We start from the raw sequence: 144,179 nt of genomic DNA, 5'->3' as shown, positions 1-144,179 counted from the left end.
TGGGGGGCTTCTATCCAGCTTTGGGGTCCCCTTCTCTGGAGGCAAGAAAGGTCTTTTGTTTTCCTCTACTAGGGGTAGCTAGATTCTCCGGCTGGAGCGTGTCATCTAGAATCAACGTAGGAATGATCCCCGGCTACTTCTAGTGTTGGCGTTAGGAGTAGATATATGGTCAACCCAGCTACCACTGCCCTATGAGCTGGATTTTTGTATTCTGCAGACTTCCACGTTCCTCTGAGACCCTCGCCATTGGGGTCATAACACACCGCACCACTACCACCATCCACATCTATCACTGTACGCCCCTCAGCAGGGTCACGGACCGGGTCTAGCCACCGTGACAACCCCAGAGCAGAGACTCAGAGGCCCGGTACTGGGTACCCCTCGGCCCTGCGGCAGTGGGGGCGCTACATATATTATATTAAATCTGCTAAATGTGTAATCCATAGACAGTCCAGATGGTTCTTATTTTTTTCTAGAATCAATTTTTGCATTACGTTCAGACCGGAGTCTAAGAATGTTAGGACTGACTCTTTGTCATGCAGCCTTGATTCCGTTTCTCCTCCAGAACCTCCATCCTCCATTCTTCCCCTAGGAATTGTGATTTTTATGATATCCTCTGAATCAGAAGTTGATATTTGTGTGGTCCAGTAGTTTGCCCCATCCGCGACTCCTGAATCAAAATTATTTGTGCCTGTGTATCCAAGTGCCAGAGAGCAGCAGCTAAAGAGAAATAAATATTCATTCTTCTCCAGGCCCCCATGGGCGTGGAGAGGAGTTAATACCATTTCACTTTAATGGTGGGCAGCATTAGCCTCAGGCTGAGGCTAACACTGCCCGCCGGTGCTGTTGAATGGGGGTCCCAGAGGCAGACACGCCATCCTCCTTCCTGCCCAGCACTTTCTGTCTGACTCAGCGCAGCTGGATGACTTCATCATTCAGCGCGGTTGTTTCAGAGAGGAAGTTCCCGGGATGTGCTGCGGCCGCTGGGAACGTGCAGAGAGGTGAGTGGGTGCTGTGTGTGTGTCTCTGCCTGCGTGTGTGTGTGCTGTGTGTCTCTGCCTGTGTGTGTCTGTGTGTGCTGTGTGTGTGTGCGTCTCTGCCTGCGTGTGTGCATGCTGTGTGTCCCTGCCTGCCTGTGTGTGGCTGTGTGTGTCTGTGTGTGCTGTGTGTGTGTGCGTCTCTGCCTGCGTGTGTGTGCTGTGTGTCCCAGCCTGCATGTGTGCAGCTGTGTGTGGGAGGAGGCAATGATGATGGTGGTGGGGAGGCAATGATGATGATGGTGGTGGAGGCAATGATGATGATGGTGGTGGGGGAGGCAATGATAATGATAGTGGTGGGGGAGGCAATGATGGTGGTGGGAGAGGCAATGATAATGATGGTGGTGGGGGAGGCGATGATGTTGGTGGGAGAGGCAATAATGATGATGGAGGTGAAGGCAATGATGATGGTGGTGGGGGAGGCAATGATGATGATGGTGGTGGGGGAGACAATGATGATGATGGGGGAGGCAATGATGATGATGGTGGTGGGGAAGACAATGATGATGGTGGTGGAGGCAATGATGATGGTGGTGGAGGCAATGATGATGATGGTGGTGGGGAAGGCAATGATAATGATGGTGGTGGGGGAGGCGATGATGGTGTTGGGGGGGCAATAATGATGATGGTGGTGAAGGCAATGATGATGATGATGGTGAGGGAGGCAATGACGATGATGTGTGTGTGGAGGGTGGCAATGATGATGGTGGTGGAGGAAGCAATGATGATGATGGTGGTGGAGGCAATGATGATGGTGGTGGTGGGGGAGGCAATGATAATGATGGTGGTGCGACAGCAAAGAAATACATGCAGCCGCAAACTCCGGTCCTGAGTGCCGGCGGCAGTGCCGGGTATTGAATAGACTATGGCTAGTTTGGAGAGGTTTTCTCTTTTATTCCACCAGGAGTTTTTCAGTATCACTTTAGAAAAAAAATAAATGCTCCAAATTCTCCTCATATGAACCACAAAATGGATTTTCCGTGGTTAGAATAGTTTTCCACCAGTTATTGAAGCAGATTTTGAGAAGGATTTTAGAGAGTTTCAGCTTCAAAAGCTGCTGAAAAAACTCAGTTTGAATATAGACTTGGGGAGTCTGATGGAAAATACCAGAAGAAAGGAATCCTCTATGCTTATAGAGCACTATGTACCTCTGTAATAGTCATATTACCGATCAGTTCAGAACACAGCCATAAGAAAGCTTACAATGCAGCATACATTTTCCATAGTGACAGAGAAATGACTGCAAATATATATTTGGCATTTTTCCCTTATATAATATAAACCAACAGTTTGGCATGGACCTGAAATGGAAAAAAAACCCGTAAAGCAATGGCTCCTGCATTTCCAGCTGTTGCACCGTCTGCACTTATGCAACACATGGGGCTATTTCTGTTTCTGAATGAGGAAGTATTGCTATAGTTAGATTATATTAGACCTCTGTGTTTCTGGGATGTGATAATAATATACATTACTATCTATAAGTTGAACGGCATGAAAAATTTCTTAGCTGGAAAACATAGAAAATACCTTATATGTTCAAAAAGGATATAAGAGAAAAAGTAAAAAAAAAAATCAAAGGGGTTTGCCTAGTAAATAGAATTATTAGTTATCCCCAGGAATGCATAATTGCATAGGGTTCTACCCGGGGCCGGACTGGCCATCTGGCAATTCTGGCAAATGCAAGAAGGGCCTGTCTGGTTGTGGGCTGCCTTGTCTGCTATGTTGTTAACAGAATTGGTGATCTCAAGACATCCATACTGTTAAGAGTTGTGATGGAGCACAAAGTTGCTGACTCCGTCACTTACCCCAGCAGGCCACGGGTATCATTAGAAATATTGGTCTTGTAGTAAATCTTCCTTTCCTCCATCCAGGGTAATATTAGTAATATATTCCATCTGGTACTTGGAGATGGGGACAGCATGGGCCTGTGTGATTTGAAATGCCAGGGCTGAATTTCATTCCCAGTCCGTACCTGGTCCTACCAGTGGTGTAACTAGAGTCCGATGGGCCCCAATGCAAAATTTGGACCTGGTCCCCCATCGTACACACATCCACAAACCCCCTGGCTCCATCCCCCTTCACAACCTGGTCACATGTATGGGCCCGTGTAGCATTTTAAATCCTAAAAGGACATACTAGTTGCCCCTCCTCCCACATTATGTAGTAATGACCCCCAGCCTGGGCTCTTTCCTGACATGTTTCCCACCCTGAGATCATTCTAATATATATGTCCCCCATCCTGGTATATATCCCTCATTCTGGCACCATACTTGTGTGTTTGGTGTGTATGTGTATATATATATATATATATATATATATATATATATATATATATAAAATTATAATTATATCCTTCATCCTGATATTCATGTTCCCCATCCTGTTACATATGTTCCCCATCATGGTATACAAGTTTCCCATCCTGGGCCCATCCTTTTTCTCAGTTTTAGAGATTATAGAAATGTTCACAGACCACATAACACTGTATGACTGAGAAATGGAAGCCTACAAAATATTTTAAATCTTTTGTTATTTTTCAGAGATTACAGAAATATTCATACAAAGTACAACTCTATGTCTGAGAAACTGACAAATGGACTCCTGCAAAATTTTCAAAACCTTTTTTGTGGTTGTTTTACAGTTCACAGAAATGATGACAAAGCACGTAACACTGGATGTCTGAGGAACGGGGGCCTGCAAAATTTTTAAAAGCTTTTGTTCACTGAGATCCCAGAAATGTACTCCACATTATGTAATTGCAGCGCCCCAGAGTCCTGGTCATTGCAGTACTGATGCTCCGCCGCTAAGGGGGGCATTGGTACGTCTGATGGCACTGAAGGAGTTCACCTGACCAGGTATCACAGACACCAATACACTTCACAGTCTGGCCTCCAGGGGGAGCTAAGGGTGCTATGTATTAGGCCACTCCTCACAATCTGGTAAAACTGGGGGTTAGATAGGAAGTTAGACAGAAAGCTGACTGGGTTGGAACCAGGCAACATCCTGTGTCAGAGGGTGTTGCAGGGGAAGATTCAGGGGGGTCCCTGTCAGGGGTGGGATCCTGACAGAGGCCTAGCGAACAGAAAGAACGTTACGGGACCGCGCCTGCACTTCATTGCGGCGGTACCCCAAGAAAGGACAAGAGGTGAGGTTTATTGTGCTGAGTGAGAAACGAGATCAACGCAACAAGGAGAATCACCAGTAGGAGTCGTGCTGTAAGACGAGGCAACATCCTACTGAGGCGCGCAGCCGGTGGCCGGAAACGCCGAGGAAGTATTGAGCTCCAGGCCTTACTTCAAACCTACGGCAGGACAGTCAGTTCTAGGCGGGCTGTCTCACCCAAAATCACCTAAGCAGACACAGGGGGCAACATTTGGAGAGGGGCGACTCTAGGGTCCCGGAAGACCTCCGAGCCCACCCGTCATACGGGTGCGTCCTAGCCATATCATCTGGGGGACGAAACAGAACATCATAATCGAGTTGTGAGGGAACTTCAGAAACAGATACAACAGTTGTGAGGGCTATCCCGTAAGCTCAGCAGGGAAGAACTACAACACACAAGCGCTAGAAGGTAGGCACAGATTTCCACCTGCAAAGGGAACTCTGGAGGTGCCATCGGACCGGCCAGACTCAAGCAGCCCGGTTAACCGTATTCCGGACTGAAGATCCCGAAGCCTTCAGTAAAGAGGTAAAGAGACTGCAACTCTGTGTCCTCGTTATTCACTGCGACCTGCACCACACCATAACATCATCACTCTCCATCTTCACTGGACGCCCCTCAGCAGGGTCACGGACCGGGTCTAGCCACCATGACAACCCCAGAACCAAGACAGAGAGGCCCGGTACCCCTCGGCCCTGCGGCAGTGGGGGGCGCTCCAACTTGGCGTCACGAACAGGATCTACTTAAGCCTGAAGAATCAGGTCATGTGTGCCTTGGAACTGTGATTTATTGTACTTGGACTGTGACTTATTGCAAAGACTGTGTATTGCCACTTGCCGCCAAAAGTTCCCGCCAAAACCCGCCGCCATTGCAGCGCTACAGGGAGCGCAGAGGAAGAAGAAGGGCGCGCCATGGGAGGAGACTACCAAAGTGGCGCCAAAAGTAGAGACCGCCCCCTCCGACTCCTGCTGCGAGATGGCGACCTGCCCAGAAGCAGAGGAGAACCGCCCCCTGATTTGCAACGGCGGGGACGAGGTGAAGAGGGAGCTCGACCCCGGAGAAATGGTGGAGCCAGGTGCATGCGATGCCGCCGAATGCCGGACAGCAAAGATGATCAGCAAGTGCCCGAGCGACGGCGAAGTGATCCCGGCTTGCCCTCACCCACCAGAGGCGGACCCGCATCCACCGCAGCTGAAGGATCTGAACTCCTTGGAGCCGTCGGCGGAGGAGCCGAGCCTACCTATCCCGACCACGGAGCCATGGAGAGCGGAGCCACATCGGGAGGCCGTCTTGGAGGAGCCGCGGTCCGGGTTGCAGCCGACTCCAGTGTCCCTGTCAACGGAACAGATCAACATCGGTGGAATCACATCAGGCGCAGGTATGGAAGGCGCCCCTACTCCCCTGACCGATCCTGCTCCCCCGACCGATCCTGCTCTCCTGACCGATCCCACTCCCGCGACCGCTCCTCACCCCAACAATAACCATTTCCTCTCGGTGGAGCGGGTGATCCTCACCCCCGACACGATGGGGAAGCTGGTGCCTCCATTACCGACCAAGATGGGGGAACCTGTTATGATCTGGTGGTAGGATCTCAAGACTGACCTGACACATATAACCAGAATGATAGGACAAGTTCTGGGGATGTGGAAGCTATACTGACCGCAATCCTGATCCTATCCAACACACTAAAGGCAGCCGTGGAGCGTTACCTAAAAACCTAGACGCCTCTTCACAGCCTGAGAAACTGACTGCCCCTAGAGAGAAAGCAAAGACGTCACTTGCCTCAGAGAAATAATCCCAAAGTTATAGACAGCCCCCCACAAATAATAACGGTGAGTTAAGGGGAAAATACAAACGTAGAAATGAAACAGGTTTAGCAAATGAGGCCCGCTAACACTAGATAGACAGAAAATAGATAGGAATCTGTGCGGTCAGTACAAAAACTATCAAAAATAAACCACGCAGAGGATACAAGAACCCCCACACCGACTCACGATGTGAGGGGCGCCCTCTGCACCCCAGAACTAACCAGCAAGCAAAGAATCACATAAAAGCGAGCTGGACTGAACTCATCATATATGTTATGGTTCTCAATGGCAAGAGAACATAGCCCAGCAAACATAAGAACTAGCTCTTGGAAGGATGGAAACTAAACTGACCATGAACTAAACCTGCCGCACAACTAACAGTAGCCGGGTAGCGTAGCCTGCGTTTTATCCCTAGACGCCCAGCGCCGGCCGGAGGACTAACTAATCCTGGCAGAGGAAAATATAGTCCTGGCTCACCTCTAGAGAAATTTCCCCGAAAGGCAGACAGAGGCCCCCACAAATATTGGCGGTGATTTTAGATGAAATGACAAACGTAGTATGAAAATAGGTTTAGCAAAATTGAGGTCCGCTTACTAGATAGCAGGAAGACAGAAAGGGCACTTTCATGGTCAGCTGAAAACCCTATCAAAATACCATCCTGAAATTACTTTAAGACTCTAGCATTAACTCATAACATCAGAGTGGCAATTTCAGATCACAAGAGCTTTCCAGACACAGAAACGAAACTACAGCTGTGAACTGGAACAAAATGCAAAAACAAACAAGGACTAAGTCCAACTTAGCTGGGAGCTGTCTAGCAGCAGGAACATGCACAGAAAGGCTTCTGATTACAATGTTGACCGGCATGGAAGTGACAGAGGAGCAAGGCTAAATAGCGACTCCCACCTCCTGATGGAAACAGGTGAACAGAGAGGATGATGCACACCAGTTCAATTCCACCAGTGGCCACCGGGGGAGCCCAAAATCCAATTTCACAACAGTACCCCCCCCTCAAGGAGGGGGCACCGAACCCTCACCAGAACCACCAGGGCGATCAGGATGAGCCCTATGAAAGGCACGGACCAAATCGGAGGCATGAACATCAGAGGCAGTCACCCAAGAATTATCCTCCTGACCGTATCCCTTCCATTTGACCAGATACTGGAGTTTCCGTCTGGAAACACGGGAGTCCAAGATTTTTTCCACAACGTACTCCAACTCGCCCTCAACCAACACCGGAGCAGGAGGCTCAACGGAAGGCACAACCGGTACCTCATACCTGCGCAATAATGACCGATGAAAAACATTATGAATAGAAAAAGATGCAGGGAGGTCCAAACGGAAGGACACAGGGTTAAGAATCTCCAATATCTTGTACGGGCCGATGAACCGAGGCTTAAACTTGGGAGAAGAAACCCTCATAGGGACAAAACGAGAAGACAACCACACCAAGTCCCCAACACAAAGCCGAGGACCAACCCGACGCCGGCGGTTGGCAAAAAGCTGAGTCTTCTCCTGGGACAACTTCAAATTGTCCACTACCTGCCCCCAAATCTGATGCAACCTCTCCACCACAGCATCCACTCCAGGACAATCCGAAGATTCCACCTGACCAGAAGAAAATTGAGGATGAAACCCCGAATTACAGAAAAAGGGAGACACCAAGGTGGCAGAACTGGCCCGATTATTGAGGGCAAACTCCGCTAAAGGCAAAAAAGCAACCCAATCATCCTGATCTGCAGACACAAAACACCTCAAATATGTCTCCAAGGTCTGATTCGTCCGCTCGGTCTGGCCATTAGTCTGAGGATGGAAAGCAGACGAGAAAGACAAATCTATGCCCATCCTAGCACAGAATGCTCGCCAAAATCTAGACACGAATTGGTTACCTCTGTCAGAAACGATATTCTCCGGAATACCATGCAAACGGACCACATTTTGAAAAAACAGAGGAACCAACTCGGAAGAAGAAGGCAACTTAGGCAGGGGAACCAAATGGACCATCTTAGAGAAATGATCACACACCACCCAGATGACAGACATCTTCTGAGAAACAGGAAGATCCGAAATAAAATCCATCGAGATGTGCGTCCAGGGCCTCTTCGGGATAGGCAAGGGCAACAACAATCCACTAGCCCGAGAACAACAAGGCTTGGCCCGAGCACAAACGTCACAAGACTGCACGAAGCCTCGCACATCTCGAGACAGGGAAGGCCACCAGAAGGACCTTGCCACCAAATCCCTGGTACCAAAGATTCCAGGATGACCTGCCAACGCAGAAGAATGAACCTCAGAAATGACTTTACTGGTCCAATCATCAGGAACAAACAGTCTACCAGGAGGGCAACGATCAGGTCTATCCGCCTGAAACTCCTGCAAGGCCCGCCGCAGGTCTGGAGAAACGGCAGACAATATCACTCCATCCTTAAGGATACCTGTAGGTTCAGAATTACCAGGGGAGTAAGGCTCAAAACTCCTAGAAAGGGCATCCGCCTTAACATTCTTAGAACCCGGCAGGTAGGACACCACAAAATTAAACCGAGAGAAAAACAACGACCAGCGCGCCTGTCTAGGATTCAGGCGTCTGGCGGACTCAAGATAAATTAGATTTTTGTGGTCAGTCAATACCACCACCTGATGTCTAGCCCCCTCAAGCCAATGACGCCACTCCTCAAAAGCCCACTTCATGGTCAAAAGCTCCCGATTCCCAACATCATAATTCCGCTCGGCGGGCGAAAATTTACGCGAGAAAAAAGCACAAGGTCTCATCACGGAGCAATCGGAACTTCTCTGCGACAAAACCGCCCCAGCTCCGATTTCAGAAGCGTCGACCTCAACCTGAAAAGGAAGAGCAACATCAGGCTGACGCAACACAGGGGCGGAAGAAAAGCAGCGCTTAAGCTCCCGAAAGGCCTCCACAGCAGCAGGGGACCAATCAGCAACATCAGCACCCTTCTTAGTCAAATCAGTCAATGGTTTAACAACATCAGAAAAACCAGCAATAAATCGACGATAAAAGTTAGCAAAGCCCAAAAATTTCTGAAGACTCTTAAGAGAAGAGGGTTGCGTCCAATCACAAATAGCCTGAACCTTGACAGGATCCATCTCGATGGAAGAGGGGGAAAAAATATATCCCAAAAAGGAAATCTTTTGAACCCCAAAAACGCACTTAGAACCCTTCACACACAAGGAATTAGACCGCAAAACCTGAAAAACCCTCCTGACCTGCGGGACATGAGAGTCCCAGTCATCCGAAAAAATCAAAATATCGTCCAGATACACAATCATAAATTTATCCAAATAATCACGGAAAATGTCATGCATAAAGGACTGAAAGACTGAAGGGGCATTTGAAAGACCAAAAGGCATCACCAAATACTCAAAGTGGCCCTCGGGCGTATTAAATGCGGTTTTCCACTCATCCCCCTGCTTAATTCGCACCAAATTATACGCCCCACGAAGATCTATCTTAGAGAACCACTTGGCCCCCTTTATGCGAGCAAACAAATCAGTCAGCAGTGGCAACGGATATTGATATTTAACCGTGATTTTATTCAAAAGCCGATAATCAATGCACGGCCTCAAAGAGCCATCTTTCTTAGCCACAAAGAAAAAAACGGCTCCTAAGGGAGATGACGAAGGACGAATATGTCCCTTTTCCAAGGACTCCTTTATATATTCTCGCATAGCAGCATGTTCAGGCACAGACAGATTAAATAAACGACCCTTAGGGTATTTACTACCCGGAATCAAATCTATGGCACAATCGCACTCCCGGTGCGGAGGTAATGAACCAAGCTTAGGTTCTTCAAAAACGTCACGATATTCAGTCAAGAATTCAGGAATCTCAGAGGGAATAGATGATGAAATGGAAACCACAGGTACATCCCCATGTGTCCCCTTACATCCCCAGCTTAACACAGACATAGCTTTCCAGTCAAGGACTGGGTTATGAGATTGCAGCCATGGCAATCCAAGCACCAACACATCATGTAGGTTATACAGCACAAGAAAGCGAATAATCTCCTGGTGATCCGGATTAATCCGCATAGTTACTTGTGTCCAGTATTGTGGTTTATTGCTAGCCAATGGGGTGGAGTCAATCCCCTTCAGGGGTATAGGAGTTTCAAGAGGCTCCAAATCATACCCACAGCGTTTGGCAAAGGACCAATCCATAAGACTCAAAGCGGCGCCAGAGTCGACATAGGCATCCGCGGTAATAGATGATAAAGAACAAATCAGGGTCACAGATAGAATAAACTTAGACTGTAAAGTGCCAATTGAAACAGACTTATCAAGCTTCTTAGTACGCTTAGAGCATGCTGATATAACATGAGTTGAATCACAGCAATAGAAGCACAACCCATTTTTTCGTCTAAAATTCTGCCGTTCACTTCTGGACAGAATTCTATCACATTGCATATTCTCTGGCGTCTTCTCAGTAGACACCGCCAAATGGTGCACAGGTTTGCGCTCCCGCAGACGCCTATCGATCTGGATAGCCATTGTCATGGACTCATTCAGACCCGCAGGCACAGGGAACCCCACCATAACATCCTTAATGGCATCAGAGAGACCCTCTCTGAAATTCGCCGCCAGGGCGCACTCATTCCACTGAGTAAGCACAGCCCATTTACGGAATTTCTGGCAGTATATTTCAGCTTCGTCTTGCCCCTGAGATAGGGACATCAAGGCCTTTTCTGCCTGAAGTTCTAACTGAGGTTCCTCATAAAGCAACCCCAAGGCCAGAAAAAACGCATCCACATTGAGCAACGCAGGATCCCCTGGAGCCAATGCAAAAGCCCAATCCTGAGGGTCGTCCCGGAGCAAAGAAATCACAATCCTGACCTGCTGAGCAGGATCTCCAGCAGAGCGAGATTTCAGGGACAAAAACAACTTGCAATTATTTTTGAAATTTTGAAAGCAAGATCTATTCCCCGAGAAAAATTCAGGCAAAGGAATTCTAGGTTCAGATATAGGAACATGAACAACAAAATCTTGTAAGTTTTGCACTTTCGTGGTGAGATTATTCAAACCTGCAGCTAAACTCTGAATATCCATCTTAAACAGGTGAACACAGAGCCATTCCAGGATTAGAAGAAGAGAGAGAGAGAAAGGCTGCAATATAGGCAGACTTGCAAGAGATTCAATTACAAGCACACTCAGAACTGAGAAAAAAAAAAAAAAAATCTTCAGCAGACTTCTCTTTTCTCTCCTTTCTCTGTCAATTAATTTAACCCTTTTAGGCCGGTCAAACTGTTATGGTTCTCAATGGCAAGAGAACATAGCCCAGCAAACATAAGAACTAGCTCTTGGAAGGATGGAAACTAAACTGACCATGAACTAAACCTGCCGCACAACTAACAGTAGCCGGGTAGCGTAGCCTGCGTTTTATCCCTAGACGCCCAGCGCCGGCCGGAGGACTAACTAATCCTGGCAGAGGAAAATATAGTCCTGGCTCACCTCTAGAGAAATTTCCCCGAAAGGCAGACAGAGGCCCCCACAAATATTGGCGGTGATTTTAGATGAAATGACAAACGTAGTATGAAAATAGGTTTAGCAAAATTGAGGTCCGCTTACTAGATAGCAGGAAGACAGAAAGGGCACTTTCATGGTCAGCTGAAAACCCTATCAAAATACCATCCTGAAATTACTTTAAGACTCTAGCATTAACTCATAACATCAGAGTGGCAATTTCAGATCACAAGAGCTTTCCAGACACAGAAACGAAACTACAGCTGTGAACTGGAACAAAATGCAAAAACAAACAAGGACTAAGTCCAACTTAGCTGGGAGCTGTCTAGCAGCAGGAACATGCACAGAAAGGCTTCTGATTACAATGTTGACCGGCATGGAAGTGACAGAGGAGCAAGGCTAAATAGCGACTCCCACCTCCTGATGGAAACAGGTGAACAGAGAGGATGATGCACACCAGTTCAATTCCACCAGTGGCCACCGGGGGAGCCCAAAATCCAATTTCACAACACATATACAGAGAAACGTTTTTAAGGAAATAATGAGCAAAATGAACAAGCAAACTTAGCTTCTCCAGCAGGAGACTGGTCACAAGGAATATTCAGGAGAGCTCAGAATCAGGACTGAATACACCGACAGGAGGCAACAAATGAAGGTCCAGGTGAGTTAAATAGGCCCAGCATAGAAGGAAATGAAGCAGCTGGGCCCAGCCATATTGCTAAAGGCCACCAGAGGGAGCCCAAGAACAAACTCACACAGTACCACTCATGACCACAGGAGGGAGCCCGAGAACGGAATTCACAACAGTACCCCCCCTTGAGGAGGGGTCACCGAACCCTCACCAGAGCCCCCAGGCTGATCAGGATGAGCCGAATGAAAGGCACGAACCAAATCGGCCGCATGGACATCGGAGGCGACAACCCAGGAATTATCCTCCTGACCATAGCCCTTCCATTTAACTAAGTACTGAAGCTTCCGTCTCGAAATACGAGAATCCAAGATCTTCTCCACCACATACTCCAACTCCCCCTCGACCAAGACAGGAGCAGGAGGATCAACAGAAGGGACCACAGGCACCACATATCTCCGCAACAATGACCTATGGAACACATTATGAATGGTAAACGATATTGGGAGGTCCAAACGAAATGACACAGGATTGAGGATTTCCAAAATCTTATAAGGACCGATGAAACGAGGCTTGAACTTAGGAGAGGAAACCTTCATCGGGACATAATGAGAAGACAACCACACCAAATCCCCCACAAGAAGTCGGGGACCCACACAGCGACGGCGGTTAGCAAAGCGCTGAGCCTTCTCTTGGGACAACGTCAAATTATCCACCACATGGTTCCAAATCTGCTGCAACCTATCCACCACAGAATCCACCCCAGGACAGTCAGAGGGCTCAACCTGACCCGAGGAAAAACGAGGATGAAAACCAGAATTGCAAAAGAAAGGTGAAACCAAAGTAGCAGAACTAGCCCGATTATTGAGGGCGAACTCAGCCAATGGCAAAAAAGTCACCCAATCATCCTGATCAGCAGAAACAAAACATCTCAAATAAGTTTCCAAGGTCTGATTAGTTCGTTCGGTTTGGCCATTCGTCTGAGGATGGAAGGCCGACGAAAAAGACAATTCAATGCCCATCTTAGCACAAAAGGACCGCCAAAATCTGGACACAAACTGGGATCCTCTGTCAGACACAATGTTCTCCGGAATACCATGTAAACGAACCACATTCTGAAAAAACAGTGGCACCAAATCGGAGGAGGAAGGCAGCTTAGGCAAAGGTTCCAAATGGACCATTTTAGAAAAACGATCACAAACCACCCAGATGACAGACATCCTCTGAGAGACAGGAAGATCCGAAATAAAATCCATGGAAATATGCGTCCAAGGCCTCTTCGGGACAGGCAAAGGTAAAAGCAATCCACTGGCACGAGAACAGCAAGGCTTGGCCCGAGCACAAATCCCACAGGACTGCACAAAGGAACGCACATCCCGCGACAAGGAAGGCCACCAAAAGGACCTCGCCACCAAATCCCTGGTACCAAAAATCCCAGGATGACCTGCCAACACCGAAGAATGAACCTCGGAAATAACTCTACTGGTCCATCTGTCCGGGACAAACAGTCTCTCCGGTGGACAATGGTCAGGTCTATTGGCCTGAAACTCCTGCAACACCCGTCGCAGATCAGGAGAGATGGCAGACAAAATCACCCCCTCTTTGAGGACACCAGTCGGTTCAGAAACTTCCGGGGAGTCAGGTACAAAACTCCTAGAAAGGGCATCAGCCTTCACGTTTTTCGAACCCGGAAGATATGAAACCACGAAATTGAAACGAGAGAAAAACAGCGACCATCGAGCCTGTCTCGGATTCAACCGTTTGGCAGACTCGAGATAAGTCAAATTCTTGTGATCCGTCAAAACCACCACACGATGCTTGGCTCCCTCAAGCCAATGTCGCCACTCCTCAAATGCCCACTTCATTGCCAACAACTCACAATTACCAACATCATAATTCCGCTCGGCAGGCGAAAACTTTCTTGAAAAGAAAGCACATGGTCTCATCACAGAGCCATCAGAGCTTCTCTGCGACAAGACAGCCCCTGCTCCAATCTCAGAAGCATCAACCTCGACCTGAAAGGGAAGATGTTATGGTTCTCAATGGCAAGAGAACATAGCCCAGCAAACATAAGTACTAGCTCTTGGAAGGATGGAAACTAAACTGACCATGAACTAAACCTGCCGCACAACTAACAGTAGCCGGGTAGCGTTGCCTACGTTTTTTATCCCTAGACGCCCAGCGCCGGCCGGAGGACTAACTAATCCTGGCAGAGGAAAATATAGTCCTGGCTCACCTCTAGAGAAATTTCCCCGATAGGCAGACAGAGGCCCCCACATATATTGGCGGTGATTTTAGATGAAATGACAAACGTAGTATGAAAATAGGTTTAGCAGAATTGAGGTCCGCTTACTAGATAGCAGGAAGACAGAAAGGGCACTTTCATGGTCAGCAGAAAACCCTATCAAAATACCATCCTGAAATTACTTTAAGACTCTAGTATTAACTCATAACATCAGAGTGGCAATTTCAGATCACAAGAGCTTTCCAGACACAGAAACGAAACTACAGCTGTGAACTGGAACAAAATGCAAAAACAAACGAGGACCAAAGTCCAACTTAGCTGGGAGTTGTCTAGCAGCAGGAACATGCACAGAAAGGCTTCTGATTACAATGTTGACCGGCATGGAAGTGACAGAGGAGCAAGGTTAAATAGCGACTCCCACATCCTGATGGAAACAGGTGAACAGAGGGGATGATGCACACCAGTTCAATTCCACCAGTGGCCACCGGGGGAGCCCAAAATCCAATTTCACAACAGTACCCCCCCCTCAAGGAGGGGGCACCGAACCCTCACCAGAACCACCAGGGCGATCAGGATGAGCCCTATGAAAGGCACGGACCAGATCGGAATCGGAGGCATGAACATCAGAGGCAGTCACCCAAGAATTATCCTCCTGACCGTATCCCTTCCATTTGACCAGATACTGGAGTTTCCGTCTGGAAACACGGGAGTCCAAGATTTTTTCCACAACGTACTCCAACTCGCCCTCAACCAACACCGGAGCAGGAGGCTCAACGGAAGGCACAACCGGTACCTCATACCTGCGCAACAATGACCGATGAAAAACATTATGAATAGAAAAAGATGCAGGGAGGTCCAAACGGAAGGACACAGGGTTAAGAATCTCCAATATCTTGTACGGGCCGATGAACCGAGGCTTAAACTTAGGAGAAGAAACCCTCATAGGGACAAAACGAGAAGACAACCACACCAAGTCCCCAACACAAAGCCGAGGACCAACCCGACGCCGGCGGTTGGCAAAAAGCTGAGTCTTCTCCTGGGACAACTTCAAATTGTCCACTACCTGCCCCCAAATCTGATGCAACCTCTCCACCACAGCATCCACTCCAGGACAATCCGAAGATTCCACCTGACCAGAAGAAAATCGAGGATGAAACCCCGAATTACAGAAAAAAGGAGACACCAAGGTGGCAGAGCTGGCCCGATTATTGAGGGCAAACTCCGCTAAAGGCAAAAAAGCAACCCAATCATCCTGATCTGCAGACACAAAACACCTCAAATATGTCTCCAAGGTCTGATTCATCCGCTCGGTCTGGCCATTAGTCTGAGGATGGAAAGCAGATGAGAAAGACAAATCTATGCCCATCCTAGCACAGAATGCCATCCTGAAATTACTTTAAGACTCTAGTATTAACTCATAACATCAGAGTGGCAATTTCAGATCACAAGAGCTTTCCAGACACAGAAACGAAACTACAGCTGTGAACTGGAACAAAATGCAAAAACAAACGAGGACCAAAGTCCAACTTAGCTGGGAGTTGTCTAGCAGCAGGAACATGCACAGAAAGGCTTCTGATTACAATGTTGACCGGCATGGAAGTGACAGAGGAGCAAGGTTAAATAGCGACTCCCACATCCTGATGGAAACAGGTGAACAGAGGGGATGATGCACACCAGTTCAATTCCACCAGTGGCCACCGGGGGAGACCAAAATCCAATTTCACAACAGGAAGAGAGACATCGGGCTGGCGCAAGACAGGAGCCGAAGAAAATCGACATTTCAGCTCCTGAAAGGCCTCCACGGCCGCAGGAGACCAATTCGTCACATCAGAACCCTTCTTGGTCAAATCCGTCAAAGGCTTAACCACACTAGAAAAATTAGTGATGAAGCGACGGTAAAAATTAGCAAAACCCAAGAACTTCTGAAGACTCTTCACAGATGTAGGTTGAGTCCAGTCATAAATAGCCTGGACCTTGACTGGATCCATCTCAATAGTAGAAGGAGAAAAAATAAAGCCCAAAAAGGAAACCTTCTGGACTCCGAAGAGACATTTAGAGCCCTTCACAAACAAGGCATTGGCACGCAGGACCTGAAATACCATCCTGACCTGCTTCACATGAGACTCCCAATCATCAGAAAAGACCAAAATATCATCCAGGTACACAATCATAAATCTATCCAGATACTCTCGGAAGATGTCATGCATGAAGGACTGAAACACAGAGGGGGCATTAGAAAGCCCAAAAGGCATCACCAAGTACTCAAAATGGCCTTCGGGCGTATTAAATGCTGTTTTCCATTCATCGCCCTGCTTTATGCGCACAAGATTATACGCTCCTCGATGATCTATCTTGGTGAACCAACTGGCCCCCCTAATCCGGGCAAACAGATCGGACAACAGTGGCAAGGGGTACTGAAATTTGACCGTGATGTTATTTAGAAGGCGATAATCTATACAGGGTCTCAGAGAACCATCCTTCTTGGCCACAAAAAAGAACCCCGCACCTAAAGGGGACGAGGACGGGTGAATATGCCCCTTCTCCAAGGACTCCTTTATATAACTCCGCATAGCGGCATGCTCTAGCACAGACAAATTAAAAAGTCGTCCCTTAGGGAACTTACTACCAGGAATCAGATTTATAGCACAATCACAATCCCTATGAGGAGGTAGAGCACTAGATTTGGGCTCATCAAATACATCCTGGTAGTCCGACAAAAATTCAGGGACTTCAGAAGGAGTAGAAGAAGCAATTGACACCAAAGGAGCATCGCCATGAATTCCCTGGCAACCCCAACTTGACACAGACATTGCTTTCCAATCCAGGACTGGATTATGAGCCTGCAGCCATGGCAGACCCAACACGACAACATCATGCAAATTATGTAGCACAAGAAAGCGAATCACCTCCTGATGTGCAGGAGCCATGCACATGGTCACTTGGGTCCAGTACTGAGGTTTATTCTTGGCCAGTGGCGTAGCATCAATTCCCTTTAGTGGGATAGGGAACTGTAAAGGCTCCAAGATAAAACCACAGCGCCTGGCAAATGACAAATCCATCAAATTCAGGGCAGCACCTGAATCCACAAAAGCCACAACTGAGTAGGATGACAGAGAGCAAATCAAAGTAACAGACAAAATGAATTTAGGTTGTACAGTACCAATGGTGACAGACTTGGCGAACCTCTTTGTGCGCCTAGAACACTCCGAGATAACATGAGCAGAATCACCACAGTAAAAGCACAACCCATTCTGACGTCTGTGGTTTTGCCGTTCAACTCTGGTCAGAATCCTGTCGCATTGCATAGGCTCAGGTTTCTGCTCAGAAAATACCGCCAGATGGTGCACAGGTTTGCGCTCCCGCAGACGCCGATCTATCTGAATGGCCAAAGACATAGACTCATTCAGACTCACACAGGCGTAGGGAACCCCACCATAACATCTTTAAGGGCTTCAGAAAGACCCTTTCTGAAAATCGCCGCCAGGGCGCACTCATTCCATTGAGTGAGCACAGACCACTTCCTAAACTTCTGACAGTAAACCTCTGCTTCATCTTGACCCTGAGAGAGAGCCAGCAAAACCTTCTCTGCTTGGTCTACCAGATTAGGTTCCTCATAAAGCACTCCAAGTGCCAGAAAAAACACATCCACATTTAGCAATGCAGGATCTCCTGGCGCCAGAGAGAATGCCCAATCTTGAGGGTCACCACGCAACAAAGAAATAACAATTTTAACTTGCTGAACAGAATCACCAGAGGAGCGAGGTCTCAGAGAAAGGAATAACTTACAATTATTCTTAAAGTTCAAAAACCTAGATCTATCTCCGGAGAACAGCTCAGGAATAGGTATTTTAGGCTCTGACATAGGACTGCGGACTACATAATCCTGAATGCTCTGTACCCTTGCAGTGAGATGATCCACACTAGAAGACAGACTCTGAATGTCCATATCTGCAGCTGAGTTCAGAACCACCCAGAGATTAAGGGGAGGAGAGAGAGTAAACACAGTGCAGAGGAAAAAAAAATAAAAAATGACTTCAGGATTTCTCTTCTCCCTCTTCTGCTGCATTAACACTTTGTGGCCTGCTGTACTGTTATGATCCGGTGGTAGGATCTCAAGACTGACCTGACACATATAACCAGAATGATAGGACAAGTTCTGGGGATGTGGAAGCTATACTGACCGCAATCCTGATCCTATCCAACACACTAAAGGCAGCCGTGGAGCGTTACCTAAAAACCTAGACGCCTCTTCACAGCCTGAGAAACTGACTGCCCCTAGAGAGAAAGCAAAGACGTCACTTGCCTCAGAGAAATAATCCCAAAGTTATAGACAGCCCCCCACAAATAATAACGGTGAGTTAAGGGGAAAATACAAACGTAGAAATGAAACAGGTTCAGCAAATGAGGCCCGCTAACACTAGATAGACAGAAAATAGATAGGAATCTGTGCGGTCAGTACAAAAACTATCAAAAATAAACCACGCAGAGGATACAAGAACCCCCACACCGACTCACGATGTGAGGGGCGCCCTCTGCACCCCAGAACTAACCAGCAAGCAAAGAATCACATAAAAGCGAGCTGGACTGAACTCATCATATACAGAGAAACGTTTTCAAGGAAATAATGAGCAAAATGAACAAGCAAACTTAGCTTCTCCAGCAGGAGACTGGTCACAAGGAATATTCAGGAGAGCTCAGAATCAGGACTGAATACACCGACAGGAGGCAACAAATGAAGGTCCAGGTGAGTTAAATAGGCCCAGCATAGAAGGAAATGAAGCAGCTGGGCCCAGCCATATTGCTAAAGGCCACCAGAGGGAGCCCAAGAACAAACTCACACAGTACCACTCATGACCACAGGAGGGAGCCCGAGAACGGAATTCACAACAGTACCCCCCCCTTGAGGAGGGGTCACCGAACCCTCACCAGAGCCCCCAGGCTGATCAGGATGAGCCGAATGAAAGGCACGAACCAAATCGGCCCCATGGACATCGGAGGCGACAACCCAGGAATTATCCTCCTGACCATAGCCCTTCCATTTAACTAAGTACTGAAGCTTCCATCTCGAAATACGAGAATCCAAGATCTTCTCCACCACATACTCCAACTCCCCCTCGACCAAGACAGGAGCAGGAGGATCAACAGAAGGGACCACAGGCACCACATATCTCCGCAACAATGACCTATGGAACACATTATGAATGGTAAACGATATTGGGAGGTCCAAACGAAATGACACAGGATTGAGGATTTCCAAAATCTTATAAGGACCGATGAAACGAGGCTTGAACTTAGGAGAGGAAACCTTCATCGGGACATAACGAGAAGACAACCACACCAAATCCCCCACAAGAAGTCGGGGACCCACACAGCGACGGCGGTTAGCAAAGCGCTGAGCCTTCTCTTGGGACAACGTCAAATTATCCACCACATGGTTCCAAATCTGCTGCAACCTATCCACCACAGAATCCACCCCAGGACAGTCAGAGGGCTCAACCTGACCCGAGGAAAAACGAGGATGAAAACCAGAATTGCAAAAGAAAGGTGAAACCAAAGTAGCAGAACTAGCCCGATTATTGAGGGCGAACTCAGCCAATGGCAAAAAAGTCACCCAATCATCCTGATCAGCAGAAACAAAACATCTCAAATAAGTTTCCAAGGTCTGATTAGTTCGTTCGGTTTGGCCATTCGTCTGAGGATGGAAGGCCGACGAAAAAGACAATTCAATGCCCATCTTAGCACAAAAGGACCGCCAAAATCTGGACACAAACTGGGATCCTCTGTCAGACACAATGTTCTCCGGAATACCATGTAAACGAACCACATTCTGAAAAAACAGTGGCACCAAATCGGAGGAGGAAGGCAGCTTAGGCAAAGGTTCCAAATGGACCATTTTAGAAAAACGATCACAAACCACCCAGATGACAGACATCCTCTGAGAGACAGGAAGATCCGAAATAAAATCCATGGAAATATGCGTCCAAGGCCTCTTCGGGACAGGCAAAGGTAAAAGCAATCCACTGGCACGAGAACAGCAAGGCTTGGCCCGAGCACAAATCCCACAGGACTGCACAAAGGAACGCACATCCCGCGACAAGGAAGGCCACCAAAAGGACCTCGCCACCAAATCCCTGGTACCAAAAATCCCAGGATGACCTGCCAACACCGAAGAATGAACCTCGGAAATAACTCTACTGGTCCATCTGTCCGGGACAAACAGTCTCTCCGGTGGACAATGGTCAGGTCTATTGGCCTGAAACTCCTGCAACACCCGTCGCAGATCAGGAGAGATGGCAGACAAAATCACCCCCTCTTTGAGGACACCAGTCGGTTCAGAAACTTCCGGGGAGTCAGGTACAAAACTCCTAGAAAGGGCATCAGCCTTCACGTTTTTCGAACCCGGAAGATATGAAACCACGAAATTGAAACGAGAGAAAAACAGCGACCATCGAGCCTGTCTCGGATTCAACCGTTTGGCAGACTCGAGATAAGTCAAATTCTTGTGATCCGTCAAAACCACCACACGATGCTTGGCTCCCTCAAGCCAATGTCGCCACTCCTCAAATGCCCACTTCATTGCCAACAACTCACAATTACCAACATCATAATTCCGCTCGGCAGGCGAAAACTTTCTTGAAAAGAAAGCACATGGTCTCATCACAGAGCCATCAGAGCTTCTCTGCGACAAGACAGCCCCTGCTCCAATCTCAGAAGCATCAACCTCGACCTGAAAGGGAAGAGAGACATCGAGCTGGCGCAAGACAGGAGCCGAAGAAAATCGACATTTCAGCTCCTGAAAGGCCTCCACGGCCGCAGGAGACCAATTCGTCACATCAGAACCCTTCTTGGTCAAATCCGTCAAAGGCTTAACCACACTAGAAAAATTAGTGATGAAGCGACGGTAAAAATTAGCAAAACCCAAGAACTTCTGAAGACTCTTCACAGATGTAGGTTGAGTCCAGTCATAAATAGCCTGGACCTTGACTGGATCCATCTCAATAGTAGAAGGAGAAAAAATAAAGCCCAAAAAGGAAACCTTCTGGACTCCAAAGAGACATTTAGAGCCCTTCACAAACAAGGCATTGGCACGCAGGACCTGAAATACCATCCTGACCTGCTTCACATGAGACTCCCAATCATCAGAAAAGACCAAAATATCATCCAGGTACATAATCATAAATCTATCCAGATACTCTCGGAAGATGTCATGCATGAAGGACTGAAACACAGAGGGGGCATTAGAAAGCCCAAAAGGCATCACCAAGTACTCAAAATGGCCTTCGGGCGTATTAAATGCTGTTTTCCATTCATCGCCCTGCTTTATGCGCACAAGATTATACGCTCCTCGAAGATCTATCTTGGTGAACCAACTGGCCCCCCTAATCCGGGCAAACAGATCGGACAACAGTGGCAAGGGGTACTGAAATTTGACCGTGATGTTATTTAGAAGGCGATAATCTATACAGGGTCTCAGAGAACCATCCTTCTTGGCCACAAAAAAGAACCCCGCACCTAAAGGGGACGAGGACGGGTGAATATGCCCCTTCTCCAAGGACTCCTTTATATAACTCCGCATAGCGGCATGCTCTAGCACAGACAAATTAAAAAGTCGTCCCTTAGGGAACTTACTACCAGGAATCAGATTTATAGCACAATCACAATCCCTATGAGGAGGTAGAGCACTAGATTTGGGCTCATCAAATACATCCTGGTAGTCCGACAAAAATTCAGGGACTTCAGAAGGAGTAGAAGAAGCAGTTGACATCAAAGGAGCATCGCCATGAATTCCCTGGCAACCCCAACTTGACACATACATTGCTTTCCAATCCAGGACTGGATTATGAGCCTGCAGCCATGGCAGACCCAACACGACAACATCATGCAAATTATGTAGCACAAGAAAGCGAATCACCTCCTGATGTGCAGGAGCCATGCACATGGTCACTTGGGTCCAGTACTGAGGTTTATTCTTGGCCAGTGGCGTAGCATCAATTCCCTTTAGTGGGATAGGGAACTGTAAAGGCTCCAAGATAAAACCACAGCGCCTGGCAAATGACAAATCCATCAAATTCAGGGCAGCACCTGAATCCACAAAAGCCACAACTGAGTAGGATGACAGAGAGCAAATCAAAGTAACAGACAAAATGAATTTAGGTTGTACAGTACCAATGGTGACAGACTTGGCGAACCTCTTTGTGCGCCTAGAACACTCCGAGATAACATGAGCAGAATCACCACAGTAAAAGCACAACCCATTCTGACGTCTGTGGTTTTGCCGTTCAACTCTGGTCAGAATCCTGTCGCATTGCATAGGCTCAGGTTTCTGCTCAGAAAATACCGCCAGATGGTGCACAGGTTTGCGCTCCCGCAGACGCCGATCTATCTGAATGGCCAAAGACATAGACTCATTCAGACTCACACAGGCGTAGGGAACCCCACCATAACATCTTTAAGGGCTTCAGAAAGACCCTTTCTGAAAATCGCCGCCAGGGCGCACTCATTCCATTGAGTGAGCACAGACCACTTCCTAAACTTCTGACAGTAAACCTCTGCTTCATCTTGACCCTGAGAGAGAGCCAGCAAAACCTTCTCTGCTTGGTCTACCAGATTAGGTTCCTCATAAAGCACTCCAAGCGCCAGAAAAAACACATCCACATTTAGCAATGCAGGATCTCCTGGCGCCAGAGAGAATGCCCAATCTTGAGGGTCACCACGCAACAAAGAAATAACAATTTTAACTTGCTGAACAGAATCACCAGAGGAGCGAGGTCTCAGAGAAAGGAATAACTTACAATTATTCTTAAAGTTCAAAAACCTAGATCTATCTCCGGAGAACAGCTCAGGAATAGGTATTTTAGGCTCTGACATAGGACTGCGGACTACATAATCCTGAATGCTCTGTACCCTTGCAGTGAGATGATCCACACTAGAAGACAGACTCTGAATGTCCATATCTGCAGCTGAGTTCAGAACCACCCAGAGATTAAGGGGAGGAGAGAGAGTAAACACAGTGCAGAGGAAAAAAAAATAAAAAATGACTTCAGGATTTCTCTTCTCCCTCTTCTGCTGCATTAACACTTTGTGGCCTGCTGTACTGTTATGATCCGGTGGTAGGATCTCAAGACTGACCTGACACATATAACCAGAATGATAGGACAAGTTCTGGGGATGTGGAAGCTATACTGACCGCAATCCTGATCCTATCCAACACACTAAAGGCAGCCGTGGAGCGTTACCTAAAAACCTAGACGCCTCTTCACAGCCTGAGAAACTGACTGCCCCTAGAGAGAAAGCAAAGACCTCACTTGCCTCAGAGAAATAACCGCAAAGTTATAGACAGCCCCCCACAAATAATAACGGTGAGTTAAGGGGAAAATACAAACGTAGAAATGAAACAGGTTTAGCAAATGAGGCCCGCTAACACTAGATAGACAGAAAATAGATAGGAATCTGTGCGGTCAGTACAAAAACTATCAAAAATAAACCACGCAGAGGATACAAGAACCCCCACACCGACTCACGATGTGAGGGGCGCCCTCTGCACTCCAGAACTAACCAGCAAGCAAAGAATCACATAAAAGCGAGCTGGACTGAACTCATCATATACAGAGAAACGTTTTCAAGGAAATAATGAGCAAAATGAACAAGCAAACTTAGCTTCTCCAGCAGGAGACTGGTCACAAGGAATATTCAGGAGAGCTCAGAATCAGGACTGAATACACCGACAGCAGGCAACAAATGAAGGTCCAGGTGAGTTAAATAGGCCCAGCATAGAAGGAAATGAAGCAGCTGGGCCCAGCCATATCGCTAAAGGCCACCAGAGGGAGCCCAAGAACAAACTCACACAGTACCACTCATGACCACAGGAGGGAGCCCGAGAACGGAATTCACAACAGGAACCCATAGACGTGAGCTCAGAAGGAGTGATCCTCCAGTGGGACACCCCCCGGATTGGGCCAGATGGAGCTCGGGAGGAAGGCCTCACCCTTGCTGTGCTCACTTGGGAACAATATAAGCAATGCCTGATCCTACATTGGAAAAACTGAAAAGAGACAGAACAAACTGATGCGCCAAAAGTACAACACCCACACACTGCGCGCGGCAGGAAAGACGTGGTAAAGCGGGGAACTGTGCTGGCCTTTCACCCAAAGCGGGGTTGGGGCTTCATACAGGAACCGGGACTACCGACTGATGTCTTCGTTACCAGTTACAACGTGAAGACTCCTTTCCACAACCGATATGGTGACCCACTATTGCAAAGGGGGGATCAGGTGACCTACACCCGCCACCGGAGTGCACAAGGATGGTGCACTCGGAACATCCAATGATGTGGGCCTGAGGGGCTGTCACCTGTTGCCTCGACCATGATTGAACCAGACTTGACAGATCTTGCTACTATTGCCACCGTAAGCCTTGTTGCGGCTACTGAGCTTGCAGCTAAGGTTAGCCTTCGAATCCAGACACCGGGTGACCTGACTGCACCCAAGAGACCAACCACTGACACTGACACCACATTAGCCGGGGACCAGGGGCCAAAGCCTGTGCGGTCAGGAGACGTCCACTATCAGCTGATGTCTTGCAACATACTATGAAGCCCTAACGCTCGACAAACTGTATATAGTTAACTGTCCGTCTTTCTATGTGTCTTCTTGCTGCTACAACCCGACTAGGGGTTAGTCGGTGGGTCCTCCTAGGAGCCATACAGAGATGGCTCGGTGATCTTGAACTGAGAGAAGGTTGATAAGTTCTATACTGTGTATTGTAGCAGAAAGGCAGTAGGCCCGAATGAGAGATGGGGCGGTCCTGCAACAGAGCGAGAGGCAGTAGGCCTGGGGCAGATAGACAGGCGGTCCTGCAGATGTAAAGGTGGAAAATGAAGAAAAGTTGATTAGCCTTATAGCGTTTTATAAGAAGGTCTTTAGTGGATTCAGCGTATACGTCCTTAAAGGCAATGTTAAATTATTGTTCGGAAATTGCACTAAGTAGAATACCCGGTTGGGTAAGAGAAGTTATTTATAGTATGTTATTTAAAATATTTAACCATGTTTGTAATGTTCAAGTGTCCTCACCTCCCATAAAGGGAAGCTTTGTTCAAATTTACTTGTTATTGCATTTCAAAAATTGTATGTCTTTTTGCTGACATGTATTGTTGTTTTCTTCCCAGTCCAGGAGTACTGGATTTAACCGGGGGGGAGTGCAGCGCCCCAGAGTCCTGGTCGTTGCAGTACTGATGCCCGCCGCTAAGGGGGGCATTGGTACGTCTGATGGCACTGAAGGAGTTCACCTGACCAGGTATCACAGACACCAATACACTTCACAGTCTGGCCTCCAGGGGGAGCTAAGGGTGCTATGTATTAGGCCACTCCTCACAATCTGGAAAAACTGGGGGTTAGATAGGAAGTTAGACAGAAAGCTGACTGGGTTGGAACCAGGCAACATCCTGCGGCAGAGGGTGTTGCAGGGGAAGATTCACGGGGGTCCCTGTCAGGGGTGGGATCCTGACAGAGGCCTAGCGAACAGAAAGAACATTACGGGACCGCGCCTGCACTTCATTGCGGCGGTACCCCAAGAAAGGACAAGAAGCGAGGTTTATTGTGCTGAGTGAGAAACGAGATCAACGCAACAAGGAGAATCACCAGTAGGAGTCGTGCTGTAAGACGAGGCAACATCCTACTGAGGCGCGCAGCCGGTGGCCAGAAACGCCGAGGAAGTATTGAGCTCCAGGCCTTACTTCAAACCTACGGCAGGACAGTCAGTTCTAGGCGGGCTGTCTCACCCAAAATCACCTAAGCAGACACAGGGGGCAACATTTGGAGAGGGGCGACTCTAGGGTCCCGGAAGACCTCCGAGCCCACCCGTCATACGGGTGCGTCCTAGCCATATCATCTGGGGGATGAAACAGAACATCATAATCGAGTTGTGAGGGAACTTCAGAAACAGACACAACAGTTGTGAGGACTATCCCATAAGCTCAGCAGGGAAGGACTACAACACACAAGCGCTAAAAGGTAGGCACAGATTTCCACCTGCAAAGGCAACTCTGGAGGTGCCATCGGACCGGCCGGACTCAAACAGCCCGGTTAACCGTATTCCGGACTGAGGATCCCGAAGCCTTCAGTAAAGAGGTAAAGAGACTGCAACTCTGTGTCCTCGTTATTCACTGCGACCTGCACCACACCATAACATCATCACTCTCCATCTTCACTGGACGCCCCTCAGCAGGGTCACGAACCGGGTCTAGCCACCGTGACAACCCCAGAATCGAGACAGAGAGGCCCGGTACCGGGTACCCCTCGGCCCTGCGGCAGTGGGGGCGCTCCATAATAGTGTAGAAATCCTCTACACTACGGAATAGAGTAGAGATCTCTGAATTTTACTCCACACTACAGAATAGTGTATGGCTTATTAATGTATGAAAATGTTTCAATGATTTTTGGGTGTGTTATGTAAAGCAAGAAAAGACCTCAAAGCACGTAATACTTGATGGATCAAAATATATTCAACTATTCCAGAACCCACAAAAAAAAACTGCAGCAATATATTTGCCACAGACTGCATAGGCCTAATCTCTGTCTACAGACTGTATTCTGTCTGTGTCCCTTCTCCTGAGACTCTCTCTCCCTCCATAGACTAAATGCAGATTGTATGTGCCGCAAACCATTAACCCTTGAAAGGGCTGTTAGTATGATGGCTCTGATTTGTTATACTGTGCACACACAGGCCTTGACAAGCACGTGTTCCAGAGCTATGAAATGGCGTCAGTGTGCTAAGCCGGGTGATGACCGATATTTTATAACCTCTGATGATGATCATGTCCAGCCAATCACAGTAATGCCACAATAAAGATGGCTATGGCATTACAGTGACTCACAGGCAATCTCAACATGCTTATTGGCTGTGTAATAGGTGCCAAAGATGCCAGGCCGGGATTCGTGTTTTACATCGTACACAACCCATTACTCACCGGGTAACGAGCACATCCGAGCACCATGATAATTCAGTGATGATAACCAAGTATCAGCGAGAACGTTCTCTCATCCCTAATCATTCGTGGTCCCAGTAGTCAGTTCCCCAGCAATTAACAAGTTTTCTCCTATACTGTAGATTTGAAGGGGAAAAACCTTTAAATAAGTAGTATCATGGAAAACGCTTAAAAAATGGTGCTTGTGATCATAGCCTTAAGGTAGACTTAGCTACATATTATCCTATTTCTTATCATGCTCAATGAGCATGTTCATCATGATGCTGGAACAGCAAAGGAGGCCCTGTTCTCATCTGACTCAGAAATCAGGAGAGGTCTCCTAGGCTGGATACGTGGAAACCTTTTATCCCCGAGGTACTATATTGGACTTAAAATATTCCTCTAGGCTGCAGATATTACACCACAGCCTGTCCAATTTGTGTGCTGAGATGAGGTCTCATGTTAAATGAGACAAATCCGAGTCAGGGTTAGTATTTTCAGTGGACATGAAGACATTTGAGGATTGCGCCTGCCAAGCTGCTTCTCGGGTGTCCCAATCCATGGAAACCCACCCAGACACCAACTTACACCAGCAGAAAATGTAAAAAAAAGTATATTTAGTACATCCGAAAGACCATAATAGGCCATGTTCTTCCCCAATAAGAAAAGCCTACCCACCAGGGGGTAAGCGAGAACAATAGTGACAATGCAAAACACTGGGCGCACTACTGAATGATGTGCACACTAAAGGTCATATAACAAAATTACATTTTATTGGCACACAGGTTACAAACATTTAAAAACAAGTAAAGCCATGTGGGTCCAATCACTCAAAACTCATAGTATACATGTAAACAACGCTACTACAGTTAACACATGTTGTAGTCAACTATGATATTCAAATGTATGAGACACACTCAAGGCGTATATCCAAATTGTAGCGAGTTAAACAAATAGGCTCCCTTCACTCCTGTAATAAATGAGTAGGGCCACAGTCCTCCTAATATATTCAACCAAGCCACATATATATGACTGGATCAGGAGTCATAATGACAAACTGCTATATGCTTAAACCAGAACCGTGTAGGCGATGGTATAGGCTGAAATAGCACTGTGCATATAGCAATGGCCTCACACACAGAGGCAGATGCACAGATTGACAGTATACTGACCCCTAGTAGGTGCTGTAGGGTTGCTGATGCGATAAGATATGCATAACCACAGGAAGCTGAAAAGTCAGGCAACCATAAGGAGCACAAGATTAGATTAGGACCCAGACATAGCTGTCACGATCGTGGTTTGTGGAACCACTGTGCCACGGACTGTGGAGAGCCTGGAAGGGAGTGACTAAGTGATCACCTGACTATTCACTAGAGCCTCTGATGGTGAAGTTAGACTTGGCTCCCAATGAACACCAGGTGCCACTCCAGGACAGACGAACGGTCACGCAGCAGCTGGACGCGAAGGACAGACTGGATGAAGCAGCAGGCAGAGATTGTATCAGAATGCAGCAGAGTTTGTGTCAGAGTGCAGCAGGCAGGATTTGCTTCAGAGTGCGCAGGATTTGCTTCAGAGTGCTGCAGGCAGGATTTGCTTCAGTGTGCTGCAGGCAGGATTTGCTTCAGTGTGCTGCAGGCAGGATTTGCTTCAGAGTGCAGCAGGCAGGATTTGCTTCAGAGTGCAGCAGGCAGGATTTGCTTCAGAGTGCTGCAGGCAGGATTTGCTTCAGAGTGCTGCAGGCAGGATTTGCTTCAGAGTGCAGCAGGCAGGATTTGCTTCAGAGTGCTGCAGGCAGGATTTGCTTCAGAGTGCAGCAGGCAGGATTTGCTTCAGAGTGCAGCAGGCAGGATTTGCTTCAGAGTGCAGCAAGCAGGATTTGTACTTGGAGTACAACAGGCAGGATTTATACTTGGAGTACAACAAGCAGGATTTGTACTTGGAGTACAACAAGCAGGATTTGTACTTGGAGTACAACAGCCAGGATTTGTACTTGGAGTACAACAGGCAAGATTTGTACTTAGTGTACAGCAGGCAGGACTTGCACTGTTATGTGACCTTACACAACATAGACTGAAACAGGAAAAGGATGCTCAGGCACCTCCCCAGTGGAGAGGAAGCAATGTATACATAATGCCTCATAACCATCGGCTGGGGAGGAAATAGCAAGTGCATGCTCTGGCCCTTTAAGAGGGTGGGAGCGCGCATGTGCATGCCCTTAGAAAATGGCTAGAAACCCAGCTGGAAGTGCTGCTGGGAGCATGTGGGCATGAAGAAGAGAGGAACCAACTACAGTGTATGTAAGTGAACTGACACACCGAAGACCCTGCCTATCAGAGCAGGGACCCGGCGTGGTGCTAACAATAGCCTCACGAGTATCGCCATGTCAGGCATGGCTTCATCAGGGGAAGTACCAACCATCTGACCAAATGAGTTTAACCCCTTAACGATACGCCTTTTAACGGCGTAGTTAAGGGTACTCAAACCACAGTGCCATTAATTACCGGCACTGTGGAAAAAGTGCATAGCGCCCCCAGAGTCGGATTTTCTCTGGGGTCTTGGCTGCCGGGGGTAGCCAAGACCCCAGAGAACATGATTCAGGTTGGTTTTTACCGACCCTCGGGTTGCGATCGCCGTTATTAACCGAATAGTGGTGACCACAAAAAAAGCGTGATTTTCCATTTAATTTTTCTGTCCTCCGATGTGATCGCACATCAGAGGACAGAGAAATAGGGTCCCCGATCACCCCCGATACTTACCAATGTGTCCCGTGCCTGGGTCCTCCTGCTTCCCCCATGGCCACTGGCGTCTGCTTCCGGTAAGAAAATGGCGGGCGCATGCGCAGTGCGCCCACCGAGATCTGTCGGCGGCACCTGGCAACAATAGAAAGATTTTTCCTATTGGTTCATTTCAGTTACTGTGATAGACCCTACTACAGTGATTAAAATAAAAAAGATAGTAAATGAACCCCTCCTTTTTTACCCCCTTAGATAGGTAAAAATAATAAAATAAAGAAAATATGTTTATTTCCATTTTCCCACTAGGGTTACAGTTGGGCTAAAGTGAGTTGGGCTAAAGTTAGGGTTAGGGTTGGGGCTAAAATTAGGATTAGGGTTAGGGCTAAAGTTGGGGTTAGAGTTGGGATTAGGGTTAGGGATAGGAATAGGGTTAGGGTTGGGATTAGGGTTTGGATTAGGGTTAGGGTTGGGGTTAGGGTTGGGGTTAGGGTTGAGATTAGGGTTAGCTTTGTGGTTAGGGTTATGGTTAGGGATGGGATTAGGGTTAGGGGTATGTTGGGATTAGGGTTGGGATTAGGGTTAGGGTTGGGATTAGGGTTGGGTTTAAGATTAGGGTTAGGGGTGTGTTGTGGTTAAGGTTGTGATTAGGGTTGTGGTTATGGTTGGGATTAGGATTAGGGATGTGTTGGGGTTAGGGTTATGGTTAGGGTTGGGATTAGGGTTAGGGGTGTGTTGGGGTTAGGGTTGTGATTAGGGTTATGGTTAGGGTTGGGATTAAGGTTAGGGGTGTGCTGGGGTTAGGGTTGGAGTTAGAATTAGGGGTTTTTGTTATGATCTGGTGGCCTAGGAGCAGCATGAGACGTACTCTGGAGAAGGTGGTACCTGTACTAACCGCAGACCCTGAACTTAACACCGCAACTAGAAGTAGCCGTGGAATGTACCTAACACTCCCTAGACATCTTGACACAGCCGGAGGACTAAATACCCCTAGAGATAGAAAAGGGAAAACTATCTTGCCTCAGAGAAAATCCCCAAAGGATAGACAGCCCCCACAAATATTGACTGTGAGAGAAGAGGGAAATAACATACGCAGACTGAAATCAGGATTTAGCAAAGGAGGCCGCTCTAGCTAAATAGAAAGGATAGGACAGAGTACTATGCGGTCAGTATTAAAACACTAGAAAATATCCACCACAGAAAATACAAAATCTCCACATCTAACTAAAGATATGGAGGGTATATCTGCATCGCCAGAGATACCAGCTTGGCTGAACAAATCCTTATACAGACCAAGCTGGACAAGACAAAACATGGAAAAGAACTGAACAATAAGGCCCACAGCATGTGGACTGCAAAAAACAAGGCCAGAACTTATCTTTGTTGAAATGAACAGCAAAGCAGGAGAGACCAGGCAGGGATGTGAATCCTCCAGGAACAATGGACAGGTGGCACTGACTAAAGGGTCAAGCAAGACTAAATAGCCCAGTCAGAATTGCAATAAGTGGACACACCTGATGATTGCAGCGATCCAAAGACAGCAGCGCTACCACTTATAACCACCGGAGGGAGCCCAAGAGCAGAATTCACAACAGTAGCCCCCCCTTGAGGAGGGGTCACCGAACCCTCACCAGAGCCCCCAGGCCGATCAGGACGAGTCAAATGAAAGGCACGAACCAAATCGTCAGCATGAACATCGGAGGCAACAACCCAAGAATTATCCTCCTGGCCATAACCCTTCCATTTGACAAGATACTGAAGCTTCCGCCTCGAAAAACGAGAATCCAAAATCTTCTCAACCACATACTCCAACTCCCCATCAATCAACACCGTAGGAGGATCAACGGAGGGAACAACAGGCACCACATATTTCCGCAACAAAGATCTATGAAAAACATTATGGAAGGAAAAAGAGTCTGGAAGGGCCAAACGAAAAGACACTGGATTGATAATCTCAGAAATCCTATAAGGACCAATAAACCGAGGCTTGAACTTAGGGGAAGAAACCTTCATAGGAACATGACGGGAAGACAACCAGACCAACTCCCCAACCCGAAGCCGGGAACCAACACACCGACGACGGTTAGCAAAACGCTGAGCCTCCTCCTGAGACAACACCAAATTGTCCACAACATGAGCCCCAATTGGTTGCAACCTGTCAACCACAGAGTCCACCCCAGGACAATCAGAAGGCTCAACCTGCCCTGAAGAAAAACGAGGATGAAAACCAGAATTACAAAAGAAGGGCGAAACCAAAGTAGCAGAACTAGCCCGCTTATTAAGGGCAAACTCAGCCAATGGCAAGAAAGCCACCCAATCATCCTGATCAGCAGACACAAAGCATCTCAAATAAGTTGCCAAAGTCTGATTAGTTCGCTCGGTTTGGCCATTTGTCTGAGGATGAAATGCGGAAGAAAAAGACAAATCAATGCCCAGCCTAGCACAAAAGGCCCGCCAAAACCTAGAAATAAACTGGGAACCTCTATCAGACACAATATTCTCCGGAATGCCATGCAAACGAACCACATGTTGAAAAAACAATGGAACCAAATCAGAAGAGGAAGGCAATTTAGGCAAAGGTACCAAATGAACCATCTTAGAAAACCGGTCACAAACCACCCAGATAACTGACATCCTCTGGGAAACTGGAAGATCTGAAATAAAATCCATAGAAATATGCGTCCAAGGCCTCTCAGGGACCGGCAAAGGCAAAAGCAACCCACTAGCGCGGGAACAGCAAGGCTTGGCCCGCGCACAAGTCTCACAGGACTGCACAAAAGAACGCACATCCCGTGACAAAGAAGGCCACCAAAAGGACCTACCAACCAAATCTCTGGTACCAAAAATCCCAGGATGGCCAGCCAACACAGAACAATGAACCTCAGAAATCACTTTACTAGTCCATCTGTCAGGAACAAACAGTTTCCCCACTGGACAGCGGTCAGGTTTATCAGCCTGAAATTCCTGAAGAACCCGTCGTAAATCAGGGGAAATGGCAGAAAGAATTACCCCTTCCTTCAAAATGCCGACCGGCTCAAGGACCCCAGGAGAATCAGGCAAAAAGCTCCTAGAGAGGGCATCAGCCTTAACATTCTTAGAACCCGGGAGATACGAGACCACAAAATCAAAACGGGAGAAAAACAGGGACCATCGGGCCTGTCTAGGATTCAGCCGCTTGGCAGACTCGAGGTAAATCAGATTCTTATGATCGGTCAAGACCACAATACGGTGCTTGGCCCCCTCAAGCCAATGTCGCCACTCCTCAAATGCCCACTTCATAGCCAACAACTCACGATTGCGACATCATAATTGCGTTCCGCAGGTGAAAACTTTCGAGAAAAGAAGGCACACGGTTTCATCAAGGAACCATCAGAATGCCTCTGAGACAAAACGGCCCCTGCCCCAATCTCAGAAGCGTCAACCTCAACCTGAAATGGAAGAGAAACATCCGGCTGACGCAACACAGGGGCAGAAGTAAATCGGCGTTTAAGCTCCTGAAAGGCAGAAACAGCCGCAGAGGACCAATTCGTCACATCGGTCAGGGGTTTAACCACACTGGAGAAGTTGGCAATGAAACGGCGATAAAAATTAGCAAAGCCCAAAAATTTCTGAAGGATCTTCACGGATGTGGGCTGGATCCAATCATGAATGGCCTGAACCTTAACCGGATCCATTTCTATAGATGAGGGAGAAAAAATGAAGCCCAAAAAAGAAACCTTCTGTACTCCGAAGAGGCACTTAGACCCCTTCACAAACAAAGCATTATCACGAAGGATCTGAAATACCATCCTGACTTGCTTCACATGAGACTCCCAATCATCTGAAAAAATCAAAATATCATCCAAATATACAATCATGAATTTATCAAGATAATTCCGAAATATATCATGCATGAAGGACTGAAACACAGATGGAGCATTAGAGAGCCCGAATGGCATCACAAGGTATTCAAAATGGCCTTTGGGCGTATTAAACGCTGTTTTCCATTCGTCACCCTGCTTAAAACGAACAAGATTATATGCCCCTCGAAGGTCAATCTTAGTAAACCAACTAGCCCCCTTAATCCTAGCAAACAAATCAGAAAGCAAAGGCAAAGGGTATTGGAATTTGACCGTGATCTTATTCAAGAGGCGATAATCAATACAGGGTCTCAAAGAGCCATCCTTCTTGGCAACAAAAAAAAAACCTGCTCCCAATGGTGAAGAAGATGGCCGAATGTGCCCCTTTTCCAAAGACTCCGCATGGCGGCATGTTCTGGCACAGACAGGTTGAAAAGTCGACCCTTAGGGAACTTACAGCCTGGAATCAAGTCAATAGCACAATCACAGTCCCTATGCGGTGGAAGGGAACTGGACTTGGGCTCATCGAATACATCCTGGAAATCTGACAAAAACTCAGGAATTTCAGAAGAGGGGGAGGAGGAAATTGACATCAAAGGAACGTCACCATGAACCCCCTGACAACCCCAACTAGTCACAGACATAGATTTCCAATCTAATACCGGATTATGCACCTGTAACCATGGGAAACCCAGTACAATAGCATCATGCAAATTATGCAACACCAGAAAATGACAATCTTCCTGATGGGCTGGCGCCATGCACATGGTCAGCTGTGTCCAAAACTGAGGTTTATTTTTAGCCAACGGTGTAGCATCAATGCCCCTCACAGGAATAGGACTCTGCAAAGGCTGCAAGGGGAAACCACAACGTCTGGCAAATTCTAAGTCCATTAAGTTTAAAGCGGCGCCTGAATCCACAAATGCCATGACAGAAAATGACGATAATGAGCAGATCAGGGTCACAGATAACAGAAATTTAGGTTGTACAGTACTGATGGTAACGGAACTAGCGATTCTCTTGGTACGCTTAGGGCAATCAGAAATAACATGAGCAGAATTGCCGCAGTAAAAACACAACCTATTCTGATGTCTGAATCCTTGTCGTCCAGCTCTAGACACAATCTATCACACTGCATAGGCTCAGGACTCGGAAGACAACGCCATAGTGTGCACAACTCTGCGCTCGCGCAAGCGCCGATCAATCTGAATGGCCAGAGACATAGAATCACTCAGACCAGCAGGCGTGGGGAACCCCACCATAATATCTTTAACGGATTCAGAAAGACCCTTTCTGAAAATTGCCGCCAAGGCATCCTCATTCCATTTAGTCAGCACAGATCATTTTCTAAATTTCTGGCAATACGATTCTGCCGCTTCTTGACCTGACACAGGGCCAACAAGGTCTTCTCAGCATGATCCACTGAATTAGGTTCATCATACAATAACCCTAGCACCTGAAAGAAGGTGTCTACATTAAGCAAAGCCGGATTCCCAGATTCAAGGGAAAATGCCCAATCCTGAGGATCACCACGCAGCAGAGAGATGACAATTTTAACCTGCTGAGTGGGATCACCAGAGGAATGGGGTTTCAGAGCAAAAAACAGTTTACAGTTATTTTTAAAGCTCAAAAATTTGGACCTGTCCCCAAAAAACAAATCAGGAGTTGGAATTCTAGGCTCTAAAACCGGAGTCTGAACGATATAATTGGAAATACCCTGTACTCTAGCAGCAAGTTGATCCACACGAGAAGCCAATCCCTGAACATCCATGCCAGCGCCAAACTCCTGAGCCACCCAGAGGTAAAAAGGGAAGAAAAGACACAACAGACTACAGAAAAAAAATGGCTCAGCACTTTCCTTCCCTTCTTCTGAGATGCGATTAACTCATTGTTGGCCAGTTGTACTGTTATGATCTGGTGGCCTAGGAGCAGCATGAGACGTACTCTGGAGAAGGTGGTACCTGTACTGCCCGCAGACCCTGAACTTAACACCGCAACTAGGACAGAGTACTATGCGGTCAGTATTAAAACACTAGAAAATATCCACCACAGAAAATACAAAATCTCCACATCTAACTAAAGATATGGAGGGTATATCTGCATCGCCAGAGATACCAGCTTGTCTGAACAAATCCTTATACAGACCAAGCTGGACAAGACAAAACATGGAAAAGAACTGAACAATAAGGCCCACAGCATGTGGACTGCAAAAAACAAGGCCAGAACTTATCTTTGTTGAAATGAACAGCAAAGTAGGAGAGACCAGGCAGGGATGTGAATCCTCCAGGAACAATGGACAACTGGCACTGACTAAAGGGTCAAGCAAGACTAAATAGCCCAGTCAGAATTGCAATAAGTGGACACACCTGATGAATGCAGCGATCCAAAGACAGCAGCGCTACCACTTATAACCACCAGAGGGAGCCCAAGAGCAGAATTCACAACAGGGTTTCCACTGTTTAGGTACATCAGGGGGTTTCCAAACGCAACGGCGCTCCTTTCCTTCTGATCTCTGCCGTGCACCCAAACAGTAGTTTACCCCCACATATGGGGTATCGACGTACTCAGGACAAATTCCACAACTTTCGGAGTCTAATTTCTCCTGTTATCCTTGTGAAAATAAAAATTTGGGAGAGAAAAGATCATTTTTGTGGAAAAAAATAAAAATTTTTATTTTTAGGACTCTTCGTTATAGACTTCAGTGAAGCACTTGGGGGTTCAAAGTGCTCACCACACATCTAGATAAGTTCCTTAAGGGGTCTAATTTCCAAAATGGTATCACTTATGGGGGGTTTTCACTGTTTAGGCACATCAGGGGCTCTCCAAACAAGGCGTCCGATCTCCATAAGTTCATTAAGGGGTCTAGTTTCCAAAATGGTGTCACTTGTGAGGTTTTCCACTGTTTAAGCACATCAGGGGCTCTCTAGAAGCGACATGGCATCCGATCTCAATTCCAGCCAATTCTGCATTGAAAAAGTCAAACGGCACTCCTTCTCTTCCAAGCTCTGCCGTGCACCCAAACAGTGGTTTACCCCCACATATGGGGTAGCGGCGTATTCAGGAGAAATAGCAAAAACAAATTTTGTGGTTCATTTTCTCTTTTTACACTTGTGAAAATAAAAAAAATTTGGTTCTGAAGTAAAATGTTTGTAAAAAAAAAGTTAAATGTTAATTTTTTCCTAATTTCAGTTCCTGTGAAGTACGTAAAGGGTTAATAAGCTTCTTGAATGTGATTTTGAGCACCTTGAGGGGTGCAGTTTTGGTGTCACTTTTGGGTATTTTCTGTCATGTACACCCCTCAAAGTGACTTTAAATGTGAGATGGTCCCTAAAAAAATGGTTTTGTAAATTTTGTTGTAAAAATGAGAAATCGCTGGTCAACTTTTAACCCTTATAATTCCTAACAAAAAAATTGTTTCCAAAATTGTGCTAATGTAAAGTAGAAATGGGGGAAATTTTATTTATCTATTTTGTGTAACATATCTCTCTGATATTAGGGCATATAAATTCAAAATTTGAAAATTGCAAAATGTAAAAAAAAATTGCCATATTTTCATTTTTTTCATAAATAAATGCAAGTAAAATCGAAGGAATTTTACCACTAACATGAATTACAATATGTCACGAAAAAACCTTCTCAAAATCAGCAGGATCCGTTAAAGCATTTCAGAGTTATAACCTCATAAAATGACAGTGGTCAGAATTGTAAAAATTGGCCTGGTCATTAAGCTGCAAATTGTCTCCGTCACTAAGGGGTTAAAATACCTGATCAATCACGCGAGATTCCATACCAGTGTCAGTCGGGAGTCAGCTGACGGAGGCGGAAGTTGCTGTGTCCGTGTTGCGCTAGAGTAGAGCGGGCAGGCGTCTCTCCCAGGACCCCAAGATCGCACATGCGCAGTGACCTGTTGCAAGCTGGTAGCATTGGAAGCACACATATAGTTGGAAGAGAATGAAAATGACAAAGTAAGTGTGTAGCGCATGCCCAGCTTCAGGGAAAATTTTGACATAGATGGGAGTTAGACCCGGGCATGAAGAATTGCAAGGATCTGTAGAGGGGGCAGAACTCATGACCAGTGTGCATATGATTCTGTGAACCCGCACCTGAAAAAGTTTGCATTGTCACAGTTTGCAATTGTTATCCATTGCTGCTTGTTTCTGGAAAACACCCATGGAGTCAAAATTGTCACAACACCTGTTGATAAATTCCCAAATGGGTATAATTTCCAAAATGGGGTCATTTGGGTCTGTATACAGAGTCCACAAACTGTTCTAGGAAAATCTGCACACCAGGAGGCAAATAGCGCCCTGTCCCTCCTGAGTCTCTCTGTATGGCTAAGTAGCACTGTACAGCCACGTATGGGGTATTGCCACAGTCAGTACAAATTCTGGAACAAATTATGCTGCTATATTTATCCACTTCTTGTATGAAAATGTAAAATCTGGGTCTAAAACAAAATTTTGTTGGTAAAAATGCAGTTATTTTTTCTTCACAGTCCAAAAGTATAAAATTCTGTGACACACTCATGGTGTCAATATGAGCACTACACCCCTAGATGAACTCGTTGAAAGGTGTAGTTTGTAAAATGGGGTCACTTAAGGTGGTTCTGCTGTTCTGGCAACTCAGGGGCTCTCCCAGTGTGTCATGGCACCCGCAAACCATAACAGTAAAATCTGCACTATAGTATGGCGCTCCTTCCCTACTGAGCTTTGCACTGTTCATGAAAAATGTATCCTGATTACATGTAGAGTATTGGCGCACTCAGGAAAAAGTGGACCTCAGTTTGTTGTAAAATAATTTTCTATTAGCTCTTAGAAAAAATAAAAACTTGGGGCAAAAACAACATTTTAGTCATAAAAATGTAATTTATTCTTTCTTCACTGCTCAATGGTATACAATTCTGTGAGGCACATGTGGTGTCAATATGATCACTGCACCCCCTAGATGAATTCATTGGGGAGTGCAGTTTGTAAACTGAATTCACATATGGGGGGTTTCCATTGTTCTGGCACCTCAGGGGCACTGCCAATGTAACATGGCACCCTCAAACCATTCCAGCAAAATCTGAAGTCCATTGTGGCACCTCTTCCCTTCTGAGTTTTGCACTTTACCTCAAAAGTAGTATTCCCCTACATATGGGGTATCAACATACTCAGAAGGAATTGCACAACAAATTGTATGGTGCAATTTCTCCTTATGAAAATGCAAAATTCCTGGCTAAAATAACGTTTTTGTGGGGAATATGTGATTTTTTTTATTTTCACGGCTGAACATTAAAAACTTCTGTGAAGCACATGGGGGTTCAAGGTCATTATTATTATTTTTTATTATTATTATTTATTTATATAGCACCATTAATTCCATGGTGCTGTACATGTGAAAAGGGGCTACATACAGGGTTATAGATATCGTTAAGGCTGTGTGCACACGTAGCAGATTTTTCGCGTTTTTTTCGTGGTTTTTCGCTATAAAAACGCTATAAAACCACGAAAAAAACACTCACATTAAGCATCCTATTTAATAGAATGCAATCCACATTTTTTTGTGCACATGCTGCATTTTTTTCCTGAGCGGAATCGCATTCCAGAAAAAAACACAGCATGTTTATTAAATTTGCGGAATCGCGGGGATTCCGCACACCTAGGAATGCATTGATCTGCTTACTTCCCGTATGGGGTTATGTCCACCATGCGGGAAGTAAGCAGATCATGTGCGGATGGTACCCAGGGTGGAGGAGAGGAGACTCTCCTCCACGGACTGGGCACCATATAATTGGTAAAAAAAAAGAATTAAAATAAAAAATCGTGAAATACTCACCTTCGATGGCCCCCGGAAGTCTTCCCGCCTCTCAGCGGTGCACGCTGCCGCTTCCGTTCCCAGCGATGCTGTGTGTGAAGGACCTGCTATGACGTCGTGGTCACATGACCGCGATGACGTCACGTGACCGCGACGCCATCGAAGGTCCTGCACACAAAGCATCTATAGGAACAGAAGCCGCTGAGGAGATCGTCTGTCTGCGGAAGGTGAGAATAACCATTTTTTTAAATTATTTTTAACATTCTATCTTTTACTATTGATGCTGCATAGGCTGCATCAATAGTAAAAAGTTGGTCACACTTGTCAAGCACTATGTTTGACAAGTGTGACCAACCTGTCAATCAGTTTTCCAAGCGATGCTACAAATCGCTTGGAAAACGCTAGCATTCTGCAAGCTAATTATGCTTGCAAAACGCTAGTTTTTAGCAGGAATATGCATGCCAATTCCGCATGCGATATACCCGCGGCAGGAGTTGCAGAATTGCCGTGGAAATTTCCGCGGCAATTCTGCAACGTGTGCACTTAGCCTAACAGTAAACAAATTTACAATGACAGACTGGTACAGAGGGGAGAGGACTCTGTCCTTGCGGACTTACTTTCTTCGGTCATCAATACACATCTAAATACATTCCTTTAGGGGTCTAGTTTCCAAAATTCATTCACTTGTGGGTGGTTTCCACTAATTAGGCACATCAGGGGCATCCAAACGAAACATGGCTTCCGATAATGATTCCACTAAATTTTACATTCAAAAAGTCAAATGATGCTCCTTCCCTTTCGAGCCCTGCCGTCCGTCCAAACAGTAGTTTTCTCCCTCATATGGAGTATCAGCATGCTGAGGAGAAATTTTACTAATCATTGTATGGTGAAATTTCTTCTGTTACCCTTATGAAAATACAAAATTTAGGACTAAAAAACGTTTTTGTGGGAAAAATGCGATTTTTGTTATTTTTGTGGCTCAACATTATACTTCTGTGCAGCACCCGAGGGTTTAATGTAGTTTACACACATCTAGATAAGTTCCCTGAAGTTTCTAGTTTCCAAAATGGTGTCGCTTGTGGGGGATTTCCACTGTTTAGGCACATCAGGGGCTCTCCAAACGCAATCTGGCATCCGCTAATTATTCCAGCAGTTTGTGCATTCAAAAAGTCAAATGGTGCTCCTTCCCTTCCAAACCCGAACAGTGGTCATCCCCCACATATAGGGTATCGGTGTGCTGATGAGAAATTGCAAAACTCATTTTTTCCTGTTACCCTTGTAAAAATAAAAAAAAAAATTGTATCTAAAGTATTTTTTGTGAAAAAAGTTAAATGTTCATTTTTTTCCACATTCCAAAAATTCCTGTGAAGCACCTGAAGTGTTAACTTTTTGAATGTGGTTCGGATCATCTTGAGGGGCGCAGTTTTTAGAAAGGTGTCAATTTGGGGTATTTTTTTTTATCAAAGACCCCTCAAAGATACTTCAAATGTGAAGTGGTCCCTAAAAGAAATGGTGTGAATTTTGTTGGAAAAAAATTTCCTAAGAAAAAAAAATTGGTTTCAAATATTGTACTGATGTAAAGTAGATAAGTGGTAAATATTATTTATTAACTATTTTGTGTGCCACATCTCTCTGATTTAAGGATACACGATTTCAAAGTTCAAATTGCAACATTTTTCAAATGTTTGCCAAATTTCAGTTTTTTTTCACAAATAAATGCAAGTTGTCAAAGAAATTTTACCCCTACCATGATGTACAATGTGTCTTGAAAAAACATATCTCAGAATCACTGGGATTCGTTGAAGTATTCCAGAGTTATAACCTCATAAACTGACAGTGGTTAGAATTGTAAAAATTGGCCTGGTCATTAACGTGCAAACCACCTTGGGAGGTAAAGGAGTTAATAACCTTCTTGATAGCAGCTATGGTGTAAAAGTGCCTGTATTTTTGCCCTTAGGGCTCGTACTCGATAGTGAATAAATCAAAATATTTAAAAAAATTTGATTCCATTTTTTCTCCTTTGCAGATAACTACCATGTCTATTCATCCTGTGATTTTCAGATTGTCATAATCCCTTGACTTTTCAACTTGATGTTGCAATTTCAATGTTAAGGGGTGCATTTGTAGTATATAGTGTAGTTATATATTTTTGGTTCAGGTAGAATTCTTCATTTTCTAAAGAAAACATTTTAAATGTACAGCACTTTTAATGAAAAAGCGAACCGATATTTGTTTCTAATCTATCTTTGTTTCTTGTAAAAAGGCAATTGTTACTTCCTCAACAATAGTTCTTTGCTCCAAAACTGGTTGAACGTGACTCTCGTAATCCAGGAAATGATTATAAAGACTGTTTTCATTGGAAACACTTCTAGGTTTAAGGGTACAAGAATAGGGCATATACCCAAATAGTATGCAGTCATTTTCATATTTGAGAACCAGATTGGAAGAGAAGAACAATTGGCTTTTTAAAATCTTTGTTGACACAGTTTCATCCAAGTACTTTTGTTTCCTGAAATTTTCCAACTACGTAATATTTCAGCATAATTTCTAGACCTAGCTGTCACTGCTCTGGTTTGAGTTAAAGAGAACACATCAGGTCTAATAACTAAAATAGATATTCAGTTGCATATATAGAGTTAATCTGCAAGTTAATAGTCTTATAGAAATGCCCAGATGCTGTATTGAAAGTGCAACACCTGGGAAAAAATTAACTTAATTTCTCCCGGGTGCTGCAGCTTTAAAGTATTGCAGGCATGCTCGGAGCAAGTACAGTCACAGCTCAGAGTGTCTGTAGGCACAATCTGGGATGACTGACAGCCGGCTCTACAGTGCATCATTGCAGGAATGACCATCAATCAGTTGCAGAGCATACCTACCTTCGCCACTCTAGGTGCTGTGGGCGGTGACTATAATTGCTCCGGGCACGCATGCATGACTGAAAGCTGGTGGCACCTGCGAAAAAGGAAGTTCATTTTTTCCTGAGTGTCTAACTTTCAGCACAGCGGCTGTAAACCTTAATAACACTATTATCCTAAAGATTAACCCCATATCTGCAGGTTAATAGTGTTTCTGGACATGACACATATCGTTTAAAGTCAATGCTAAAGCCTTAAAGTCACACACACACACATACCTAAATCAGCATGAGAAAAAAAGCACTAGTCGGCAAGGCCCCATAGTATAACATTGGGCCTAGTGCTATCCAAAAAAACATCACATAGCACTTGGCCATGTTATATGCTCGTGTGAGCGTGCCCTAAAGGGCATGTTGATGGACACCTTTATGGCAAGTGTTCATCTGGTTTCCCATGATTAAACTTTTGCCAGCAAATGATGTCCCTCTTGATTAGGATACCATTGATCCATTCTGTGATCCTCTGCATACCAAAATTATTTTTGTTCACTACTCTCTTGCAATGGTACCCGACGCTATGAGATATAATAGGCATGTATTGACCAACCTTGGCGCCTGCTGAGACCTTTCTAACCTGGCCCCATTAATCACAGACAGGGGCCAGGTTACTGATCTCACTGGGAGAAAGCTGGTTCGTACATGACTATCAGATTGCTCGGCAATGCGTACCATTGCAGGAATAAAAATGAATAAAGATCATTTTTAGAAGTATGCTGGGATGCAGAGGAGAATGGAACTAATTATAGATGTGCGAAACCAAAATGCTAAGTCCCTGAAGACGGTTTTAGTGAAAAGAGAAATGAAAGGAGAGAGATGGAGACAGAGAGAGTTATGGAGAGAGAGAGGGAGAGAGACAGAGAGAAAGGGGGAGAGATGGAGAGAGAAAGAGACCTTTTCCAGCACCTAAGTTCGGGTTCGGATTCAAGTTTGGGAAGAGTACTGGTACCTGAACTGAACTTTGGACTAAAGTTTGGACGAACTCGAAGAACCCAAACATCTACGGGACCGCTCATCCCTAAAACTGATCATTAGAATCCTAATTATAGCAGGGACATAGTTTGCTAAGCGCAGTTTAAGTATGGGAAACCTGATGACAGGTTCCATTTAAAAGGGTTGTTAAATGTGCATAAATTAGTAATTTATGCAATATACTTATAATTAGGGATGAGCAAACCCACAAAAGTTCGGGTTCTGGTAACCAACTTGAACTTTATTCAAGATCGGTTCGGGTACCAGAACTGCACCAGAACATGAACCTGAACCCAAACCTCATTGAAAACAATGGGGACCTGAACTTTTGAGATGGAAATTTCTATCTCTCTCTCTCCTCCTGGACTTCCCCCGGAACTCTGAGCATTGCAACAGTCTTATGGTAGAAGTTCGTGTTCAGCATTTAGCTCTGAAAAATTACTGTCCGGTACAAACCCCAAGCTTTTAAGTTCGGGATCGCTCATTTCTAGTTATAATCACATACCGTAAGTAGCCAAACATTTTAATATATACTTACCTTGTAATGTCTTCACATCCTGTTCCGTTCAGATGTGTCCGGATCCCAGAATTCCAAGCGGTGGAAGTTCACCGACCTCCATATTGGGACACCCAAGTGATGGGTGTCTCAATATGGAAACTGCTGGTGGTACCAGCCCCTTGCGCTGTACCACCAGCGGAACACCGTCACACCACACACACACACACACACACACACATACATACACTGTATAAGCCGTACACACTACACACACACACACACACTGTATACGCCATATGCAGCCTCTTGTGTGGTACCACCAGCAGAACACCATTGCAAACATGCCGCCGGGATCAGCCAAATGATTCACTGACCGCCGCCACCTTTGTACAGAAGGAGTGCATGTGCAGATTTAATGTGACTACTGCTCTGTCTGAACAAAGATGGTGGCGGTCTGATTTGGCTGATCACGGCGGCAGATGCGGGACGTGTCTACAGGCAGAGGAAGCCGGTCACATTAAAGTGGTTTTGCCACAAACGAAAGTTCATTTTAAAAATTGTCTGTGTCTGACCATGTACGGAGCATACCACATTCTCTGGCAAAGGGAGGAAGCAAAAGACAATACTGACATTACAGCAGGGGATCACAGAGGATTTCTTTTGTCAGGTAAAATATTTCACTGACTCTTTTTAAACAATATTTTACCTCACAAAATGTATCCTCTACGATCTCCTGCTGTAATGTCAGTATTGTCTTTGAGGGGAGAACACAGCACAGGAAGGAGAGAGACAGCAGACAAGGGGGATAGCACATGGGGTAGACAGGTCAAAGAAGAGAGCACAGATGGGAGAAGTCAGCACATGGGGAAAGACAGAGTGGATAGATGGGTGAGCACATGGGGGGGAAAGATTCTCAACATTGCAAAGCCTGCCCCCATCGTGACATTACTGCCCTCCCAATGCGATAGCATCGGGCCTTCATTTAGTTCAATATAATAAAGAAATAATGTCATATCATTAATGTAAGTGGTACTGCATTGTTATTTGTTTCGCTTGTATTTATATAGGTATATGCACTTAATAAATCATTGTATTGCATTGGGGTTGGTCCTCAGTTTAATTTTTTAACTCGGATCACGATCTTCTTGTTTTTAGACAATTTTAATTGTTTATAAGTCTTGCCTTTGGTTACTGTTTTATATTTGGTAATAAAGTATTACTTCTTTTTTTAAGAAAGGAGGTTCGGCTACTTATGTGTGTGTAGCTTTTCTATGTATCACCTGGACCAATGTTATACTATAGGATGTGCATATGAAAAAAATCACAGCATGTCTGAGTTGGATCCAATTATTGGATTGCACTTGGACATGCAAGTCACTGAATCCATGCAAAACACTGGAGAAAACTTGGATGACACAATGGAAAAGATGGAGACATTTTTTGCTATCTTCTCCTAATCCAAGAAAATCTGAGCTCACTATGCTGACTTTCTGATCAGAGTTTGGTCTATGTGTGAATAGTAGTGTTGAGCATTCCGATGCTGCAAGTATCGGGTATCGGCCGATACTTGCTGTATCGGAATTCCGATACCGGGATTCCGATACTCTTGTGGTATCGGATATCGGGTATCGGAACAACATTAATGTTAAAATGTGTAAAATAGAGAATTAAAATAAAAAATATCGCTATACTCACCTGTCCGACGCAGCCGGGACCTCAGCGCAGGAACCGGCAGCGTTGTTTGTTTAAAATTCCCGCTTTTACATGGTTACGCGAAGTCCCGGCTTGTGATTGGTCAGGGCGGCCATGTTGCCGGGCCGCGGACCAATCACAGCAAGCCGTGACGAAAATACGTCACGGCTTGCTGTGATTGGTCCGCGTCCCGGCAACATGGCCGCCATTAACCAATCACAAGCCGTGACGTCACGGGAGGCTGGAAACGCGCTCATTTTAAAAAGGGCGCGTGTCCAGCCTCCCGTGACGTCACGGCTTGTGATTGGTTGCGTCGCGGTCAACCAATCACAAGCCGGGAGGCTGGACACGCGCCCATTTCAAAATGAGCGCGTCCAGCCTCCCGGCTTGTGATTGGTTGATCGCGGCGCAACCAATCACAAGCCGTGACGTCACGGGAGGCTGGACACGCGCCCATTTCAAAATGAGCGCGTCCAGCCTCCCGGCTTGTGATTGGTTGATCGCGGCGCAACCAATCACAAGCCGTGACGTCACGGGAGGCTGGACACGCGCCCATTTTAAAATGAGCGCGTGTCCAGCCTCCCGTGACGTCCCGGCTTGTGATTGGTCAGGGCGGCCATATTGCCGGGACGCGGACCAATCACAGCAAGCCGTGACGTAATTTCGTCACGGCTTGCTGTGATTGGTCCGCGTCCCGGCAACATGGCCGACCTGACCAATCACAAGCCGGGAATTCACGTAACCAAGTAATAGCGCGATTTTTAAACAAACAACGCTGCCGGTTCCCTCGCTGAAGTCCCGGCTGCGTCGGACAGGTGAGTATAGCGATATTTTTTATTTTAATTCTTTCTTTTACACATTTATATGGTTCCCAGGGCCTGAAGGAGAGTTTCCTCTCCTTCAGACCCTGGGAACCATCAGGAATACCGTCCGATACATGAGTCCCATTGACTTGTATTGGTATCGGGTATCGGTATCGGATTGGATCCGATATTTTGCCGGTATCGGCCGATACTTTCCGATACCGATACTTTCAAGTATCGGACGGTATCGCTCAACACTAGTGAATAGCATAATCAGTTCGATTCTCTTGGATAAGAGAATACTGTATATGGTCATGTGATAAAATATTAAATTTGATTAAATATCACAATAGCAAATAGTCACAATAAATAAGAACACCCAGGACGGTACACAATAGGTAAGGGTCACCTTTCCATAGTAACAAAAGATAAAATGCCAGTGCATAATACCACGTCCGCTATTAGCCAATCCAAGTTAATTATCAACCATGAAAGTCAAATGCTCCATATAGTGTCTAACACCTCCAGTACCACCTCTATGCTGATGACACTCAGATCTACCTCTCTGGCCCAGACATCATCGCTCTGCTGTCCAGAATCCCAGAATGCCTATCAGCCATATCCTCCTTCTTCTCCTCTCGCTTCCTCAAATTCAATGTGGACAAATCTGAACTCATCATCTTTCCTCCATCCCACAGATCTTCCTTACCTGACCTATCTATTACAATCAATGACATCATGCTTTCCCCCGTACCGGAAGTCCGCTGCCTCGGATTAACCTTCGACTCTGCCCTGTCCTTCAAACCGCACATCCAAGCTCTTTCCACCTCCTGTCGCCTCCAGCTCAAAAATATCTCCAGGATCCGTCCTTTCCTCAACCTTCAATCTACTAAAATGCTTGTGCATGCCCTCATCATCTCCCGCCTTGACTACTGCAACATCCTTTTCTGCGGCCTCCCTGCTAACACCCTTGCACCTCTCCAGTCCATCCTTAACTCTACTGCCCGACTAATCCATCTCTCTCCTCGCTACTCCTCCGCTTCCCCCCTCTGCAAATCTCTTCACTGGCTCCCATTCCCTCAGCATATCCAGTTCAAATTACTAATACTGACCTACAAAGCCATCCATAACCTGTCTCCTCCATATATAATTAAAACCTGAAAGATGTATTAAAACCTGAAAGATGTATACAGACTGTGCCCTGCTACCTACCACCATCGCACTCTAACAAGCATCTCTATTCTTCCAACAGGTATGTTCATCCACCCAGCTCTCCTGCGATGAAGTGCACATAGTACATCACCCAGCTTTGCACACAGACTTTCCTCTGCTCCTAGCATTTTCATGGTATGTTCATCCACCCAGCTCTCCTGCTATGAAGTGCACATAGTACATCACCCAGCTTTGCACACAGACTTTCCTCTGCTCCTAGCATTTTCATGGTATGTTCATCCACCCAGCTCTCCTGCTATGAAGTGCACATAGTACATCACCCAGCTTTGCACATAGACTTTCCTCTGCTCCTAGCATTGTGATGGTATGCCTTTCAGCTAACCCCAACTTACCCTGTGATATTTATGACCTTGTTTACTTAGGCTTGATTGTATGCCTCTGGTCCACCCTTAATTCTCTGACCAAGATGAGAAGAGACCACTCCTCTCTGCTTCACACCTGAACGCACTTAGTTGTACATATATTGCATAGCTAAAGTCTGCATGACTTTAGTCTGCAGTGTGATTTCTAGAAGTGTGTTCTAAAAGTGTGGATTACATTAGAATTAAAACCTGAATTGAACCTGAAGGGAACTGAAGGTAACTGGCCAGTCACTGCAAACAATGTTTCTGTTTATTTTCACTTTCACCCCTATAATCTTTCACTTTCTGCTACCTCCCCCAATCCCCACACCAAGTAAGGAACTGTTCATCTCCTCTTCTATCCTCCCCATCCATCTCACCTCCTCCTCTGAACTGTTCCTCAACATACAATCCTCTGTCTCAAAGCACAGGCAGCCCCCTCATGCCCTCTCCTGCTCCCACCTTCTAACACTATCTCTGCTCCTTCTCACTGCTGGTGATATCTCTACAAATCCTGGTCCTCCTCACCATATTCCCACAGTCATTTCTACCTCCCATCCACGCTCCATCACAAACTACCGTAACCTCTCTAACCTTATACACATTCGCCCAGCCCCCACTTCCCCAGTCCCACTAACAGGAGCTCTGTGGAATGCTCGCTCTGTCTGTAACAAGCTTTCCTACATCCATGATCTCTTTGTTACTACCAAACTCTCCTTCCTCGCCATCACCGAAACCTGGCTCACCCCTTCTGACACAGCCTCCCCTGCTGCACTCTCTTACGGTGGCTTCCACCTTTCTCACACACCCCGCCCCAGCAGCAAACATGGCGGAGGAGTTGGTTTTCTCCTGACAGATAACTGCTCCTTCACCCCAATCCCACTGCCACCCTCTGTTACCCTCCCTTCCTTTGAGGTGCACTCTGTGCGCATCTACTCCCCCTCCAACCTCCAACTGGCTGCCATTTACCACCCCCCAGGACCAGCCACCACGTTCTACGACCACTTCACCACCTGGCTACTTCATTTGCTTTCTGCGGACATCCCCACTATCATCATGGGCGATTTCAACATCCCCATTGACACTTCCCTCTCAGCTGCCACTAAACTTCTATCTCTCACTTCCTCCTTCGGCCTCACTCAATGGTCTTCTGCAGCCACTCACAAAGATGGTCACACACTGGACCTCATCTTCACCCGCCTCAGCTCCCTATCTAACCTCTCTAACTCACCTCTTCCACTCTCTGACCACAACCTTCTCACATTCTCATCTCTCTCCACTCCATGTCTACAATCCCCACCCCACAAACTTTCACATCCTCGCAGAAATCTTAAACATCTTGACCTACATTCATTCTCGGAATCCCTCCTCCCTCTCACAGACATAAGTTCCATACACAATGCGGATGACGCTGCCGCTCTATATAACACCACAATAGCTGTAGCTTTGGAATCTGCTGCCCCACTTACACATACCAAAGCTCGCAAAATCAACAGACAGCCCTGGCACACAAGCCTGACCAAAGAACTGAGGCGAGCTTCCAGGGCTGCTGAGCGCAGATGGAAAAGATCCCACTCCAATGACCACTTCATCGCATTCAAACTGTCCCTCACTACTTTCAAGACCACACTCGCCACAGCTAAACAAACCTACTTCTCATCTCTCATATCCTCCCTGTCTCACAACCCTAAACAGTTATTCCTTCCTTCAATTCTCTCCTCCATCCCCCAGCACCTCCTCCCTCCCCACTTATCTCAGCTGAAGACTTTGCCTCATTTTTCAAGCAGAAGATTGATAGCATCAGAGACAGTTTTGGTCAACAAGCCCCAGAGCCCTTCCTCCCGACTTCCCAGCCCTCCACCTCCAAAACCAACTTCTCCACCATTACAGAAGATCAACTCTCCACTCTACTCTCAAGATCGCATCTCACCACCTGTGCACTTGACCCACTCCCGTCCCACCTCATCCCAAACCTCACCACAGTCTTCATCCCAACCCTAACCCATCTCTTCAACCTATCACTAACAACTGGTGTTTTCCCCTCAAGCTTTAAACATGCCTTCATCACAGCTATCCTCAAAAAGCCCTCTCTTGACCCATCCTCTGTATCTAGCTATCGCCCTATATCACTTCTTCCTTATGCCTCCAAACTACTAGAACAACACGTCTACCTTGAACTGTCCTACCATCTCTCTTCTTGCTCCCTCTTTGACCGCTTACAATCTGGCTTCCGGTCACACCACTCCACTGAAACTGCCCTAACTAAGGTCACCAATGACCTCTTAACCGCCAAGAGCAAGCGACACTACTCTGTTCTCCTCCTCCTCGACCTGTCGGCTGCCTTTGACACAGTGGACCATTCCCTATTATTACAGACCCTCTCATCCCTTGGCATCACAGACTTGGCCCTATCCTGGATCTCATCATACCTAACAGACCGGACATTCAGCGTCTCCCACTCACACACCACCTCCTCACCTCACCCCCTATCTGTCGGAGTCCCGCAAGGTTCAGTCCTTGGGCCCCTGCTCTTCTCCATTTACGCCTTTGGCCTGGGACAGCTCATAGAATATCATGGCTTTCAGTATCACCTCTATGCTGATGACACACAGATCTACATCTCTGGACCAGATATCACCTCCCTACTAACCAGAATCCCTCAATGTCTGTCCACTATTTCATCCTTCTTCTCCGCTAGATTTCTGAAACTTAAAGGGAACCTGTCACCACGTTTTTGGAAGATGGGATAAAAATAGCGTTAAATAGGGGCAGAGGTGGGCATTACATTAGTGTGTTTGTTATGCGTTTATTACCCACCTAAGTTGCCGAAATAACTTTGCAAAGTCTCCGTTTTCGCCTGTCAATCAGGCTGGTCAGGTCACATGGGCGTGGTGTCTTCACCCAGATTTGGCGTAGTTTTCCGTTGGTGGCGTAGTGGTGTGCGCATGCCCAAAGTCCGGAATCCTCTTCCAGGGGATTTAAAATAGCGCGGTGTTCGTTATTGCATTGGTGATCGGTGGGCGCGGCCATCTTCCTTTGGCCGCGCGTGCGCAGAAGCGGCGCTCTGCTGGCCGCGGCTTCAGGAAAATGGCCGCGGGATGCCGCGCGTGCGCAGATGGATATCGCGGCGGCCATTTTCCTGAAGCCGCGGCCAGCAGAGCGCCGCTTCTGCGCACGCGCGGCCAAAGGAAGATGGCCGCGCCCACCGATCACCAATGCAATAACGAACACCGCGCTATTTTAAATCCCCTGGAAGAGGATTCCGGACTTTGGGCATGCGCACACCACTACGCCACCAACGGAAAACTACGCCAAATCTGGGGGAAGACAACGCCCATGCGACCTGACCAGCCTGATTGACAGGCGAAAACGGAGACTTTGCAAAGTTATTTCGGCACTTAGGTGGGTAATAAACGCATAACACACACACTAATGTAACGCCCACCTCTGCCCCTATTTAACGCTATTTTTATCCCATCTTCCAAAAACGTGGTGACAGGTTCCCTTTAACATGGACAAAACAGAATTCATCATCTTTCCCCCATCTCACACGACCCCCCCAACGAACCTAACCATTACAGTAAATGGCTGCCCACTCTCCCCAGTCCCACAAGCTCGCTGCCTCGGGGTAATCCTTGACGCTGATCTCTCCTTCAAACCACATATCCAAGCCCTTTCCACTTCCTGCTGACTTTAACTCAAAAATATTTCACGAATCCGTTCATTCATCAACCAAGAATCTGCAAAAACCCTAGTCCATGCCCTCATCATCTCTCGCCTTGACTACTGCAACCTCCTGCTCTGTGGCCTCCCCTCGAACACTCTTGCACCCCTCCAATCTATTCTAAACTCTGCTGCCCGACTAATCCACCTGTCCCCCCGCTATTCCCCGGCCTCTCCCCTCTGTCAATCCCCCCCACTGGCTCCCCATTGCCCAGAGACTCCAGTACAAACCCTAACCATGACATACAAAGCCATCCACAACCTGTCTCCTCCATACATCTGTGACCTCGTCTCCCGGTACTTACCTACACGCAACCTCCGATCCTCACAAGATCTCCTTCTCTACTCCCCTCTTATCTCCTCTTCCCAAGATCGCATACAAGATTTCTCTCGCATATCACCCCTACTCTGGAACCCTCTACCACAACACATCAGACACTCGCCTACCATTGAAACCTTCAAAAAGAACCTGAAGACCCACCTCTTCCGTCAAGCCTACAACCTGCAGTAACCACCGATCAACCAACCGCTGCACGATCAGCTCTATCCTCACCTACTGTATTCTCACCCATCCCTTGTAGATTGTGAGCCTTCGCGGGCAGGGTCCTCACTCCTCCTGTACCAGTTATGACTTGTATTGTTTAAGATTATTGTACTTGTTTTTATTATGTATACCCCTCCTCACATGTAAAGCGCCATGGAATAAATGGTGCTATAACAATAAATAATAATAATAATAATAATAATATATCTCCGAACTAATCTCCTGATATCTTCCCTCACGTAATCTCCAGTCCTCCCAAGACCTCCTTCTCTCCTCCACACTTATTCGCTCCTCATCCAATCGCCTCCAAGACTTCTCCCGAATATCCCCCATCCTCTGGAACTCTCTGCCCCAACACGTCCGACTATCAACCACATTCGGATCCTTCAGACGGAACCTGAAAACTCATCTCTTCAGGAAAGCCTACAGCCTGCACTGACCCCGCTGCCTCCTCATCACTACCGAAGCTACCGCCTCATCAACACCGGAGCTCCTGCAACCCCCAACCTACTGTCTCCTTCCCCATAATCCTGCAGAATGTAAGCCCGCAAGGGCAGGGTCCTCGCCCCTCTGTATCAGTCTGTCATTGTTAGTTTATTTACTGTAAGTGATATCTGTAACTTGTATGTAACCCCTTCTCATGTACAGCACCATGGAATCAATGGTGCTATATACCGTATTTTTCCGACCATAAGACGCACTTTTTTTCCTCCAAATTTGGGAGGAAAGTGTGGGTGCGTCTTATGGTAGGGATGTAGCATGTGGGGAGGGGGGCAGCAGTGAGTGGGATCGCACTGTTATCCCACTTCAGGATGTCCCTGCTGCCCGGAATCAGCGCTGGGAAAACCATGTGGTCCCCATGATTAAGTGCAGTGAATATTCATTAGCGGCTCCCCGCCCACCGATCAGCTGAGCGGTGAGACGGGAGCAGCAAATGAATACTGCACTTAAGCAGGGACACGCATGGCTTCCTCAGCGCTGATTGCTGCAGCAGCTAGGGAGATTTGTGTGTCCTGGGGAGGAGGCAGCAGCAGCAGGGGCCAGAGCGGAGAGGAGATCGCTGTATACCTGCCTGCCATGCCTGGATGCCGAGTGCTGTGCACAAACAGGACCTGTGTGATGTCAGGAGTGGGCGGGCTGGAGCATCACATGGCAGCTCAGAGCCCTCCCTCTTCTTGACATCATCACAAGTCCTTCAGGCTCTCCACTAGAATCTGCAGGCTTCCTCAAAACCTGTGCTGTGGAGAGGCAACAAGAGGGAGGGCTCTGTGTGTGCAGTCATGGGATGCTTTTACCTCACCACAGGCTGGCAGGCTGCCACAATTAAGAGGTTAGTCTTTACAATACACAATAAAGCACTCTGCCACTCCTGTGGTGAACTATAACTCCCAGCATGTCATAGGATCTGCAGGACATGCTGGGAGTTATAGTTCTCCCATGGGATTTTAAAGCAGCACTCCAGTGCTATTTTGCAGTGCTGGAGTGGTGCTTTCAATATCAGCCCTGTGCCCCCATTCTTATACTCACCCTCCAGCATCTTCATATAGTACTGTACAGACACCACACTGGTCCTGCAGCTTCCAACATAATAACATACTGTTATATGTAATAACACCACATATAATAGTATGTTATTTATGTTATTAAATATTTTACCACATTTTTTTGCTTCAAATATTTTTTTCCCTATTTTCCACCTCTAAAACCTGGGTGCGCCTTATAGTCCGGTGCATCTTATAGTCCGAAAAATACGGTAAATAAATAGTAATAATAATAATAATAATAACAACAAATAAGGAATGACTTACCAGGGTAGTGAAAACTAAATGGTGGTGGCCCGCAATAGAATGTGGATCCTTGATAAAGCGCTGAATCAATCAAGACTTTTGTTCCTGCGCAAGCTTGCACACAAGGACTTCTGTTTCACACTGGTGAGCCGAATTTTTTCCCCTTCCCTTTTTTCCTTTGCATACATATTTGCTATTGTGATATTTAATAAAATTTTATATTTTGCAACTTTAGCACTTGATACTCTTTTTTCTCCAATATGCCTATGTATTAGTATAGAATGGGTGCAGTTTTTTGAGGCGGTGTCCTAGCTACCAAGGGTGGTGCTTCACCCCCTTAGTATTCTGAAACTGGTTTGGTTATCATATGGCCATGTGACAATGGGAATTCGCCTCGGAACCTATCCTGTTCTGTAATCTAAATCATAATTGCTATGTGGCACCCCAGGAGTTCAGGTACCACAGTGGTGCTGCCTTCCTCTCGGGGAGGGTAATGCCATGCCTGGAGACAGGAGGGATCCCTTTGCCAGGTAATCTTACATGCAACACTTTCTGACTCCAGGCCAGAAGGGGGAGCTCTAAACCCAGTTTAAGGGGAGCATCCCTATTTACATCCTGGTCTAGAGAAGGAGTTAAACAGTCTGGTGCAGACAAGAGACAGGGAAGGAACAGAGGAGTGATCAGGAGCTAGAGGAGGGCTGCAATTGGGTCTCCTCTAAGCCAGAGCACAGAAACCGGGCACCGGGAGCCCAAGGTCGTGGGGAACTACAGGCCCACGGCAGAACCAGAGGGCAAGAAGCTAACAGTGAATTGCCCACGTAACACCTGAGGTACAGCAGCAGTTAGAGCCCGGAGTCACTGTGTACAGAGACCCCAAGGGAATGGCTCAAGTTGCCTACCATGCAGGTACTGTCCTAGGACAGGAGAGAAAGGGTACATTGTCAGACAACCACAGGTAGTAAGGGACCAGAAACCAGCGCAAAGTGGAAGGCTCCCAAATTGACCTGTCAAAGGGATTCCCACTTAGTTTCGGGCTGTCTGGACTCCATCGACACTTGTTGCTGGTACCCTGGACTGAGGCTGACTACAACATCAGTAAACCAAGTAAAGACTGCAACCCTGTGTCCTCCATTTATTTGCCGTCATTCACCATCCCTGCCAAACACAACGGGAGCCCTGGGGACCCCACTTCACCTGTGGGAAGCGTCACCATCTTTGCTGCAGTAACATCGCCGCAGAGGTCCCCTTTAAGCAGCATCAGTCCCTTCTGGCCGAGAACCACAGGTAGCGTCACGAATACAAACTTTATTACAACTCCCTTAAAAGACCTTCCCCTTTTACTTGAGTTCCCAGGGCCACGGACCTAGTTTCTGCCACCGCGACCACCACTTTTATTGCGACCGGACCGGGTTCCGAGCACCGCAGGCCCTGGCGGGAGACTCAGCTATGTCTTACAAATTTCTAAGGCCCTGCTCCAATTCTGCTTCTGGGGTTTCTGTCTGAAAACATGAAAAACGGTGTTTTGGCAGAATGCCTGATGAAGCCATAGACTGCAATGATTCTGTGCATTTTTCCTGTGCTGTCTGCCTTTTCAGATGGTCACAAAAACATAGTAGGCAAAGTTTTTGCCCCCACGGATGCCATAGAAAAATGAAGAATTTGGAGTCCATTTGAACTCCATTTGGAACATTGCAGTGTACGACTCCATTGGGGGGAACCCACCATAGAGCAACTGACTTCAGACACAAACAGAGATCATATGGACTTGGGGTGTCTGGTAAAAAGCACAAACTAAAGGCCCCGTCTCACATAGCGAGATCGCTAGCGAGATCGCTGCTGAGTCACAAGTTTTGTGATGCAACAGCAACCTCAGTAGCGATCTCGCTATGTGTGACACGTACCAGCGACCAGGCTCCTGCTGTGAGATCGCTGGTCGTGTCGGAATGGCCTGGACCTTTTTTTGGTCGTTGAGATCCCGCTGACATCGCTGAATCGGTGTGTGTGACACGGATTCAGCGATGTCTTCACTGGTAACCAGGGTAAATATCGGGTTACTAAGCGCAGGGCCGCGCTTAGTAACCCGATGTTTACCCTGGTTACCAGCGTAAATGTAAAAAACCAAACACTACATACTTACCTTCCGCTGTCTGTCCCCCGGCGCTTGTGCTTCTCTGCACTGTGAGCGCCGGCCGGCCGGAAAACACAGCACAGCGGTGACGTCACCGCTGTGCTTTCCGGCCGCTGTGCTTACACAGTGCAGAGAAGCAGACGCCGGGGGACAGACAGCGGAAGGTAAGTATGTAGTGTTTGTTTTTTTTTACTTTTACGCTGGTAACCAGGGTAAACATCGGGTTACTAAGCGCGGCCCTGCGCTTAGTAACCCGATGTTTACCCTGGTTACCCGGGGACCTCGGCATCGTTGGTCGCTGGAGAGCTGTCTGTGTGACAGCTCTCCAGTGACCAAACAGCGACGAAACAGCGACGCTGCAGCGATCAGCATCGTTGTCTGTATCGCTGCAGCGATCAGCATCGTTGTCTGTATCGCTGCAGCGTCGCTGTGTGTGACGGGGCCTTAAGTGTACAGTGTAAATAGAGCCTCAAGGGTAATGGGGGACAAACAAATACTGATTGGGCAACTCTTTCCTAATTTTGTGCCGATAATTTGTAGGACACTGTATATGAAATCATTTAGTGTGGGTCCTTAAAACCTTTTGTGCTGTTGCTGTAGAAAGCAAATGGATTAATCAGCTTCATTAGAAAATAAATCAGTGTATCTGATCCTCATGTGATAAAAAAAAGGAAAAACATAATTAAAAAGTAAAAACCTGATGCTATATTCAGAGTGTGAAAAAAATAGTTACAGCAATTTTCCGAAAATGAAAACATTACCATATGGAGCTTACTAAGGCCATTAATTATATTTCCTAACTCTGCAACTAAAAGTGGAGGACATTTACCGTTAATTAACACATACATTGGATCAAACCATTAATTCCAATCTCTGTGCTCCTAATAAAGCTGTCCTGCATAAAGCTAGATTCATGAAAGGCAACAGCAGATTCATATAATTGGGATTGATGGAGATTCTGTTTTTAGGATAGGCCAGAGTTTTCATCCAGGTCATTTTAAGATGTGAAATAAATAATAAACTTATAACAATAGGGCTTGGTTGACATGAACAAATGCAAAATCATCCATTTTACATCCAGAAAAAAAGTGATGATTTTACATCTGTATCACCATCTGTATGCAATCTTGGTACTATCCATATGACCGTTTTTATGCCCATATGCAATCCGTATTTATGTTTTGTACATCTGTTTGCCATCTGGTTTTTACATGAACAATTTAATAAATAATAAAGGACAAATAAAGTTTCCTATCTTTATAATTCTAATGTATCCGTGAAAAACAAATGACATATGGACTACTATGTGATACATGTTTAAACACTCATTGACTAGTAATTGGTGAGTCTGATCCATAATGTCATAGTAACATAGTAACATTGCTAGCAAGGCCGAAAAAAGACATTTGTCCATCATTCAGCCTATATTCCGTCAGAATAAATCCCCAGATCTACGTCCTTCTAAAGAACCTAATAACTGTAAGATTCAATATTATTACGCTCCAGGAAGAGATCCAGGCCTCTCTTGAACCCCTCGACTGAGTTCGTCATCACCACCTACTCAGGCAAGGAATTCCAGATTCTCACTGCACTAACAGTAAAGAATCCTCTTCTATGTTGGTGGAAAAACCTTCTCTCCTCCAGACACAGAGAATGCCCCCTTGTGACCATCACCTTCCTTGGTATAAGCAGATCCTCGGAAAGATATTTGTATTTTCCCCTTATATACATGGTTATTAGATCGTCCCTCAGTCGTCTTTTCTCTAGACTAAATAATCCTAATATTGCTAATCTCTCGGGGTAATTTAGTCCCCCCATCCCCTTTATTAATTTTGTTGCCCTCCTTTGTACTCGCTCTAGTTCCATTATATCCTTCCTGAGCACCGGTGCCCAAAACTGCACACAGTACTCTATGTGCAGTCTAACCAGAGATTTGTACAGAGGCAGTATAATGCTCTCATCATGTTTATCCAGACCTCTTTTAATGCACCCCATGATCCTGTTTGCCTTGGCAGCCGCTACCTGGCACTGGCTGCTCCAGGTAAGCTTATCATTAACTAGGATCCCCAAGTCCTTCTCCATGTCAGATTTACCCAGTGGTTTCCCATTCACTGTGATTTCCAATGTTTAGGCATATCAGGGCTGGTGGAAGTCATGATTCAAATAATAGGCACAAAATTATTATGGTCACTGATTGGCTGCAGTGGTCAAGTAGTGGCCAATTTTTAACATAGACAAAGAGGGAGCATACAGTTTTTCATTTTTTTATTATTGTTTTATTCATAAAATTGAGATATTGGATTATTTCTTTAAAGGAGTTATACACTTCTTTGAGAACCAATTCTCAATGACTTTGTTCTTCCCTTATAAAATAATAACAGCTGCTATATAATCACCTCCAGTGCAGGTGCTGTTCCAGCGATGTCAACACTGGCTTTCACAGGGCTCTCATGACGTTATGTCATGAGAGCCCTGCATCCAATTTGTGGCCACTCTGCTCTCTCTTCCTTCAGAAAAATCAGGCATCTGGTGGAAGTGACACAGCAGCTGCAGCTCTGACTTCCCCCAGATGGTTGATTTGTTCAAAGGAGGGGAGAGTAAAGTGGCCACTGATTGTCTACAGGGCACCCTCAGAGCCAGCGCCAACACCACTGGAACAGCACCTGCCAAGAGGTGAGTATAAATGTTATTATTTTATAATGAGATAACTTGGTGATTGAGAAGGGGTTGTCCGTGTAGTAGACAACCCTGTTTAAGATTTGCTTGCCCATTATGACTATTCCTAATCTAAATCCATTGAATCCAAACTGTAGACATTTAAAAGTTGCCAAAATAATTATAACCAAACTAACCAGTCATCCAGTTTACCAATAACCAGTAACTGCCCATACCACCCAGTTAGCAAATAATTCCACAATTGTTTTACTGATCATCTTGTAATGAATCTCACTTCCAATGTTCACGCAAGTGTATATTCTCAGGTCCAAATGGCAAAAATTGTATTATATTCTAGTGTGGCCCAATTTATGCACCAGGCTAAGGCATGAACCAACTGGAGAATAAGTTGGTATACGCATTGCATGTGTGAGGGGCAGAGACAGGGCCGTAGTCACGGCCGAGAGCATATGCATTAGCGTGCCCTGGTCTCCCGTCACATGAATATAGTGTCCCACTGCAGCATACCTTCCTCTTCACCTTCTGTACCATCAGGGTCCCATCAGGCTGGCTGAAGTTCCACTGCTGCCGTTATTTCATTTAAAGACACAGAGTCCGTTTCAAACTTCAAAGGTAAAACTTTACTTTCATGTTTTCGCAGCACATCCATTTCCGTTAGTTTCTACAGCAGATTCCACAAAACACATTCCTTTCTCTATCCCTGTACTTCTCTCCTTTCCACACAGCACTTGCCCAGGATGGACCATATCATACGGTTCCTTAGCGTCCTCCCTGTTCAGACACTTTGCACCTGGGGGTTCCTCAGCTGTTTTGCACCGGATCTGACGGCATCAGCCCAAGTGATGACCTGCCACATGGTGAGCGACCTGCCCTTCGTTACTGCTGTGTCTTATCCTGCAGGTCCAATTCTTGCTAACGCTGTGACTGCTTTTGTTCTGCTGTTGTCCTGCTGCTGTTCTGACCAGTTGGCCCTGGATGGCTGGGCTTCCCTCTTAATGTTACGTGGTCACTGTGAGGTCCCGAGCATTAAGCCCGTCGTGACTATCTGGGCACTAAGGCCCTCCTGAGCTGTTCAGCTTCCAGGCTTCTCTCTGCCAAAACAGGAAAAGGCTTCTCCTCTTATCCCACAGTGGCCCCTCCTAAATTAGCTATTAACAGGGTACTGGCTGCCAACTATAAGGTGCTCCCTTTAGTTGACCTGTAAGTTAACTACGCTTTCCCTACTAATACTGTACAAAATACAATATATATATATGTTCAGTACCCCCTTACACATGTTAGAATCTGTTTAGTTTGTGACTATCCGCCATTTTGTTGTGGAATTCTGGCTGCTGGTCTTTTTCCTCTGGTGCTGGGTTTGTCTTGGGTCAGGTTTTTCTTATATCACTCTTTATTAACCAGCACCTGCCTCTCAGTCCTTGCTGGACAACAGTGTTAATCTGCTTGAGCTCTAGCTTGGTGCTTTGCTTTGTGTTCTGTGTGTGTTATTTGTGCAGTGCTGGTACCTCTGGTACTGCTAGCCTTTGTTTCTGTTTTCTATTGGTTTCTGCAGCCTTCTCTGTGTTTTCTATTAGGAGGTGACCCGTTTTTGTACCCAGTCCTTAGTTCTTTTAGGGAACCCCTTCCCCTTATCTATAGGTCTTCACTTGAGATTAACCTAGGATCGTCGGTGGGTCTATTCGCAAGGAATGGGTCGCCCACTCCATCGTAGGGTTTCAGCCTAGTCATAGTGCAGGGTCAGTTTTCCTCCTTCTACCTTAGTCCTGTGTTGCAGATCCATAACAACACATGTATACCAACTTATACTCCAGTTCATTTCTTTTGGCTTTTCTTTATTTTTTGCACTCAAATCACAGAAGGGTGTGGCTTCTCTTTCTTTGAACTGGTCATTATGTTTATATAGCTTCGCATAGCTGAGTGTCCATAGCCATAGTTCACATTGAGATAATTTTTTACACATGGTAATTTTTTAATACTAAAGGCTATGAATGTCTCTTGTCGCTGGTGGTATGGCTATTTTACTTTCTTAATCACAAACAGTGTTTACTAAGTATTCTATGTTATTCATATGTACTATTACTATTTATTTAATAATTAGGTTTTGTCTGTTTAATGTCCAGTGTGAACATGCTCCTACATGTTGCATGTTTCCCAACTTATACTCCAGTTAATTATTTTCAGATAGGGAATGAATAAAGTAAGCAGCTCCTTCGCCAGTCCAGTATGCAAACAAGCACATGGAGCTGCACACAGACCATGGTCCTTTTAAAGGGACACTGTCACCCCCTCCAGCCGTTGTAAACTAAAAGAGCCACCTTGTGCAGCAGTAAAGCTGCATTCTACCAAGGTGGCTCTTTTAGTTTTTGTTGCTGTTATTCCCAAAATAAAGCGTTTTATAACTTCTCCAAAATACCTTTCTTTAGACCTGGAGGCAGGTCTGAACTCCCCTCTTTGAAGCGCCAAACTGCCGTCAGTCATATCTTCTGGGGCACTGGTTGCCGCCCCCTCAGCGCTGTTTTCCTCGGAAATCCGGCGCCTGCGCTGTGCTCTTCTGCCTTGGGCAGGCGCATTGAGCATTGGCCGTCTGACCTCACCTGCTGGGTTGCAGACTGCGCCTGTGCAGGCAGTGCGGCCACCCAGCTACTGAATCCCCGCCCCGCAGTGTGTTATGCATTATGCACAGTGCGGGGCTGGAAGGCGGGGGACCTGGGGGAGCGTCTGACAAGCGCAGTGCGCATGCCCAGGAATCCCAGCCCCGCACTGTGCAACAAAAACTAAAAGAGCCACCTTGTTAGAATGCAGCTTTACTGCTGCACAAGGTGGCTCTTTTAGTTTATACCGGCTGGAGGGGGTGACAGTGTCCCTTTAATTATCACAAAGTTCAGAGCCGTCTAAACTTAACCTTAGGGCAGGTTCACACGAGCGTATGAAAAATCGTTCAGTTTCATCTAGAAAAGTTGAACGATTTCTTTCTAACTTGTCATCCATATACAATCCATTTTTTTACAGCAGCAGTTATTAATCATTTACAGGATCATTTACAGTTTCCTATGTTACAGTATTGCAATGTATCCATAAAATTGGATGCTATATTGTGGCTCCGTATGGCATCCAATTTTTTTTACACGCCTATAGACTTGAATGATGTATGGAAGAAACTAGTGCATGCTGTAATTTTTTCACACAGTGATTCTGTCAGTGAAAAAAATAACTTACCTCCACTGCCCCATTGTATAACACTGGTCCATTTTTTAATTGACAGCACACTGACCGAAAATACAGTGGTGTGACTGAGCCCTTTGCGTGTTAATCTTTGAACTGTTGCTCAAGTTACTTCATTGCATTGCGTAATTAAGTGAGAATTAATATTTTTTCTATTTTGATAATGTGCTGATTTTATCATATGAGAAGAATTAAAAAATTCTTAGTCCTGTATTTTGTAGCAACACCTCTTTTTGAATACAATTGTGAAGATCTACAGTATATTATTATTATTATTTATTATTATTATAGCGTCATTTATTCCATGGCGCTATACATGTGAAAAGGGGTATATATAATAAAAATGAGTAAAGTAATCTTAAACAATACAAGTCACGACTGGCACAGGAGGAGAGAGGACCCTGCCCACGAGGGATCACAGTCTACCAGGGATGGGCGAGGGCACAGTAGGTGAGGCTAGAGCTGGTCGTGCAATGGTTTGGTGGAATGGGGGTTACAGTAGGTTCCTTTTGGAGGTTTCCACGGTAGGCGAGAGTCTGGTATGTTGGGGTAGAGAGTTTCAGAGTAGGGGGGAGATGCGGGAGAAATCTTGTATGCAATTGTGGGAAGAGGAGATAAGAGGGGAGTAGAGAAGGAGACCTTGTGAGGATCGGAGATTGCGTACATGTAAGTACCAGGAGACTAGGTTGCAGATGTATGGAGGCGACAGGTTGTGGATGGCTTGTATGCCATGGTTACAGTTTTGAACTGGAGTCTCTGGGTGATGGGGAGCTAGTGAAGGGATTGACAAAGGGGAGAGGCCAGGGAATAGTTGGGGAATAAGTGGATTAGTCGGGCAGCACAGTTTAGAACAGATTGGAAGGGTGCAGTGTTAGAAGGGTGTTAGAAGGGAGGCCACAAAACAGGAGTTTGCAGTAGTCAAGGTGGGAGATGATGATTACCTGAGCTAGAGTTTTTGCAGATTCTTGATTTAGAAATGTATGGATCCAGGAAATATTTTTTAGTTGAAGTTAGCAGGAAGAGAAAGGGTTTAGATATGTGGTTTGGAAGAGAGATCAGTGTCAAAGATTACCCCGAGGCAGCAAGCTTGTGGGACTGGGGAGAGTGGGCAGCCGTTTACTGCAATGGATAGGTTCGTTGGGGGGGGGTCGCGTGAGATGGGGGAAAGATGATAAATTCTGTTTGGTTCATATTAAGTTTTAGAAATCTAGCGGAGAAGAAGAATTAAATAGCGGACAGACATTAAGGGATTCTGGTTAGCAGGGAGGTGATATCGGCTATAGAGAAGTTGATCTGTGTGTCATCAGCACAGAGATGATACTGCAAGCCATGAGATTCTATAAGCTGTCCCAATATTATATGATATTGACAATCTTATATGAAATAATGATTTAGTATATCTATCTATCATAAACTTCAGTTTATTTATATTTTACCCTTAACTGACTCCTTTCACTTTTGGTAACCCTCTCTCCCCTCATTAGCATTTTACCTACATAGTTTTGTGTCTATCATAACAGAGCTGGATCAAAAATGAATATGAACTATCCTTGTCAAGACAGCAGTCTGGTCCACAGCAAAGTTCAGAGAAACAAGCAATGCAGCAAAAGAGACTGCGGATACCAAGGCAAAAAAATCAAGACATTCAGTAAACAATATTAGAGTCTAAAAACAGCCGGTGTAAATATAAAGAAGAATTCCCATCAAAATATCAAAAATGTTAGGAAGATTATGTGTTCTGGTTGGGTATAACAGAGCATGCCATAGTCCTATCAGATTTGGTTTGACTTTAGTAGCATTTAAGGTAAAAAATTATGCATTTAGCTTTTCCTAGAGTGTTCAATCTGAGAACAATATTGCCTGATGCTCCAACAATAGTCAGTCATCATATTTACATCCCATTTACCCAGATACCTTTCCTCCATGACCTTCAAATCTTGGTGGAATCGTTCACCTTGCTCATCACTGACTGCATCAAGGTTTTCAGGAAAGTTAGCAAGATGGTTATGCAAAAAATGTGATGCTCGTGTTGTAAACAATCATTTTGTGGCTCAAGAGTTTCTGAACAATTTCAGTGTAATTGTTTGCATGTGTATTTCCAAGACAGTCCTTGACAAGATCTTTGGATGATAACCAAGCTTTCTTTTAGAATTCTAACATTGTCATGATGAAATATTCATCTTTGATGAGCTGCTGAATCTGTGGACTATCAAACACACCGGCCTTTAATTTTTACTTGATGCCACTTTATTGGTGTCTGCCACTAATTTTTGGAAATGTGGAGACTCCTCATTGGGTCTCTCCATCTGCTGGTTTGCCTGTAGTGGAAGAGCTGTTGGTCTCCATTATACTATTTCTTCACTGATGAAATTGATGCCACTTCAGTGGTGTCCGTCCCTAATTATTTAAATTTGAAGACTCCTGATTAGGTTTCCAATCCATCTGCTGGGTTGGCTGTAGTGGAAGAGGTATAGATCCCCATTATAATAGTTCTACTCTATTGCAATTGATGCCACTTTGTTGGTGTCTGCTACTAATTTTTAGAAATGTGTAGACTTATGAATGGGTCTCCTTCATGTGTGTTGCCTGTAGCAGTAGGCCTCAGAGACTGGCAAGCCTCCACTTACTTTCAGTCAACTACTCTTGTTACTATCCTTACATTTTTTTGTCAATATTAATCTAGGAAACTGATATTTGTGCCACCTGAGTGTTCCTGAGCATCAAAGCAGGTTGAGCTGTTGCATGTGGTATCAGGGCTCCCAGCACAACAGGCCTACATCAATCCCTCACCCACCTTGTCTTAATTTGAAGTTCAATTCAAATCTGTAAATGCTGGCCCAGACCCTGATACCTCATGCATGGCTGTTTGCTGCAGTGCCATTCTAAAATTTGTACTGTGAGTCAATTGAGGCCACTTTCCTGGTGTCTGCCCCTAATTTGATGTGTTTTGGTAGCTTTTGGGCCCATTTGAAGGTGTTGTGTATGCATTTGTTTTTGCCTCCCATTGACTCCAATGACATTCAGATATGTTTGACGAATATTCAATGAATAAATCAGCGAATATTGCAAAATCGGTGATCGTAATCCAGACTGAACATTGAAACATTAGCTCATCTCTACACAAGCTCTGCTGTCCCACATGCACAGAAAACAAGTATACTCTGTTTTATGTTTATTTTTCTTGTTATATCCTGAAGTTTTAATTTACAAAAGTAACAGTCACTGGAATGATCTCTTGGCTCTCGCCTAACCATAGGTATACCAAATGGCATCTTATTGCGTGTTTCCTTCATCCACATCTGTAAGAAGTTGAGTCGCAGGGCAATGTGGATACTCGGTACTGGGTCCGGTCACACTTAAAGGGGATGTCATGGTGGCTGCGACCCGGTCAATGGCTCTGGGCACTCAATTAAAGGGGAAAGGTCTTTTAAAGGGATTCGTATTAAAGTTTGTGTTCGTGACGCCCCCTGTGGTTCTTGGTCAGAGGAGACTGACGCTGCTTAAAGGGGTCCTCTGGGGTGATGTTAATGCAGCATAGATGGTGACGCTTCTCACAGGTGAAGTAGGGTCCCCAGGGCTCCCAGTGTGCTGGGCAGAGATGATGTATGCCGCCAAATAAATGGAGAACACAGAGTTGTGATGTCTTTACCTGGTTTACTGGCTGTAAGCAGCCCACAGTCCAGGGTACCAGGAACAGGTGGTGATGTGGTCCCGCCAGCCTGGAGGTAAAGGTAGATCCCTCTCCCAGGTGAGGTCCGTAAGCCTTCCTACTCGCGTTCGTATGCAAGGTCCCTGCTGCCTGTAGCTTGCTGGCAAAATCCTCTCTCTCCTGTCCTGGGACAGTTACCTGTATGATGGACAGTGTGAGCCTTTTTATAGGGTCTCTATCACGACCCGGGCTCTTAGTGTACTGCTGCACCTTCAGGTGTAGGTGCGGGCAAATTACATAAAGTCCTATGCCTTCCGGTTCTGCCATGCAACCTGGAGTACAACACAGCCTCGGGCTCCCGGTGTCCGATCCCTGCACTTTGGCTCTGAGGGTGCCCGGGCACAGTTCCCCTCTGAGCCCTTTTCCTTCTCCTGTTGCTTCTTTCCTCTGATGCTTCACTACATTCAACCCCTTGGGTTCACTTTCTTTCCTGGAGCTGCAACTCAGTCCTGGCTGCACAGCTCCACTGCCTGCTCTCCGTCCTAACTCCTTCACTGTCTCTCCAGACTAAAACCATCTGGTTCAGCTGTCTGCTTCCAACTGATTGACTCCTCCTCCAGACCAGAATACGTAAAGCTCGGAAGCTCCCCTGAATCTTGGTTCAGAGCTCCACCTTCTGGCCTGGATTCTGAATGTGTTGTATGTAGGTGCATTACCTGGTAAAGGGAATCCTCTTTGCCTCCAAGCATGATATCGCCCTCCCCAAAAGGAAGGCAACATCACTGTAACAACTGGTTACCTGGGGTGTTACACTCTCTCCACACACTGCTTTTACACCTGTTGAAGGGCCAAAGACTTATCTTGATCTCCAAGATTCACTTTAAAATATGCAAAGCAGGTGTAATGCTGGTGGGAGTGGATCCACTCCACCACAGGCCAGACGTACCCTGGATGGGGCGAAACTAAGTGACTACCTAGTATTCATTAGAGCCGCTGATGGTGAGGCTATGCTTTGCTGCAGGTAGTCACCAGGTACCACTCCAAGACCGTTCCCAGGTCTGCAACAGTTGACTGGAAGATCACAGTCATGAATATGAGATACAGGGGCAAAAGCAAGGCAAAGACATCAGACAATCTGAGGTCAAGGCAGACAGCACAGTTTCAGTTTACATAGCTTAGGTCAGGAGCAGAGAAATCAGGATAAACAGTAAACAAGCCGGTTGAATAACAGGGGAGACAGAAGACAGAATGAACATGCACAAACAGGAACAAGAGACAAACTACTAGGAACTTAGGTTCAGGCAAGGTGTGGTGGGTGGAACTTCCTTCTAAACTCCCTGCTGCTTAGGGATTGGCTACCAAAACTAAAGGTTACAAGTGGTTAAGTTTCTGAAAAGTCAGGCTTTGCCTCCCTATAGCCAGGTGGAGACACACCAGCAGTAGCAGATTGCAGCAAAGCTAGAAATGCTCAGCGATATGATCCCAGACTGAGAGTAGCCGACTTGTCAATAGGTTTGCGTGACAAATGTGCAGATTTTCATCCTTTATTTGGGAATGATGAAACTGTCACAGATATAGCAAAAGGAATCAGGCCTGTTTAGGCACTTATGATGATAAATAGCAGAGACAGACATGATCTGAAAGAAAGGAAATAAGTGTGTGAACAAAAAAAAATCAATTTTGCTAACTCCTTGAATACAGACCGTTGCAATACATTTCACTATATAGTGCGGCACACAACCTCTCGCTACACTGTGTCACGTGTAAATGAATAGCCAAGACAAATAACATACTGTTTCCAGTCACCAAAGTCATCCAACACCCTTCCACACTCGAGGGCTTTTTGCTCTTGGCCAATGGCAGAGCACTAGTGCTACCCTCAATCCAGCCTAGAGTAATCAAATTAAGATAAGCTTTAGAGAAAAAAACTGACATGATATAAGAAAATTAACCACAGTTTTGAAATCAGCATGTCTGTTTTAGTCTAAATCAGCAGAAAAGTCAAACTCAACAAAAATTATGTTCAAAATTGTTCACTAGCATAATTAGTGGCACAGGGTTAATGATTTTACATGTTACTTTCCATTGATAATTCCCATCAATCCTGATGCCACTATTTCATGCCCCTCTTAGCCTACTATTGTGAATTCTGCTCTTGGGCTCCCTCCGGTGGTTGTTGGTGGTAGTGCAGTTGTCTTGGGGTTGTAATCCGGGCAGGTGTTTCTGCTGATTGCAGCTCTATTAGGTATTTAGGTGTGCAGGATCCATGAGTCTGTGCCAGTTGTCCATTGTACTTGGAGGGATTGCATCTCTCTCTGGCTCCTCATGCCCTGCTGCAAATTCAGCTAAGATAAGTGTCTGGTTTTTTGTCTCTGTTGCCACATGCAGTGTGCTTTGCAGTTCAGTGCAATTTATTGTGTTTTTGTCCAACTTAGACTTTGTTTGGATTTTTCAGTCATGCTGGATTCTCAGGAGATGCATATATACTTTCTATGTCTTTAGTTAGATGTGGAATATTTGTATTATCTGCTGTGGATGTTTTTAGGATTTTAATACTGACCGCTTAGAATTCTGTCCTATCCTTTTCTATTTAGCTAGAAGTGCCTCTTTTGCTAAATCCTGTTTTTCTGCCTGCGTGTGTCTTTCCTCTTATACTCACAGTCAATATTTGTGGGGGGCTGCCTATCCTTTGGGGTTCTGCTCTGAGGCAAGATAGAATTCCCATTTACATCTATAGGGGTATTTAGTCCTCCGGCTGTGTCGAGATGTCTAGGACGTGTTAGGTACATCCCACAGCTACTTCTAGTTGCGGTGTTAGATTAGGGTTTGCGGTCAGTACAGGTACCACCTACTCCTGAGAAAGTCTCTCATGCGGCTCCAAGGTCACCAGATCATAACAGTACAACTGGCCAACAATGAGTTAAATGCATCTCAGAAGAAGGGAAGAAAGAGCCATTTTTTTCTGTAGCCTGCTTTGTCTTTTCTTCCCTCTTTTCCTCTGGGTGACTGAGGAGTCTTGTGCTAGCATGGATGTTCAGGGATTAGTTTCTCGTATAGACCAGCTTGCTGCTAGGGTACAGGGTATTTCTGATTATATTGCTCAGACTCCGCTTTTAGAGCCTAGGATTCCTACTCCTGATTTGTTTTTTGGGGACAGGTCCACATTTTTGAGTTTTAGAAACAACTGTAAACTGTTTTTTGCTCTGAAGCCTCGTTCCTCTGGTGATCCCATTCAGCAGATTAAAATTGTCATCTCCCTGCTGCATTGTGACCCTCAGGATTGGGCATTTTCCCTGGAATCTGGGAATCCGGCCTTGCTTAATGTAGATGCCTTTTTTCAGGCTCTAGGATTATTATATGATGAACCAAATTCTGTGGATCAAGCGGAGAAGACCTTGTTGGCCCTGTCTCAGGGTCAAGAAGCGGCAGAATTGTATTGTCAGAAATTTAGAAAATGGTCTGTGCTGACTAAATGGAATGAGGATGCTTTGGCGGCAATTTTCAGAAAGGGTCTTTCTGAATCTGTTAAAGATGTTATGGTGGGGTTTCCCACGCCTGTTGGTCTGAGTGATTCTATGTCTCTGGCCATTCAGATCGATCGGCGCTTGCGGGAGCGCAGAACTGTGCGCGCTGTGGCGTTGTCCTCAGAGCAGATGCCTGAGCCTATGCAGTGTGATAGGATTCTGTCTAGAATGGAACAACAAGGATTCAGACGTCAGAACAGGTTGTGTTTTTATTGTGGCTATGCTTCTCATGTCATTTCAGTCTGCCCAAAGCGTACAAAGAGAATCGCTAGTTCAGTTACCATCGGAACTGTACAACCTAAATTTCTGTTATCTGTGACCTTGATCTGCTCATTGTCGTCATTTTCTGTCATGGCGTTTGTGGATTCCGGCGCCGCTTTGAACTTAATGGACTTTGAATTTGCCAGGCGTTGTGGTTTCCCCTTGCAGTCTTTGCAGAACCCTATTCCTTTAAGGGGCATTGATGCTACACCTTTGGCTAAAAATAAACCCCAGTTTTGGACACAGGTGACCATGTGCTTGGCGCCAGCCCATCAGGAAGATTGTCGTTTTCTGGTGTTGCATAATTTGCATGATGCTATTGTGCTGGGGTTTCCATGGTTGCAGATACATAATCCTGTGTTGGATTGGAAGTCTATGTCTGTGACTAGTTGGGGTTGTCAGGGGGTTCATAATGACGTTCCTGTGATGTCAATCTCCTCTTCCTCCTCTTCTGAAGTTCCAGAGTTTTTGTCTGATTTTCAGGATGTATTCAATGAGCCCAAGTCCAGTTCCCTTCCACCGCATAGGGACTGTGATTGTGCTATTGACTTGATTCCAGGCTGTAAGTTTCCTAAGGGCCGACTTTTCAAACTGTCTGTGCCGGAACATACCGCCATGCGGAGTTATGTTAAGGAATCTTTGGAGAAAGGGCATATTCAGCCATCTTCTTCACCGTTGGGAGCGGGATTTTTTTTTGTTGCTAAGAAGGATGGCTCCTTGAGACCCTGTATAGATTATCGCCTCTTGAATAAGATCACGGTCAAGTTTCAATACCCTTTACCTTTGCTTTCCGATTTGTTTGCCAGGATTAAGAGGGCTAGTTGGTTTACTAAAATCGACCTTCGGGGGGCATATAATCTTGTTCATATTAAGCAGGGTGACGAATGGAAAACTGCATTTAATACGCCCGAAGGCCATTTTGAATACCTTGTGATGCCATTCGGGCTCTCTAATGCTCCATCTGTTTTTCAGTCCTTCATGCATGGTATCTTCCGGAATTATCTTGATAAATTCATGATTGCATATTTGGATGACATCTTAATTTTTTCCGATGATTGGGAGTCTCATGTGAAACAGGTCAGGATGGTATTTCAGATCCTTCGTGACAATGCTGTGTTTGTGAAGGGGTCTAAATGTCTCTTTGGAGTGCAGAAGGTTTCTTTTTTGGGCTTCATTTTTTCTCCCTCATCTATAGAGATGGATCCGGTTAAGGTTCAGGCCATTCATGATTGGATTCAGCCCACATCCGTGAAGAGCCTTCAGAAATTTTTGGGCTTTGCTAATTTTTATCGCCGTTTCATTGCTAACTTCTCCAGTGTGGTTAAACCCCTGAGCGATTTGACGAAGAAAGGCGCTGATGTAACGAATTGGTCCTCTGTGGCTGTCTCTGCCTTTCAGGAGCTTAAACGCCGATTTACTTCTGCCCCGGTGTTGCGTCAGTCAGATGTTTCTCTTCCATTTCAGGTTGAGGTTGACGCTTCTGAGATTGGGGCAGGGGCCATTTTGTCTCAGAGGAATTCTGATGGTTCCTTGATGAAACCGTGTGCCTTCTTTTCCCGTAAGTTTTCGCCTGCTGAACGCAATTATGATGTCGGCAATCGGGAGTTGTTGGCTATTAAGTGGGCGTTTGAGGAATGGCGACATTGGCTTGAGGGAGCCAAGCACCGTATTGTGGTCTTGACCGATCATAAAAATCTGATTTACCTTGAATCAGCCAAACGGCTGAATCCTAGACAGGCTCGATGGTCCCTGTCTTTCTCCCGTTTTGATTTTGTGGTTTCATATCTTCCGGGTTCTAAGAATATTAAGGCTGATGCCCTCTCTAGGAGTTTTTTGCCTGATTCTCCTGAGGTACTTGAGCCAGTCGGCATTCTGAAGGAAGGGGTGGTCCTTTCTGCCATTTCCCCTGATTTGCGACGGGTTCTGCAGGAATTTCAGGTTGACAAACCTGACCGCTGTCCAGTGGGGAAACTGTTTGGTCCTGATAGATGGACTAGTAGAGTGATTTCTGAGGTTCATTGTTCTGTGTTGGTTGGCCATCCTGGTATTTTTGGTACCAGAGATTTGGTTGGTAGGTCCTTTTGGTGGCCTTCTTTGTCACGTGATGTGCGTTCTTTTGTGCAGTCCTGTGGGACTTGTGCGCGGGCCAAGCCTTGTTGTTCCCGTGCTAGTGGGTTGCTTTTGCCTTTGCCGGTCCCTGAGAGGCCCTGGACGCATATTTCTATGGATTTTATTTCAGATCTTCCAGTTTCCCAGAGGATGTCGGTTATCTGGGTGGTTTGTGACCGGTTTTCTAAGATGGTTCATTTGGTGCCTTTGCCTAAATTGCCTTCCTCTTCTGATTTGGTTCCATTGTTTTTTCAGCATGTGGTTCGTTTGCACGGTATTCCAGAGAATATTGTGTCTGACAGAGGTTCCCAGTTTGTTTCTAGGTTTTGGCGGGCCTTTTGTGCTAGTCTGGGCATTGATTTGTCTTTTTCTTCCGCATTTCATCCTCAGACAAATGGCCAGACCGAGCGAATTAATCAGACTTTGGAAACTTATTTGAGATGCTTTGTGTCTGCTGATCAGGATGATTGGGTGGCTTTCTTGCCATTGGCCGAGTTTGCCTTTAATAATTGGGCTAGTTCGGCTACCTTGGTTTCGCCCTTCTTTTGTAATTTTCGTTTTCATCCTCATTTTTCTTCGGGGCAAGTTGAGCCTTCTGATTGTCCTGGTGTGGATTCTGTGGTTGACAGGTTGCAGCAGATTTGGGCTCATGTGGTGGACAATTTGGTGTTGTCTCAGGAGGAGGCTCAGCGTTTTGCTAACCGTCGTTGGTGTGTTGGTTCCCGGCTTCGGGTTGGGGATTTGGTCTGGTTGTCTTCCCGTCATGTTCCTATGAAGGTTTCTTCCCCTAAGTTTAAGCCTCGGTTTATTGGTCCTTATAGGATTTCTGATATTATCAATCCGGTGTCTTTTCGTTTGGCCCTTCCGGCCTCTTTTGCCATCCATAATATTTTCTATAGATCTTTATTGTGGAAATATGTGGTGCCCGTTGTTCCCTCTGTTGATCCTCCTGCTCCTGTGTTGGTTGATGGGGAGTTGGAGTATGTGGTTTAGAAGATTTTGGATTCTCGCTTTTCGAGGCGGAGGCTTCAGTACCTTGTCAAATGGAAGGGTTATGGCCAGGAGGATAATTCTTGGGTTTTTGCCTCTGATGTCCATGCTGCTGATTTGGTCCGTGCCTTTCATCTGGCTCGTCCTGATCGGCCTGGGGGCTCTGGTGAGGGTTCGGTGACCCCTTTTCAAGGGGGGGTACTGTTGTGAATTCTGCTCTTGGGCTCCCTCCGGTGGTTGTTGGGGGTAGTGCAGTTGTTTTGGGGTTGTAATCCGGGCAGTTGTTTCTGCTGATTGCAGCTCTATTAGGTATTTAGGTGTTCAGGATCCATGAGTCTGTGCCAGTTGTCCATTGTACTTGGAGGGATTGCATCTCTCTCTGGCTCCTCATGCCCTGCTGCAAATTCAGCTAAGATAAGTGTCTGTTTTTTTGTCTCTGTTGCCACATGCAGTGTGCTTAGCAATTCAGTGCAATTTATTGTGTTTTTGTCCAGCTTAGACTTTGTTTGGATTTTTCAGTCATGCTGGATTCTCAGGAGATGCAGATATACTTTCTATGTCTTTAGTTAGATGTGGAATATTTGTATTATCTGCTGTGGATGTTTTTAGGATTTTAATACTGACCGCTTAGAATTCTGTCCTATCCTTTTCTATTTAGCTAGAAGTGCCTCTTTTGCTAAATCCTGTTTTTCTGCCTGCGTGTGTCTTTCCTCTTATACTCACAGTCAATATTTGTGGGGGGCTGCCTATCCTTTGGGGTTCTGCTCTGAGGCAAGATAGAATTCCCATTTACATCTATAGGGGTATTTAGTCCTCCGGCTGTGTCGAGATGTCTAGGACGTGTTAGGTACATCCCACGGCTACTTCTAGTTGCGGTGTTAGATTAGGGTTTGCGGTCAGTACAGGTACCACCTACTCCTGAGAAAGTCTCTCATGCGGCTCCAAGGTCACCAGATCATAACAGCCTACACCCCAAGCTCTTCCCAGACAAACTTACCTAATTCTTTCTTTTCCATGCACAGTAGAATGATTCCTCAGTGCGTGTACAGTAGAACAAATTCACTCCACATGCGCAGACAACATGCCTTTTCTTCAGACACATCCAACATGAAATTGCCAAGACCAGAACAGAAACCAAGATACTACAGGAAATCTCTACATCATGGACCCAGTGCATCATATGACTGGAGCAGAGATTGAGCAAATGGTGACACTTCAGAATGGCATATTATAGGGAACCTGTCACCTGAATTTGGCCGGACCTTTTTTCGGTCCGATGGGTGGTGTTTTGGGGTGTTTTATTCACCCCTTCCTTTCCCGCTGGCTGCACGCTGGCCACAATATTGGCTTGAAGTTGATTCGCTGTCCTCCATAGAACATGCCTGCAAAGCATACTGCGCGTGCGCAAGGAAAGATTGCCTTGCGCAGGCATGTTCTATGGAGGACAGCGAATCAACTTCAAGCCAATATTGCGGCCAGCGTGCAGCCAGCGGGAAAGGAAGGGGTGAATAAAACACCCGGAAACACCGCCCATTGGACCGAAAAAAGGTCCCGCCAAATTCAGGTGACAGGTTCCCTTTAAGAATGTATCTGTCTCAGTGGTCTAGCTTCTGAAACAATTGCCAAATGCTTGAAATCTCCAATTTAAAGTGGTTGTCTAGGACTAAAACATTGATAGCCTAGCTATAGGATTGGTCTTCGATTTGATAATGCTGAGGGTCCTACACCTGACACCCCCACTAAGTCTTGGTTAATGTCTCTCTGTTATGGCAAATATATGAGTTGGTAACTTCCCATTTGATGTTTTTGCGACCTTCATCCACTTTGGTTCAATTTAGATTAATATATCTATTAGTCTATAAGTACATAAATAGACTTTAAAACTAAAAATCCAATCTTTGAAGTGGAAAAAAAAGTAAAAATATTGCACATTTATGTCCCTTGCCGGCTAACTACCACCATGCAGGCTGTAGTGGACTAGTAGACCTCCAAACTCAAGCTGCTATTAAGTCATCTCTAATTGACGAAGAATTTATGTACAAGTGTAAATCAAGAAGAAACATTGTGTCTTGGTAGCACAACCCTTACAATACCATACATTTATGTAACAGTGATGATGTACAACTCTAGGTGCGTATGATTTATATACATAATGTATTTGCATTGTAGCAATGCTATTATTATTACATTGCAGAACACCAAATGCGTAACTAAATAGGTCAAGACTCAAGGTCTTTGATATTCCCATAAATCTCAGTGACCTTGTTATTGCTACAAAATAAACCCAACACGATGAGTAAATTTTGTCATTGATGTCAAGGTTTTATGATTTGACTAATATTAACCCTTTCACGACATGCGCCGTACATGTACTGCGCATGTCGGGTCCCCTGCTTTGATGTGCGCTCCGGCGGTGAGCGCACATCAAAGTCGCGACATGTCAGCTGTTTTGTACAGCTGACATGTGCGCGCAATAGCGGCGGGTGAAATCGCTATTCACCCGCCGCTATTAACCTGTTAAATGCCGCTGTCAAATGCAGACAGCGGCATTTAACTACCGCATCCGGCCGGGTGGCCGGAAATGACGTCATCGCCGACCCCCGTCACATGATCGGGGGTCGGCAATGCATCAGGAAGGTAACCATAGAGGTCCTTGAGACCTCTATGGTTACTGATCGCCGGTGGCTGTGAGCGCCCCCCTGTGGTCGGCGCTCACAGCACACCTGCAATTCTCCTACATAACAGCGATCTGATGATCGCTGTTATGTAGCAGAGCCGATCGGGCTGTGCCTGCTTCTAGCCTCCCTTGGAGGCTACTGAAGCATGGCAAAAGTGAAAAAAAAAGTTTTTAAAAATGTGAAAAAAATATTAAAAATATAAAAGTTTAAATCACCCCCCTTTCGCCCCATCCTAAATAAAACAATAAAAAAAAAAAAAAACCTACACATATTTGGTATCGCCGCGTTCAGAATCGCCCGATCTATCAAATAAAACAAAGCATTAACCTGATCGCTAAACAGCGTAGCGAGAAAAAAATCCGAAACGCCAGAATTACGTTTTTTTGGTCGCCACGACATTGCGTTAAAATGCAATAACGGGCGATCAAAAGAATGTATCTGCGCTGAAATGGTTTCATTAAAAACATCAGCTCGGCATGCAAAAAATAAGCCCTCACCCGACCCCAGATCACGAAAATTGGAGACGCTACGGGTATCGGAAAATTGCACTTTTTTTTTTTTTTTTTTTTAAGCAAAGTTTGGAATTTTTTTTCACCACTTGGATAAAAAATAACCTAGACATGTTAGGTGTCTATGAACTCATAATGACCTAGAGAATCATAATGGCAGGTCAGTTTTAGCATTTAGTGAACCTAGCAAAAAAAACAAACAAAAAACAAGTGTGGGATTGCACTTTTTTTGCAATTTCACCGCACTTGGAATTTTTTTCCCATTTTCTAGTACATGACATGGTAAAACCAATGATGTCGTTCAAAAGTACAACTCATCCCGCAAAAAATAAGCCCTCAAATGGCCATATTGACGGAAAATTAAAAAAGTTATGGCTCTGGGAAGGAGGGGAGCGAAAAACGAAAACACAAAAACGAAAAAGGGCCGCGACTTGAAGGGGTTAAATTTTGCAGATTTTTGTGGTTAGCAATTGATATCATGCCATTATTCTCTGTAGCATGGAAACCAGCTTCTTCATATTTGTAGAACAGTACATGTCGGCATTTACACCGAGTACAACAAAGTCATAATGAATTCAGATCTATTGGAAACATTACATGTAGAATCCCCATGTCAAAGTATGTAGAAAATAAGCTACTGTATCTGTTGGAACATATTAACCTGACTATAATTTATCTCATTAGTTCCAAAATTGTATATCTTCAAATACCCAGAGCTAAATTAGAGGGAACCTAACAGTTGATTCATTATGCCCAAACGACGAGCAGCAGACACTGGCTTTGTAAGTGCAGCCGTGTTATACTTTGAAAAGTCGTCCAGACGCTATGTTTCTCAGATAACTTGTCCAAAGGAAGTCCTTGGTCTATGTAAAGAGAGGGACCTATCAGTCTAGGTTGGAAAAATCCACCAGGAACATGCCTTTTGGACTAGACATCCGAGACGCATAGTTCCCAGCTGACTTTTCAAAGTATGGTTTCTTGGAAACACCTCAGAATTTCATAGTAACACAGCTAGCTTCTGCTGCCCGTGTCTCTGACAGACATCAATTTCCTGACATGTTCCCTTTAATGCTGTAAATATCAAATGTTTTGACTTTGGCTCACATCACAATATCACCTAAATAAATTTATAGATAGACTTAGTAGCCATACATAAATAATGTGGTATTAAATACCATCCTTTGTCGCAACCAACATTTCCAAGAGTTGGCATGTTTATCTAGATAACTATACAGTACTGTGCAAAATGTTATATACAAGTGCTTCTCACTAAATTAGAATATCATAAAAAAGTACATTTATTTCAGTTCTTCAATACAAAAAGTGAAACTCATATATTATATAGAGTCATTTCAAACACAGTGATCTATTTCAAGTGTTTATTTCTGCTAATGTTGATGATTATGTCATGTGAAAACCCAAAAGTCATTATTTCAGTAAATTAGAATACTTTATAACACCAGCTTGAAAAATGATTTTAAAATCCAAAATGTTGGCCTACTGAAATGTACAGTATGTTCAGAAAATGCACTCCCAGTTTGTGTTTTATGCACAGTTGCTTATCCACCTGCTGGATTTAGGGACTGTGAACCACTAAGGGTCTCAAACTCTTTATGCCGTAAAGACTGTGTAACTTGAAGGGACTGTTGTTCACAGAAGGGGGAGTGGAAGAAACGTATGACCCGAAAATTCGAGCCAAGACTCTATGGACTGTGCTCCAGAGCTGCTGGAGCTGTTGATATGTTGGTCAATGGGCCTGTGACTACAAGGAACTTAGACACACTATGACAGGATCTCCAAACTGACGAGAACGGGGTCATGCTATCCATAAAGGAACTGGTCTATGCCCATGGACTGTCAGCCAACTGTTAGTGTGTGGGCTTAAGGGTCATTGTTTTACTGGAACCTGGACTCAGATGGACATTGGTCTGCGTTTCTGACCGAGAAGACAGCCTACTTAAATTTTTGTGCTGGAAAAGGACATGGTATGCCCACAAGAACTGATGGGCATTTGTGATGTTAGTCTATGGGCCCAGGAACTTGTGATCTTTCATTTCTGGGTGAGAGTACTCACCGACAATGGACACTTTAAACCCCAGGAAAAAGGAGACTAGTAATGATTTTAAGTGTTTTGTATGAATATTCTATGAGGTGTCTTGTCTTCCAGGTCCCAGAATGGCCGAGGATGACCAAGTTGAAAGAGGAGAGGAATCTATCACTGTGGACTCTCTTACCCTGTTCCCCCTAAAGACAATAGACACGCCATGTGAATACCGTCATGTGATTTTATATATAAAAGTAACGTGTGTCTAATGTAATGTATTATGGTGATGTACAGTATGTGAAGTGTTAATGCATAAAGTGAGAATAGCATAAGATTATAGAATAGGTTCAGCATATAAGATAGGAAATGATTAAGGATAAAACAAGCCCAGTGGGTGGGCACTAGCAATGATAAAAGGGGGCACTTCCTGGTTTGGGGGAGTTCAATGTCAGTTAATAAAATGGATAGTGAAGGTCAAGTTCAGGTGCGGTGGATTGCTAAGGGGAACAAGGTCCAACCATTCAAGGCAGTGGGAGGCAAAATAGAGTTCCCTGATGGACATTCCTGCAATGTCTGGAGTCTAGGGCTCTAACCAGGTACCAAGGAGAGGACCTGGTTTTCTGACATCATGAGGTCGGTGGACAAGGAATTACGTGAGGGGCAGAGGTCCAGTCCCAGGTGCATTACCGAAGAGAACAACGATTCCCTGATACTGATGGAGTCAGTGAGTTTGGAGGCAGTCCAGGATGAAGAGAAGTACTGTAGAAGAGTTGTACTAAGTAGGAAGAAAGTGCAAATTGCTGTGCCCTATCCCACCTGTCATCGCCTGATGAACTTGAACTGATTAGTAAACGTTTGCCTGTTGTAAAGAATTTAATGTCCCTTGAATCGTATGTGGCAGCTCCTGAAGACAGAAACCAGGATGCAGCAGATGCCTGCGGCCTACAAGTAAGTGTGATGCACCCAACACCATGTGGCACACTGGGACAGTGACATTATTTATCTGTAGAGTACCAGAACGAATCCAGACCAAAGCTCAGTCACGACTACCGCTCTACAGCAGTTTACAGCCGCAATGTCGCTTCTGCCTTCCTGCTCACCACCTCATATACAACATACCAACAAGGTGGAACTCCACCTTGCATATGCTAGAAAGACTGTGTGAGCAGCAGAAGGCAATAGTGGAGTTTCAGCTGCAGCACAAACGGCTGAGTTGCTCTGCAGAACAACACCACTTCACCACCAATGAGTGAGCTCCCATGCAGGACGTGTGTGCAGTGTTGCACTGCTTCAAATACTCCACCAACATGGCCAGTGCTGATGACGCCATCGTGAGCATTACTATACCACTTTGCCTGCTGTAAAAGCACTTCAAGCGATGATGGATGAGGTTACATAGTTACATAGTTATTGAGGTTGAAGGAAGACTTTAAGTCCATCTAGTTCAACCCATAGCCTAACCTAACATGCCCTAACATGTTGATCCAGAGGAAGGCAAAAAAACCCCATGTGGCAAACAGTAAGCTCCACCATGGGGAAAAAAATTCCTTCCCGACTCCACATACGGCAATCAGACTAGTTCCCTGGATCAACGCCTTATCAAGGAATCTAGTGTATATACCCTGTAATATTATACTTTTCCAGAAAGGTATCCAGTCCCCTCTTAAATTTAATTAATGAATCACTCATTACAACATCATACGGCAGAGAGTTCCATAGTCTCACTGCTCTTACAGTAAAGAATCCGCGTCTGTTATTATGCTTAAACCTTCTTTCCTCCAGACGTAGAGGATGCCCCCTTGTCCCTGTCTCAGGTCTATGATTAAAAAGATCATCAGAAAGGTCTTTGTACTGTCCCCTCATATATTTATACATTAAAATAAGATCACCCCTTAGTCTTCGTTTTTCCAAACTAAATAGCCCCAAGTGTAATAACCTATCTTGGTATTGCAGACCCCCCAGTCCTCTAATAACCTTGGTCGCTCTTCTCTGCACCCGCTCTAGTTCAGCTATGTCTTTCTTATACACCGGAGACCAGAACTGTGCACAGTATTCTAAGTGTGGTCGAACTAGTGACTTGTATAGAGGTAAAATTATGTTCTCCTCATGAGCATCTATGCCTCTTTTAATACATCCCATTATTTTATTTGCCTTTGTAGCAGCTGCCTGACACTGGCCACTGAATATGAGTCTGTCATCCACCCATACACCCAGGTCTTTTTCATTGATGGTTTTGCCCAGAGTTTTAGAATTAAGCACATAGTTATACATCTTATTACTTCTACCCAAGTGCATGACCTTACATTTATCCCCATTAAAGCTCATTTGCCATTTATCAGCCCAAGCTTCTAGTTTACATAAATCATCCTGTAATATAAAATTGTCCTCCCCTGTATTGATTACCCTACAGAGTTTAGTGTCATCTGCAAATATTGAAATTCTACTCTGAATGCCCCCTACAAGGTCATTAATAAATATGTTAAAAAGAAGAGGGCCCAATACTGACCCCTGTGGTACCCCACTGCTAACCGCGACCCAGTCCGAGTGTGCTCCATTAATAACCACCCTTTGTTTCCTATCCCTGAGCCAGCTCTCAACCCACTTACACATATTTTCCCCTATCCCCATTACTCTCATTTTATGTATCAACCTTTTGTGTGGCACCGTATCAAAAGCTTTGGAAAAGTCCATATACACTACGTCCACTGGGTTCCCTTGGTCCAGTCCGGAACTTACCTCTTCATAGAAGCTGATCAAATTAGTCTGACATGAGCGGTCCCTAGTAAACCCGTGCTGATACTGGGTCATGAGGTTATTCCTCTTCAGATACTCCAGTATAGCATCCCTTAGAATGCCCTCCAGGATTTTACCCACAGTAGAGGTTAAACTTACTGGCCTATAATTACCGAGTTCAGTTTTTGCCCCTTTTTTGAATATTGGCACCACATTTGCTATACGCCAGTCCTGTGGTACAGACCCTGTTATTATGGACTCTTTAAAGATTAAAAATAATGGTCTATCAATGACTGTACTTAGTTCCTGCAGTACTCGGGGGTGTATCCCATCCGGGCCCGGAGATTTGTCAATTTTAGTGATTTTTAGACGCCGCTGTACTTCCTGCTGGGTTAAGCAGGTGACATTTAATGGGGAATTTTTATTACTAGTCATATTGGCTGCCATGGGATTTTCTTTTGTAAATACTGATGAAAAAAAGTCATTTAGCAGATTGGCTTTTTCCTCATCCTCATCCACCATTTCACCCAGACTATTTTTAAGGGGGCCAACACTGTCATTTTTTAGTTTCTTACTATTTATATAGTTAAAGAATATTTTGGGATTATTTTTACTCTCTCTGGCAATGAGTCTCTCTGTCTCAATCTTTGCTGCCTTGATTTGCTTTTTACAGAATTTATTTAATTTTCTGTATTTATTTAATGCCTCATCACTACCTTCTTCCTTTAATTCTCTAAATGCTTTCTTTTTGTTCCTTATTGCGCCCCTAACAGCTCTATTTAGCCATATTGGTTTCCTCCTATTTCTAGTATGTTTATTCCCATATGGTATATACTGTGCACAGGTCCTATCCAGGATGCTAATAAACGTCTCCCATTTACTTTGTGTATTTTTGTGTCTCAGGATATCGTCCCAGTTAATTGCACCAAGATCCTCTCTCATCCGTTGGAAATTTGCCCTCCTGAAGTTTAGTGTCCTTGTCACCCCCCTACTACCCATCTTATTAAAGGTTACATGAAAACTTATTATTTTATGATCACTATTCCCCAAGTGACCCCCAACCCTTATATTTGATATGCGGTCTGGCCTGTTGGTTAATATTAGGTCTAGCAGTGCCCCCCTCCTTGTTGGGTCCTGAACCAGCTGTGAAAGGTAATTGTCTCTCATAGTTGTCAAAAACCGATTACCTTTGCTGGAACTGCAGGTTTCTGTTCCCCAATCTATTTCAGGGTAGTTGAAGTCCCCCATAATAATGACTTCTCCTTGAGTCGCAGCTTCATCTATTTGCTTTATGAGGATATTCTCCATTGCTTCCATTATTTTTGGAGATTTATAACAAACCCCTATCAGTAATTTATTATTTTTTCCCCCTCCCCTTATCTCCACCCACAGGGACTCCACATTTTCATTAAATTCACCTATATTATCACGCAGGATGGGTTTTAAGGAAGATTTTACATATAGACACACCCCTCCCCCTCGCTTATCTGTACGGTCATTTCTGAACAGGCTATAGCCCTGCAAGTTAACAGCCCAGTCATGGCTCTCATCCAGTCACATTTCAGATATCCCCACTATGTCATAATTATACTCCAACACCATTAATTCTAATTCGTCCATTTTGTTGGCGAGGCTTCTGGCATTAGTATACATGCACTTGATGTTACTCTCTGTACCTCTATTCTTTCTTAAATTATTAACTGTTCTAACCCCACCCCCCATGCCACCGCCACCCCCAACTTCCTTATTTGTGCCCAGCTCTCTATCTGCACTATCTTCCCCTCCTATAAAATGAATACCCTCCCCCCCAATCCCTAGTTTAAACACTCCTCCAACCTTCTAACCATTTTCTCCCCCAGCACAGCTGCCCCTTCCCCATTGAGGTGCAGCCCGTCCCTAGCGTAGAGCCTGTAGCCCACTGAGAAGTCGGCCCAGTTCTGCAGGAACCCAAACCCCTCCTTCCTACACCAATTCTTGAGCCACTTATTAACCTCCCTAATCTCCCGTTGCCTCTCTGGCGTGGCACGTGGTACAGGCAGTATTTCGGAAAATACCACGTTGGAGGTCCTTGCTTTCAGCTTGCAGCCTAATTCCCTGAAATCATCTTTAAGGACCTTCCACCTACCTCTAACTTTGTCATTTGTGCCAATGTGCACCATGACCGCTGGGTCCTCACCAGCCCCTCCCAGTAATCTGTCCACCCGATCAGCGATGTGTCGGACTCGAGCGCCAGGTAGGCAGCACACCGTCCGACGATCCCTGTCTTTGTGACAGATTGCCCTATCTGTTCCCCTAATAATTGAGTCCCCCACTACCAGCACCTGTCTGGCCTGCCCTGCTCTCCTATTTCCCTCCTTACTGGAGCAGTCACTCCTCCGGCTTTCAGAGGACATGCCTGGCTGCAGCAGTGCTACCCCTGTACTGGCACCCCCCTCATCTGCCAACTTAGCAAACTTATTGGGGTGTGCCAGATCAGGACTAGCCTCCCTGGCACTCTTCCCTCTACCCCGCCTTCTATCTGTCACCCAGCTAACTGCCACACTGTCCTGCAGCTCCATCCTACCATCCCCCTCCTCATCTATCCCATTGAGCGTCTGCTCTGTGAGCAGAAGACTCCTCTCCATATTGTCTATGGATCTCAGTGTTGCCAGCTGCACATTTAGATCCAAAATCTGGGCTTCCAAATGCACAATGTGCTCACATCTCGCACAGCAGTATGCACCCTCGACCAGCTGGTCAAGGACTGCATACATGTGGCAAGATGTGCACTGGATGGCATTAACAATTGTGGAGCACATTTCCTAATGGGGGTGGCACAGGTGGAAGATGAGCAGGAGGAACAGAGACCATTCACACCATTATCAGGCCTGTCGTCTACACGTGGTTTGGAGGGTAGATTCCTGTACCAACAACAGCCAGATACACAACTGTTCAGCTAGGGGACAGTTTTAAGGAATGACAAGGAACAGTGTTCACAGCTGGGTGGCACTCACAGCCATTCATAGGCATCAATGGAGCCTGGCTGGGGGTACACAGAGGACTCAGACCATACACCTCCCACTAAGGACAGCTTGTCATTGCCTCTGGGCAGCCTGGCACACATGAGCCAATACATACTGTTGTGCCTGCACAATGACTGCTGAGTTGCCCAGATTGTTAGCAGTGCTGATTACTGTGTGGATAAATATTTAGATTTGAGACTCCTCAGTGGTTGATACTTTTTAATAATGGCTAACTGAAAAGATTATTGGGTGGCCACCCTGCTGGATCTCCACTACAAGGGCAACATATTATCATTACTTCAGTCATTGGAGCAGGATCGCAAAATGTTTGAATACAAGTGAATGTTTGTAGAGGCACAACTGATGGCATTCCACCTGACTGTGGGGGCTCTTTGGAAAAACAAGGCAGAGGAGGAGGAAGTTGCCAATGCAGCTTCCACCTCGGAAGGCAGGGTTAACATGGTCGAAATATGTAAAAACTTTTTCAGCACTCCACAGCATCCGGCACTACCATCTAGTTCTAGATTGTTTTAATGATTACTGTTATTATTTTAAATCTATGTTCTTTTAAGTCTGTTCCCTAAAAAAACAACAAAAACAGTGTTGGATTCTTCCTCCCCTGCCTCTTCCACCTACACCGCCACATCCACTTCCATGTTCACCTCCTCCACTTACTCCTCCTTCACTTGGATCTCCGTCTCCTCGTTCTAGATTGTAATTTTTTTATGTTCTTTTAAGTCAGTTCCATGAAAAACAAAGCAGTAAAAAAACACAAAAAAGCACAAAACAGTGTTGGATATCTACTCCACTGACTCTTCCATCTACACCGCCATGTCCACCTACTACACCTCCTCCACCACTGTGACCTCCACCTACTTGTTCTAGATTATTTTTTATTCTATGTTCTTTTAAGTCAGTTCTCTCTAAAAAAAATAATGAATAAATAAATAAAAACAGACAAATAAAAAAGCACAAAAACAGTGTTGGATACCTCCCTCCTTGCATCTTCCACTTATAACACCGCATCCACCTCCACCTGCTCCACCTTCTCACCACTTGCACCTCTGCCTCCTGGTTCAAATTTTTTTTTCTATGTTATTTTAAGTAATTTCTCTATCCACATTTGTTCGCATGGCAATTGTCCTCCTCTTACCCCATTTTGCAGCCTCCTGGCCCTTACTATGACCAATTTACAGCCATTTTAATGCACCACAGTTTGGGCTCAAGTTCAGAAGACGAACCGAACTTTGAACTATAGTTCGGTTGAAGCCGATGAACCCCAACATCCCTGGGTCCATTCATCCATGGTCCACTGTATTGGTAAACCTCCGACACTGTCTGGAGGACTCTACAAATGCCCGCTGAAAACAATGTGCATAAAGCCACTACATTAAAACTCTCCTCTTAGTTCTTTGTTTTATCTTGGATTGCAGTTGCTAACAGACGTTTTAATGAAGGGGACACTGGAAAAAGTTGCCCCATTAGATTAGATGTCTCCCAAAATTACATAATTTAAAAAATTATTATTTATTTTTATAAAGGCTCATGCAGACGGCAGTAGATACTCTCCGGAGAGAATCGGGCCCATTACGCACGTGACAATATACATCAAACTCTGATTCAAGCTTGATGGGAGTATCAGCATATTGTGATCTAAATCTCTCAGAGGACAGAATTGGAGCATACTATTAGGAGAAGATGGTGAAAATCATTTCTGTATGTTCTCCATTCCCTCAGTCCGTGGAAGTCGGACTGCAATCAGATATCATCTGAGTGCAGTCCGATGATTTCCTCGCACTCATTCACTTGCATGGCCAAATGCAATCTGAATATCTGATCAAATTCGTGCATGCAGCGATTTTTTCCTCTGACCGACACTGGAAAAAAATTGGACATATGCACAACCTCAAAGATTAATATTGATCCGGGTTAGATTCTATGTTTTGTCAGATCGCACTTGGAGGGATAACTTGCTCATTGGTACCTCTTATGCTTAGTTATATAGCGCCATCATATTCCGCAGCACATCACAGATATTATCATCACTGCCCCATTGGGGCTCACAATCTAGATTTCCCATCAGTGTGTCTTTGGAGTGTGGGAGCAAACCTATGCAAACATGGGGAGAACGTACAAACTCTTTGCAGGTGTTGTCTTTGGGGAGATTTGAACCCAGAACCCGAGCGATAATTTTTTGTATAAAAATACCCTGTTCCATTTCACACAGAAAATTTTACCCGTGCTGCAACCTGTCACTAATACCATTCATTTATGTGACAGCAATAATTTGTCTAATATAAGACCAGTTCAGGCAGGTTTTACAGGTCACTTAGCATCTCACCTTTCACAGGAGACGTAAGCGCATCACACATCATCAGGAACGCTAAAGCGGAGGTATAATAAATGCTTTCATGTAATTAAATGCCAGTAATGAGAAGAACACGTAATTTATTGTAATTAGTGAATGATAACTGTGTCAGTCCTTAGCAAGGACAATGTTTAGAACAGCCTATTTACAGGGTATGATTGCCATTAAAGAAGGCTTCTCATATCATATCTATTATACCCAAAGGAATAAGAATTCTAGAGGAACCACCTCTCAGATAATCCTATAAAATATATTAATAAATACAGCATCACTCAGATTTACTACTTGCAGCTCAAAAAAGTCGCATTCAGGGGAATAACGATTGCGGTGCAGAGTACGAATGTAACCGTGTTCAAATAGAAGGGGTCGTCGACGCCAGCAGCTATTTTAGCTGAATGAGTGTTCGATGATGCACATCCAGATGATATGTATGGCAGCGCAGAGACCTACCAGGTCCTTACTTTATTATTGGAAGAAGCCCAGGACATTATTCCCGGATAAGGGACATATATAACTAGAAGGGGCCCAGGAAGGAGGCATTATACCAGCATGGGGGGCATATATTGCTGGAAGGGGCCCAGAATGGGGAAATTACACTAGGATTGGGGACATATACAGTTGTGCTCAAAAGTTTACATACCCCGGCAGAATTTTTGCTTTCTTGGCCTTTCTTCAGAGAATATGAATGATAACACCAAAACTTTTTCTCCACTCATGGTTAGTGGTTAGGTGAAGCCATTTATTGTCAAACTACTGTGTTTTCTCTTTTTAAATCCTAATGACAACCCAAAATATCCAAATGACCCTGATCAAAAGTTCACATACCCCATTTCTTAATACCGTGTATTGCCCCCTCTAACATCAATGACAGCTTGAAGTCTTTTGTGGAAGTTGTTGATGAGGTTCGTAATTTTCTGGGCTGTCTAGCATGAACTGTGAGCTTGAGATCTCCCCAGAGTGTCTCAATAATATTGAGGTCAGGAGACTGAGATGGCCACTCCAGAACCTTCACTTTGTTCTGCTGTAGCCAATAACAGGTCGACTTGGCCTTGTGTTTTGGATCGTTGTCATGTTGGAACATCCAAATGCGTCCCATGCGCAGCTTCCAGGCTGATGAGTGCAAATTTGCCTCCAGTATTTGCTGATAATGTGCTGCATTCATCTTTCCTCCAACTTTGACCAAGTTTCCTGGTTCTTTGTAGCTCACACATCCCCAAAACATAAGCGATCCACCTTCATGCTTTACGATAGGAAGGGTGTTCCTTTCATCATATGCCTTGTTTTCCTCTCTCCAAATGTAATATTTGTGGCAGTGTCCAAAAAGTTTAATTTTACCTCATTCCAAAAGTTTTGAGGCTTGTCTCTGTGCTGTTTTGCGCATTGTAGGTGGAACGCCCGCCAGGGCCGTGGGGTACTTGGTACTGGGTCCGGTACTTAAAGGGATGTGTCACGGCGGTGGCGACCTGGTCCGTGGCCCTGGGCGCCCATGTTAAAGGAAAGGTCTTTAAAGGAGTTTTTGAAATAAAGAAAGTTTGTGACACCACCTGTGGTATTCGGTCAGTAGGGATCGACACTGCTTAAAGGGGTCCTCTGGGGTGATGTTATGGCAGCTAGATGGTGAAGTAGGTCCCCAGGGCTCCCATGTGTAGATGGAGATGATAAATGGTGCAGTAAAGAACGAAGGACACAGGTATGCAGTCTCTTTACCTGGTTTACTGATGGTAGCAGGCAGCCACAGTCCAGGGTACCAGATCACAGGTACAGACAGGGTCCGGCCGGCTTGGAAGCAAGTTTAGAGTCCAGCTGTACCAGATGGAGTTAAAAGCCTTCCTCATAGCGCAGTGGCATTATAGTCCCTTACTACCTATGGCTTTTTGGCAAGGTTCATTCAGATATCTCTGTCCTTCATTGAAGTGGGACACAAACCCATATGACAGGTGGCTTGAGCCTTTTTACAGGGTCTCTATCATGACCCGGGCTCTATGTGTCACTGTGTCTCTCTTTGGTGTTAGGGTGGATAGGTTACGTGTAGTTTAGCTGTCCTATCGGTTTCTGCTGTGCCTCCTAGAGTAAGAGACAACCTTGGTCTTCCGGTTACCAGTATCTGCGCTCTGTCAGAGAGGTAGACTGGTCGCAGCTATTCTCCCTTGTTGTCACTCTCCTGTGCTTCGCTCTCTGGCATGTTCGCTGAAAGCTTTTCTTCCTTCTGTATATCGCTATCTAGGAGCTACAGCACTTCAGGCTGTATGGCCCCTCACTCATCCTTCTGCCTCAGACTACTCCAGTATGCTGTCTGGAACCAACTGTCTAACTCTTCCTAACTGCCTAGCAACTAACTCCTTCTCCCGACCAGAGAGAGCAGCTCCCCTGAAGTCAGGTGTAGAGCTCCCTCTTCTGGTCTGGAGTCAGAATGGTGTTGTATGTGCTAATTACCTGTTAAAAGGAATCTTCCATCGCTTCGAAGCGTGACATCACTCTCTTCATGAGGAAAGCAATGCCACTGTGACAACCAGGACCCTGGGGCGTCACATAGGCGAGATACTTTGTGGCATTTGCGCAGTAATGGCTTTCTTCTGACGACTCAACCATGCAGCCCATTTTTCTTCAAGTGCCTCCTTATTGTGCATTTTGAAACAGTCACTCCACTAGTTTTCAGAGAGTCCTGTATTTCAGCTGATGTTATTTGTGGGTTTTTCTTTGCATCTCGAACAATTTTCCTGGCAGTTGTGAACGATATTTTTGTTTGGTTACCTGACCGTGATTTTGTTTTTAACCCTGATTTTCCATTTGTTAATCACAGTTTGAATGCTGTTTTATACAGTTCAACTACCTTTTCCCATAGATCCTTTGACAATTCTTTTGCTTTCCCCATGACTCACAATCCAGAAATGTTAGTGGCTGGATGAAAGATGCAAGAGTCTGTCTGGTTCCCAGAAACTCACTCAGCTTTTATTCATACACACTGATTACAAGCAAACTGGTCACAGGTGCATATGTTACCTTTAGTAGCCATTCAAACCCATTTGTGTCAACTTCTATGCATGCTATCAGGCCAAAATCACTAGGGTATGTGAACTATTGATCAGGGTCATTTGGATGTTTTGGGTTGTCATTATGATCTAAAAAGAGAAAACACAGTAGTGTGACAATAAATGGCTTGGTGTTATCATTCTATCCTCTGAAAAAAGGCCAAGAAAGCAAAAATTCTGCTGGAATGTAAACTTTTGAGCAGAACTGTATTACTGGAAAGGACCCAGGATGAGGGACATTATACAAGGATGGGGAAGATATATTACTGGAAAGGGCCCAAGATGGGGGATATTACACCATGAAGGTCCCAAGATGGAGGACATTATACCAGGAAAGGGAGACATTATACCAGAAATGGGCCCAGGATGGAGGACATTATACTTGCAAGGGTCCCAAGATGGAGACATTATACAAGAAAAAGGCCCAGGATGGAGGAAATTATACCAGGAAAATTTCCAGAATGGGGGATGTGGTGGTTTTCATGGATAGCCCTTGTACCTGTGATAGTCTGTTGGGCCATTCACACGTCCGATTTCGGATTGGATCATAATTGGCTTTGCAAGTCTATGGGCCAATAAAAAAATAGGACTGTACTTATATTATACCCAAGTGTGGTCTGATTTTTCCACGAATAAGAAAAACTGATGAAGTGATGATACTTTGATCTAACTCTTTTCAAACTCTGACCAAGGTCTGATGAAAATATTCTAATAAACAAAAAAGTTGCTTAGTGCATAATTTGGCTAATTCATGCATGCCCATCAACCAACGACAAAGTGGTCTCAAGACTAATGGGTTCTAACAAGTCTAATGTGAATACCTCTCGAAGACTGCCGTCTGAATTCTTGGGTAGATGTGAATACCTCTCTTCCAAGTCTAATTTTATGGGTAGGTAGGACCTTGCTGCAAATAAAATCCACCACATGCTGAAGGGCGGAGTGCTCAGTCAGAAAGCTAATATACAAAGATGAAAAGACTGACTGGCACTTCCAAGCTAATGTGAACATGTGCCAACTAGGAGCAGTTACCTCCATATACAATAAACAAAAAATGTTGCACTCTGTAGTGCTAAAGCATGTCAATGTGAAATATATGAAATATGAATAACAATATGATAATATTCCTGATGAAAATATTCTGTCTCTTTTTCTCATATGTGAGAAAAACGATATCTAAATGAGGCCTTAAAGAGACAACATTTTTCTATATATTCATATATTCATATCCCTGTGCCAGGATATGAACAGGGGCCTTTCAATATGACCCAAAGCAATCACCTATAGAAATGCTACATATTTTCTCCTTGTGCATGAATCTGTGTTTGGTGTGACCATTGAACCCTCATTGCATAACTGCTTAGGTGCGGGACCCAATTATAAGCTACAATAAGAACCCCATTTATAATTAGTAGTTTGACATTTTCTAATTGCATGGTTGCAGACATAAGGCAAGGTCTAAGTAATAACTCTAGTTTTGAAGCTTTAAACTATACACCTTTCAATAAAGTAGTCAATTTCAAAATCATCACCTTAGTGTTGGCATGTAAAATCTCATATTGGTGGCCTACAATGAATGACAATGAAATCAATATACTATATAGGTACTGGGATTCCTGCTATATCAAATCCAGGATATTTTTAACCAATTTAACACTTATATAACAGACAATAAGATTAAAGCCCAACATCTCTTTTATCTCTTGTGGACCTCAATGGAACGTCATGCTGAATATCAGCTTTCCAATATAAATGGGGTTTGTGACAACTTTTCCTCTGGATAGCAATGTTTTTTACTACTCTCCTCCAAAGCACCACCCAACTTCTGTCCATTATTAGGTGCTTATCAAACCATTTTCCACCTTGCCCTATTTTAGTCTTTACTGACGAACCGGTGTTTTAAGGAACCTTTTGGCTTATACAACCTGGTGGGAAACGGATTGCAGTTCTGTTACAGACACACAATGGAGTAAAACTCAGGAAACCATAACTTTGTTTGACACCCTCATGTTAGATGCATCCTGTAAGTTTCCGTTCAAGTGGTATCAAACTCAAACCCCAACTTGCATATCCTATGTGGTATTTGGTAACCCACACTGCAGCACATGCTTTTTAGGGTACCCTGATAGAGGCAAAATGTACTATATCTAGTAGACCTGTCCTAAATGTCATTGACCCTGATATGAGTTTATCACCTCATTACCATTGTTACAGGCCATAATAAAAAGTATATTCCCATCTCCAAGATCCTATCCCAATACATAATATGTGTAATCATAATAATATTAGAAAATACCTCCAATTAGAAATTTAATATATATCTGCTCTATCCTGCAGGGAATCTAGATTCAGGGATAGAGTTGCAGTAATACCATAAGAAATGTCAATGCGTACAGTGCAAATGATGTACAGTAATTGTATGAAAGATGATCTAACCTCTATCCTATAAAGGATGTAACCTGGGGATAAGAATGCAGTAAAACCGCAAGTATTATCACTAGGTGCAGCCAAAAGGGATGATAGAGGACTTGTATGACGGTATCAACTTAGTGGAGAGGCTAAAAAAAAATTCAGTTTGTGACAAAGGTGACTCTGAGGTACTTGAAGGATCAGGATAGGGTGTAGGGTATTACCTGCGGTTATTTCCATAGTGGGAGAAGTATGGTTACGATTAGTGTTGAGCATTCCGATACCGCAAGTATCGGGTATCGGCCGATACTTGCGGTATCGGAATTCCGATACCGGGATTCCGATACTTGCCGCGTATCGGATACCGGAATCGGAAGTTCCCAGATTCAAAATGCACAAATTCAGCCAATGAGAATGATTCCAAGTGTGGGCACATCCTGTTTAGCATGGAGGGCATGAAACTACTGGCAAGGCTGTGATTGGCTGCTGAAATGATGTCATGATGCAGTTTAAAAGTCGCTGGCGCCATTTTGCGATCACTCTGCTGTGAATTCAGTTAGTGACAGGACGCTGTTTGCTGACTGAGGGCCAGTTTAGGGATAGCGATTTGCTTCTTTGTGCTTTCCAAAGGCTAATTTAGCAACCGCTGTGTTCACCTACTATTCACCTTGCTTTTGCCTTGTAGCGCTGTTTTCACAGCGATCTGCAAGGTCTGTGTGTGTGTGTGTGTGTGAGTGCAGCCCACTCTCTAGTCTGAGTGCAGCCACATAGGCCATCCATAGCTGGTTGTATTCAGTTCAGGGAGGGTGGTTCATTGCCTCATACTGTTCTTTTTTTTTTTCCAAGTAGTGTAGTCTGCTGCTAATTTATTCAAAAAAATCCTATTAGTGTCTTTCCACCCGTCTCCAGCTAATTTGTGGAAAAACACTACATAGGATAACGTAGAGGAGGGTTTTTGGGCCTTGCAGCGCCGTTTACGGCTGTCTGCACGGTCTCCGTGAGACTGCAGCTCGCCCTGTAGTCTGTGAGCAGCCATAGCCTGGTTGTCTCCAGCTCAGGGTTCTTCACTGCGTCATACCGCCAAATCAATTTTCATTTTGTTTTAAGTAGTGCAGGCTGCTGCACATTTTTTCAAAAAATTCCTATTAGTGTCTTTCCACCCGTCTCCAGCTAATTTGTGGAAAAACACTACATAGGATAACATAGAGGAGGGTTTTTGGGCCTTGCAGTGCCGTTTACGGCTGTCTGCACGGTCTCCGTGTGACTGCAGCTCGCCCTGTAGTCTGTGAGCAGCCATAGCCTAGTTGTCTCCAGCTCAGGGTTGTTCACTGCGTCATACCGCCAAATCAATTTTCATTTTGTTTTAAGTAGTGCAGGCTGCTGCACATTTTTTCAAAAAATTCCTATTAGTGTCTTTCCACCCGTCTCCAGCTAACTTGTGGAAAAACACTACATAGGATAACGTAGAGGAGGGTTTTTGGGCCTTGCAGCGCCGTTTACGGCTGTCTGCACGGTATCCGTGTGACTGCAGCTCTATCTGTTGTCAGTTCAGCCCCCAAAAAATAAATAAATAATAAAGTTCACCAAACACACCAGTTACACCACTTTACATTTGTGTAGGCCACATTAGCTCATATTAAAGTCTAGTCCACACTTTAGAAAATTAGTGTTTCTTATACCTGTTAGGAGGAGTTGTTCAGGAATAAGCACACAAAGCCGTTAGTACTTTTCTGCTTATCTTTATCAGTCAACCAAGATGAAGAAGGCAGTGAGTAAGGCACGTGGGCATGGGCGTGGGCGCGGAGCAGGGAGGGGACGTGGGGATTCTGTGCCTGCTGCGGGCACCGGTGAATCATCAGCAACCAATTTCACCAGGCAACAGTCATTCATGCGCAGCTTTGTGTCAGAGCGCCGTACACCGCTGCTGCGTGAAGAACAAATTGAAGCCGTTGTCGGATGGATGGCAGCTAATGCATCAACTTCAATTAGTGCCACATCCTCTCAGACACAGAGCACTGGAGAGCAGCCATCTGTCTCTTCACCACCTGCCAAATTGCCCAGGCAGACAGAGAGCCCAGGACAGGAGCCGTCTCTACTTCTGTTCTCTGAATCTCTTGGCTTGGAAACAGGGGGCCAGCCAAGCAGCATTGGAGAAATGGAAGAAGAGGCAGGGTGCAGTGATGCCCAACAGCTTTTTCTCTCTTCCTCTAAAGAGGCGGGTGGGCCAGTGGCTCCGGTCACCACATCGCAGGCCGCATCAGCTGATGATGACACTCAGGTGCCACTTACTGGTGCGTGCTCTGCTGCTGAGACTACCCAGGAGGAGCAGTTGGGGGCAGAGGGTAGTGTAGATGATGAGGTCCTTGACCCATCTTGGCGTGAGGGACAGGAAGGTGGTGGGAGCAGCTCTGAGGAAGAGATTCCCCGTACGGCCCAAAGAGGGAGAGGGAGGGGGAAGACTGCAGATCCTGTAGCCTCCGCTTTGGCACCCATTAGGAGCATGTCTCTTACAAAAGCCAAAAAGGGCGCTCCCAAGACTTGCAGTGCCTGGTCCTTTTTTGACACAGTTGCAGATGACATTTGCTATGTCAGATGCAAGGTGTGTCATCAAAAAGTCAAAAGAGGGAAAAATGTCAGCAACCTCAATACCTCCAACATGTGGAAACATGTGCGCACCAGGCACCCGGCGGAGTTAGAAAAACACACTGAAGAGCTAGGCCAACCAACAGCGGCAGCTACCACCTCTTCAGCTCGTGTTGCCTCTTCCTCCAGCTCACACGCAGCTGGTTCGGCTTCCTCCCAGGATCGCCGTGGAAGAACCTCTGGCCCTGTTGTCCAGAGACCCGCTGTAATTCCACCCGCAGCACCACTTTCCCAGTCATCCACACACTCCCAGCCCAGTCTACAGCCATCGGTAGTACAGGCATGGGAGAAAAGGCGGCATTTCTCGTCAAACCACCCACGAGCACAGGCTCTGACTGCAGGCATTGCCAAACTTCTGTCACTGGAAATGCTGTCATTCAGGCTGGTGGAGACTGACAGCTTCCGTGACTTGATGTCATTGGCAGTCCCACAGTACAATGTGCCCAGCCGCTTTTACTTCAGCAGGCAAGCCGTCCCTGCCCTGCACAAGCATGTGGAGGGACACATAAAACACGCGCTACTGAACGCCATCAGTAGCAAGGTCCACCTCACCACCGATGCGTGGACCAGTCAACATGGACAGGGGCGATACCTTTCCCTCACTGCCCATTGGGTTAATGTCATTGAGCCGGGTACAGACCGTGCGAGTGGCGCAGGACGTGTCCTGCCCACTCCAAGGATTGCAGGAATCCATTCTGTACGCATTGACTCCTCCTCTTACACCAGTTCCTCAGAATCATCGCTGCAGGAGCCGTCACAGTCCACCTCCACATGGACCCGTGATGAACGTGTACCTGTTACGACCGACATGAGCACAGCCGTGGCCAAACGTCAACAGGCCGTCTTGAAATTAATTTTTGGGGGAATCGTAGCCACACAGCGCAGGAGCTCTGGAATGCCATCAAGCAGGAGAGCGATGTGTGGTTTGTGCCAGCGAATCTCCAGCCAGGCATGGTAGTGTGTGATAATGGCCGAAATCTGGTGGCAGCTCTGGGCCTCGGCAACCTCACTCACATCCCATGTCTGGCACATGTGCTCAATTTGGTCGTGCAGAGCTTTTTGAGGGACTATCCGGATCTTGATGCACTGCTGCACAAGGTCCGCCTAGAGTGTGCTCACTTGCGGCGTTCCAGCACGGCAAAAGCGCGCATTGCGGCTCTGCAGCGCCGACACCGCCTGCCGGAACATCGCATCATATGTGACCTACCTACCAGGTGGAATTCCACGTTACATATGTTGGAGCGGTTGTGTGAGCAGCAGCAAGCTGTAATGGAGTACCAGCTGCTTCAGGCGCAAAGAAGTCGCAGTTAGCACCGTACAGACTTCACAACCACAGAGTGGGCCACTATGAATGACGTCTGCCAGGTTTTGCGTCCCTTTGATTATTCCACGCGGATGGCGAGTGCAGATGATGCACTAGTCAGCATGACTGTCCCCCTTATCTGCCTGCTTGAAAAATCACTGCAAGCGCTAAGGGATGATGTTGTGAAAGAGGTGGAGGATGAGGATTCAGCATTTCCATCATCTTCTGGACAGTCAGCGCCACGTGGTTCCTCACAAACGCGTAGGCAGGGGACAGTTTGTGAGGAGGATGAGGAGGAGTCAATGGAGGAGGAAGACATCCGTCCAGAGGAGGGAGTTACACAATTGTCCAGTACTCAGTGTGTACAGCGAGGGTGGGGTGATGACGAGCGGGCAGAGATCACGCCTCCAGCAGGGGACAGCGTTTCTTGGGCAGTTGGCAGTCTGCAGCACATGGTGGATTACATGCTGCAGTGCCTGAGAAACGACCGCCGCATCGCCCACATTCTCAACATGTCTGATTATTGGGTGTTCACCCTCCTCGATCCTCGCTACCGGGACAACGTAGAAAGCCTCATCACACCGTTGAACCGGGAGCGAAAAATGCGGGAGTACCAAGACACACTGGTCAATTCCATCATCTTCTCCATTCCAACTGAGAGAAGTGCTGCTAGTGCATTCCAAAGCAGCTCAGTGCGTCCAGGCAGTGGTGGAGGCTCTGCACAAAGAGGGAGCAGAAGCAGTGCCTCTGCCCAAGGCAAGACCAGTATGGCCCAACTGTGGCACAGTTTTCTGTGCCCCCCACAAAAGTCTACACCATCACAGACGGCTCCAGTCAGCAGGAGGCAACGGTTCCGTCAGATGGTGACAGACTACATGTCTTGCCCTCTTGCTGTACTCCCAGACGGCTCTTCCCCTTTCAAGTTTTGGGTCTCAAAGCTGGATACATGGCCAGAGCTAAGCCAGTATGCATTGGAGGTGCTGTCTTGCCCTGCGGCCAGTGTATTATCGGAACGCGTCTTTAGTGCTGCAGGTGGTGTACTAACTGACCGTAGCATGCGACTATCCTCCGATAACGTTGACCGGCTTACTTTCCTGAAAATGAACAAGGCCTGGATCTCGCAGGAATTTGCCACTCCTCTTCCTGATTAAATAATTAGGTCACTGTATACGCTATCCAAGTCTCCTGTTGTGTTCATCTTTCTACCACCTGAACTTAAATTCCTGCAACACCGCCAGTTGAGGCTCAGAAGTGCCGTCTGCACAGTCAAAACATACGACCCAGTGTTATTGGGTTTCAGTAACATCAGCTGATCCCCAGCTGTGTAGCCGGCAATGTGTCCTGCGACCGCCACCCTGACACAACAACTGAAATGTAAGGGAATCTGTCCCCCCCCCAAGGCGTTTGTTACTGAAAGAGCCACCTTGTGCAGCAGTAATGCTGCACAAGGAAAAGGTAGCTATTTTTGTTTAGCTCCTTGCAGACGCAGAACTTAACACTTATAAAATGTGTCCACTGATACCGTAAAACCGTCCCGGAGGTGGTACTTTCCTTCGTAATATGACGCAGCACAGCCGTCATTCCTACCCCCCCGGTGCCATGCCCCGGCTCCTCAGCGTTGTTTGATTCCGTCCCGGAGCCTGCGCTGTTATGTTATTCCGTGGCCAGGCACACTTAGACTGTTCGGTGTCAGCTGGTCCCTAATAGCATGCCACGGCCGTGACACCGCACAGTCTTAAGAAGCCGTAGGGAGGGGAGTGAGAGGCGAGGATATGCACTGCGCATGGCCACGAATCCCAGGCCCGCGGTGGGATTACATTAGACGACACTGCGAGGCGGGATCTCGGCCAGCGCACCTGCACAGGCGCAGCCAGCCTGACACCAAATGATGTCAGAAGACGGGCAGCGCAACATGTGTGCATGGCCAAGGGCTAACCTAACAGCGCAGGCTCCGGGACAGATTCAAACAACGCTGAGGAGGCGGCGCACGGCGCCAAGGGGGTAAAAATGATGGCTGTGCTGCGTCACACGACAAAGGAAAGTTCCACCTACCGGACGGTTTAACGGTGTGTGGGGACACATTTCATAAGTGTTAGGTTCAGCATGTGCAAGGACCTTAATTAAAAGAGCTAAGTTTACCTTTTCCAGCATTAGTGCTGTACACAATGGCTCTTTCAGCTACAAACGCCTGGGGGGGGGGTTAAAGGTTTCCTTTCAACTTGCTCCAGTGCAGGCTTCGGCCTACACTCCGCTCCCCCTGCTCCTCCTGCTGACCCTGGGCTCTAACACCGCCAGTTTTGGCCCAGATGTGCTAGCTGCACAGAGAAAAACACCAGCCAATGTGTCAGTGGGGTTCAGCACCGCCAGCTGTTCCCCTGCTGTGTAGCCGGCAACGTGTCCTGCGACCGCCACGCAGACACAAGAACTGAAATTGAAGGGAACCTGTCCCCCCTCCCCCAGGTGTTTCTATGTTTTACAGCCACCTTCTACAGCAGTAATGCTGCATGTGTGCAAGGTGGCTCAGATACTTATTCTCCTTGCACTCGTGGAACTGAACACGTCTAAAATGTGTCCTCTGTGACCATTGAAACGTCCCTCAGGTGTGATTTTCCTTTGTATTGACACGCAACAAGCTCCTTGGTAACGCTGCCCGTCTTCTGGCATCATTGTTTGGCTGGGTGCGCCTCTGCGGCCGCCTTGCCCCACACAACGCCCCTCGGTGTCTTATTTATTTTGACTGCGAGGGTGTGATTGACGGGCATGAACGGTGCATTTCTTCGCCTGTCCCTCATCTCCTTCCGCCTTCTTCGGACTGTGCGGCTTCATGGCCGTGGCATGCGATAAGGGATCAGCTGACGCCGCATAGTCTGAAGCAGGTGTAAGGACCCGAGTGTGAGAGGCGAACATATGTGCTGCGCCAGGCCATTAATCCCAGCCCCGCAGTGTTTTAACTATGTCAAGACACTGCGGGGCTGGGATTCATGGGCATCGCGAACCGCACCGGCCGACATCAAATGATGTCAGAGGACGGGCAGCACTAACAGCGCAAGGCCAAGGGATAACACGACAGCGCAGACTCCTGTGCAACAAATAACGATGCTCAGGAGGCCGCGCAAAGCGCCAAGGTGGCATTTTTGCAAGCTGTGCTGCGTCTCCTTACGAGGGGAACTCACGCCTCCAAAACAGTTTGACTGTGTAAGGGCCTAAATGTTGTACGTGTTCCTTTCAGCGTGTGCAAGGAGCAAAATTAAAAGAGCAACCTTTCACTTGTGCAGCATTACTGCTGCCCAAGCTATGGCTCTTGTAGTTTTTCACCCCTGAGGGGGGGTTAAAGGTTACTTTTAAAATCGGTTCAATTAGGCTTCGGCCTACACTCTGCTCCGCCTGCAGAACCCGGGCTCCAACACCGCCAGTTGCTGTCCGGATGTGCTGGCTGCACAGAGCCAAACACCTCACCAATGTGTCAGTGGGGGTCAGCACCGCCAGCTGTTCCCCTGCTGTGTAGCCGGCAACGTGTCCTGCAACTGCCACGCAGACACAACAGACCCAAAGCTGCCGCCAGTGCAGGCTTCGGCCTACACTCTGCTCCCTCTCCTCCTCCTGCTGACCCCGGGCTCTAACACCGCCAGTTGGGGGCCGGTACTGCTAGCTGCACAGAGAAAAACACCAGCCAATGTGTCAGTGGGGTTCAGCACCGCCAGCTGTTCCCCTGCTGTGCAGCCGGCATCGTGTCCTGCAAAAGCCACGCAGACACCAGAACTGAAATTGAAGGGAACCTGTCCCCCCTCCCCCAGGCGTTTGTACGTTTTAAAGGCCACCTTGTACAGCGGTAATGCTGCATGTGTGCAAGGTGGCTCATAAACGTATTCTCCTCGCACATGTGGAACTGAAAACACGTCTAAAATGTGTCCTCTGTGTGACCATTTAACCGTCCCGGTGGTGTGACTTTCCTTTGTAATGACACGCTGCAACCCCCTTGGTAGCGCTGCCCGTCTTCTGGCATCATTGTCTGGCTGCCTGCGCCTCTGCGGCCGCCCTGACCCACACAACGCCCCTCGGTGTCTTATTTATTGGGACTACGAGGGTGTGATTGATGGGCATGATCAGTGCATCAGTTCGCCTGTCCCTCATCTCCTTCTGCCTTCTTCAGACTGTGCGGCTTCATGGCCGTGGCATGCGATAAGGGATCAGCTGACGCCGCACAGTCTGAAGCGGGTGTAAGGACCCGAGTGTGAGAGGCGAACATATGTGCTGCGCCAGGCCATGAATCCCAGCCCCGCAGTGTTTTAACAATGTTAAGACACTGCGGGGCTGGGATTCATGGTCATCGCGAACCGCACCGGCCGACATTAAATGATGTCAGAAGATGGGCAGCGCTAACAGCGCTAGGCCAGGGGATAACACGACAGCGCAGACTCCTGTACAGCAAATAACAACGCTCAGGAGGCTGCACCCAGCACCAAGGTGGGATTCTTGACATCTGTGCTGCGTCTCATTACAAAGGGAACTCGCGCCTCCAACACAGTTTGACTGTATAAAGGGCTAAATGTTATACGTGTTTCATTCAGCGTGTGCAAAAAGCAAAATTAAAAGAGCAACCTTTGACTTGTGCAGCACTACTGCTGCATAAGCTGTGGCTCTTCTACTTTGTAACCCCTGAGGGGGGTTAAAGGTTACCTTTGAAATTGGTTCAATTAGGCTTCGGCCTACACTCTGCTCCCCCTGCAGAGCCCGGGCTCCAACACCGCCAGTTGGGGCCCGGTACTGCTAGCTGCACAGAGAAAAACACCAGCCAATGTGTCAGTGGGGTTCAGCACCGCCAGCTGTTCCCCTGCTGTGCAGCCGGCAACGTGTCCTGCAACTGCCACGCAGGCACAACAGACCCAAAGCTGCCGCCAGTGCAGGCTTCGGCCTACACTCTGCTCCCTCTCCTCCTCCTGCTGACCCCGGGCTCTAACACCGCCAGTTGGGGCCCGGTACTGCTAGCTGCACAGAGAAAAACACCAGCCAATGTGTCAGTGGGGTTCAGCACCGCCAGCTGTTCCCCTGCTGTGCAGCCGGCATCGTGTCCTGCAAAAGCCACGCAGACACTTGCTCTTGTACCTTCTGCTCCCCATCCTGGTTCCAGTACCGTCAGCTGGTTCCGGGCAGAGCCTTTGGCTTAGGTGCCTCCCTCTGGGTATCCGAGTTCCACCAACGTCAGGTGGTCCTTGGTAGTGCTTTCAGGCACGGGTACCTCCTGCTTAGTAACCGGGTTCCAGTAACGTCAGCTGGTCCTCGGTAGTTCCATTGGCTCTTGGACCTTCGGCTACCCATCCGGGTTCCAGCACCGTCAGCTGGTTCTCGGCACTGTCTTTTGCTGTTGTACCTTCTGCTCCCCATCCTGGTTCCAGTACCGTCAGCTGGTTCCAGGCAGAGCCTTTGGCTTAGGTGCCTCCCTCTGGGTATCCGAGTTCCACCAACGTCAGGTGGTCCTTGGTAGTGCTTTCAGGCACGGGTACCTCCTGCTTAGTAACCGGGTTCCAGTAACGTCAGCTGGTCCTCGGTAGTTCCATTGGCTCTTGGACCTTCGGGTAGCCATCCGAGTTCCAGTTCCATCAGCTGGTTCTCGGCATTTACTCAGCCTTCTTGTACCTTCTGCTACATTTCCAAGTTCAAGAGACTAAACACGATGACCCGGAAGACCACCCCTAAGATGACGACGACACCAGAGACGACAACCACCGTGATGACGACGACCCTGGAGACGATGACCCTGAAGACCACCCCGATGACGACGACCCCGGAGACGACGACACTGAAGACCACCCCGATGACGACGACCACGGAGACGACGACCCTGGAGACGACGACGACCTGGAAGACCGAGAAGCAGAAGAACAAGAGGCTGCAGAACAAAGAGCAGAAGAACATTAAGCATAACACTAAATATCAGAGCAAAAAATATTATCTAAATTATAAGCAGAAGAAGACTAAGCAGTGTATGGGGGTGAGTCCGTTCCTCCTCGTGGTGCCCCTGGATAAAGCCTGATGCTGCAGGCCAAACTGAACGCGGACAAATGTAACTGTTTTGTGACAGGCAGAACGGAAGGTGTAATCTTCAAACTTTTATAGATAACAACTATGGGAATGCCTGTCACAAATAAGAATATGATGAAGAAGTAGAATATGATGAAGATAATAGTAAAATAAAAAGAATATGAACAATGTAACCAAAAAAATAATAGGTAGAAGACGAAGAAGAAGATGAATAAGGTGAAGAAGTTGATGTCAAAGAAGCTGATGATGAGGATAATGAAGAAGAAAGTGTGGGAGAAGTAAAAAAGAAGGTGAAGGGCGTGGAAGTAGTGAAACATCAATATCTGACAAAATAAAAAAAATTCTTTCTAACGCCGAACGTCATAAAAAAAAACCCAAAATCCTGCTATTCTATTACATTGGGCTAAACCTCTGTGCCTTTAATGTCTCCGCCACGTCCCCCAATACATCCTACATTATTCTTAGTTGTTTTCCTTCATGTAGAATGAACCTACAAGTTTATAAAGGGTTTATTTTAATTCCGATATTTTCGTCCCATTGACTTGCATTGGGATCGGGTATCGGTATCGGATTAGATCCGATATTTTGACGGTATCGGCCGATACTTTCCGATACCGATACTTTCCGATATCGGAAGGTATCGCTCAACACTAGTTACGATGTATTGTGGCATGGGCTTCAGGAGAGATGAAGAGATACACTGTGTGGTGTTTTCCTTGTGTAGCATGACCGCAGGGAAAGTGAAGATCCTTAGTTCCACTCGTTAAGGATAAAGACAGTGGCCTCCCTGCACATAAAAGCATGGTGATACCGCAGGACCACTGCAGATTCTTTTGGTCAACCTCAGGAGGATCTAGTAATTCACGGTCATGGCACCAATGCACGAACAGCTGCCAAAACCCGGTCGCAAGCAAGAGGATGAGGTCTTTAACCTGCTATCAGAGCTCCACGCCAAGGGCATGTGTAGTTCGTGATCTGCCTCCAGTCCACCAAAGGAATGTGTGGAGGTACCGTGCTCTGTTGGTCCAAGGAGGGAAGATCCACAGGGTCACAGAGTATAGGTATATGTCCGGAGGTATAATTCCAAAGTTATACAGTGGGTATGGAATGTATTCAGACCCCTTTACATTTTTCACTCATTGGTTCATTGCAGCTATTTGGTAAATTCAAAAATGTTAATTTTTTTCTCATTAATTTACACTCTGCACCCCATCTTGACTGAAAAAAACCCATAAATGTATTAATTTAATGTATTACAAATTTGCAAATTTATTAAAAAGAAAAACTGAAATATCACATGGTCATAAGTATTCAGACCCTTTGCTCAGTATTGAGTAGAAGCACCCTTTAGAGCTAGTACAGATATGAGTCTTCTTGGGAATAAAGCAACAAGCTTTTCACACCTGGATTTGTTGATCCTCTGCCATTCTTCCTTGCAGATCCTCTCCACTTCCATCAGGTTGGATGGTGAACATTGGTGGACAGCCATTTCCAGGTCTCTCCAGAGATGCTCAATTGGGTTTAGGTCAGGGCTCTGGCTGGGGGCAAGTTAAGAATGGTCACAGAGTTGTTCTGAAGCCACTCCTTTGTTATTTTAGCTGTGTGCTTAGGGTCATTGTCTTGTTGGAAGATGAAGTCTGAGGTCAAGAGCACTCTGGAAGAGGTTTTCATCCAGGATATCTCTGTACTTGTACTGGTATGCAACCTTACACAACTTAGACTGTGAAACAGGAAAGTTGCTCAGGCACCTCCCCAGTGGGAAGAAGCAATATATACATATACAAAATAATGAAGTAGTGAAAATAAAGTACAAAGTGCCTGAGACAGTGTATAATCAGTGATTTATTGATGTATAAACAGTGAAAAGAATAAAAGGGTGAAATAAACCCTATGATGTTATAAAATACTAAAGAAGAATTTGTGAAAGACTATATTATATAAAGTGACACAGTACTAAAGTTAAATAAAGTTAATAAAAATATTTATACAAAAGAATAATAAATGTGTCAAACAAAATTATACAATGTAGTTAACAAGACAATTAATAAAAAATAAAATATAATGCAGCCATCTAAATAACAGCAACAAAGTGCGGTGTATCTGGAATGACAATTATACGAGCAGAGGAGCCATATAGGCGTAATAAATATATTAATGCAAATTCCAAAACCTGTGAGCCAGAATTGTTAATACCAAGATAGAATAAAAGTGACACGTGCATAGCAGCATATAATGAAAGATATACGATAACAGATAATACTTAATAATATTTAGCAACCAAAGTCCAAATATAGGTGTATCATCTGCATACAAAGTCCACAAAGGATCCTCTTAATCCAGGGAATCCAGATATGAAATCCAGATGATGGGACATAAGGTCCAGTTGAGAAAGCGTGAGGTATGTGAAGAAAGAACAGGAGACATCAGGTACGTATTACCGGCATCCAGAATGTTCACCCTTGAAGAAGAGTCATGCACCCAAGGCTCAACAGTAACACAAGCATCATAAAGGGACTCGTCCATCCATATCAACAACATAATCTTAAAGGAAACAAAAGGTGAATAAAAACCAGAAAATTAATAAAATTAAAATTCCCTAAGGGAACCCTACCCAAACCCCAAAAAAGACTCTTTTAAGGATAATAAGCGGGAGAAGAAAAGAAGGAATCAGTTAAATTAGAGGAAAGAGGCGAAGCCCAAGTTTTATTTAGGCCTTGTGGAGTCATTGTGTCTAGTCTATAAATCCACCTTCTTTCTACTTGGGCTAAGATCCTGCCCAAGTTCCCACCACGCAATCCTAGGGTCACTTGATCTATACCTTTAATTATCAGGACCCTGGTGTTGTCGTCATGGTATTTCTTAAAATGTCTGGGTAGCGTTTTTAAAGTTGTTTCTTCTTCCTCTGTCTTAGCTTTAGTAATATCCCGGACATGGTCCCTTGTTCTAATTTTCAGTTCTCTGGTGGTTAGGCTGATATATACCTTCCCATGTGGACACTGAGCATTTTAGATAACACCTCGTGAAGAGCAGCTCAAGTGTTTCCTGATATCATGCACTTTAGATCAATCAAAATTGTTAAAGGTGGTTGATTTTACCAGGTTAAGACATCCCTTGCATAGACTGCATGGGAAAAAACCTTTACGGTTGGTGTGTATTAATAATGTAAATCCAGAGGTGGGAGATTCATAGTGACTCTGTACCAGGATATCCTTTATATTAGCTGTGCATTTGGCCACAAAAGATGGAGAGAGAGGTAGAATTTTTTTAAGAATGAGATCGACCAGCAACATCTCCCAATGTTTCTGTGCAATATCTGTAAGTTCCTTTCATTGGCTGTTATAGGTCGAAATAAATCGTACCCGATTGTTGTCCATCTAGCTTTTTGCGTCTGGTTGATCATAGAGGTGACGGTCATGGGTAATCTTCTTGGCTCTCATATATCCTCTTTTTATGCAATGGGCACTGTATCCTCTGTCTGTAAATCTTTGAGTTAGGTCGGCAGCCTGATGTTCAAAAGAGCTTTTGTCAGAAGTTGAACATATTCTCTTGGCCCTTAGAAAATGCCCAATGGGACTACATCTGATGGTTGACCTAGGGTGAGATGACTCCACCCTCAGCAGATAATTTATCTCTGTTGATTTTCTAAATATGTCCATATGTAGGTGGCCATCAGAAGATGCAAAAATTTTAGGTCCAGAAAATCGAAACTCCTACCAAATTTAAAGGTGAGTTTGATGTTAATATTGTTGTTGTTGAGTGCATTGATGAAATCACTTAATCACTCAGCAGAACCTTCGCAAAAAATAGAAAATATCATCAATATACCACACCCAGTTGTGAACACTGTTCACACCCTGGATGAGGCCCCCTGAAAAATACTCCTTTCCCAATCTCCTAGAAGAGATTGGCATATGCACGAGCGCAGGAAGCCACCATTGCTGTACCTTGTAGCTGGAGAAAAATATTATTGTTAAATATGAAGGCATTATAGTGGAGAACAAACTCCAGCAATGTCATGATAAGGTCAGCAAGTGGGGGGTCGATGTTACTGGACTGTAAAAACCACTTAGTTGCTGCCAGGCCATCTGAGTGTCAGATAGAGGTGTAAAGTGCCTCCACGTCAGCAGTCATCATAAGCATGTTATCATCCAAATGAAGTTGGTCAATGCGTTAGAGGGCTGACGTGGTATCCTTGATGTATGATGGTAAAGTAGACACAATGGGCTTAAGAAAATAATCCACAATATCTGATATGACCTCACACAGGGCTCCATTACCTGCAATGGTTGGTTGTCCTGGTGGATCCGTCGGGTTCTTGTGGAGTTTGGGATGAGATAAAATGTGGGTAATCTGGGATGAAAGTTCCTGATGTTATCGAGCAATTGTTTGTTAGGGGTCGAGTTCCCGCCTCTGCACGGGGGGAATCTCGGGCCATCTCCGCTGCGGCCTCTGTTGTGAATTCCGCTCTTGGGCTCCCTCCGGTGGTTGTAAGTGGCACTTTTGTGAGTTCTGCTCTTGGGCTCCCTCCGGTGGATTTAAGTGGAACTGCTGCTCCTTGGATTTAGCAGTCAGCAGCTGCTTCCACTGATCGTCTATTCTGGCTCGGCTATTTATCCTGGCTCTATCCTTCAGCCAGTGCCAGTTGTCAATGGTTCCTGCTTGGATTCACATCTCTCTTGGATTTCCCTGATATTCTGACCAGTTCAGCAAAGATAAGTCCTTGCTTTGTTCTTTTGCTTTCCACTTGTTGTGGACTTAATCGTTCAGCACATTCTATGTTTTTTCTAGTCCAGCTTGTCAGTATGGATTTATTCAGTTAAGCTGGAAGCTCTGGGAAGCAGATTTACCCTCCTGTTGTGAACTCTATTTTTGGGCTCCCTCTAGTGGTCACAAGCGGTACTGTGTAGTGTTGTCTTTCTGCAGGTTGGCAGCATCAGCTGGTTCGTTATCCTTGGCTGGTTTCCTATTTAGCTCACCTGGATACTCAGTTCCTTGCCTGCTATCAATGTATTCAGTGCTCTTCAGATTCCTTGTGACTACCTTGCTCCCAGTCTCTCCAAGACAAGCTAAGTTTTTGTTTGTTCATTTTTTGATTATCAGCATTCATCATGTTTCTTGTCCAGCTTGCTAAAATGTGATTTCCTCCCTTGCTGGTTGCTCTAGGGGACTGAGTTTCTCCCCCCACACCGTTAGTTGGTGCGGGGGTTCTGGAAATCTCAGTGTGGATATTTTGTAAAGGTTTTTTACTGACCGCACAGACCCCTTTTCTATTTTCTGCTATCTAGTATTAGTGGGCCTCATTTGCTGAATCTGCTTTCACCCCTGTGTATGTGCCTTCCTCTTACCTCACCGTTATTATTTGTTGGGGCTTCTATATCTTTGGGGATTATTTCTCTGGAGGCAAGTGAGGTCTTTCTCTCTCTCTAGGGGTAGTTAGTTCCTCAGGCTGGCTCGAGACGTCTAGGATTTTAGGCACATTCACCTACTACTTCTAGTGTGTTTGGATAGGTTCAGATTTGCGGTCAGTCCAGTTTGCCACCTCCCTAGAGCTTATCCTATGTTTGTTACTTAGCTGGAGTAATTTGTGATCCTCAACCACTAAGGATCATAACAGTATAGCAGGCCAAAAAGTGTTTAATGCATCGCAGAAGTGGGATAAAAAGAAGACCTGAGTACATTTTTTTTTCTCCTCCCGCTTTTCCTTTGCTGCAGTCTGTTTAGCTTCTTTCATCCCCTTGAACTCTGGGTGGTTTTGAGCTCATCTGCAGACATGAATGTTCAGACTCTGACTTCTAGTGTGGATCATCTTACTGCACGGGTGCAAAGTATTCAGGATTTTGTTATTCATAGCCCTATGTCAGAACCTAAGATACCCATTCCTGAGTTGTTTTCTGGAGATAGATCTAGGTTTCTAAATTTTAAGAATAATTGTAAGTTATTTCTATCTCTGAGACCTCGTTCCTCTGGTGATTCCGCTCAGCAAGTTAAAATTGTTATCTCCTTGTTGCGTGGCGACCCTCAAGATTGGGCTTTCTCTCTGGCGCCAGGAGATCCTGCATTGCTTAATGTAGATGCATTTTTTCTGGCTCTTGGACTGCTTTATGAGGAGCCTAATCTTGAGAATCAGGCAGAAAAAGCGTTGCTGGCTATCTCTCAAGGTCAGGATGAAGCAGAGGTGTATTGTCAAAAATTTCGGAAATGGTCGGTGCTTACTCAATGGAATGAGTGTGCCCTGGCTTCAAATTTCAGAGAAGGTCTTTCTGAGGCCGTTAAGAATGTTATGGTGGGGTTTCCCACCCCTACAAGTCTGAGTGATTCTATGGCTTTAGCCATTCAGGTTGATCGGCGTTTGCGGGAGCGCAAATCTGCTCATCCTTTGGCGGTATTTTCTGAACAGAGACCTGAGTCTATGCAATGTGACCGAACTCTGACCAGAATTGAGCGACAAAGTCATAGACGTCAAAATGGGTTGTGCTTTTACTGTGGTGATTCTACTCATGTTATCTCAGCATGCTCTAAACGCTTAAAAAAATTCGCTAAACCTGTCACCATTGGTACTATACAGCCTAAATTTATTTTGTCTGTTACTTTGATTTGTTCTTTGTCGTCCTACTCGGTTATGGCTTTTGTGGATTCGGGTGCTGCCCTGAATCTGATGGATTTGTCATTTGCCAGGCGCTGTGGTTTTGTCCTGGAGCCTTTGGAATTTCCTATTCCTCTGAGGGGAATTGATGCTACGCCATATGCTGAGAATAAGCCTCAGTATTGGACGCAAATGACCATGTGCATGACTCCCGTACATCAGGAGGTGATTCACTTTCTTGTTTTGTATAATTTGCATGATGTTGTCGTTTTGGGTCTGCCATGGCTGCAGGCTCATAATCCAGTATTAGATTGGAAAGCTATGTCTGTGTCAAGTTGGGGTTGTCAGGGAATTCATTGCGATACTCCGTTGGTGTCTATTGCTTCTTCCACTCCTTCTGAGGTCCCTGAGTTTTTGTCTGACTACCAGGATGTATTTGATGAGCCCAGGTCCAGTGCCCTGCCCCCTCATAGGGATTGTGACTGTGCTATAAATTTAATTCCTGGTAGTAAATTTCCTAAGGGACGACTTTTTAATTTGTCTATACCAGAGCATGCCGCGATGCGGAGTTATATAAAGGAGTCTTTGGAGAAGGGACATATTCGCCCATCTTCTTCCCCTCTTGGTGCAGGATTTTTTTTTGTGGCCAAGAAGGACGGTTCTTTGAGACCTTGTATAGATTATCGTCTTCTGAATAAAATCACAGTCAAATTTCAGTATCCTTTGCCACTGTTGTCTGATTTGTTTGCTCGGATTAAGGGTGCCAGTTGGTTCACCAAGATAGATCTCCGTGGTGCGTATAACCTTGTGCGCATTAAGCAGGGAGATGAATGGAAAACAGCATTTAATACGCCCGAAGGCCATTTTGAGTACTTGGTGATGCCTTTTGGACTTTCTAATGCTCCTTCTGTGTTTCAGTCCTTCATGCATGACATCTTCCGAGAATATCTGGATAAATTTATGATTGTTTATCTGGATGACATTTTGGTCTTTTCTGATGATTGGGAGTCCCATGTGAAGCAGGTCAGGATGGTGTTTCAGGTCCTGCGTGCTAATGCTTTATTTGTGAAGGGCTCAAAATGTCTCTTCGGAGTACAGAAGGTCTCCTTTTTGGGTTTTATTTTTTCTCCTTCTACTGTGGAGATGTACCCAGTCAAGGTCCAGACTATTCATGACTAGTGTTGAGCGATACCGTCCGATACTTGAAAGTATCGGTATCGGAAAGTATCGGCCGATACCGGCAAAGTATCGGATCTAATCCGATACCGATACCCGATACCAATACAAGTCAATGGGACTCAAGTATCGGACGGTATCCCTGATGGTTCCCAGGGTCTGAAGGAGAGGAAACTCTCCTTCAGGCCCTGGGAACCATATTAATGTGTAAAATAAAGAATTAAAATAAAAAATATTGCTATACTCACCTCTCCGACGCAGCCTGGACCTCACCGAGGGAACCGGCAGCGTTCTTTGCTTAAAATGCGCGCTTTTCCTTCCTTCCGTGACGTCACGGCTTGTGATTGGTTGCGTGCCGCCCATGTGGCCGCGACGCGACCAATCACAGCAAGCCGTGACGTAATTTTCAGGTCCTTCTAGGCATTCAGTATTTTAAAATTACGTTCCGGCTTTGTGATTGGTCGCGTCGCGGTCACATGGGCGACGCGACCAATCACAAGCCGTGACGTCACGGGAGGCAGGAAACGCGCGCATTTTTAAAATTACGTCGCGGCTTGTGATTGGTTGCGTGCCGCCCATGTGACCGCGACGCGACCAATCACAGCAAGCCGTGACGTAATTTCAGGTCCTGAATGCCTATTTCTGCATTCAGGACCTGAAATTACGTCACGTGTTATGACCCCAATGGCAGAGGGTCTCAGAATTAAGTACCAAGTCTGCAAACATTAAAAACCAGCTCATAGGGCAGTGGTAACTGGGCTGACCATATATCTAATCCTAGCACCACAACTAAACAGTAGCCGGGGAACGTGCCTACGTTGGCTCTAGACGTCTCGCGCCAGCCGGAGAACTAACTAACCCTAGAAGGGAAAAGAAAGACCTTTCTTGCCTCCAGAGAAAAGACCCCAAAAGTTGGATACAAGCCCCCAACAAATAATAACGGTGAGGTAAGAGGAAAAGACAAACATAAGAATGAGCTAGGTATTTAGCAAAGAGAGGCCCACTAGCTAATAGCAGAATATAGTAAGATGACTTATATGGTCAGCAAAAACCCTATTAAAATATCCACGCTGGATATTCAAGAACCCCCGAACCGTCTAACGGCCGGGGGGAGAACACCAGCACCCCTAGAGCTTCCAGCAAGGTCAGAAATCACATTTAGTACAAGCTGGACAAAAAGAGAAGCAAAGCAAATAACCAAAATAACCAAGATGCAAGACTTAGCTTCATTTTGCAAAATCCAGGACCAGCGGACAGGAGCAAACAGAAGGCTCTGATTACAACGATGCCAGGCACTGGACTAAGGATCCAGGAAGTTAATATAGCGACACCCCTGGACTAACGGCCCAGGTGAAAGCCAAACAGAAAAAAGACAATCCCAGAGTCATATCACTAGTGACCACAAGAGGGAGCCAAAAAAGTCTAATTCACAACAGTCACGGCTTGCTGTGATTGGTCGCGTCGCGGTCACATGGGCGGCACGCAACCAATCACAAGCCGCGACGTAATTTTAAAAATGCGCGCGTTTCCTGCCTCCCGTGACGTCACGGCTTGTGATTGGTCGCGTCGCCCATGTGACCGCGACGCGACCAATCACAAAGCCGGAACGTAATTTTAAAATACTGAATGCCTAGAAGGACCTGAAAATTACGTCACGGCTTGCTGTGATTGGTCGCGTCGCGGCCACATGGGCGGCACGCGACCAATCACAAGCCGTGATGTCACGGAAGGAAGGAAAAGCGCGCATTTTAAGCGGTGAGGTCCAGGCTGCGTCGGAGAGGTGAGTATAGCAATATTTTTTATTTTAATTCTTTATTTTACACATTAATGTTGTTTCGATACCGATACCCGATACCACAAAAGTATCGGATCTCGGTATCGGAATTCCGATACCCGCAAGTATCGGCCGATACCCAATACTTGCGGTATCGGAATGCTCAACACTATTCATGACTGGACTCAGCCCACGTCTGTTAAGAGTCTTCAGAAGTTCTTGGGTTTTGCTAATTTTTACCGTCGTTTCATCGCTAATTTTTCTAGCGTGGTTAAACCTTTGACGGATTTGACCAGGAAGGGTTCTGATGTGACTAATTGGTCTCCTGCGGCCGTGGAGGCCTTTCGGGAGCTGAAGCACCGGTTTTCTTCAGCTCCAGTCTTATGTCAGCCAGATGTCTCTCTCCCCTTCCAGGTCGAGGTTGATGCTTCTGAGATTGGAGCAGGGGCTGTTTTGTCGCAGAGAAGCTCTGATGGCGCTGTGATGAAGCCATGTGCTTTCTTTTCAAGAAAGTTTTCGCCTGCCGAGCGGAATTATGATGTTGGTAATCGGGAGTTGTTGGCTATGAAGTGGGCATTTGAGGAGTGGCGACATTGGCTCGAAGGAGCTAAACATCGTGTGGTGGTCTTGACTGATCACAAAAATCTGATTTATCTTGAATCTGCCAAGCGCCTGAATCCTAGACAGGCTCGTTGGTCGTTGTTTTTCTCCCGTTTCAACTTCGTGGTCTCATACCTGCCTGGTTCGAAGAACGTGAAAGCTGATGCACTTTCTAGGAGTTTTGTGCCTGACTCTCCGGGAGTTTCTGAGCCGGCTGGTATTCTCAGAGAGGGAGTGATTTTGTCTGCCATTTCCCCAGATTTGCGACGAGTGCTGCAGAAATTTCAGGCGGATAGACCTGACCGTTGTCCACCAGAGAGACTGTTTGTCCCGGATAGATGGACCAGCAGAGTTATTTCCGAGGTCAATTCTTCGGTGTTGGCGGGTCATCCTGGGATTTTTGGTACCAGAGATTTGGTGGCTAGGTCCTACTGATGGCCTTCCTTGTCGCGGGATGTGCGTTCCTTTGTGCAGTCTTGTGGGATTTGTGCTCGGGCTAAGCCTTGCTGTTCTCGTGCCAGCGGTTTGCTTTTGCCTCTGCCTGTTCCGAAGAGGCCTTGGACGCACATTTCCATGGATTTTATTTCGGATCTTCAAGTATCTCAGAAAATGTCTGTCATCTGGGTGGTGTGTGATCGTTTTTCCAAGATCGTCCATTTGGTGCCCTTGCCTAAGTTGCCTTCTTCCTCCGATTTGGTTCCTCTATTTTTTCAGAATGTGGTTCGCTTGCACGGTATTCCTGAAAATATTGTGTCTGATAGAGGATCCCAATTTGTGTCCAGGTTTTGGCGGACTTTTTGTGCTAAGATGGGCATTGATTTGTCTTTTTCGTCGGCCTTCCATCCTCAGACTAATGGCCAAACCGAGCGAACTAATCAGACGTTGGAAACTTATTTGAGATGTTTTGTTTCTGCTGATCAGGATGATTGGGTGACTTTTTTGCCATTGGCCGAGTTTGCCCTTAATAATCGGGCTAGTTCTGCTACTTTGGTTTCGCCTTTTTTCTGCAATTCTGGTTTCCATCCTCGTTTTTCCTCGGGTCAGGTTGAGCCTTCTGACTGTCCTGGGGTGGATTCTGTGGTGGATAGGTTGCAGCAGATTTGGAACCATGTGGTGGACAATTTGAAGTTGTCACAGGAGAAGGCTCAGCGCTTTGCCAACTGCCGCCGCGGTGTGGGTCCCCGACTTCGTGTTGGGGATTTGGTGTGGCTGTCTTCTCGGTATGTTCCTATGAAGGTCTCCTCTCCTAAATTCAAGCCTCGCTTCATCGGTCCTTATAAGATCTTGGAAATCCTTAACCCGGTGTCTTTTCGTTTAGATCTCCCAGCATCGTTTGCCATTCATAATGTGTTCCATAGGTCTTTGTTGCGGAGGTATGTGGTACCTGTGGTTCCTTCTGTTGAGCCTCCTGCTCCGGTGCTGCTCGAGGGCGAATTGGAGTACATGGTGGAGAAGATTTTGGATTCTCGTATCTCTAGACGGAGGCTTCAGTATTTGGTTAAGTGGAAGGGCTATGGTCAGGAGGATAATTCCTGGGTTGTCGCCTCTGATGTTCATGCGGCCGATTTGGTTCGTGCCTTCCACGCGGCTCATCCTGATCGCCCTGGGGGTCTTGATGAGGGTTCGGTGACCCCTCCTCAAGGGGGGGGTACTGTTGTGAACTCTATTTTTGGGCTCCCTCTAGTGGTCACAAGCGGTACTGTGTAGTTTTGTCTTTCTGCAGGTTGGCAGCATCAGCTGGTTCGTTATCCTTGGCTGGTTTCCTATTTAGCTCACCTGGATACTCAGTTCCTTGCCTGCTATCAATGTATTCAGTGCTCTTCAGATTCCTTGTGACTACCTTGCTCCCAGTCTCTCCAAGACAAGCTAAGTTTTTGTTTGTTCATTTTTTGATTATCAGCATTCATGTTTCTTGTCCAGCTTGCTAAAATGTGATTTCCTCGCTTGCTGGTTGCTCTAGGGGACTGAGTTTCTCCCCCCACACTGTTAGTTGGTGCGGGGGTTCTGGAAATCTCAGTGTGGATATTTTGTAAGGGTTTTTTACTGACCGCACAGACCCCTTTTCTATTTTCTGCTATCTAGTATTAGTGGGCCTCATTTGCTGAATCTGCTTTCACCCCTGTGTATGTGCCTTCTTCTTACCTCACCGTTATTATTTGTTGGGGGCTTCTATATCTTTGGGGATTATTTCTCTGGAGGCAAGTGAGGTCTTTCTCTCTCTCTAGGGGTAGTTAGTTCCTCAGGCTGGCTCGAGACGTCTAGGATTTTAGGCACGTTCACCTACTACTTCTAGTGTGTTTGGATAGGTTCAGATTTGCGGTCAGTCCAGTTTGCCACCTCCCTAGAGCTTGTCCTATGTTTGTTACTTAGCTGGAGTAATTTGTGATCCTCAACCACTAAGGATCATAACACCCTCCGCACCTTTAGTCAGGTGTGGAGATTTTTGTAAACTCTGTGGTGGATTTTTCTAGTTTTTAATACTGACCGCACAGTATTCTGTCCTGTTCTATCTATCTAGTTAGACTGGCCTCTTTTGCTACACCCTGTTTTCATTCTGCGCATGTCATTTCCCTCTCCACTCACAGTCAATATTTGTGGGGGGCTGTCTGTCCTTTGGGAATTTTCTCTGAGGCAAGATAGCTTTCCTGTTTCTATCTTTAGGGGTAGTTAGTCCTCCGGCTGTGACGAGGTGTCTAGGGAGTGACAGGAACATCCCACGGCTACTTCTAGTGTTGTGTTAAGCTCAGGAACTGCGGTCAGTACAGGTACCACCTCCTCCAGAGCACGCCCCATGTTGCTCCTAAACCACCAATTCATAACAGGCCTCCCATTCTTCTCCTGCCGCAGTGGAGGCTACTCAGTGGAGACGTCGGTCCCAGCGTCTTGCTCAATCTGATTCTGTGAAGAGGATTACTGCTGCTTTTCCAGCTTCTGCCATTGAAGTCAGTGCTGGGCAGCGGCGAGCAGACGCTTTTGGGACTTAGTCCTGCTTTTCTCCTTCTGAGCATGCCCAGAGTAAGATCTCTCATTGGAGATCGAGGGTCACATGCTTGAATACTGCAGCAAAGCCCATTGGTCCTCCAGGAAGGTCCTGAAGGTTCTCAGGCTTTGTGGCAGCTTCTCATTGGTCCTTCTAGGAAGGTTTTGTTCTGGCTGCAGCTATAAAAGGCTTGCATGGCCGCACGGCCATGCACTAGTATCTTTCTAAGTTATGTGCTTTGTGCCAGAGTGGTCATGTAAGATTGTGTTCAGGGACCCAGCTGAAATAAGCCCCTAGAATGCTGGCACCTCCGGCGAGGAGTTTTGTGTGCATGCATGACCACTGACTGCTCTCTGTTGGGCAGTTAGCCTGTGCTCCTGTGAAGTCTAACATGGCACAGTGCTTTGCTTTCACGGCTGCTCTGTGAGTTAACAGAGCTAGCCAATACCACCATATAGTGCTGCCATTTGCTAGCAGCAGGTTTTCCTGTACGGTGGACCCCGGGCTGCGAACGCATCAATAACAATAAAAAACTATATTTTCTCGGTGTATTCTGCTAGCCCTAACATTGTTTGGAAATTATGCCTTCTGCAAATGCACTCTCAAGGATGTTTATCAGCTTGGTCCGGAATGATGATAAGGGATTAAAGGTTAACGTCTGGTAGCATTCAGAGTTACTTAGCAGTTGTTTCTGTCTGAGATGGTTTAGTGATTCCTGTATTGAACATGACGACCCTTGAGGTCCCTTCCAACTCTAACATTCTATGATTCTATGTTTAATCTAGCAGTTTTCACCAGTTTTCTGGTGTAAAACTGTTTAAAATGTTGCAAACTTTTAGAACTACTTGAACTTACACAAATTTTGTCACTTTTGGCCTTTTTACCAGTCACAGACAGATTTGCCAAATTTATTAAAAGTGTCCATGTCTTGGACAAGTGTGCAGTGTAAATAATGACAGGACATGTATGCCAGCCGGTGACTGGAATACATTTTTGGCTGTGGTGCACTGCAGGTGAAAGGTGCACCAAAATCAATACAAGGCACAGACCTCTTAATGAATTTTGGAGCTTAGCTCACACTCAATCACAATTAGCGTGCAAAATGGCAATCTATGTAATTTGCATAGGCGTGGTCACTTGCCAACTAGACATGCAGAGCTTTGCTCAATTCAAGTGTATTGAACGAGGTCAGACATGCCTAGTTGAAATGTAAAAAAGAGGGGGACACAACAGCACTCTGTAGGGACCAATATATGTGCAAACACAAGATCTAACGTTATTGCTGAATAAACTGTGCTAAAAAATAAGTAAGAAAAAGTATTTACAAAAAATGAAGGTTCTTAGCGCAAAAATTGGCCAATTCATGTGTGCCCATCAACCACGGCAAGGTGACAATTCTCTGATGGGTCCTATCATCCTAAACATGCCTCTGTTGGGCTATAAGCCCACAGTTTGAATGGACAAACATGTCTCTCTGGGGTTATAAACCTACAAATTTAAATGGAATTGTAGGAACTAGGGTTGAGCGACTTTGACTTTTTTAGGGTCGAGTCGGGTTTCGCGGAACTCGACTATCTCAAAAGTCGGGTCGAGTGAAATCGGCCGATTATCTCGTAAAGTTGGGATCGGCCGAAACACGAAACCCAATGCAAGTCAATGGGGCAGCATAGTCGGCAGTGAGTGGGGGCCAGGAAAACACCTAGAGTGCCCATTTTAATGGCAAAAACATCCATTCTTGTTAATGAAGCTTGTCAATCTTAATTTCCCTTATAATAATAGTTAGGCATTGGAAATTGGGGGTCATTTGGCTAAAGTTGTTGGGGGTAGGGCTGGTTCAAGTATTTTGTGGGCCCAGGAAATCTGGACCACGTCACGGCAGTGGCGCAGGGAGAGGTAAGTATTTCAACTTTGCAAGTGCTGTGATCCTGAGCAAGCAGGGGGGCCTACTCTTTGGCATTGGCACTGGCACAGGGCCCCTCAAAGTACGGCGGTGTGTTTGCACAGCGGGGGCGCCTCCCACCGTCAGCGACACTTTTGCGTACTATGAGGGGCCCTGTGCCAGTGACGTCGCCAATGAGTATTCCCCCCCACCTGATGAAGGAACCAGCACTTTCATCTGCACCTTCCTCTTTGTCCCCGTGTAAGGTGGTATAGTATGCGGGAAGGGGAACCTGACTTTCAGCAGGGACACATTCTGGCTGTGTAGCATGCAAGGGGAATGTAGTGGTCTGGGACCTGGTTCAATGTACCAGCAGACTTATGTAGCACTGGCTGGGCAATGGGCACGATGAGGAGGAAACACAGATATAGGCCCAAACAATATAGTTGGCTAAATGCAGTTCAAAAGTTTTAACAGGACTAACCAGGCGGCATTGCTTTGTTCAGTGGAGGACAACTGTAATGAGAGGCTGACACAGTGAGTAGGCCCAAATAAGTAAGTAGGCTAAATGCAGTTCAAAATTGGTAACAGTAGTAAACAGGCGGCACCGCTATGTTCAGTGGAGGTGAACAGCAAGGAGCGGCAGACACCGTTAGTAGGTCCCAAACAAACTAGTAGGCCTAATGCAGTGTTATCTAAACAAATACTTAATGAGAGCCTGAAGGTTGAAGCTCAGACAAGGAAACCTGGAGAACACCCAGGAGGGGGAGAACACCCAGGAGGAGGAGTACACCCAGGAGCGGCAGACACCGCTAGTAGGCCCCAACCAAACTAGTAGGCCTAATGCAGTGTTATCTAAACAACTACTTAATGAGAGCCTGAAGGTTGAAGCTCAGACAAGGAAACCTGGAGGAGAACACCCAGGAGGAGGAGAACACCCAGGAGGAGGAGAACACCCAGGAGCGGCAGACACCATTAGTAGGCCCCAACCAAACTAGTAGGCCTAATGCAGTGTTATCTAAACAACTACTTAATGAGAGCCTGAAGGTTGAAGCTCAGACAAGGAAACCTGGAGGAGAACACCCAGGAGGAGGAGAACACCCAGGAGGAGGAGAACACCCAGGAGGAGGAGAACACCCAGGAGCGCCAGACACCGTTAGTAGGCCCCAACCAAACTAGTAGGCCTAATGCAGTGTTATCTAAACAACTACTTAATGAGAGCCTGAAGGTTGAAGCTCAGACAGGGAAACCTGGAGGAGAACACCCAGGAGGAGGAGAACACCCAGGAGGAGGAGAACACCCAGGAGCGGCAGACACCGTTAGTAGGCCCCAACCAAACTAGTAGGCCTAATGCAGTGTTATCTAAACAACTATTTAATGAGAGCCTGAAGGTTGAAGCTCAGACAAGGAAACCTGGAGGAGAACACCCAGGAGGAGGAGAACACCCAGGAGGAGGAGAATACCCAGGAGGAGGAGAACACGCAGGAGGGGCAGACACCGTTAGTAGGCCCCAACCAAACTAGTAGCCCAAATGCAGTTTCCTATTTTTAAAAATAGCCCGAAAGCCTGAAGATTGAAGCTAGTCGTGTAGGAGAACAGCAAGCAGCGGCACACACCGCTAGTAGGCCCCAACCAAACTAGTAGCCCAAATGCAGTTTCCTATTTTTTTAAAAATCCCGAAAACCTGAATTGAGGACAATTTGAATTAGGGACTGCAGACAGACAGTAGGCTGTCCCCTGTGGACCATGCATCCAACACATTAACCCATTGCGCCGTAATGGACACGTAACCTTCCGTGGCCATGCCTACAGGTCCATGCGTCTGTTGTCAGGTGCACCTTTGTACTCACAGATTGCCAGAGTGCATGGACAATGCGGTCTTTTACATGCTGGTGGAGGGCTGGGATGGCTTTTCTCGCAAAAGAAGTGTCGACTGGGTAGCTCGTAGCGTGGTACAGCGAAGTCCATCATGGCTTTATTAATATTAAATAAAATAAAATAAAAAAATAGGCTTTATGAACTTTAAAATAGGTTCCAGGGGTACACGGGCAGATTGGTGTGGTCAGTGGAGGACTATTGGAAGGAGGGACCGCAGACAGACTTAGTACGCCTACAATTTAAAAAAGTGGCTATATGCACTTTAAAATAGGTTCAAGGGGTACACGGGCAGCATTGGTGTGGTCAGCGGAGGACGATTGCAAGGAGGGACCGCAGACAGGCTTAGTAGGCCTAAAATAAATAAAAATAGGCTCAAGGCACTTAGAGTTATCTCGCAGGGGTACACAGGCAGCATTGGTGTGGTCAGCGGAGGACGATTGCAAGGAGGTACCGCAGACAGACTTACTAGGCCTAAAATAAAAAAGCAGGCTCTATGCAGTTTTAAATAGGTTACATGGGTACACAGGCAGCATTGGTGTGGTCAGCGGAGGACGATTGCAAGGAGGGACTGCAGACAGACTTACTAGGCCTAAAATAAATAAAAATAGGCTCAAGGCACTTAGAGTTATCTCGCTGGGGTACACAGGCAGCATTGGTGTGGTCAGCGGAGGACGATTGCAAGGAGGGACCGCAGACAGACTTACTAGGCCTAAAATAAAAAAGCAGGCTCTATGCAGTTTTAAATAGGTTACATGGGTACACAGGTAGCATTGGTGTGGTCAGCGGAGGACGATTGCAAGGAGGGACCACAGACAGACTTACTAGGCCTAAAATAAATAAAAATAGGCTCAAGGCACTTAGAGTTATCTCGCAGGGGTACACAGGCAGCATTGGTGTGGTCAGCGGAGGACGATTGCAAGGAGTGTCTGACACAGTTAGTACTCCCAAAAAATAAATAGATGTTAATGTCTCGCAAAACAACAAAACAAAAAAACAAAAGTGTGGCATACTTAGGTACAGGGGTGGGCTCCTCTGCTGAGTTTCAGACATAGTAATTTGGCACTAAGTATTTACTGGTGTCAATATAGGACACTGACCCTAACTATTTTAACTAGCATCATACATGTCAACAAATTGGTATTGTCAGTGCCAGGCATTGAAGGCTGTCAGCGCATAGACTAAACATTGTTGGAGCTGAGAGAGATAATTTTGCACGTGGTAGAGCACAGTTTGAGCTGGGGGGGGAACTCTCTTGTGGCCGGCGGTACAGGCCCAGGGCCCCTCATGTTACAACGGTGAGTCTGACGTTGGTTGCGCGCCACCACCGCCAGAGACACTTTATTGTACTATGAGGGACCCAGTGGCAGTGCCGTCGACCAAAATCAATACAAGGCACAGACCTCTTAATGAATTTTGGAGCTTAGCTCACACTCAATCACAATTAGCGTGCAAAATGGCAATCTATGTAATTTGCATAGGCGTGGTCACTTGCCAACTAGACATGCAGAGCTTTGCTCAATTCAAGTGTATTGAACGAGGTCAGACATGCCTAGTTGAAATGTAAAAAAGAGGGGGACACAACAGCACTCTGTAGGGACCAATATATGTGCAAACACAAGATCTAACGTTATTGCTGAATAAACTGTGCTAAAAAATAAGTAAGAAAAAGTATTTACAAAAAATGAAGGTTCTTAGCGCAAAAATTGGCCAATTCATGTGTGCCCATCAACCACGGCAAGGTGACAATTCTCTGATGGGTCCTATCATCCTAAACATGCCTCTGTTGGGCTATAAGCCCACAGTTTGAATGGACAAACATGTCTCTCTGGGGTTATAAACCTACAAATTTAAATGGAATTGTAGGAACTAGGGTTGAGCGACTTTGACTTTTTTAGGGTCGAGTCGGGTTTCGCGGAACTCGACTATCTCAAAAGTCGGGTCGAGTGAAATCGGCCGATTATCTCGTAAAGTTGGGATCGGCCGAAACACGAAACCCAATGCAAGTCAATGGGGCAGCATAGTCGGCAGTGAGTGGGGGCCAGGAAAACACCTAGAGTGCCCATTTTAATGGCAAAAACATCCATTCTTGTTAATGAAGCTTGTCAATCTTAATTTCCCTTATAATAATAGTTAGGCATTGGAAATTGGGGGTCATTTGGCTAAAGTTGTTGGGGGTAGGGCTGGTTCAAGTATTTTGTGGGCCCAGGAAATCTGGACCACGTCACGGCAGTGGCGCAGGGAGAGGTAAGTATTTCAACTTTGCAAGTGCTGTGATCCTGAGCAAGCAGGGGGGCCCACTCTTTGGCATTGGCACTGGCACAGGGCCCCTCAAAGTACGGCGGTGTGTTTGCACAGCGGGGGCGCCTCCCACCGTCAGCGACACTTTTGCGTACTATGAGGGGCCCTGTGCCAGTGACGTCGCCAACGAGTATTCCCCCCCACCTGATGAAGGAACCAGCACTTTCATCTGCACCTTCCTCTTTGTCCCCGTGTAAGGTGGTATAGTATGCGGGAAGGGGAACCTGACTTTCAGCAGGGACACATTCTGGCTGTGTAGCATGCAAGGGAAATGTAGTGGTCTGGGACCTGGTTCAATGTACCAGCAGACTTATGTAGCACTGGCTGGGCAATGGGCACGATGAGGAGGAAACACAGATATAGGCCCAAACAATATAGTTGGCTAAATGCAGTTCAAAAGTTTTAACAGGACTAACCAGGCGGCATTGCTTTGTTCAGTGGAGGACAACTGTAATGAGAGGCTGACACAGTGAGTAGGCCCAAATAAGTAAGTAGGCTAAATGCAGTTCAAAATTGGTAACAGTAGTAAACAGGCGGCACCGCTATGTTCAGTGGAGGTGAACAGCAAGGAGCGGCAGACACCGTTAGTAGGTCCCAAACAAACTAGTAGGCCTAATGCAGTGTTATCTAAACAAATACTTAATGAGAGCCTGAAGGTTGAAGCTCAGACAAGGAAACCTGGAGAACACCCAGGAGGGGGAGAACACCCAGGAGGAGGAGTACACCCAGGAGCGGCAGACACCGCTAGTAGGCCCCAACCAAACTAGTAGGCCTAATGCAGTGTTATCTAAACAACTACTTAATGAGAGCCTGAAGGTTGAAGCTCAGACAAGGAAACCTGGAGGAGAACACCCAGGAGGAGGAGAACACCCAGGAGGAGGAGAACACCCAGGAGCGGCAGACACCGTTAGTAGGCCCCAACCAAACTAGTAGGCCTAATGCAGTGTTATCTAAACAACTATTTAATGAGAGCCTGAAGGTTGAAGCTCAGACAAGGAAACCTGGAGGAGAACACCCAGGAGGAGGAGAACACCCAGGAGGAGGAGAATACCCAGGAGGAGGAGAACACGCAGGAGGGGCAGACACCGTTAGTAGGCCCCAACCAAACTAGTAGCCCAAATGCAGTTTCCTATTTTTAAAAATAGCCCGAAAGCCTGAAGATTGAAGCTAGTCGTGTAGGAGAACAGCAAGCAGCGGCACACACCGCTAGTAGGCCCCAACCAAACTAGTAGCCCAAATGCAGTTTCCTATTTTTTAAAAAATCCCGAAAACCTGAATTGAGGACAATTTGAATTAGGGACTGCAGACAGACTTAGTAGGCTGTCCCCTGTGGACCATGCATCCAACACATTAACCCATTGCGCCGTAATGGACACGTAACCTTCCGTGGCCATGCCTACAGGTCCATGCGTCTGTTGTCAGGTGCACCTTTGTACTCACAGATTGCCAGAGTGCATGGACAATGCGGTCTTTTACATGCTGGTGGAGGGCTGGGATGGCTTTTCTCGCAAAAGAAGTGTCGACTGGGTAGCTCGTAGCGTGGTACAGCGAAGTCCATCATGGCTTTATTAATATTAAATAAAATAAAATAAAAAAATAGGCTTTATGAACTTTAAAATAGGTTCCAGGGGTACACGGGCAGCATTGGTGTGGTCAGTGGAGGACTATTGGAAGGAGGGACCGCAGACAGACTTAGTACGCCTACAATTTAAAAAAGTGGCTATATGCACTTTAAAATAGGTTCAAGGGGTACACGGGCAGCATTGGTGTGGTCAGCGGAGGACGATTGCAAGGAGGGACCGCAGACAGGCTTAGTAGGCCTAAAATAAATAAAAATAGGCTCAAGGCACTTAGAGTTATCTCGCAGGGGTACACAGGCAGCATTGGTGTGGTCAGCGGAGGACGATTGCAAGGAGGTACCGCAGACAGACTTACTAGGCCTAAAATAAAAAAGCAGGCTCTATGCAGTTTTAAATAGGTTACATGGGTACACAGGCAGCATTGGTGTGGTCAGCGGAGGACGATTGCAAGGAGGGACCGCAGACAGACTTACTAGGCCTAAAATAAAAAAGCAGGCTCTATGCAATTTTAAATAGGTTACATGGGTACACAGGCAGCATTGGTGTGGTTAGCGGAGGACGATTGCAAGGAGGGACCGCAGACAGACTTACTAGGCCTAAAATAAATAAAAATAGGCTCAAGGCACTTAGAGTTATCTCGCAGGGGTACACAGGGAGCATTGGTGTGGTCAGCGGAGGACGATTGCAAGGAGGGACCGCAGACAGACTTACTAGGCCTAAAATAAATAAAAATAGGCTCAAGGGCAAGGCACTTAGAGTTATCTCGCTGGGGTACACAGGCAGCATTGGTGTGGTCAGCGGAGGACGATTGCAAGGAGGGACCGCAGACAGACTTGCTAGGCCTAAAATAAAAAAGCAGGCTCTATGCAGTTTTAAATAGGTTACATGGGTACACAGGCAGCATTGGTGTGGTCAGCGGAGGACGATTGCAAGGAGGGACTGCAGACAGACTTACTAGGCCTAAAATAAATAAAAATAGGCTCAAGGCACTTAGAGTTATCTCGCTGGGGTACACAGGCAGCATTGGTGTGGTCAGCGGAGGACGATTGCAAGGAGGGACCGCAGACAGACTTACTAGGCCTAAAATAAAAAAGCAGGCTCTATGCAGTTCTAAATAGGTTACATGGGTACACAGGTAGCATTGGTGTGGTCAGCGGAGGATGATTGCAAGGAGGGACCACAGACAGACTTACTAGGCCTAAAATAAATAAAAATAGGCTCAAGGCACTTAGAGTTATCTCGCAGGGGTACACAGGCAGCATTGGTGTGGTCAGCGGAGGACGATTGCAAGGAGTGTCTGACACAGTTAGTACTCCCAAAAAATAAATAGATGTTAATGTCTCGCAAAACAACAAAACAAAAAAACAAAAGTGTGGCATACTTAGGTACAGGGGTGGGCTCCTCTGCTGAGTTTCAGACATAGTAATTTGGCACTAAGTATTTACTGGTGTCAATATAGGACACTGACCCTAACTATTTTAACTAGCATCATACATGTCAACAAATTGGTATTGTCAGTGCCAGGCATTGAAGGATGTCAGCGCATAGACTAAACATTGTTGGAGCTGAGAGAGATAATTTTGCACGTGGTAGAGCACAGTTTGAGCTGGGGGGGGAACTCTCTTGTGGCCGGCGGTACAGGCCCAGGGCCCCTTATGTTACAACGGTGAGTCTGACGTTGGTTGCGCGCCACCACCGCCAGAGACACTTTATTGTACTATGAGGGACCCAGTGGCAGTGCCGTCGACCAAAAGCGGGCACACCCACCTCTTCAGACAAACGGCACTCTAATGGGTGCTTGCGCCAAGTGGCGAGACCACGGCCCCGTGGGGGGAGTTTTCCCATTTAGGGAGGTGTAAACATGTCGTATGCTGGACAAACAGCTGCTGCAAATTAAGAGATTGGAACACTCAGTAAGACCAGTCCACAAGCAAGACCTTTTTATAGAAAAGCTAGGTGTCAGCCGGGAAAGGTGGGGCAAAATAATTTGAAATCCAGGAGTGGTTCATTTTAATGAAGGTTAGATCATCAACATTTTGGGTAGCCAGACGAGTCCTTTTTTCGGTTAATATTGAACCAGCAGCACTGAATACTCTTTCTGATAGCACACTAGCTGCTGGGAAAGCAAGCTCCTGCAATGCATATTCTGCCAATTCAGGCCAGGTGTCTAATTTGGATGCCCAGTAATCAAATGGGAATGACGGTTGAGGGAGAACATCGATAAGGGATGAAAAATAGTTAGTAACCATACTGGACAAATGTTGTCTCCTGTCACTTTGAATAGATGCTGCAGTACCTGTCCTGTCTGCGGTCATTGCGAAATCACTCCACAACCTGGTCAGAAAACCCCTCTGTCCAACGCCACTTCTGATTTGTGCACCTCTAACACCTCTGCCCTGTAGACCCCTGCAGCTCGTGTGAGAACCATAACCGGCGCTGTGTGCTGGGAATGCCTGAATCAAGCGGTCTACAAGAGTTGCTTGTTTGGTTGCTAATATTTGTTCGAGGTTCTCATGTGGCATAATATTTTGCAATTTGCCTTTATAGCGAGGATCAAGGAGGCAGGCCAACCAGTAATCGTCATCGGTCATCATTTTAATAATGCGTGGGTCCCTTTTGAGGATACGAAAGGCATAATCCGCCATGTGGGCCAAAGTTCCAGTTGTCAAATCTGCGGTTGTGCTGGGTTGAGGGGCAGTTACAGGCAAATCTATGTCACTTGTCTCCCTCAAAAAACCTGCCACGCCACCAATTTCCATTGGCCCCGGAGAAGCTTCCTCATTTAAAAAATACTCATCCCCATCATCCTACCTCGTCCTGTAGACTGCTCTGACCAGACAATGGCTGACTGTCATCAAGGCTTTCCTCTTCCTCGGCTGCAGACGCCTGCTCCTTTATGTGCGTCAAACTTTGCATCAGCAGACGCATTAGGGGGATGCTCATGCTTATTATGGCGTTGTCTGCACTAACCAGCCGTGTGCATTCCTCAAAACACTGAAGGACTTGACACAAGTCTTGTACCTTCGACCACTGCACACCTGACAACTCCATGTCTGCCATCCAACTGCCTGCCCGTGTATGTGTATCCTCCCACAAATACATAACAGCACGCCTCTGTTCGCACACTCTCTGAAGCATGTGCAGTGTTGAGTTCCACCTTGTTGCAACATCGATGATTAAGCGATGCTGGGGAAGGTTCAAAGACCGCTGATAGTTCTGCATACGGCTGGAGTGTACGGGCGAACGGCGGATATGCAAGCAAAGTCTGCGCACTTTGAGGAGCAGGTCGGGTAACCCCGGATAACTTTTCAGGAAGCACTGCACCACCAGGTTTAAGGTGTGAGCCAGGCAAGGAATGTGTTTCAGTTGGGAAAGGGCTATGGCAGCCATGAAATTCCTTCCGTTATCACTCACTACCTTGCCTGCCTCAAGATGTATAGTGCCCAGCCATGACTGAGTTTCTTTCTGCAAGAACTCGGACAGAACTTCTGCGGTGTGTCTGTTGTCGCCCAAACACTTCATTGCCAATACAGCCTGCTGACGCTTGCCACTAGCTGTCCCATAATGGGACACCTGGTGTGCAACAGTGGCAGCTGCGGATGGAGTGGTTGTGCGACTGCGGTCTGTGGACGAGCTCTCGCTTCTGCAGGAGGACGAGGAGGAGGGGGGCGAACGCCTACAGCCAACTGTTTCCTAGACCGTGGGCTAGGCAGAACTGTCCCAATATTGCTGTCCCCTGTGGACCCTGCATCCACCACATTCACCCAGTGTGCTGTGATGGACACGTAACGTCCCTGGCCATGCCTACTGGTCCATGCATCTGTTGTCAGGTGCACCTTTGTAGTCACAGATTGCCTGAGTGCATGGACGATGCCCTCTTTAACATGGTGGTGGATGACTGGGATGGCTTTTCTCGAAAATAAGTGACGACTGGGTAGCTCGTAGCGTGGTACAGCGTAGTCCATCAGCGCTTTGAAAGCTCCGCTTTCAACTAACCGGTAGGGCATCATCTCTAATGAGATTAGTCTAGCAATGTGGTACAAACCCTGTGTACGCGGATGCGAGGATGAGTACTTCCTTTTCCTAACAAGAGTCTCATGTAGGGTGAGCTGGACTGGAGAGCTGGAGATCGTGGAACTAGCGGTGGTGCCGGTGGACATGGCAGACTGAGAGAGGGTTGGAGATGGTATTCTTGCCGGTGCCCTACATGCAGTGTTTCCTACTACGAACCTGGTGATTCCCTGACTGCTTTGGCCCGGCGACGAAAGCTGCACAGATACTGCAGGTGGTGCGGGAAATGGTGGGCTTACAGTGAGGGAAGGGATGTAGCGTTGCTGACTAGCTTCATTGGCCGAGGGTGCTGCAACCTTTAGGGACGTTTGGTAGTTAGTCCAGGCTTGCAAATGCATGGTGGTTAAATGTCTATGCATGCAACTTGTATTTAGACTTTTAAGATTCTGACCTCTGCTTAAGGTAGTTGAACATTTTTGACAGATGACTTTGCGCTGATCATTTGGATGTTGTTTAAAAAAATGCCAGACTGCACTCTTCCTACTATCGGATACCTTTTCAGGCATTGCAGACTGAGCTTCTTTAACCGGATGGTCGCGCTGCCCTCCAACTGGTTTTGGTTTTGCCACGCGTTTTTGGCCAGATACGGGCCCGGCAGATGGAACCTGTTGTGATGTTGATGCCTGCTGCGGCTCCTCCTCCTCCGCTTCAGAACTACTGCCGCCTGCACCCTGTTCCCCCAATGGCTGCCAATCGGAGTCAACAACTGGGTCATCTATGACCTCCTCTTCTATCTCGTGTGCAACTTCGTCTGTGTCACCGTGTAAGCCGGTGGTATAGCGTTCGTGACGGGGCACCATAGTCTCAGCTGGGTTTGATTCTGGCTCAGTACACTGCGAGGGCAATGTTCTGGTCTGAGTCAAAGGAACAGCATAGTAATCTGGCTGTGGCTATGCATCTGTGCACTCCATGTCCGATTCAACTTCTAATGGGCATGGCCTGTTAACTGTTTCACTGTCTAACCCAGGAACGGTATGTGTAAAGAGCTCCATGGAGTAACCCGTTGTGTCGCCTGACGCATCCTTCTCTCTTGTTCTGGGTGAAGAAGACAAGGAAGCGACTTGTCCCTGACCGTGAACATCCACTAACGACGCGCTGCTTTTACATTTAGCACTTTCAGAAGAGGAGGCAAAAGAGCTAGAGGCTGAGTCAGCAAGGAAAGCCAAAACTTGTTCTTGCTGCTCCGGCTATAAAAGCGGTTTTCCTACTCCCAGAAAAGGGAGCGTTTGAGGCCTTGTGTAGCCAGACGACGAACCTGGCTCATCAACTCGAGACTTAGGTGCTGTATTGCTTTTACCACAACCACCTGATGCTCCACCACCACTACCATCATTACCAGCTGACAATGACCGCCCACGGCCACGACCACGACCTCTTCCACCAGACTTCCTCATTGTTTGCAAAACGTAACCAAAGTAACGGTATTTGTTACTGTAAAACAACTTATAAGGTGAACTCAAACATCTGTAGGATTTATATATACCTTTATAGGTGGCTGACACTGAAAGGAAAATCAGGCCCAATGTTACACACAAGGTTTTCTGTGCCCCAATAATTTGAGACAGATGGCACACACAGGACCGGCACTCAAGCTGAAATGCCAATCTTAATCTCCCACTATTTTTTTGTTTTCAGGGAGAATTAAAAAAAAAAAAAAAAAATTCCCAGTATGACACACTAGGTTTTCTGTGCCCCAATAATTTGAGACAGATGGCACACACAGGACCGGCACTCAAGCAGAAATGCCAATCTTAATCTCCCACTATTTTTTTTGTTTTCATGGAGAATTTAAAAAAAAAAAAAAATTCCCAGTATGACACACTAGGTTTTCTGTGCCCCAATAATTTGAGACAGATGGCACACACAGGACCGGCACTCAAGCAGAAATGCCAATCTTAATCTCCCACTATTTTTTTTGTTTTCAGGGAGAATTTAAAAAAAAAAAAAAATTCCCAGTATGACACACTAGGTTTTCTGTGCCCCAATAATTTGAGACAGATGGCACACACAGGACCGGCAGTCACGCAGAAATGCCAATCTTAATCTCCCACTATTTTTTTTTTTTCAGGGAGAATTTAAAAAAAATTAAAAATTTCGCTGTATGACACACTAGGTCTTCTGTGCCCCAATAATTTGAGGCAGATGGCACACACAGGACCGGCACTCAAGCAGAAATGCCAATCTTAATCTCCCACTATTTTTTTTTGTTTTCAGGGAGAATTTTAAAAAATAAAAAAAATTCCCAGTATGACACACTAGGTTTTCTGTGCCCCAATAATTTGAGACAGATGGCACACAGAGGACCGGCACTCAAGCAGAAATGCCAATCTTAATCTCCCACTATTTTTTTTGTTTTCAGGGAGAATTTAAAGAAAAAAAAAAAAATTCCCAGTATGACACACTAGGTTTTCTGTGCCCCAATAATTTGAGACAGATGGCACACACAGGACCGGCACTCAAGCAGAAATGCCAATCTTAATCTCCCACTATTTTTTTTGTTTTCAGGGAGAATTTAAAAAAAAAATAATTCCCAGTAAGACACACTAGGTTTTCTGTGCCCCAATAATTTGAGACAGTTGGCACACACAGGACCGGCACTCAAGCAGAAATGCCAATCTTAATCTCACACTATTTTTTTTGTTTTCAGGGAGAATTTAAAAAAAAATAAAAAATTTCCCAGTAAGACACACTAGGTTTTCTGTGCCCCAATAATTTGAGATAGATGGCACACACAGGACCGGCACTTAAGCAGAAATGCCAATCTTAATCTCCCACTATTTTTTTTGTTTTCAGGGAAAATTTAAAAAAAAAAAAAAAAAAAAAAAAAAAAAAGGGACTGTCCTACAATTACTATCTCCCTGCAGTAATCTCAGCAAGGTATGGCAGGCAGCAATAACAAGGAGTGGACAGCTGCACAAAAAAAACAAAAGTGTGGACAAACAAACAAGATAGCTGTGCAGAAAGGAAGGAACAACAGGATTTGTGCTTTGAAAAAAGCAGTTGGTTTGCACAGCGGCGTACACACAGCAATACAGCTATCAGGGAGCCTTCTAGGGCAGCCCAATGAGCTACAGCGCTGAGGAAAAAAAAATGTAGCTTCCACTGTCCCTGCAAACAAAAGGTGGTGTTGGACAGTGGAAATCGCTACAGCACAAGCGGTTTGGGGGTGAATGTACCCTGCCTAACACTATCCCTGCTTCTGACGAAGCGGCACCTTCTCTATGCTCAGATCAGCAGCAGTAAGATGGCGGTCGGCGGGAACGCCCCTTTATAGCCCCTGTGACGCCGCAGAAAGCAAGCCAATCACTGCAATGCCCTTCTCTAAGATGGTGGGGACTGAGATCTATGTCATCACGCTGCCCACACTCTGCGTCCACCTTCATTGGCTGAGAAATGTCACTTTTAGCGTCATTGAAACGCGACTTTGGCGCGAAAGTCGCGTACCGCGTGGCCGACCCCACACAGGGATCGGGTCGGGTTTCATGAAACCCGACATTTCAAAGAGTCGGCGACTTATGAAAATGACCGATCCGTTTCGCTCAACCCTAGTAGGAACCAGTACTAATTAAAAACACCCTTGGGCTAACGGGAGGAATGCAGTCAGAAAATAGGCAGTCACAACCTCCAATGGCAAACTGCATAGAACAAAAAACCTGACCAGCACCTCCATACAGTGTGAACAGGTGCATGCTGTAATGACTGTATAGCATGCAGGAAAAAAGGGGGACACAGCAGCACTCTGTAGTTATCAATATATATGCAAACACAAGATCTAACATTATTGCTGAATAAACTGTACTTTAAAAAAAACATAAAAAAATGAATTGGCCAATTCATGTGTTCCCATCAACCACGGCAAGGTGACACTGTGCGCGGCGCCTATTCTCCAGTGTCAGCGGTGGGCGCGTGACCGCAAGTGTGTAATTTGCATAGAGATGGTCACTTGCCAACTAGACATGCACAGCTCTGCTCAGTGCAAGTGTATTGAGAGAGGTCTAGTATGACTAGTCGAAATGTGTCGGGAAGGATGCAAATCACATATTTGCAGTCACAGGAACGCCTGTCCTCGGCGCTGGCACTGAAGAATCCTTACAGAGGACTGTGACGATTCACAAGTCTGCAGTCACATAGAGTGACTGCAGACTTGTATCCTAAGATTGGACAACCCAATTAAAGTTATCAAAGTACTAGCTAGTTATCATGGGCTTTTGGGGGGTTTATGCCATTGACTGCTTGTTTTCTAACTTCCTTAAACATAGAGAAACACATTGGGATCCAATAATAAAATTGTAAATTACTTGTATTGCTTCCTTTCAAAACATTTCTATATCTGGTTCATGTCTGGTGTTGGTGGCCATTTTCAATTTCCCTGTTAGAGCGCTTTGAGGGATATGAATGGTCTTGGCTGTTGCGTCATTATAATTTTTCGAATGTTGGAGGGTAATATCCATAATGACTGGCTGGCAAAGGACATGAAAAGTATAGGGGATGGAGAATGCTAAGAGTATTTTCTGATTAATGAGAACCTACATAAAAAGGGAATGAGGCATATTAACATTCTCACGAGGTTCTTTCCCTCCCTGGATATATATGTCGCTAATAATATTTAAGTAAAAATAATAATGATCTATGACCAGTTCTGACCATTATTTATAATCATTTGAATACACATTAAAACAGAAATTGCATTTTAGGTCAATATATCAACTGATTAGATTGATCTAATCTCATGGAGATGGAAATTGCTGGCACCACATGTTGTCAAGCATGTCATAAAATGTAAAATATGTAAATGACAAGTTTTCGATGACCCCAAGTATATATACAGCAAATAATTAAGGCCATTTCGGCTTCTCCAACATCTAATGTAATGGGCAGATGGGTTTGATAAGAATGCGGTGGTAACAGAGTAGATGTGTCTTCGCTATGTACTGATCGCATTGTCTAACATATAATTTAGATACAAGGGAAGATTTATAATAGGCCACTCGTTCAACCTCAGGTCCTGCAGCTGCCTTTCCATTATACGCATTTAACTGTACACAGAGAGAACAATTTCTCTGTCAAGTGGGATAATTAATAAGAGCGCCAATGCAGATTACATCAAAACACGATGTGACCCAAGTCATTGCGATTCCTTTCAGACAAGTTACTGCTTTACAGTGAATCATGCAGCACAAATACATTATCCTCTTAAATATTTAGTTTTGGGATTTACAGAATAATACATGTTTTCTATGTTGGGTTAAATGCTGCATTTTCAAGGGGTTTTGAGGACAGAATGAGAGGATGAATTATGATGGGTAAGAATGACTCATGTCTACAGTTTGATTACGAGGATTATCAAAGACAAAGATATGGGATACTAGAGTAGATAAGCATGAAATACACAGTAAAAATGGAGGTGAGGGGATCGGAGAACTGCTTTAACAATGTGGTTACAGCTGAAAATTCTATTGATGCAATGATAGAATGCTAAACCTTGAATGACCATGACTGTATAGGAAACCGGTCCAACCCTATGGTTACTTTTCATATTTGTCTTTACTAGAGGAGGAATATTGGGGAAGAGGGAGTTGGCAATTTCTTTTTACTTACGGTAAATGCCTGTAGTTTGGGCTAAAAATAATTTTTGCGATTGGGTTTCTTTAAAAATGATTAAATTTCCTTCAATAGCCTTTATGTTGTGCTGTCTGTCCTTGGCTGTTGGACGAGTTAATTGGGAATCTGTCAATGAGCACATTCAGTCAGGGAGTGTGTAAAGATCCAGTCACACTAACGTGATGAGAATCTTTAAATGACTGTCGATAGCGGCTGATCGAGCTTCAGATGAACACTGATGAACGAATAGTAGTGCATACGATGCTACTGTTCTCGTCAGCACAGGTCTTGTTTACACAGGACAATGTGCTGCCGATAAAGATGATCCGCACTAATGATAAGTTTATCTGACGAAAGGGCGTTTTACTTGTTCTTTGGGTGATCGTCAGACTGTTTATATTGCACAATTATTGTGGCATGAGTGTTCCTAAGAACACTTGTTTCATGATAATTGTGCAGTGGAGTTGAACTTTATTTCTTCTTTTACGAAGCATTTATGCTGCATGACTATCGTGAATAAGCATTCATAGAAATGCTCATTTCACAGAATTGCACAGTCTAAATGATCACCCAAAGGATAAGCAAAGCACTCGTTCATCTGGTGAAATGACCGTTTAGTTTACACAAAAAACCATTGTTCTCGGCAGCACATCGTCCAATTACAGATCATTCAATGAGCATCAGAGAAGTGGTCAGCTTGTGTAAACAGGCTGTTAAGACATGATCCAGTCAGCAGTTGTCTACTGCTGTGCATTGCCCAGTCTAAATGGACCATTACTGAGCTTTTCTCAGCTGATTTCCAATCACATGAACGCTCAGCTCTCCTTTGATGTGATCTGTAGTCACAAATCAGCTAAGAGGAGCTTAGCAAAGACAGATAAAAAGCTACAGAATCTCCAGCCAGAAAGCACTCGGTGACAGATTCTTAATCTCATTTTGCAGCCAGCAAATAGCAGAAATCAAACAGCGTTAAAAGCCAAACAGGGCAGATTTTTAAAAAAATGAAATCCAATTGCAAATGTTATTTTTAGCTCAAAACACACACATTTGAGTAAAAAACAATTCCCCCCAAATCAGTCCATATCCTTTAAAGGAACACCTCAAACAAAACGGCTACAATAAAAAAAATAGAAAAATTGTAATACCTAACATTTTGACAACTATATAGAGCTGATCTGTGAGATACAAGATGGGCCCACTGGTTGGCTTAGGGTGAATCAGACTCAATGGCATTTTTTCACACCATTCTACATAAAATAGATGGTTAGTGTGATTTGTGTCACATTTATGAATATGCAGAATTTTCATCTAAATAGTCAGAAAATTGAGAATGAGCAGATTTAATTCTGTGCCAGAATTTGAAATTTTTCCACCTTTTCCATTTTATAAATCTGATCTAAACTGATGACCATGATAATTTTTGGAGCTTTAATATAGGGCTCTTAGGGCAAGTTTTAATGGATTTGGCCACTATGTAGAGCTGATCTGTGAGGTATAATATTGGTCCACTGGCAGGGGCATATGTAACGCCCCTGACTGCATCCCTGCATGGCTTCCCATCCCCCAACATGCAGGGGCACAGACGTACTCACTACCCCAGGCCATGCAGTGAGCTCCTTGTCCTGCTTGCTGTGTGCAGTGATCTCCTGGTCCTCTGTTTGCTGTGAATGCTCCCTGGCTGCATGCTTAAGGCGCCCGCATGTGCACTTCTTAATTATTAAAGAAGCACATGTGCACATTCCTAATGTGTCCCCAGCCTATTGCTGGAATGCACTTGGTACTTAAGGCACCTCCGCCTGTTGAGAGGTATCTGAGCAACATTCTCTTTAACTGTATGTGCAACTACTGAGTTGCCAGGTCCTGTCCTGTATGCCCAGGCTTGTATAATGAAATCTGTACCAGTATCTGATCTTGCTTGTTCCTGTGTTCCTGGGTCTGTGTGCCCAGGCCAGTACTCCGAACCTGTACCTGTGTCCTTTCTTGTCTGTACTAGCACCTATCCCTGAATCTGTTTGTATCTAAAGGTACCTTCACACTAAGCAACTTTGCAGCGAGAACGACGACGATCCGTGACGTTGCAGCGTCCTGGATAGCGATCTCATTGTGTTTGACAAGCAGCAGCGATCTGGATCCCACTGTGATATCGCTGGTCGGAGCTAGAAGTCCAGAACTTTATTTTGTCGCTGATCACCCGCTGTCATCGCTGGATCGGCGTGTGTGACGCCGATCCAGCGATGTGTTCACTTGTAACCAGGGTAAATATCGGGTTGCTAAGCGCAGGGCCGCGTTTAGTAACCCGATATTTACCCTGGTTACCATTGTAAAAGTAAAAAAAAAAACAGTACATACTGGTGACATCACCGCTGTGCTCTGCTTAACTGCCGGCGCTGACACATTCAGTGCAGGAAGCTCTGAGCAGCAGCACGTAACCCTGTGGACGCCGGGGGACGTGACAGACATCAGAATGTGAGTATGTACTGTTTTTTTTTTAACTTTTACAATGGTAACCAGGGTAAATATCGGGTTACTAAGCGCGGCCCTGTGCTTAGTAACCCGATGTTTACGCTGGTTACCCGGGTGCTGCAGGGGGACTTCGGCATCATTGATAACAGTTTCAACGATGCCGAAGTCGTTCTCCTGATCGTTGGTCGCTTGAGAGAGCTGTCTGTGTGACAGCTCCCCAGCGACCACACAGCGACTTAACAACGATCACGGCCAGGTCGTATCGCTGGTCGTGATCGCTGGTAAGTCGTTTAGTGTAACGGTACCTTAAGTCTGGATTTCTCTCTAAACCTTCTGTGTCTGACTCTGTACCTTTCCTTAAACCTGCTGTTAGAAACTGCCCCTTCCTTCTGAAAGTGTTCACACTATCTCTAATCTGATACTGTACCTTTCGCTAATATGTTGTTGCTGCTGATGCTGTCTGTCCTGTGTCTATTTATCCTTGTAATTGTTCTGTGCTAGCCTAAGGCTAGGTTCACATTGCGTTAGGGCAATCCGTTTAGCGCTAGCGGATTGCGCTAACGCAATGTTTATTTAGGGGCCGCGTTCAGGGGTCGCGTTAACGTCCCCGCTCTCGCAGATCCCCGATCTGCGAGAGCGGGGAACGGACCTCGGGCGCGCCGCGGACGCTGCAAGCAGCGTCCGAGGCGCGTCACAGAAGAACGGCACATCACTAGCGCGAGCCGAAAAAGGCACGCGCTAGTGATGCGCTGCATGCTAAATTTACATTGCTGTCAATGGGTGCGCTAACGGACCCGTTGCACGGCGTTAATTGCGACATTTTCGCCGTGCAACGCTGTCCGTTAGCGCTATCCCATTAACGCAATGGGAACCTAGCCTAACTCTGTTCCATGTGAACCAAGTTTCCTGTGGGAACCTGCCGCTCCGTCTGCATATGCAGTTCCCTGCTTGTCTGCATCTGCGGTTACCTGCTTGTCCTCATGTGCGGCTCCTTGCTTGTCCATATCTGCAGCTCCTTGCTTGTCCAGAGATTCACAAACTTAACAATTCTCTAAAATTACAATTCTGTTATGCTATCTATACACAAGCTCACCCACTGATAGGAATATATAGCTAAGGTTCACACAGCCCTCTTAGCAAACAATGTCTTTGAGAATTTAGGTTTGGCACCAAACTCTCTATAAAGTCTGTGTGCATGCACCCACCAGGATCCTTGTGGTGGGGACTGAGCTCAGGATTTACTGGCCGTTGACTGAACACAGAAGTGGCTGTCTAATCGTCCGAATGGCAGTTTAGCTCGGAGACCATGGAGTGGATCCTGGGCTTGTCACCTGGAGCACAGTTTTTGCCTGACAGGCTAGCAGGGGCCATTCAAATCACAGCAGATGCTTTCGGTGGAATCTAACTCTGTATCCAACTGTAGTCGTCTCCCCAATGTGATTCTTCTTCTTTGACAGGAATCACAGGAACAGTTGCACCTTTCCTCAGTTATCTGACCAGCTCCTAGCACACTGCACACACCTGTTCTTCTTAACTCTCTTTAACTCCTCTTGTTTTCACTGCATTATATAGTGACGTGAATGGAGTAATTTAAAATGACAAATCTCACCAAATAATAAGCCCTCCTACTGCTGTGTTAACTTAAAAATAGGAAGTTAGGGCTCTTGGGGAAAAAAACTCAAAAGCACAAAAATGAAAGTTCATACAAATCATGAATGAGGTTAATAGTCTTTACCAAAGCCTTATGTATGAATAGTTTCTACTGACCACTGCACCTTGTGGTGATCAATTCTACCTGTGGTGCTCCTAAATGCTTTCTCCAATAAATTTAATGTGTTCAACCTATTTCCCTTGTGAGGACAGTGAATTGTTTAGAGTTGTTGTTCATCAATTTGGTTAAGGACATCCTAATTGATCTTTAATCTACACATGAGCGCTGGGCGTAGATCTTTTACTAAATAGACGTTATACCTGATTTCATTAGGACTTAATTGTTACAGCGGCAACTGCATTTATAAGATTACCATTGTCAAAGTACAATAGTAATTATTTCTAATTAGTCTGTAAAAGTTGATTTAAAGGACAAATCACTGACCATGTGACTGCCTTATTGTCAGCTACATGTCATGCAATGTTTCCATTAGCGGGATGCTTGATCCAAGAGCTGATCAGACAATTATATGAACACATTTGGAGAAATCAGCATATTTTGACCCTTTTTTGATTGATATGGTACTCATACATTGATATGACCTCATACACTTTGTAGAAGATCTAGATATGAGGTTCTTATCTAATGCAATTTCGGAGTCAATCTATTCGCTTTCAAAATAGCTTGGTATAGCAACATTAAATTCAGATTCATGATGATAAAGCTTACAGGGAAGCCATAAGGAAGAGCAAACAGTACACCCAACCTTTCGATCTCTTTGGTAAACTTACATAGGGAAAACCAGTAATAAGGGGGTGGGGGGAATTTGGCTCAATTTAGCGACTTACAGTTTTGAAGTGGCTGTACAGTCAGAGGTTGGAGAACAATGTGATATTCAAAAACTGCTGGTCCACCTATCTTCTTCCATGGTAGATCAGCAATTAATTTAGATACCTTCATCCCGGACTGCTCTGTACATACTACTCCCAGCTTTTTACTGCACTAGAAATAAGTTGTCCAGGATGAGGATTTACTTTTATACACATAAGGACAAAATTGTTGATACCCTTCTGTTTAAGTTAGAAAAATCCACAGTGGTCACCAAAGTATCTTGAAACTGACAAAAGTAGTTATCAACTTAAATTTGCTGAATATCAACTAATGAAAATCAAACATTGCTTTTGAATTGTGGTTCAAACAGAAGAATAAAAAAGAAGAAAACTAATGAAAATGTCCTGGACAAAAATAATGGTACCCCTAAAAAAGATTGAAAATTATTTGATTATAGGAAGATGCTAAACTAAGGTTTGCCTTGTAATTAGAAGCACTGATGTTTACAAACTTGTAATCAGTCAGTCTGCTATATACAGGGTGAAAAGTAGTCACTATAATATTAGGTTTACTGGTGTATACCACACTGACCATGGGCCAACCAAAGAAATCTAAGAAGAGAGTTGTCTCAGGAGATTAGAAAGAAAATTATGGACAAGCATGCTAAAGGTTAAAAATGCTTTAAAACCATCTCAAAACAGCTTGATGTCCCTGTTACTACAGATGAACATATGCACAGAACTTAAGTTTAAAGTCTATGAAACAGTAACCAACCTTCATTGATGAAGAATGGCCCCACTACCTTTGTACCCCTGAAGGCAATTGTCTATTCTGTGAAGATACAAGATGTGCAGCATCTGAAACAACGGATACTGGAAGCTTGTGCTAGCATTTCTTCTGTGGTGTTGCTATCAGCGTGTCAAGAGTGGGAGATAAGTAAACAACTCATGAAAGAATAAAGTTACCGTATATACTCGAGTATAAGCCGAGATTTTCAGCCCAAATTTTTGGGCTGAAAGTGCCCCCTCGGCTTATACTCGAGTCATGATCGGTGGTGGGGTCGGCGGGTGAGCACTGTCATATACTTACCTGCTTCCGGGGCTCCTGTCGCCCCCCCTGCACGTCCCACTGTCTCCGGGTGCCGCAGCCTCTTCCCCTGAGCGGTCACGTGGGACCGCTCATTAGAGAAATGAATAGGCTGCTCCACCCCCCATAGGGGCGGAGCCGCCTATTCATTTCTCTAATGAAGCGGTAACGGTGACCGCTGATAGAGGAAGAGGCTGCGGCACCGAAGACAGGCAGGGGGAAGGAGCGGGACGCCGGGAGCAGGTAAGTATGACATATTCACCTGTCCTCGTTCCACACGCCGGGCGCCGAGCCATCTTCCTGGCGTCTCTCCGCTCTGACTGTTCAGGCAGAGGGCGCGATGACGCATATAGTGTGCGCGCCGCCCTCTGCCTGATCAGTCAGTGCGGAGAGATGCCGGGAAGATGGCGCCGAGGAGCTGCAAGCAAGAGAGGTGAGTATGTGTTTTTTTTTATTTTTTATTGCAGCAGCAGCACAGATTTATGTGGAGTATCTATGAGGCAATGGTGCAGAGCACTATATGGCAGAGCTATGGGGCAACGGTGCAGAGCACTATATTGCAGAGCTATGGGGCAACGGTGCAGAGCACTATATGGCAGAGCTATGGGGCAATGGTGCAGAGCACTATATGGCAGAGCTATGGGGCAACAGTGCAGAGCACTATATGGCAGAGCTATGGGGCCATGGTGCAGAGCACTATATGGCACAGCTATGGGGCAATGGTGCAGAGCACTATATGGCACAGCTATGGGGCAACAGTGCAGAGCACTATATGGCACAGCTATGGGACAACGGTGCAGAGCACTATATGGCACAGCTATCTATGGGGCAACGGTGCAGAGCACTATATGTCACAGCTATGGGGCAATGGTGCAGAGCACTATATGGTAGAGCTATGGGGCAACAGTGCAGAGCACTATATGGCACAGCTATGGGGCAACGGTGCAGAGCACTATATGGCACAGCTATGGGGCAACGGTGCAGAGCACTATATGGCACAGCTATGGGGCAACGGTGCAGAGCACTATATATATGGCACAGCTATGGGGCAACGGTGCAGAGCACTATATATGGCACAGCTGTGGGGCAACGGTGCAGAGCACTATATATATGGCACAGCTATGGGGCAACGGTGCAGAGCACTATATGGCAGAGCTATGGGGCAACGGTGCAGAGCACTATATGGCACAGCTATGGGGCAATGGTGCAGAGCATTATATATATGGCACAGCTATCTATGGGGCAACGGTGCAGAGCATTATATATATGGCACAGCTATCTATGGGGCAACGGTGCAGAGCATTGTATATATGGCACAGCTTTATGTGGAGTATCTATGGGGCCATAATGAACGGTGCAGAGCATTATATATGGCACAGCTTTATGTGGAGCATCTATGGGGCCATAATGAATGGTATGGAGTATCTATTTTTAATTTTGAAATTCACCGGTAGCTGCTGCATTTTCTACCCTAGGCTTATACTCGAGTCAATAAGTTTTCCCAGTTTTTTGTGGCAAAATTAGGGGGGTCGGCTTATACTCGGGTCGGCTTATACTCGAGTATATACGGTACGTTAAAACCAAGAACACCATTGTTTTTCCTGTGCTTGTGAAATTCTCAATAAGTTTGATGTGTCACATGACCCTCTTCCCATTGGAAAAAATAAAGTTGGATCCAAAATGGCTGACTTCAAAATGGCCACCATGGTCACCACCCATCATGAAAAGTTTTTCTCCTCCCATATACTAATGTGCCTCAAACAGGAAGTTGATATCACCAACCATTCCCATTTTATTTAGGTGTATCCCTTATACTATGTATAAGAGGCTGTGGGGGACATCATACTACTTTGGTGGCTTTGGGGTACATTATACTGTAAGTGGGCTCTATGGGTCATCAAACTGTATGGGGGTTGTAAAGAGTCGTCATATTGTAGGAAGGCTTTGGAGAACATATTGTATGTAATGCTTTGGGGGCCATTATACTGTATTGCGGGGCTCTGTGGGCCATCATACTGTATAAAGGGCTGCAAAGTGTGAATATACTTTATGGGGGCTGTAGGGTACATCATATAGTATGGGAGACTTTTGGGGCCATTATACTGTATGGGGGATTGTGGGGTACATTAATCTGTGTATCAGTGGCTTTAATATTTAGTATGCTTTGTATCGTATAATCATAAGTAAAACTAAGCTAAAATGTATAGGATTCTAAGATTCTCACTATAAGCAAGTCTAAGTCATCTTAGAATTATTATTATTATTATTATTTATTTATATAGCACCATTGATTCCATGGTGCTGTATATGAGAAGGGGTTACATACAAGTTACAGATATCACTTAAAGTAAACAAACTTACAATGACAGACTGATACAGAGGGGCGAGGACCCTGCCCTTGCGGACTTACATTCTACAGGGTTATGGGGAAGGAGACAATAGGTTGAGGGTTTCAGTAGCTCCGGCGTTGGTGAGGTGGTAGCTTCAGTAGTGATGAGGAGGCAGCGGGGTCAGTGCCGGCTATAGGCTTTCCTGAAGAGATGGGTTTTCAGGTTCCGTCTGAAGGATCCAAATGTGGTTGATAGTTGGACGTGTTGGGGAAAAGAATTCCAGAGGATGGGGGATATTCGTGAGAAGTCTTGGAGGCAATTGGATGTGGAGCGAATAAGTGTGGAGGAGAGAAGGAGGTCTTGGGAGGACCGGAGATTATGTGAGGGAAGATATCGGGAGATTAGTTCAGAGATATATGGAGGAGACAGGTTATGGATGGCTTTGTAGGTCAGTATTAGTAATTTGAACTGGATATGCTGAGGGAATGGGAGTCAGTGAAGAGATTTGCAGAGGAGGGAAGCAGAGGAATAGCGAGGAGAGAGATGAATTAGTCGGGCAGCAGAGTTAAGGATAGACTGGAGAGGTGCAAGGGTGTTAGCAGGGAGACCGCAGAAAAGGATGTTGCAGTAGTCAAGGCGGGAGATGATGAGGGAATGCACAAGCATTTTAGTAGATTGACGGTTGAGGAAAGGATGGATTCTGGAGATGTTTTTGAGCTGGAGGCGACAGGAGGTGGAAAGAGCTTGGATGTGCGGTTTGAAGGACAGGGCAGAGTCGAAGGTTACTCCGAGGCAGTGGACTTCTGGTACGGGGGAAAGCATGATGTCATTCATTGCGATAGATAGGTCAGGTAAGGAAGATCTATGGGATGGAGGAAAGATAATGAGTTCAGATTTGTCCACATTGAGTTTGAGGAAGCGAGAGGAGAAGAAGGAGGATATGGCTGATAGGCACTCTGGGATTCTGGACAGCAGAGTGGTGACTTCTGGGCCAGAGAGGTAGATCTGAGTATCATCAGCATAGAGGTGGTACTGGAATCCATGGGACTTTATGAGTTGTCCCAAGCCAAGTGTATAGATTGAGAAAAGTAGGGGTCCTAGAACAGAGCCTTGGGAGACTCCAAGAGAGAGAGGGTGGGATGAGGAGGTAGTGTGGGAGTGGGAGACGCTGAATGTGCGGTTGGAAAGGTACGAGGAGATCCAGGATAGGGCGAGGTCTTTAATGCCAAAGGAGGAGAGGATCTGTAGTAGGAGGCAGTGGTCAATTGCGTCGAAAGCAGAAGACAGGTCTAGAAGGAGGAGTACAGAGTATTGTCCATTAGCTTTGGCGGTAAGTAGAATAGAAGATGTAAGAAAAAAAGCTACTTTATGAGCAACACAAATTAGCAGTCAGAGCCTAATCACATAGAGGGAGGCAGTTTTGTTATGTAATTCCTATACTCCCCTAAATGTACTTTCTTTCTGATGTACAGTACCATATAACACACTACAGTATCCCTTATAAAATACAAATGCTGTAAAATATACAGATCCACACTGTAAACAGTAACATAATGCTTCTGATCATTTGTTCGGATTCAATAATTTACTGCAGCTATTTGTTTAGTTATAAAGCAGAGAAAATGGCTCCATAATGAATGAGATGTGTATGCAAAATAAAAAAAAATCTTTATTAATAATACAGGACACATAAATAACAATAATGTATCAAAAACACCAACAATGAGCTAAACAAAATGCTTAGAAGCGCTAAGAAGTCTTTTTTTACTCATTACCACATTAAACAGATAAAAATGTCTTAGCAATAATGTGAAAATGTGAACAATGAGATGTAATCAATCAGATTAATAAATTGTGGTCATGACCACATACTTAAATAAATACATAAACTATGAGTAGCCAGAACCCATAAAAGCAGTTAAAAATAAATTATTATTGCACTGGAAAAATACCAAAGTCTATATGATTGGAATGAACAGTAGTATAGGAAGAAATAGTCTCCACTCATAGTGCTGCCATCAGGGCAGTAAAGCAGGGGCCAGGCCAAAAACATGCATCATAGGGGCCCGACACTGCTCATGCTACATTGCTGGTTTAAAAGACATGCTCACCGCCTCTGGGGGGGTCCAGGCACACTCACTCCTACTCACAGTATGCGGCAGAAACAGACCCCCGAAACATGGAGGCTTCTGGAGCTGAGGACTCTGGTAGGAAAATGAGTTTATGTATGATTCTCATGTACAGCACTATGGAATCAATGGTGCTATATAAATAAATAATAATAATGATACATATGAGGGAAATGGGGACTGGTCTATATACTGTGAGCACAACTGTGCTATTGGTCAATCTAAAATATGAATATTTAAGAAAGTAAAAGTGTAAAAGTGAGATTTTTGTCTTACAAGAATTTATATGTGTGCAAAATTATTGGGCAACTATCAGTATGCAGAATTATTATGCAACTAACTGAAAAACATAATTTTCCAATCTCAATTGTTTATTTTCTTCTGATGAAGTGAGAGTAATAACTAATAATGGGTGACCCTAAACAGTAAAGTTTGATGTCGGTACCAAACACCTCCTGTTCGGACACGGGCCTTCTCCAGAAAACTCACGGTGCTTGCGTTAAACTCAATGAGGTCACCGCAGTCCATCTTCCCAGCATGGGACAGCCTGAATACATGTGGGGATTCCCTAACAAACAGGCAATCCTCACATGTATTCAGCCTGTCTAGCAGCCGTAAATCATGCAGCTGCAGTGAGAAAAACAAAATCTCTGAGCACTCACAAATACTCGGAGACCACCCAAGCTTGCTCGGGAAAACCAGAGCAACAAGTATGCTCGCTCATCACTAGCTGTCAACAAAAGTTGAACATTTTTCAGAAAAAGCCCAAACAGTGAATGCAGGATTTCAAATGGATATATTAGTGCATTCAATTTTAGTCATCAAATAAACCTGTAACTGCTGCAGCCAATCAATTTCTGCAATGTTAGCACACTTGTGATTAGCTGCAGTGGTCACATGTTGTCACCTTTTGTATGAAAAGGCTTAGAGACCAGCAAGGGAACATGGTGCAGAAGATAATAATATTGAATTGTGTATTATATAAATAAAAGTAAAGTCCCTTTAATAAGATGACAGAAATTATATTTTAGCTCCTGATACAATTCTTGCTGACTACCAATGTCACAGGCTTGCAATTATAATTTTTTCTAATTTACGACTTTTACTAGCTACCAAATTTTGCAAATTCAAATAAAGATGTGCAATATAAGAATAGATTACCTAAGGAATAGAAGTGGAAATGACTCAATTTCTTGTTAGATAACAAAATTCCATTATATAGTAAAATCTGCTGCTCTTCTCAATTTCAAGTAAAGGTTATTTATAAAATAATAACAAAAATTAATAAACCTAGAAGAAAGTTATAAGAACCTTACTATAACCACACATAGATGTAAAGGTGACCTTCAAATTAGTAAATGGTTCTTTAGAGGAGAAGTGTTAAATATTGCATTTGCAGTTTCTTTTAGTCAAAGACACTGACTGTTCACAATCAAAGGAAGACTTTGCAAGACTATTAAAATAATCTTTTCCAAGGATAAATCTATTTCCTTTCCATTGTGACAGTATATCTTATTCAGATGCTCAGCATGAAGCAATTTATATATTGTACCTTATATCCAAAGCTTTTATATTCAGGGCATAGTAGGGGTACAGAGTTGCAAAATGGTGTCAGACACTGCAGAGACAAGGCATGGCAGTGAGACGTTGCCATGAAGGTCTGGACAAGGTGGAGAGGAAAAGGAAGAGATTGACTACAATCAGAGTGGATATTACTTGCAAGTCAATGAATGCTGAAGGTTATTTTGCCATTGATTGTGACCTATCTGG

The sequence above is a fragment of the Ranitomeya variabilis genome, chromosome 3, assembly GCF_051348905.1.
Source record: "Ranitomeya variabilis isolate aRanVar5 chromosome 3, aRanVar5.hap1, whole genome shotgun sequence".
NCBI classification, from domain to species: domain Eukaryota; kingdom Metazoa; phylum Chordata; class Amphibia; order Anura; family Dendrobatidae; genus Ranitomeya; species Ranitomeya variabilis.
This window is presented reverse-complemented; position numbering follows the sequence as displayed.